This window comes from Cervus elaphus, chromosome X (genome assembly GCF_910594005.1).
Source record: "Cervus elaphus chromosome X, mCerEla1.1, whole genome shotgun sequence".
NCBI classification, from domain to species: domain Eukaryota; kingdom Metazoa; phylum Chordata; class Mammalia; order Artiodactyla; family Cervidae; genus Cervus; species Cervus elaphus.
Window position 1 is genome coordinate 120,903,336 of NC_057848.1, and position 102,846 is coordinate 121,006,181.

General features: G+C 46.4%; 6 protein-coding genes, 1 long non-coding RNA gene, 2 other non-coding genes and 1 pseudogene across 25 annotated transcripts; 2 read left to right on the forward strand and 8 right to left on the reverse strand.

Moving 5' to 3' along the window:
* Positions 1-19,525: 19,525 nt before the first annotated feature.
* LOC122690462 (ragulator complex protein LAMTOR5-like) lies at positions 19,526-19,858 on the reverse strand. The gene has a single exon (XM_043897426.1). The coding sequence runs from the start codon at positions 19,856-19,858 to the stop codon at positions 19,526-19,528; it is 333 nt and encodes a 110-aa protein (XP_043753361.1).
* Positions 19,859-21,078: 1,220 nt separating this feature from the next.
* PCSK1N (proprotein convertase subtilisin/kexin type 1 inhibitor) lies at positions 21,079-25,634 on the forward strand. The gene is made up of 3 exons (XM_043897507.1): positions 21,079-21,354; positions 24,536-25,008; positions 25,318-25,634. The coding sequence occupies exons 1-3, from the start codon at positions 21,109-21,111 to the stop codon at positions 25,508-25,510; spliced, it is 912 nt and encodes a 303-aa protein (XP_043753442.1). The 5' UTR covers positions 21,079-21,108; the 3' UTR covers positions 25,511-25,634.
* Positions 25,635-26,561: 927 nt separating this feature from the next.
* ERAS (ES cell expressed Ras) lies at positions 26,562-31,046 on the reverse strand. Of its 4 annotated transcripts, XM_043895423.1 has the most exons (4): positions 29,908-31,046; positions 29,711-29,773; positions 28,059-28,113; positions 26,562-27,530 (listed from the first exon to the last, which is right to left on the reverse strand). In XM_043895423.1, exon 4 carries the CDS (start codon positions 27,484-27,486, stop codon positions 26,782-26,784), a length of 705 nt encoding a protein of 234 aa, XP_043751358.1. In that variant the 5' UTR covers positions 27,487-27,530; positions 28,059-28,113; positions 29,711-29,773; positions 29,908-31,046; the 3' UTR covers positions 26,562-26,781. The 4 variants fall into 4 exon arrangements, with proteins under 4 accessions (XP_043751358.1, XP_043751359.1, XP_043751357.1 ...); XM_043895424.1 differs by lacking the exon at positions 28,059-28,113; XM_043895422.1 differs by having other exon boundaries at positions 28,059-29,773.
* Positions 31,047-31,182: 136 nt separating this feature from the next.
* On the reverse strand, positions 31,183-49,736 carry HDAC6 (histone deacetylase 6). 9 transcript variants are annotated; one of them, XM_043895416.1, is made up of 29 exons: positions 49,622-49,736; positions 48,422-48,544; positions 48,207-48,335; positions 47,984-48,072; positions 45,958-46,042; positions 45,811-45,851; positions 45,034-45,130; positions 44,795-44,892; positions 43,479-43,583; positions 43,292-43,360; positions 39,582-39,708; positions 39,420-39,485; positions 39,268-39,327; positions 39,097-39,186; positions 38,681-38,787; positions 38,524-38,591; positions 38,097-38,268; positions 37,879-38,007; positions 37,552-37,720; positions 37,113-37,246; positions 36,525-36,593; positions 36,223-36,415; positions 34,621-34,770; positions 33,009-33,183; positions 32,474-32,898; positions 32,286-32,390; positions 32,007-32,153; positions 31,783-31,911; positions 31,183-31,568 (listed from the first exon to the last, which is right to left on the reverse strand). In XM_043895416.1, the coding sequence occupies exons 2-29, from the start codon at positions 48,512-48,514 to the stop codon at positions 31,500-31,502; spliced, it is 3,390 nt and encodes a 1,129-aa protein (XP_043751351.1). In that variant the 5' UTR covers positions 48,515-48,544; positions 49,622-49,736; the 3' UTR covers positions 31,183-31,499. The 9 variants fall into 9 exon arrangements, with proteins under 9 accessions (XP_043751351.1, XP_043751347.1, XP_043751349.1 ...); XM_043895412.1 differs by having other exon boundaries at positions 49,684-49,718; XM_043895414.1 differs by lacking the exon at positions 49,622-49,736 and adding an exon at positions 49,270-49,537 and having other exon boundaries at positions 48,207-48,332.
* LOC122689205 lies at positions 49,190-68,502 on the forward strand. Of its 6 annotated transcripts, none has more exons than XR_006339740.1 (6): positions 49,190-49,299; positions 56,058-56,171; positions 57,866-58,051; positions 59,716-59,892; positions 66,832-66,977; positions 67,473-68,502. It is a non-coding gene; the product is annotated as an uncharacterized LOC122689205 (long non-coding RNA). The 6 variants fall into 6 exon arrangements; XR_006339739.1 differs by having other exon boundaries at positions 66,865-66,977; XR_006339742.1 differs by having other exon boundaries at positions 66,865-66,977; positions 67,570-68,502.
* On the reverse strand, positions 57,405-64,306 carry GATA1 (GATA binding protein 1). The gene is made up of 6 exons (XM_043895419.1): positions 64,010-64,306; positions 60,081-60,319; positions 59,217-59,591; positions 58,968-59,113; positions 58,321-58,446; positions 57,405-57,923 (listed from the first exon to the last, which is right to left on the reverse strand). The coding sequence occupies exons 2-6, from the start codon at positions 60,298-60,300 to the stop codon at positions 57,552-57,554; spliced, it is 1,239 nt and encodes a 412-aa protein (XP_043751354.1). The 5' UTR covers positions 60,301-60,319; positions 64,010-64,306; the 3' UTR covers positions 57,405-57,551.
* Positions 68,503-72,857: 4,355 nt separating the features above from the next.
* GLOD5 (glyoxalase domain containing 5) lies at positions 72,858-82,593 on the reverse strand. The gene is made up of 6 exons (XM_043897427.1): positions 82,558-82,593; positions 81,353-81,419; positions 77,356-77,495; positions 74,437-74,592; positions 73,313-73,441; positions 72,858-72,911 (listed from the first exon to the last, which is right to left on the reverse strand). The coding sequence occupies exons 1-6, from the start codon at positions 82,591-82,593 to the stop codon at positions 72,858-72,860; spliced, it is 582 nt and encodes a 193-aa protein (XP_043753362.1).
* Positions 77,837-77,908, reverse strand: LOC122691104. Its single transcript, XR_006340341.1, has one exon. It is a non-coding gene; the product is annotated as a small nucleolar RNA U2-30 (small nucleolar RNA).
* LOC122691105 lies at positions 78,054-78,133 on the reverse strand. The gene has a single exon (XR_006340342.1). It is a non-coding gene; the product is annotated as a small nucleolar RNA U2-19 (small nucleolar RNA).
* A 5,897-nt stretch (positions 82,594-88,490) lies between the features above and the next one.
* LOC122689204 lies at positions 88,491-89,496 on the reverse strand (annotated as a pseudogene).
* Between the last annotated feature and the right edge of the window lie 13,350 nt (positions 89,497-102,846).

Genomic DNA, 102,846 nt, shown 5'->3' on the forward strand with positions numbered 1-102,846 from the left:
AACTTGCCTAAGATCACACAGCTCAAATGTGGAAGCACAGAGGGGTCAGACAGCTAGGCTAAGGTCCCACAGCATAGAGGTGGAAAAACGGAGAGGTCTGGCACCTTGCCGAAGATCACCAAGCTCAGATATGGAAGCACAGAGAGGTTAGGTAATCAGCCTGAGATCACACAGCTCCTAAGGGGAAGCATAGCGACGTCAGACAACTTGTCTAAGGTTACACAGCTCTGAAGCGGAAGCGCAGAGTAGTCAGGCAACATGCCTATGATCACATAGCTCAGATATGAAAATACAGAGATGTTTCACATCTTGTCTACCAATCACAGAGCTCAGAAGTGGAAACACAGAGAGCTTAGACAACTTGCCGAAGATCATACAACTGAAACATGAAAGCACAGAGGTGTCAGGCAACTTGCCTAAGATCAACAAGCTCTGATATGAAAATGCGGAGATATTTCACATCTTGTCAACCAATCACAGAGCTCAGAAGTGGAAGCACAGAGAGGTCAGGCAACATGCGTGTGATCACAGAGCTCATGAGTGGAAGCATAGAGACGTCAGACAACTTGTCTAAGGTTACACAGCTCTGAAGTGGAAGCACATTGTAGTCAGGCAAGTTGCCTAAGATCACAGAGCTCAGATATGAAACTACAGAGATGTTTCCCATCTTGTCTACCAATCACAGACCTCAGAAGTGGAAGCACAGAGAGGTTAGACAACTTGCCTAAGATCACACAGCTCAGAACTGGAAGAAAGAGAGCTCAGGCGACTTGACTAAAATCACACAGCTCAGAAGTGGAAACAGAGAGGTTAGCCAACTTGTGATGACCACACAGCTCAGACATGGAAGCACAGGGAGGCCAGGCCACTTGCCTAGGATCACCCAGCTCAAATGTGGAAGCATAGGGAAGTCAGGCAATGTGCCTAAGATCACACAGTTCTGAATTGGAACCACAGAGAGGTCAGGCGGCTTGCCTAAGATCACACAGCATAGAGGTGGAAAAACTTAGAGGTTGGCAACCTGTCTAAGATTGACCAGATCAGAACTGGAAGCACAGAGATATCAGGCAATGTGCCTAAGACCCCACAGCTCCTACATGGGAGCGCAGAGAGGTCAGGCAACTTGTCTACGATCACACAGCTTACATGTTGAAGACCAGAGAAGTTGGAAACTTGCCTAAGATGACCGAGCTCAGAAGTGGAAGCACAGAGGTTAGGCAAGTTTGCCTATGGTCACAGAGCTCTTAGGTGGAAAAGCAGAGTTCCTGCAACATGCATGTGATCACATAGATTGGAAGTGGAAGCACAGAGAAGTCAGGCAACTTGCACAAGATCACACAGCTAAGATATGAAAGCACAGAGATGTCAGTCAACTTGACTAACATCACAGAGCTCAGAAGTGGAAACATAGAGAGGTTAGACAACTTGCTGAAGATCACACAACTGAAACATGAAAGCACAGAGATGTCAGGCCACCTGCGTAAGATCACAAAGCTCAGATATGGAAGCACAGAGAGGTTAATTAATCAGCCTGAGATCACACCGCTCCGAAGTGGAAGCATAGATATGTCAGGCAACTTGCCTAAGATCATATAGCTCCAATATGAAAGCACAGAGGTGTTACTCAACTTGACCAGGATCAGAGAGCTCAGAAGTGGAAACAGAGAGGTTAGCTAAATTGTTATGACCACACAGCTCAGACATGGAAGCACAGGGTGGTCAGGCAACATGCCTAAGATCAGAGAGCTCAGAAATGGAAGCCCAGAGAGATCAGGTCACTTGCCTCAGATGACAGAACTCAGAGGTGGAAGCACAGAGAGAACAGGCAACTTTTGTAATATCCCAGAGTTTCAAAGCAGAAGCACGGAACAATCAGGCAACTTGGGTCCAATCACACAGCTCTTAATAGGAAACACAGAGACGACAGGCAACGTGCTTAAGATCACAGAGCTCAAAAATGGAAGCACAGAGAGGTTAGGCAACTTACCTTAGAACACTCAGCTCTTATGTGGAAAAAGAGAGAGGTCCTGCAAATTGCTTGTGATCATAGGGATGAGAAGTGGAAGCACAGAGAGGTTAGGCAACTTGCCTTAGATCACACAGCTCAAATGTGGAAGCATAACGAAGTCTGGCAACGTGCCAGGATCACACAGTTCCGAAGTGGAAGCACAGAGGGGTCAGGCAGCTAGCCTAAGATCACACAGCATAGAGGTGGAAAAACTGAGAGGTCTGGCAACTTGCCTAAGATTGAACAGATCAGCATTGGAAGCACAGAGGTATCAGGCAATGTGCCTAAGACCACACAGCTCCTACATGGGAGCACAGAGAGGTCAGGCGACTTGTCTCTGATCACACGGCTCACATGTTGAAGCCCAGAGAAGTTGGAAACTTGCCTAAGATGACCGAGCTCAGGAGTGGAAGCACAGTGAGGTTAGGCAAGTCTGCCTGTGATCACACAGCTCATAGGCGGAAAAAGAGAGTTTCTGCAACTTGCCTATGAGCAAATAGATTGGAAATGGAAGCACAGAGAGGTTGTGCAACTTGCCTTAGATCACTCACCGCTTATGTGGAAAGTCAGGGAGGTCCTGTAACTTGCCTATAATCATAGAGATCAGAAGTGGAAGCACAGAGATGTCAGGCAACATGCGTACGATCACAGAGCTCAGAATTGGAAGCACATAGTGTTTTAACAACTTGCCTAAAAGCACACACCTCTTAAGCGGAAGCACAGAAAGGTCAGACAACTTGCCGAAGATCAAACCAGCAGATGTGGAAGCACAGAGAGGTTAGAATGCTTTTCTAAGTTTGGTGCAATCATACAAATTACAGAATGATCTGTGTTGTTTTCAACGCAAACCATTCAATATGACCGTAATCCACATCTACGCCCTAATAGTAATGCCAAAGAAGCTGAAGTTGAATGATTCTATCATGACCTTCAAGACCTTCTATAACTAACACCAAAAAAGATATCCTTTTCATCATAGGGAACTGGAGTACAAAATTAGGAAGTCAAAAAATACCTGCAGTAACAGGCAAGTTTGGCCTTGGAGTACAAAATGAAGCAGGGCAAAAGCTAACAGAGTTTTGCCAAGAGAATGCACTGGTCATAGCAAACACCCTCTTCCAACAACACAAGAGATGGCTACACAAGGACATCACCAGATGGTCAAGAGAGAAATCAGATTGATTATATTCTTTGCATCTGAAGATGGAGAAGCTCTATGCAGTCAGCAGAAACAAGACCGGGAGCTGACTATAGCTCAGATCATGAACTCCATGCTTCCAAATTCACTTAAATTGAAGAAAGTAGGGAAAACCACTAGACCATTCAGGTATGACCTAAATCAAATCCCTTATAATTATACAGCGGAAGTGAGAAATAGATTCAAGGGATTATATTTGATACACAGAGTGCCTGAAGAACTATGAATGGAGGTTCATGACATTGTATAGGAGGCGGTGATTGAGACCATCCCCAGGAAAAAGAAGTGCAAAAAGGCAAAATGGTTTTCTGAGGAGGCCTTATGAATAGCTTAGGAAAGAAGAGAAGTGAAAGGCAAAGGAGAAAAGGAACGGTATACCCACTTGAACGCAGAGTTCCAAAGAATAGCAACGAGAGATAAGAAAGCCTTCCTCAGTGATCAGTGCAAATAAATAGAGGAAAACAATAGAATGGAAAGACTAGACATCTCTTCAAGAAAATTAGAGGGAACATTTCATGCAAAGATGGGCACAATAAAGGACAGAAACAGTATGGACCTAACAGAAGCAGAGGATATTTAGAAGAGGTGGAAAGAATACACAGAAGAACTATACAAAAAAGATCTTCATGACCCAGATAACTCACCTCTGAGTCAGATCCCTGTGATCTCTGTGATCACTCACCTAGAGCCAGACATCATGGAATGTGAAGTCAAGCGGGCATTAGGAAACATCACTAAGAACAAAGCTAGTGGAAGTGATGGAATTCCAGTTGAGCTATTTCAAATCCAAAATACGATGCTGTGAAAGTGCCACACTCAATATGCCAGCAAATTTGAAAAACTCAGCAGTGGCCACAGGACTGGAAAAGGTTAGTTTTCATTTCAATCCCAAAGAAAGGCAATGCCAAAGAAAGTTCAAACTACTGCACAATTGCACTCATCTCACATGCTAGCAAAGTAATGCTCAAAATTCTCCGAGCTAGGCTTCAACAGTGTATGAACTGAGGACTTCCAGATGTTCAAGCTGGATTCAGAAAAGGCAGAGGAACCAGACACAGCTGTGTCTCCCTGAGTGTGGGCTAAGTGTCTTCGGTCATGTCCGACTCTTTGAGACCCTATGGACTGTAGCCTGCCTGTCTCCTTTGTCCATGGGAATTCTCCAGGCAACAATACTAGAGTGGGTTGCCATTTACTTCTCCAGGGGATCTTCCTGATCCAGGGATCAAACCCCTGTCTCTTAAGTCTCCTGCATTGGCAGGCAGGTTCTTTACCATTAGCACCACCTGGAAAGCCCCAGAAGTGAAAGGGATAATCCACCAGGCTCCTCTGTCCATGGAATTCTCCAGACAAGAATACTGGAGTGGGTTGCCATTCACCTGGGTCTACCTAGGTCACAGGCTTTTTCTTTACCTTCTGAGCTACCAGGGATGCCCCTTCCAAATGGACTCTGCCCTTTCAGGCCTTTTAGCCCTGCAGGTTCCCGGCCCTCAGTAGCCTCTAGACCCTTCCTCTTCCCATCTTCAGACCTCGCCCTCCCCTGCTCTTTAAGTTCTCACCCCTTCGGATGCCTTAATTGCCTGGACATCCCACCCTCCTCTCCCAACTTAAGGACCCATCTCATGGTCTCCGTGTCTGGAAGGCTGTTGAAGCCGTGTGGCCGTGGGATGGTTCATGGTGAAGTCCAGGGCCTTGTGCTCTGGCTCCTAGGGCTGCTGGCTGGGCCAGGCGGGACCAGTACTGGATTTGGTAGCGGAGGACTGAGCTTAGAACCAAGGCTCGGGGCTTCAGCTGAGTTGTCGAAAGGTACTGCGTGGTGGTGCGGGCCTCGTGGAAGCCTAGCGTCTGCTCTGTCACCTGGCTCCTAGTTGGGGCTGGGGCTTCCGGTGTCGTTCAGGTCTCCGGAGCTGGAGGGGGTTGGGGCCTGGGCGAGTCCTCAGATCCTGCCCCCTGACCTGACCGCCTGCTTCTCTTTGCAAAATAAGGGAATGTGGAATCGGACCGCGGGTGGTTTCTACCGAGAGGGACTGCAGAAATCCAGAGAAGGCAAGGGTGAAACAGATGGAGTGAGAGAAACAGGACTTGAGGGATATACACCTAGTGACACAGAGACAGTAATGGAGACATAGAGATGGAGGCAGAAAGAGACATATAAGAAGGTGTGTGAGGGTCAGAAATGCAGGTGGGAAGACCCTTAGGATCAAATGGAGTCCAAGGCAGCAGAGAAACCGAGGTGGGAGTGTAGAGTTCTGAGCTGGGTTGAGGGGCTGAACCAACAGAGGGCGGTCAGGCCAGGCCTCCTCAGGCTGCCTGCCCACTTACCCTGTAGCTGAGCAACCTCAGAGAGGCAGAGAGAGGTGCCCTAACTGCATCCTCTTTCTTCCTCTCTCTCATTTCTAATTTAATCCCATCTGTTTCCAATAGGGGTCACAGTGGCTCTCCCACAGTTTCTTCCTTCCTATCTTCCTCCCTGCCTGAGACCCATTTCTGCCTTTATCTGTCTTGATCCGTCTCTCAGCTCTCTGCTTTGATTGATCTGGTTGGTGGCTCTCACCCTCCCTGAGTCCTGGGGTTTGTCATCCCTCTGTCCGCTTGTGGTGGGAAAGGGAAATATTTGATGGATGGAGTTAGAGATGTGGACATAATCAGGGAAGAACCACGGGGTCCAGCCCTGTTGGTGGAGTAGGGGAATCCCTCTGTCCACTTCCTCAGGCAGAGACCCTGAGAGGCTAGGGAAAGAGAGATGGGGAAATCAAAGACAGACAGCAAAGAAAAGATAGGGAGAGGCACATAGATACCAAGTGAAAGAGAAGCCCAGTTTACAGAGACATTGAAGGAGAGATGAAGATGCAGAGAAGGAGACTGCAAGAAAGAGAGGAAAAAAAAAAGTAGTACATGTTAAAAAAAAAAGAAGGAAAAGAGGAAGTGAAATTGAGGAGATAGAGACAGAGATAGGGAGAGACAGATACAGCAGAAAAAAAGAAACTGAGGGGCAGAGAAAGTCAGAATAAGACAAAGAAGTGGAATGAGAGCCTAGAGAGTGAGAGAAAAAGTAAGACAGGAGAATTGGGTGCACCCTTACCCGGAGTCTGGGAGTTGCTTGGTCTGAGTATTCTCATTTCCTCTGTTCTTTTACTGGCCATTGGAAAATGCGGCCTGGATGGGCAGGACAGCCCTACGAGCTCTACCCCCACTGGTCCCAAGGCCCAGAGGTGGGTAGGAGAGCTGCTTTCCCCAGGGATACACCTTCAGAGATCTGTGCTCTGATGTTGGAACCTGGGGACCATCTCAAGAAGCCCATTTAGGGCCAATTTAGGGAGCTGACTAATGGGGGCCATCTCCAGGTGAACTGCAGTGTCATCGGATTACCTACAAGTCTGTAGAGGAGGAAGGATGTGCCAGTGATCACTTCGGTGGGGACAGTGGAGCCTTCCTGTCCTTACCCCCATTATGCATATGAGGAAACTGAAAGTACAGAAAAGGTAAAGCAACTTGCCCGTGCTTATACAGCCTGAAAGTGGCAAAAAGAAAGTGAAAATGAAAGTCGCTCAGTCGTGTCCAACTCTTTGTGACCCCATGGACTATTCAGTTCATGGAATTCTCCAGGCCAGAATACTAGAGTGGGTAGCCTTTCCCTTCTCCAGGATCCAACGCTGGGATTTATAGTCTTCTTTAGAATGTGAAGAGTTTCAGAGAGGTCATTTGCAACATAATTTCCAGGACAACTCCTTATCTGTCATAATTACTGGTGTCATTTGAAGGTTTTCACAGGCCATAGCAACAATTTCTGAGCGCCCTTTGTTATAATAATAATTTCAAGGACAGCCTTATCTCAATGGAGATTAAAGTTGTCAACAATCCTGGGCATTCTCAAAGGGCTGGGGGATTCGGGGATTCGAGACAAAGTTTCCCAACTGAGCACCTCACCACATCAGGTGGTGCAAACTGTTTTTATGATGCAGAATGGAAGCTCTTCCTCTACAGCCAAAGGACAGGAGAGCATCTCCATTCCTTCTTAGATTCCTTTAGTTAATTATAAAGGTAATTATCAGGCTGGTCTCTGGGAGTTTCCTCAGTGAGCATTAGAAAGAAAAAACAAGACTTCCCTGGCAGGCCAGTGCTTAAGACTCCGTGCTTCCATGGCAGGGGGCACAGGTTCAATATCCCTGGTTGGGGAACTAAGATCCCTCATGCCATGAGGCGTGGCCAAAAAGAAAAAAAAAAGGAAGAAAGGAAAAACAAGCCCATGAAGCTAAATTTTTATTGCAAAATACAAAGAATAGGGCCAAAGAGGAGTTTTTAAACTTTTCAGTGAAATAATAAACAAAAGGAACCTGTGTTTCCTAATACTAAAGGAAATTTCCATTCTAATGTGCCACACCAAACCCTATTAGTAATCTCAGTCCACACCCCTCATTTCCCACAGGTTGTAGTCTTAACCTCTGGGTGCTTAGAGAGTACATGGGGAGAGTGGGCTGTCCTTGGAGGGAAAGTCTTCACACAGGCATCTTTTGAGATGTGCCAGATCCTGAGGTCCTCAGCTGTTGATCCATGCCTGATGCTCTTGCTTTATCCCTCAAATTGGCTATCAGGCTCCTCCAGATCTAAATCTCCTAAATAAATCTGTGTCCCCCTCCCAGGCAATAGGAAATATTAATTGCGCTTTCCAGCCTTAATGGGAGCTTAATGGTTTTGTGAGCCCCACCTGCTAGAATAACATATAGACATGTCTACCCCAAAAGGTAGCTTCAAAACACAGTAATTGACAAAAGATTAACAAGCAATCCAATAGAAATAGAAAAGCAAGCAAGCAAAGGATGTGGAAAAACATTTTACAAAAGTGGAAACCCAAGTAGCCAATAACATATGAACATATGCTCATGGTAAATCAGAGGACTGTGTCTTAAAATAGCAAAATATTATTTCATCACTCAAACAGGCAAAAAAAAAAAGCCCTTAAAATCCAAGAGTACTAAGTGTTGCTAAGGATTTCTGGAAACAATGGGTCTCATTCATAGTTCATAGGAATGTAATGGGTACACCAATCATTTTGGGAAAGCTATTTGACAGTATCTACTAGAGCTGCATATATGCACACCCATCACCTTGTGCTGCCATTTCTAGGTGTACACCTAACATAAATGTGCACAAATGTTAGCCAAAGACATGTACAAGAATATAGCAGCTTTGGATTTGTCTTGTGGTACAGTGGATAAGAATCCACCTGCCAATGGAGGAGACACAATTTGTATCCTTGGTCCAGGAAGATTCCATATGCCTCAGAGCAACTAAGCCCATGCACTGCAACTACTAGCCCGTGCTCTAGAGCTCGTGAGCCCGAACTACTGACCTGCAAGCTGCAATTACTAAGCCTGTGCACCTATAGCCTATGCTCCACAATGAGAGAAGCCACCACATTGAGAAGCCGGTGCACTGCAACAAAGAATAGCCCTGCTTGCTGCAACTAGAGAAAGCCTGAGCACAGCCAAAAATAAATAAAATAAATTTTAAAAATTATTTTAAAGTGTCTGTCAAGGAAGGCTATTTAATTTCATAGTAGGTCTTGCTTCTGGTCAACTAGCTCACTTCTCCTATTAGGTGTAGCGTTTTTTAGATGATTCTCTTGAATTTTCTAATAACATCAATGGGCTTCAACCAAAGAACATCAGGAATTCACCAATAGTTAAAATTGGGTTTATTAGCTCATCACACTGAGGGAGAACACACATCACAGAGAACCATGGGGCATCTCAGTTAAGGGAGTTAGAAAAGTCGTCACAAGATTTGAATGTGTGTTAGATATGTTTGTGTTGACTCTTGTGATGTGACAAGGGCTGCTTAGTGGCATTTAAGACTGGACAGGCTCTGTTGGCCAAAAATCCCACAGGCAGTTACCAAAAACAAGATAATGATCATTTGTCCTTGTAATAGATCCTGGACATAGTATCCTAGGTAATCCAGCCTGGGCCATGGAAACATGTCCTATGGCCCAGCTGGTCTCTTGTAGACAGCCCAGTGCCTTTTTTTTTAACCCTCATCGGAAATTGTTCTATTGACCTGTAGTATTTATATAAAGTGCAGCAGAAGCTGTCCACCTCTGGAATCGTCAGTTTCCAGAGAATTCCTAAAAATCCTCAGTTTGAAGCCTATTAATAAGGTCTTTTCCACTGAGACTCATGGGAAGTTTCCCTTTGATCATGCAGACTTTGTTGAGGTGGATATTTTAAAAATGCAGCTTTAACATATTATGGAGATATCTAGAGGTATCACATGAGTCTTTAGTCACATTGGCCTGTAAGAGGGTAGGATTCGAGGAGAAATGACAGAACAGAGTGGGGCAGTCTGTTATTAACACAAAAGTAGCTAACTAGAGGTGGTCCCCAGAGGGGTTAGAGCTCATTGCCATTAAGGCTAATGGTAATACTTTAGTCCCTGGAAGTTTGAGGGTTAGGGTTAGAAGTCTGTTGATTTTACTTTCCAAATTCCATTAGGTCTCTCCACTTTTTCTGAAGATTATAGGTGATAATGGCTGCAGAGTTTCCGGGGAAGTTAAAACTTTACAGAGTTTTTCTAATACAACACTGTAAAGCAACTAAACTGAAATTAAGTTATATTAAAAAAAAACTTTATGGAGTTTTAAAATACGTTATTTAGGTGTAATGCCTGTCCCTGCTACTGAAGAGATAAGTTCAGTTGGGAATTACAAAGGCAATCTATTTCCCTATCCTTAGAGCAAAAAGTCTCTGGCCAGTAGGAAAAGTGCAGTTCACCTGGAAAATAAACCACAGCCAGATCTTGCTCATAGCCCTTTGTATGTGTGCTAAGTCAGTTAAGTCATGTCTGACTCTTTGCGACGCTATGGACTGCAGCCTGCCAGGCTCCTCTGTCTATGGGATTCTCAAGGCAAGAATACTGGAGTGGGTTGCCATGCCCTCCTCCAGGGGATCTTCCTGATCCAGGGACTGAACCTGTGTCTCTTACATCTCCTGCATTAGCAGGTGGGTCCTTTACCACTAGTGCCACCAAAAGGGCCACAAGCTGTTGGTTCCTATCCACACCTTACATTTTCAGTCTTTAAGAGCTTAATGGTTGTTAAGAGCTGTGACGTTCAAGGGAAACATCTCAGCAAGACCCATCAATGTTGGTCCAGTGTCAAGGCTATTATGAAGCATTTTTGCTAACTTCCACTCTTGTGGTGATCTCAGGTGTCAATTGGAGAAAAAAAACACACAACATAAAAATAGTGAAAGTGAAAGTCACTCAGTCATGTCCGACTCTTTGCAACCCCATGCGCTATGCAGTCCATGGAATTCTCTAGGCCAGAATTCTGGAGTGGGTAATCTTTTCCTTCTCCAGGGGGTCTTCTCAACCCAGGTATTGAACCCAGGTCTCCTGCAGTGAGTTGAGTTTTACTCAGTGACTTAGAGAACTGGGAACTGTTTCAAAGAGGCAGGGGGTGGGGGAGCCAGTAAATGTATGAATTTTTTGGCTGGAAAATACATGTGGTCATGCACGCACCTTCGTAAAAGATTGCTGCTAATCACACACACACACACACACACACACTCACACACACACACACACACTCACACACACAAAAAACCCCACCATATCTCAGTTAAGTGTTTTAGTGCTTATCTATGGGAAGATGCAAGAATCTGATGTCATTGAAATTCTTCCCTAGATATGCATCTTTGTTGTCTAGGGGCCCATATATACAAAACAAAGAATGTTTTCCCCTGAATTCCTTTCAGGGTGTACTTGTAGGTCAGTGACTGCAGTGGCTAATGATTTGAGCCTTTTAAAATTTGAATTGTGGGCTACATTCTTTATTTACACAAGTAGTGGAAAGCTATATAGAAATTCCTTCATTTGTTATCCGTTTTGAGAAGGGTTGTGTAGTGTAAGGGTTGTGTAGTGAATATGAAATTATCACTGTGAAAGGCTAGTTACATTTCCCTATGAAAGGAGAGGGGAAGAATTTTGTCTGCAGGAAAATGAAATTTGACATAATATGCTCCAAAGAGAGTTATTACAGCTGATTTAAACATTAACTCAGGCCCTTGAAAATTTTATCATGGCATGCTATTAAAAAGTCAGCACTTCTTGGGGGATTCCTTTGTGGTCCAGTGGTTAAACTCTGAGCTCCCAATGGAGGGAGCATGGGTTCTATCCCTGGTTGGGGAACTAAGATCCCGCATGCTGTGTGTCCAATAAATAAAGTAAAACAATTTTTTAAAAAGTCAGCACTTCTTAATCCTCAAATACAGAAATGAAGAGGAGGGTGTTTCCTTTGTTAAATAAAATGACCTCTCTCCTTTAGGTAGATAAAACAAGCAAGCTCTACATGTAGTTTCTGCCCTTTTTCCTAAGGAATCTCTCAAATTGATGATCTTGTTCATAACAAAAGTTTCTCAAGGTGGCTACTTAAATCTCAATTTTTTCCTGGCAAAATTATGCCACTTAGAGAGATAAACATATGTGTTGACATTACAGTGAGAAAACAGGAATGAAGCAAGTGCTTGGCCTGAAAGGGGCACAGTTTCAGACTGAGAACATCTCCTAAGAAATGCAGTGTTCCATAAAGGTGGTGGTTGTGTGACTTGATGTCTCCAGATTTTGGCCAAAGGCCAATTATCACTGATCATGGACCAGGAATAAATACCCTCCTGATTCTGGGTGGATGAAACTAAACAAAGCAATTCCCAGGGAAACAAAGACAAGACTGAGGAAAGTTCACATAAGGTAGTTTTTTTTCCAATTTATTTTTAGTGGTAAAATACACATTACATGAAATTTATCTCCACCATTTTTAAGCGTACAGTTCGGTGGTATTAAATGCATTCATAGGAATGAACCTGGTGGTTCAGTGGTTAAGAATCTGCCTTCTAATGCGAGGGATGTGGATTCAATCCCTGGTCATGGGACTAAGATCCCACAGGCCACAGGGCAACTAAGCCTACACACCACAACTACTGAGCCTGAGTGCCTCAACTAGAGAGCCTGCAGGCTAAACTAAGACCTGATACAGCCAAAAATAAATAAATAATTTTAAAAAATACATTCAGGACTTGCCAGGTGGCCCAGTGGTTAAGAATCCACCTGCCAGAAACAAGACAAGGGTGCCCACTCTCACCACTACTCTTCAACATAGTTTTGGAAGTTTTAGCCACAACAATCAGAAAAGAAAAAGAAATAAAAGGAATCCAGATTGGAAAAGAAGAAGTAAAAGTCTCACTGTTTGCAGATGACATGATCTTCTACATAGAAAAGCCTAAAGACTCCACCAGAAAATTACTAGAGCTAATCAATGAATATAGTAAAGTTGCAGGATATAAAATTAACACAGAGAAATCCCTTGCATTCCTATACACTAACAATGAGAAAACAGAAAGAGAAATTAAGGAAACAATTCCATTCACCATTTCTTGATCAGCTTGTGATGTGTGACAAATAGTGTATTTTATATGACCACTGGTTTTGACCAGCTCAGTGGTTGGACAGAGAAGAAGCTCCAAAGCAATTCTCAAAGCCAAACTTGCACCCAAAAAAGGTCATGGTCACTGTTTGGTGATCTGCTGCTGGTCTGATACATTACAGTTTTCTGAATCCCAGCGAAACCATTACATCTGAGAAATAATGCTCAGCAAATTAATGAGATGCACTGAAAACTTCAACACCTGCAACCAGCGTTGGTCAACAGAGAGGGCCCAATTCTTCTCCATGACAACGCCTGATGGCACGTTGCATAACCAACACTTCAAAAGTTGAATGAATTGGGCTATGAAGTTTTGCCTCATCCACTTCATTCACCTGACCTCTTGCCAACTGGCTACCACTTCCTCAAGCATCAGGACAACTTTTTGCAGGGAAAATGCTTTCTAAGAGTATGGCAAATCCTGAAACAAGGATTTTTATGCTACAAGAATGTGTGTGTTAGTCGCTCAGTCATTGCCGACTCTTTTTGACTCCACGGACTGTAGCCTGCCAGGCTTTTATGTCCATGGGATTCTCCAGGCAAGAATACTGGAGTGGATTGCCATTCCCTTCTCCAGAGGATCTTCCTGACCCAGTGATCAAACCCTGGTCTCCTGCATCATAGGAAGATTCTTTACCATTTGAGCTACAGGGAAGTCTGCTACAAGAATAAGCAAACTTATTTCTCCCTGGCAAAGATGTGATGGTAGTGGTTCCTATTTTGATTAATAAAGATGTGTTTGAGCCTAGTTATAATGACTTAAAATTCACGATCTGAAACCACAGTTACTTTTGTACCAACCTAATATTTACCTCTGAAGTTACCTTTAGCAAATTTCTTTGTTTCTTCATGCGAATTTGAGTTATTGATTTGGTGTCCTTTTTTTGCCACGTGTCATGCAGGATCTTGGGCTTCCCTTGTGGCTCAGCTGGTAAAGAATATGCCTGCAATGTGGGAAACCTGGGTTCGATCCCTGGGTTGGGACGATCCCCTGTAAAAGGGAAAAGGCTACCCACTCCCGTACTCTGGCCAGGAGAATTCTGGCCTCTCGCAAAGAGTCAGACATGACTCAGCGACTGTCACTTTCACTTTCACATGCAGGATCTTAGTTCCCCTACAAGGAATCAAACCCAAACCCCACTTCATTGGAAGTGCTTTATACATACTTATTGAACTCCTATTATACTCTAGGTTTGGGGATGCAGTGGTGAAGAGATTGAAGACTGTCCCCGTGAAACTTACACTGTAGTTGGGGAGACAGTATATAAAGCATTATAGAGGAAATATGATGAAAGAAATTGATAAGTGCTACAGTGGAAAATAAAGCAGACCTAGACACAGAGAATTTGAGTTAGAAAGATCAAGGAAGGCCTCTGTGAAGGGTGATATTTTCTAAACAGACCAGGATGAAACAAAGGAACAAGCCACATGCAAAATGAATAGCAAATGCAAAGATACTGAAGTTGGGAACATGCTCGGCATGTATGAAGAAAAGAAAGGAGAAAAGTGCAGGTACAGAGAAAATGAGGGGGACAGTGGTAGGATGGGAGGTCAGAAAGGTAACATGGGCAAGATCTCACAGGACCTCATGGACCATAGGCTTTATGTGGGTACATGGACTTTAGCTTTTATTCTGATGGGAGCTGGGAGGAGGGAATGCTGAGTACATAGGAACATTAATTAGAATAGGGTCCCTCTGGCTGCTATGAGGAAAAGAAACTATCAGGGGGGCAAGGGAAGAAGCAGGGAGGCTGGTGAGGTGGCTACTGCAAGGGTCCAAATGACACACGTTAGTGCTGGCAGTGGAGGCGAAGAGAAGGGGTTGGATTATGGATCTATTTTAAAGGATTTCCTCAGAGACTGGATGTGGGGGTGAGAAAAAGAGAGGCATCAAGGATGTTTTGTGGTTTTTAAAAGAATGAAATAATGCCATTTGCCACAACATGGATTTGCCTAGAGATTATCATAGTAAGTGAAGTAAGTCAGAGAAAGACAAATATCATATAACATCACTTATACGTGGAATCTAATAGAAAATGATACAAATGAATTTTTTACAAAACAGAAACAAACTCAGATCTCAAAATCAAATGTATAATTACCAAAGGGGCTATATGGGGGAAGGTGGTGAATTAGGAGATTGGGATTAACATACACAAATTGTGTGTGTGTTTTCAGTCACTCAGTTGTGTCCAGCTCTTTGGGACCCTATGGACTGTAGCCTACCAGGCTCCTCTGTCCATGGCATTCTCCAGGCAAGAATACTGGAATGGCTTGCTCCTCCAGAGGATCTTCCTGACCCAGGAATCGAACCTGTGTCTCCTGCATCTCCTACATTGGCAGATGGGCTATTTATTGCTGAACCACTGGTGAAGCTCTACATACACATAGACAACTAATGAGGACCTTCTGCATAGCACAGGGGACTCTATTCAATATTCTGTAATAACCTATATGGAAAAAGAATCTGAAAGAAAATAGACATATACATTCACTATGTTGTACACCTGAAACTAATAAAACATTGTAAATCAACCATACTACAAAAAAATTTTTTTAAAAAGGATGCTTTATGGTTTTTGATCTGAGAAGCTGGGTGAATGATGGACCACTTATGGAGATGGGGGAGACTGAAAGAAGAATCGAGTTTTTGTTTTGTTTTTGTCTTTGCAGTGGAAGGGCAGGCCTTGTAAGACAGTAAGTCAACAGTTGGGGTTCGGGGAAGTTAACACTGAAATGCTTATGAAATACCCAAGTAGAAATGTTGAGGAGGCAGTTGGAGTTTGAATCCCAAGAGGCCCGGGCTAGAGATGTGAATTTGGGAGTAACAGTAAATACAGGCTATTTTTAAAGAATCTGACTGGGATTTCTCTGGTGGCCCAGTGGTTGAGAGTACATCTTGCAGTGCTGGGGACACGGGTTCCACCCCCTGGTCAGGGAACTAAGATTCCACATGCTTTGAAGTAACTAAGCCCCTGTACCACAATTAGAGAGCCCGTGTGCCAACAGCTGAGATCAGATGCAGCCAAATAAAAATTTTTAAATAAATAAAATAAAAAGAATTAGAGTGACAGAGCTCTGGAGGAGCTCATACTGGCAATCAAGTGCTCCAGCCTGAGGCCAGACAGGCTGTTTCCACTCTGTCATGAGGAAGTACAATCCTCCCACCTTCCGTGGTCCTGGAAGGGAGAAAAAAAGAAAAATCCTAGCAAACAGCAGGAATGACAACCACAGAGAGCCAATGGACTTGTTTTTATGTTTTTACTTCTGCAAAAGTCTATCCGCATCCCTTGTAATTGGGGTTTGATTCTTAGCTCTCCACTCCCCCCGCATGGCTTGACTCCATCTGCAATCTGTCTCCTAGAGAATGCCTCAGAATAATTGGTCCCCTGATGGCTCCCTTGAAAAGCACCACTCAAGGTATTGGGGGGGGGGTTGCTTTGGGGGAATTTGGGCGAAGGAAGGGAGGTAGATGTGTCTGCTCATTAGACCATTTTGCCACACTCTCCCAGAAGGCTTCAAAATACAGCGAATGAGAACATGTCCCACTGTGCTTCAGGCTCACCAGCCTTACTTCACTTCCTTGAACGTGCCATGCTGCTTCTCAGCTTAAATCTTTTTCTTGTGCAGCTCCCTTGCCTGAAATGCTTTCCCCCTATACCCATCTCCCTGGGTAACTCCTCCTGGACTTTTAGATCTCAACATAGATATCCTTTCTCAGGGGGAATTTTCCAAGCCCCCTCCCCCACTATGGGTGGTAGACCCTCTTACCACTGGGTACTTGACAACTCTGGTGTACAAGCTAAATTTGGTTGAGTACTGCCAGACAATTGCCCAAAATGGCTGCTCAAGCCCAGACTCTCACCAACAGTACATGAAGGTCCCTGTATCTCCACAAGACTGCCAAATTTCATGTGATTCAGTTTTCTAATTTCTTCCAGTACGGTGGATATAAAGTAATATGTCATTTTTTAAAAATTGCACTTCTCTAATGATTAGTAAAATTGAGCATGTCTTCACATGCTTGATAACCTCATGGGTTTCCTCTTGTGTGAGCTGTCTATTCCTATCCTTTGCCCATTTTTCTTTGAGGCTCTTGTTTTTTTCTTGCTGTTTCTCAAAGTCACTTTTATATTCTGGATGTTTAATCTCGGGAGATTTCAGCTATAGCAAATAGATATTTGCTGTTTCATCTGTTAACTTTGTGTATAGGGTCTTTCATTAAACAGAAACTGTAAATTTTGATGTGTACATTGTCATTAACATTCTTCCTTGTGGTTTGTGCTTTTGAAGTTTTGTTCAGGAAGTCCCTCCCCATCCCTAGGTCACATAGTATATTTTTCTATTAACTTATAGTGTTTTCTTTAACACGAAAATCTTTAACCTGTCCGGAGCTATTGTTTGTATATTGTGTGAGGACTCCAGCTTATTTTCTTTCAGTTTTCCATACACCATCTTACCTTTCTGGCCTTAGAACACATCCCAATACCTGGTAAGTCAAGTCTACTTTCTTATCTTTTTCAGAAATGATTTAGCACTTCACAAATCTTTATTCTTTTATATATATATTTATTTATTGAGATATAATCACATACATAAGATTCATCATTTTAAAGTGTACAATTAAATGGTTTTTAGTATATTCACTAAGTTGGTCACCCATCAACGTTATCTAATACCAGAACATTTTCATCACCTCAAAAAGAAACCCTGTACTTATTTGCAGCCACCCCTGTTCCCTTCTCTTCTCCCCTCAGCCCCTGGCAACTACTAATCAACTATCTCTATGAATTTACTTATTCTGAGCATTTCACACAAATGGAATCACAAATTATGTGAATTTTTGTGTCTGGCTCCTTTTCACTCTGCATAATTTCAAATTTCATCCATATTGCAACATGTATCAGTACTTGGTTTCTTTTTATGGATGAGTAATCCATAATAATAATAATCCATAATAATATGGATGAGTAAAATATTCCGTTTTATGGATATACCTCACTCTGTCTATCTAGTCATCAGTTAGTAGATATTTGAGTTGTTTCTATTTGGGGGTTATTATGAAAAATGCTGCTTCGAACATTCATGTAAAAGTTTTGTGTGGACTCTTTATATACATTATTGAATAAGATTTATTGATTTTCCTTAAAATGTTCAGCTGGGATTTAAATTAAGATTATATAGAAATTATATAGTAATTTGGATGTAATGGAAATAGTTATAATATGAAATAGTCTCATCCAAGAGAATGAAACATGTCTTCTTTTATTCAGATTATCTTTTGTGTAACAATATTACCACAAATTTCTCAGCTTAAAACATTAACTAACAGTATCTGTGGGTCAGGAGTCAGGGTATGGTTTAATTGGATTCTTTGCTTCAGTTCAGTTCAGTCACTCAGTCATGTCCGACTCTTTGTGACCCCAAGAATCACAGCACGCCAGGCCTCTCTGTCCATCACCAACTCCTAGAGCTTACTCAAACTCATGCCCATCGAGTCAGTGATGCCACCCAGCCATCTCATCCTCTGTTGTCCCCTTCTCCTCCTGCCCTCAATCTTTCCCAGCATCAGGGTCTTTTCAAATGAGTCAGCTCTTCGCATCAGGTGACCAAAGTATTGGAGCTTCAGCTTCAACATCAGTCCTTCCAGTGAACACCCAGGACTGATCTCCTTTAGGATGGATTGGTTGGATCTCCTTGCAGTCCAAGGGACTCTCAAGAGTCTTCTCCAACACCACAGTTCAAAAGCATCAATTCTTCAGCACTTACCTTTCTTCACAGTCCAACTCTCACATCCATACATGACCACTGGAAAAACCATAGCCTTGACCAGACGGACCTTTGTTGGCAAAGTAATGTCTCTTCTTTTTAATATGCTATCTAGGTTGGTCATAACTTTCCTTTCAAGGAGTAAGTGTCTTTTACTTTCATGGCTGCAGTCACCATCTGCAGTGATTTTGGAGCCCCCCAAAATAAAATCTCACAAAGTTGAAATGAAGGTGTTGACCAGAGCTACAGTCTCATCTGATGCTCGTCTGGGGAAGTATCTGTTTCCAAGCTCACTCAGGTTGTTGGCAGAATTCAGTTCATTGCAGTCATAAGACAGAAGGCTTCAATTTCTTGCTGGCTGTCAGCTGGGGTCACCCTTAGCTCCTAAAGGCCACTTTCTATTCCTTGCCATGTGAGGTTCCCCAAAGTGGTCAATTGTTTCATGAAAGCCAACAAGGGAGTGGGAGTTGCCTCACAAGTTGATCATTTCCACCTCATTTTTAACATGATTATGTACATGTATTCACATTCGTCTGGTCACCTTTGTACACACACACACTCAAAGGGAGGGGACTACCCAAGGATGAGAATACAAGGAGACAAGGATCATGGGAGCCATCTTAATTGTGTGTCCGTTACACCATCCCTGAGTATATAATCTTCAGGTTCATAAGGGGATGTGTGTAAGGATTTTGGGGCTTCCCAGGTGGCTCAAGTGGTAAAGAATCTGCCTGCCAATGCAGGAGTCATAGGAGATGCAAGCTTGATCCCTGGGTCGGGAAGATTCCCCTGGCAACCCACTCCAGTATTCTCTTTTTTCCTCCAACCAGGTTTATTAAACTTAACAAAATTCTGTATACAAGGTGACCTAAATATGCTGCTCCAAAACATGATACTTTCTTTAACTAGTATTTTGATAAGTCAATCCACAGAGTGTCAAAATGCAGCCTACTCTAAAATTAATAGAAAAGTGCTCAATATATATTACATGAATGGTCTAATAGTTCTATAAGATAATTAACATAAGGTACGACTGAGTCCCTGTGACAGGCTGCTGGAGAACTGATGCGAGTTGTCAGGAGGCCATTTTGTGAACTGCCACTGTGATGCCGTCATGTTTCTGGATCATAATCTTCCCATTATTTGATTCTAGATACACCACAAGAATATCAGTGGGGTCCGAGGTTAGCTTAGCTGCTTGCTGGGCTAGTACAGATATCACCCCAGCATGCTCATCTGACAGGGTTCTGCAGCAACCTAGATTGAGTCCCTGTGAATCTGTGCACAGGACTCCGAAAATAGATGGATTCTTCATTGTGTCCTCCAAGTGCTGCTCTAAGGTAGCCTCTATCCCGCTGTGTGTCACCTCCTTCTTTGCCACGGGTTTCAGGTGCCCCTTGGTCCCCATTCCAGTATTCTCACCGAGCAAGAGTTGGACACGACTGAGCACGCACAGTAGAAGCAGTTAGAATGGCTTAGATATACTCACAGCAACACAAATGGATCTTTCTTTTATTCACTTTTGATTTATGTCATGTTACCATACTTTTAAAATTCCAGCCAAAATGAAAATGCCTTTAAAAAATCTGGTTATAATAATGATACAAATTCATTGAAACTTTTTTTCAGATAACAGAGAAAAATGTAAAGGAGAATGTGACAAAGCATCTGTCATCTCCCCCTGCACCCACAATAACCACTGATATGCCCTTCCTGTCATTTCCCCCCCTATAGATACAGAAATTTTACCAAAGTTTTGTTTTGTTTGCTGTATCATTTTATGTGGCTTAAAATCCTTTTGGAACAATTTATGAATGAAACCGATCTAGATATCTATGGAAGACAAGTAGAGACAACTAAATAAAGACAGAGACAGGAGGAGGGTTGCAGAGATGAAGGGAGAGAAAGAATAAGAGGCAGGAAGAGATAGATGGGAGGGGAAGACAGAGAGACCTATGGGCATATAAGGTCAGAAAGAGAAACAGAGCAATGGAGAGATGAAGATACTGGGAAAGAGACAAGGAAAGGATAAAAAGGAGCTTTTATTGAGCTCCTACTAAATGCCATTTTTTTAAAAGTTTTTTTAAAAATTGAATTTGTTATGACATTGCTTGGTTTTATGTTTTGGTGTTCCGTTAGGAGGCATGTAGGATCTTAGCTCCCTGATGAGGGGTTGAATCCATTGCTCCCTACATTGGAAGGTGAAGTCTTAACCACAGGACCACTAGGGAAGTCCTCTAAATACCATTCTTATTAAACCTTCAAAGCCACTCTGGGAGGCAGTTACTAGTAACCGCTTTATGCAGGTAAGGGACAGCATCTTAGAATGGTGAACTAATTGAAGTCATCACTCTGTAAAGGCCGTGGTCCATAGGCCATCCGTAACTGTTTATCCAATGAACAAAATTGTATATCTCCTCCCCAAGAAGAGGGGCGGCAGGGGGGACCAGACCCCCATTCCACTCCACTGAGTCATTTTTCCTGCCTGTCTGCTGAGGCGACTGCAAGGTCTGTTGCTCTGGCAACTGGCCTCCGACTGCCATGGCAACCGCCATCAAAGGCTCCAGCTCATCACCTTGCCCCTCGGGCATCTCCTTGGCAACGGGCAGGATGCAGAGGCTGAGGGAGCTAAAGGCTGCGCTTGCGTAGAGTGACAGGATGGGATGGGCAGGGAAGGGCAAGATTCCTCAGCCTGCGCAGCCGCAAAGCACCGCAGCGGTGCGGGGTAGCTCAGGCGCTGCGCACTTGCCAGTCAGTCCGCCTGTCCGGAGCCCGGCTCGCTGGGGCAGCATGGCGGGGTCGCCACTGCTCCACGGGCCGCGGGCCGGGGGCGTCGGCCTTTTGGTGCTGCTGCTCTTGGGCTTACTTGGGCCACCCCGCACTCTCTGCGCAAGGCCGGTAAAGGTGCGACCCGGGTCGGGCACTGGGTTGGGGTTGGGGGGGGGAGGATGCTACAGGCGAGGGTCGGTGCCTGGCCGCTGGCCCCTGATCCTCGCTGGCCCCAGTTCTCGGGACCTGTGGAGAGATCGGCCATGGGGGCCTGGGGTCCAGCCTCCAGTCTGCGCCCAGGCCATGCCAGCCTCCGTCTCTTGGGTGTGCGGGTGGCAGTATCTGGGGGTCGTCTGGCTGCCGCGCCCTGCCCGCACTAGGCGTTGGGCCCGGCCTTGCCCCGCCCGCCGCCCGTGGCGCTGTCCACGGGCGTAGCACACTGGAAGGAGAGGGATGCGGACCTCGGTCTGTGTCCGAAGATGTGATGACAGGGATATGAGTGCGTACTGTCTCTGTGTGTTTCTTTTGATATAAGTGTGTGATGCTTCTGTGTGTGACTTTTCTCAGTGTGGCACCGGTGTGTTTGTGATTCCTGTGATGATGGAGTGACTTATGGGTGTGTCTGTGTGTTTGGGTGTGTTTCTGTGTGATTGTCTTTTTGTTTGGGAGGGAGTGGTCTTTGCATCCCCTAGGTGCACATCCCATTTCGGTTCTATTGAACTGAGAGACTGGGATTTTGTATATGTGTTGATGAGACTCTTTCTTTGTGGAGCTGTGTCATTGTGGAGAGAGGAGCCATGATGTCGCTTTCTGTGCGGCATTATGTCTTTAAGGGTGGTGCGTGCTCTTACATCTAGATGGCTTGGCAATTGTAACTGCATAGCATTGGTGAGTGTGAATGTTTGCAGCCCCCCCCCCCCACCTCGAGTGTGGATGTGGCAGTGTTGGGTTGCATATTTGACATCTCAAGGCTTGTCAGTCCAAGTAGTGTGTGTGAGACCATGATTGACGTGTGTGATTCCCTGGGGGATCTCAGGGGTGGTGGCCATCAAGGGCACTTGGAGCACATCCTCCTCTAATGAAGAGTTCAAGGCTGTATGCATCAAGGATGGTTTTTTTTTTTAAAGTATTCTTTATATATGAGAATATATCTAAATATATGTATATATACAGTGTAAGAAATAATGATAAAATAATCCCTTTGTGTACCCATTACTCAGCTTCAGAAATCAAACATGATCAATAGTTAGAAGCCCCTGGGTGCCTCTTGCCACAGTAGCCTCTCTCTTCCATAATCATTATCCTGTATTTTCTGTTAATTGATCCCTTACTTTTGTTTGTAGCTTATCATCTATGTCTGTATCTCTAAACAATATGTTGTTTAGTTTTTCCTCACAGAGATGGAATTATACTGGGTGTCTGGCTCCTGGTAGTCACTAGGGGTCACTAGGAAGTCATCAGGGTATCTGGTTGTAACAGGCAGTCTGCAGTGGAATTCTGGAACTTGCTTTTTTTTTTACACATTGGTTGTGAGATTCGTCCACATTGAAGTATGTGGCTATAATTATTTTTATTACTGCATAATATTTTACACTATGAGTATATCATGAGTGTATGAGTATATCATGATTTATAGATGCATTTTCAATATGCCGGCAAGATTTTTGTTTCTAGGCGTTTCTTTTTTCCTCCCTTCACTTTTATGCTGTTATGAACAGTTCTGCTGTAATTTTTCATGAACCCTTGTCCAGTAGTATATGCACAAAAGCTACTCTGGGGTGTAACACCCCAGGTGTGGGGCATATATGTGCATCTTTCAAGACATTGCCAAATTGTTCCTCAACGTTATTTTGACAGTTGAGTTCCCAGCAGCAATGTATAAAAGCTTCCATTTTTTCTATATCGATATCAACATTTGATATAGTCAGACTTTAATTTTGGCAGTCTTTTGCACTCCCCCTGCATAGTGTATCTCATTGGTGTTTTAATTTGTATTTTCCTGATTACTAATGAGGTTCACTAGTTTTCATTTGCTTAGTAACTGTTTTTGGTTCCTTTTTTGTGAAATACTTGATCATCAGTATTGCCCATTTTTATATTAATTTGCTTTTATCTTACTGCTTTTTAGGAATTTTTGGTATATTGGACACTGTTCCTTTATTGATTATTTGTGTTACAAGCATATTCTCCTACTCTGATTTTACTTTTCATTCTTTTTATGGTGTCTTGGGATAAAAAGAAATTCTTAGCTTGATGTAGTCAAATTAATTTTTTCCCTTTCCATTGATCCCAAATTTGGATCATTTGTTTTTCCTGCACAATTTACTGAAATTGTTCCTGTCCCTCACAGCTCTGCAGTGTCCCTTCTGTTGTAGCAAGTGTCAGTGTGTGTGAATCTGTTTCCAAGCTCTGTTCAATTCTATTTCTTCCACTGCATTGAATCTGTGGTTTAACTTGCCCATTCAAATTTTAATTTCATTTACTTTTCTAAATGTGCTGTATGTTTCTTTTTCAAATCTTCATGGCCATTTAATTGTCTTTTGTTCCTTTCTCATACTTTTGATATCTTTTATTTCTTTAAACTTAATGAAATTGCTTCAAAACTGCCTGAACTGAACATTAGTCGCTGGGTAATTTATTTTACAGATAGACTTGTATATACAAATGATATATGTATACAAAAGATATATAAATGATATATGAACACAGTTATTCATTCCGACATTATTTATAAGAATAGAAAAAGATTGGAAACATCCTAAATGTTTATCAGTTGGACTGGTTAAATAAACTAGTGTACATTCATGGGAGACGGATTCAAAGCAGAAGAAAGGAAGGATCGAAGAAAGAAAGAATGCTTTTAGGGTAGGATCTAGACATAGATTCCAAAAAAACAAGGCATAGAACAGTCTGCTACCTTTCGGGTAAAACAAGTGGACAGTAGGAATCTGTAAAATGCAAATATTGGTTCCTATTGTCCACAACATTAATATAGAAAAATCCATTGCTGTCTTATCTACCATCTCTATTCCTATAAAGAAACCTGGTCTTCAGCAGCCCCGGGGGGCAAGGTGTGAGTCACTAGGAAATCGTTGGCGGGGGGTGGTGGTGAATCTAGGGGTCTTCGGTGGCCCTAAGTGTGGCCAGAGATATTTGTGGGTCTCCATTGGCCTTAGGGGTGTCTACTCATATTTGAGGGCCCACGGCACCTTTGGTGGCATCTAGGGATATTTGAGGTCCGCGGAGTCCTGCGGGTTGGGAGTCCTTGGCCGGGCGAACGCTGAAGACCTCCCCCCTCCAACCTGTCTTCCCGCAGGAGCCCCGCAGCCTGGGCGCAGCCTCGCCGCCCTTGGCTGAGGCCAGCGCTCCCCGCCGCTTCCGGCGGGCGGCGCCTAGGGGAGAGGCTGCGGGGGCTGTGCAGGAGCTGGCGCGGGCGCTGGCGCACCTGCTGGAAGCCGAACGGCAGGAGCGGGCGCGGGCTGAGGCGCAGGAGGCCGAGGATCAGCAGGCGCGCGTCCTGGCGCAGCTCCGGCGCATCTGGGGCGCACCCCGTACCAGTGACCCGGCCCTGGGCCTAGAGAACGACCCCGACGCGCCCACCGCGCAGCTCGCCCGTGCCCTGCTCCGCGCCCGCCTGGACCCGGCGGCCCTGGCAGCCCAGCTTGTCCCCGCCCCTGCCCCCGCCGCGGCGCTCAGACTCCGGCCCCCAGTCTACGACGATGGCCCCACGGGCCCCGATGGCGAGGACGCCGGCGACGAGACGCCAGACCTGGACCCCGAGCTGCTGAGGTACCTCCACGAAGGGTGGTCGGGGGGCGGGCGCCATCATCCTGGGAGCAAGGGGGCGAGGAGCGGCGGAGGGCCTTCACAGGGTGGAGGTGCGAACACCTAGGTACTGGGACCCTAGGTGGGGGCAGAGGTGCCTGGCTGGCTCCCTTCGTCCGAATGGCTGGAGTGGGAGGCAAGGACACCTGTCTCCAGAAAGAGGTGGGAAGCCTGAGTGGTAGGATGCTGCCAGGTCCCCGAGAGGTTAGAGGTACCGGCGCCCTCCAGGTCCTAGGGCCGAGGCGTTGACTCACAGACACCCCCTCACTGCAGGTATTTGTTGGGTCGGATCCTAACGGGAATCGCCGACACCGAAGCCGTCGCTGCCCCGCGTCGCCTCCGCCGCGCCGCCGACCAGGATATGGGCCCTGAGCTACCCCCTGAGGGCGTGCTGGGGGCCCTGCTGCGTGTGAAGCGTCTGGAGACCCCCGCACCCCAAGCGCCGGCGCGCCGCCTCCTGCCCTGAGCACCGCCTGGATCCCGTGCACCCTCCTGCCCAGGACACCCTGCCAGCTCCCACCAGCCACAGTTGCTGCCCTCGAACCCCAGGATCCCCACCCAACCCCACAATAAATATGATCTGAAGCAGTTATGTACTTGTTTGTGTGAGTGGCAGTGTCTAGGGGGCCTGTGGACTAAGTGGTGATGGCTCTCCTTAGACAGTGGAAGAAGAGCCCCAGCCCTTGGTCCAGCACTTTTAAGACAACCCCCTCCCTGCAGTCTCTGCCTCTCCTCCCTGGGGAGATCTCCATGTGGGCAGTGGCAGTGCCTACCAGATTTTGTGCCCTGTTTCTAGGCCTCGGTTGGGAATGGGGAGCCCAGAAGTCTTTGAGGGCCACTTTCAGCAGCAGCTTCTCGGAGTCCATCCCAAGGACCAATCTGTTTGTGAGGCAGGTGAATACAGCTTGGATGGTCCTGGGATGTCCACTTGCACACATGAACTCCCTGACGTGGGGAGGGGCTTCCTGACGGAAGAGAAAGGGAGTGGGCTGCTGGCCAGGAGTCAGCCCTCCCAACGCTGTCACTTTCTGGGCCTTCAGATCATTGAGAAAATGTATTCATCAAGGTAGGAGGATAGGATGAATTTTGTTAGCTTGATATGTAATGTTGAAATATTTAATTATATATTAATAGTATAGAGGCCACTCTTATTGTACTGTTACCCCAGCCCTGAAGATATTGGGAGTCAATGTGGTGGTAGCTGGTGTGCACTGGCTATTCCCTCCGCCCCTAATTATCCATAAGATTTTGCTCAAATGTCACCTACTAAGGCTTTTTCCTTGACCTCCATGTCACTCTATTCCTCCACCTGCCTTTACTACATAGCCTCATGTCCTATCTACAAGGGCAGGGATTTTCCATGTCTTGCCTCTGCATCTTCTGTACCCAAAGCAGGGCCTGGCACATAGGGGTTTCCCCCACATTTCTTGAATGGAAGAATTCTCACAATTCAATAACATTCTCCCCACCCAGTCTCATTCCCACCCACATAACACTTGGCATGGAGGCAGTTTTGAAACCTAAGAACACAATTTATTTGTGCACAGAATCTCTCAACTTGACATAACACAACCAACACTATGTTCCACACTGCCAAAAAGCCCATCACCAAAAGAAAACCTCCCCAGGAGAAGAGACACCCAGTGTCCCACACAGCTACTTGCTGGTAGCGGGGGCCATGTGAAGGAACCATCACCTTGGTCTGGGGGAGGGTCCACTTTTCTAGACTTAAGACCTTCAGGCCACAGAGCAGCCACAGTGGCACATGGCTTTCTGGTGCCGGCCTTTATCCCCACCTGGCCCTGCCGTGGCCTCTTTTGCCATGGCCTCCCGGACCCTTTGGATCTCATGGATAAGTAGGGAAAAGGCCTCCACCACACCCTGGCGTGTCTTGGCTGAGGTCTCTATGAAAGGGGCCCCCCAGCTCTTCGCGAGGGCTGCAGCAGCAGCATGAGCATCTCCAGTGGTGGTCACAAGGTCACATTTGTTGCCCACAAGGACAAGGGGCTGGGTGTGGTGTGGGCCCCAGGTGGCCCGCATCTGCTGCAGCTGGGCTAGAGATGAGGGGTCATCGAGGGCGAAGACACCCAGCACACCATCGCCAATCGCCAAACACTGGTCACGCAGGGCCTGATGAGTGGCCTGCCCTGCTGTGTCCAGCACATTCAGAATGCAGCCTCCGTGGTCTAGGGCCATCTCCTTCCAGTAGGAATCCTGGATGGTGGGGTCATGATCTTCCACAAAGCACTGGTTGTTCAGCTGGATGGTCAGTGCACTCTTTCCCACACCACTTGCGCCCACCACCACCGCCTTGTACTCGGGCAGCTTCTTGCCTACACCCTTGGAGGGTGCCCCCCAAGCCCTGTGGCTCTGCTCCCGGGATCTAGGGCTCCAGGTGCCCAGGCCCAAATCAAACATGTCAGGCTTTGTCGGCTGTGCCATGGCTCCAAGCGGGCAGCTCAGGGAAGAGATGTGGACAGCAGGCTCTGCAGATGGGAAGAGAAGACAGTGGGGGTGGGGGGTTGGGAGATTAGATGAGACCATTTAGGGACAGCCAGGTGTTATTGAATCAACATTTATTGAGTGCCTAGTGTGTACCAATCACCTAATATAGTATATACATTATTCATGTTGTCTATTCTCTTATTCCCCTTTACAACATAAACTCTGTGAAGGCAGGGATTTTTAAAACACCTTGATTAATTTATATACCATAAAGTTAACCTAAAGTGTATAATTGTTTTTTAAATTCATTCACGGAGTTGTGTGACCATCACCGTAATCTTAGAACATTTCCAGTCACCTGAAAAAGATACCCCCTGCCCATTAGCAGTTCCTCCCCATTCTGGAGGGATGGCAGGAATTTCATCAGTTTTGATTTTGGATCATGTCACTGTTGGATCCCAGCCCAGGACACTGCCAGTCACAGTTTGTGCTGAGCAACATTCCTGCCCCAGGAGTTTATGTTCTAAAAGAAGGAAACATCAAGAGGGAGGGAATATATGAATACCTACCTACGGCTCATCCATGTTGATGTATTGAAGAAACCAACACAATATTTTAATTGTCCTTCAATTAAAAATATATTTTAAAAAGATGGAAACAATAAACCAAAGAATTAAGCAAATTATGAAGTCTGTTAACCATAATCATCGGAATTTAGTCTTTATTACTTATCCAACATATAGCTATTGAGAACCTACTATGTGGCAAGGACAAAGAGGTGGGGGACAAGAGATTAATAAACCCTGGCCCTCCTGAACGTGACTTTCTAGTCAGGAAAACAGACAACAGAGATAAATCAGTAAGAATGCTTCAGTAATAGGTGATAAGCAGGGAGAAGGTGCTTAGTTAATGTTAGGCATTTCTATTATAATTTAATTTTCATTCACTAATTCGGGGACTTTCCTGCATGCCAGGCATTGTGATGGGTGTGGAGATGGGAGGTAGGGTTGGGGGCAGGAGGTGTGGGGGTGGTGAAGTGGCTGAGAACAAAATAAAGTCCCTGCCCTTGGGAGGATTCTGGAAGTGAGAAAGAGACAATAAACAAGATAAGCAAGTAAATTACCATGCAGTTAGAAGACGAGGAGCACACAGCAGGTGCTCAATTAGCGTCGACTATTAATAGAATGTCACCATTAACCCATTCAATACACATCCCTGATCTTGGTTTGGTGTGTGGCCTCAGGATATGCATCATAATGGTTGAGGCTCCAAGTCTCCCCGGAAGCCCAGGGGCAGTGGCAGCTAGGCGGGATGGGAGAATTCTGTGGCATTTGGGGGATCCAAGGGTCAGAGTTGGGGTGGAGGGGAAGGTCCCAGGTGGAGATCCAGCTGTGGGGCCTCAGCCCAGAGAGGATCCCTGAAAATAGCTGTGGAATGTGCTCTCCCGCCAGGAAGGGGGACCTGATAGGGAGAGGTTAGCAGAAGACAGAGCTCTGGTGGTCCCGCCACCCCCACCCCCCACTCCGGTTGCGGGGCAGAAACGGAGAGATCCGATCTTGAGGATGGGCTCAGGGGAGGGGGCCAGCCAGGAGCCAGGGCAGCAGTGCAGGCCGTAGGGGACCTGTATGAGAGCAGAGCGGGATTTGGGGATGTTCCGAAGGCCGGCCTGACAGGGTTTTTGCAGAGGGTTTGGAGGCAGGGGACGGGGTGCAGGCAGCCGGAGAGATGGCCGCTGTCACCTGAGACGGGTGCGAGGGACCTTCGCTCTGGGCAGGGGTCACCGGGGCTGAGGCTGCCACGCAGCGAGGAACCGGAACTGCGAGGCTTGGGAAAGTGAGTGGCGGTGACTGACCCGAGGTCACACAGACCATTGCAGGGTGGCAGGGGAGTGGGGAAGCAACGGTGCCAACTGCCAGTGGAGCCACCCTCCCCCCAGGCATGAACCACTTCGTGTTGCCTCCCTAACCCAAGGAGCAGGGGTACGGGAGGGGCATGTCCACCCAACGGCAGTCCCTTCCATCTCCTTCCAGGATGGCCCGGGCTCCGCACCACCTCAATTAGGCATCCCCTGACTAGCCCAGGAGGCTAGCCCGGCGTGGGGCTGGGAGGGGGGCACACCCAGTTTCACCCCAAAGCCGCGCTCGGCCTGCACCTTCCCGCCCAGCTCCCAACTCCCCGTTCCCCGCCTGGGGCCTACACCCTCACCCAGGTCCATACTCACGTTCTCACAAAGGCGGCCGGAGGTTGCAGAGACGGAGGTTGCAGAGATGGAGATTGCAGGTCTCTGCGGAGGGGAGGCAAATAGGGGAAACTGCCCTCACACCTGACCTCGGCCACACCCCCACAGCCTTAAGTGGAAGGACCGCCCAGGTCGGTGTGGGGGCGGGGGACAGGGGGAGGCCTGGTGCCCCAGCTCACCTCAGTTCCAGGAAGGCCGGTGGCGTTGGGACCCCAATCGCCGCTCTGACAGGGAAGGAGATGCTCCCCCAGGTCCCAGTGGCGGGATGGGGAAAGGGAGGGAGTGCACATGCGCATCCGGCTGCCCTCAGGCCCCTTTGCTGGCGCGCACCCCTGACAGTTCAGCGCTCCCAGGTGGGTGTGCCCGGAGGTATTCTTGAGGTGTGCTGTAAGCGCTGACCACCCTGTGTACCTCGTGCATCCTGCTGCACCTCTTCTTTACCTTGCCCCCACCTGGGACGTGATTTTGTGTGTTTAGTGTATGGGAGGGGGTTGTTACATTTTTGACCTGAGTGTCCCGTCTTTGCGAAATGTTTTGTGAGGGCCTCTCTGAGGCCTGGGAGCGTGCGCTGCCTCAAGCAGGCGTTTTGATAGCATAGGAGAGTTGCATCCGGTCCTGAAGGGAGGAGAGAGTTGCAAAGCAGGGGTTATTCTGTAAAGGTCAAAAGGACCTGATTTGAGATAGATATGTGCCAAGTTACATTTCCCAGACTCCCTTGCAGCTATGGCTGTCATGTGACACAATTCTGACCAATGAAATGTAAGCAGGAGTTGTGGAAGAGGGGCAACCAGAATGCTCCTTTAAAGGGGATGACTGAGCTGACCAGCAGCCCCTTTTCCCATTCTCTTTTCTTGATTGGGTGAGGCTCTGATAGTCATCTTGGGAGCATGAGGGTGGCCATGAAGAAAAGTCCAGGAAACATCAGCCTGGACTCCTTTGAGTAGCCAAAGCAATTCTCATTACGTAGGGGAAATAAAACAGCCAAATTAATCCTCCAATTCCCCGCCCTTGGTCAGTAGTAGATACTCCTTCCCCCAGGAAAGCTACCCATGACCATCAAATCTAAGCATGGTAAACCTGGACATTGTTCCCCCCCTCCACCCCCACAATCAAGACAAAAAGACATATAAGAAGGCCGAGGCCTAATGAGGACACTTCATGATCATTTTTCTCACCTTCCCAGCCCAGGGTATAGCTGGGACTAGCTGTGAGCCTTCTATTTCTAAGGCAGGTGCTCCTTTTCTCACAGAGTTCACCATTTAACCTCTTATGGAGCCAGTTAATAGAGCTGCTTGCTCTATTGTCAGTTACTTTTTGGGGGGCACTGGTTGAACAGGGGGTTGACCTGATAAAGACCCATAAAGACCCACACCTTCATTCCTTCATCACTCATCAGCTCTGTTGGCCAGAAGGGTGGCTTCTTTACCCACTCAAGATTAAAAGCTTTCTCCAGGTGTTGTAACAGTTTGTACTTTATTGCATATGCAACCCTGCCACACTACAGTTGATTCTCTTGCCCTTCAAAGTAGGTTTATATCAGGCCCCTTTGGGGTCACTGAGCTGTGCTCCCCTTTCCTTTTGCGGCAGAGTAGATAGAGTCCCTTGAGCAGGCAGTGGGCAGGGAGAGATATACAATCGATGACCACAGTCTTCATACGAGTACGTACACTTAAATCAGCACCCTGGGGGAGTTGGAAAGGGTCTTCAGGATGGGATGAACTAAGGCTGGTCTATCTTGGGACTCTGAAGGTAAAGGAGCACATCCTGGGATTTAGTCTGAGTGGGGTATGTCTTCCCCAAACTTGTTCTGGTGGGCGATGTTCTTCACCGCTAGGAGATCCTGAGAAGGAGGCAAGAGAGGGGAGGTAAAGTGAGCACCCCTCTACCTCAGCTAGGAGGCAGCCCCAACTCCAGCCCTCAACCACACTGTCTCTTGGCCTATCCCACATGCAGAAGGGTTTCCATTTGTCCCTTACCCAATCACAAAAGGTGTGTGTGTAGGGGAGGGAGTGTGAGTGAGTGTGCACACATTAGAGGGTCTGTCCAGGGCCCACCTTGTGGTGGACATAGGCCTGACAGTGGTAACACCAGGCAGACAGGTCGGCATAGCTGAGTACTAGTGGGTGTCCTGAGCCTTCATGGTGTTGGAGCATATGAGCACTGATGTAACGACCGCAGTAGACCTGAAGTTGGGGAATGAGTGTTGGGTGGAGATTAGACCCACCTAGGGTTTGCTCCTGGGTCAACCTCCACCCCACACTCTTCTTCAGCTGCATACCTGATAGCAAGACAGACACACCCAGTTCTCCTGGAGTGTTCCACAGTCCTGACAAGGTTGGGTCACGTTCAGCCCTGTCTCAGGTATGGGGCATACTGCTGCCAAATGGGGACACCAAAGCAGTGGTCTCACTGCATAAAACATGACCTGGGGTGGGTAAAACTGAGTAAGCTAGAGACTCCATCTCCCCATTATATGTTCTTATAGCACATACTCCTAGGTTGAGGCACAAATGGGTGTGAGAAGGAAGCCACCGTTCTAGCCTCTCCCTGAGCTCACCTGGTCAGTGTCAGCATGATCTCCAAAGACCTGCACTGGCACTGACTCATTCATGTCTTGACCTCCAGCTGCCTCTCCTAGGAGTCCTTCTTCTTCTGGGGGCTCCTGTACACATGGAGAGGAAAGATGTATCTAGAAGGCCTGATCCTCATCCCTTCTTCCCCTTACCTGGGTGTGGTGGGCCTTACCTGAGTCGTGCTATCTAGGTCCAATACTCTGAGATTCCCCGTCAGCTTACTAGGGGATGTCTGGACTGTGGCTCCTTGCACAGGTAAGGCTGGAGGAATCCTGTTTTCAATGCATGAGGCTGGAGGATTTTGGATCAGCTCAGCTCCCCCCGTGGCCCCCTCTGAGATGGTCTGGTCCAGTGCAGCTCCTTGTGTGGCTGTGTCTGAAGACTGGCCCTGAGTAAGTTCTACTGGAGCTGTCTCTGACTCGGTCTGATCTGGAGTGGACTCTTTCACAGATGCTTCTGAGGCGGCCTGTCCCATGCCTGCCTCCAGGATGTTCCCTTCCACTGTGGTTGTCATACAGGCTGACCCAGAACTGGCTGGTTGGGATGGCTTCTTGGTGATCAACTTAGAACTGGAGAGTCCCTCTTTGTTTTTGCGCTCTGGAACCACGGGAGGGAGATCCTTGAATGTGGGTGCTATCCCTTCTCTCACCTCTGATCCCTGCCCTCCCCTGAGCCCCCATCGCCCCCAATGCCCCATGCCCACTCACTCATGACCCGCAAACTGCGCCAGTATCTTCGATGGACTTGGATGGTTTCAGTAATAGACGCCTGGGCTCCTGATAGTGGGGGCCGCAGCCGGGTCAGCAGGGGCAGTGGATCCCCAAGGAGGGAGCGAGTGCAGGCAGCCATGGACTCTGAGATGGACGTCAGGTTATAACCACCCTTTGTTAAGGAAAAGAGGAGGGAAAGGTATGATGGGGTAGTCCTCAGGGAATTCAGGAGACACAATGTCTTGCCTCCCAATCTCCCCTTGGGGCCCTGAAAGTCTGGAGGGTGGGTACTGGGGACAAGTTAGTAGAACCCACATGTGTCAGATGAGCAGCACCCACTGTGTGAGATGGTTGTGAGGGTGATAAACTTGTGATGTAATGTGCAAGATAATATTAACCACAACAATGACAGCACTAATGGCAACAATAGTAAGAGCTAATGTTCATCAAGTGCTTGCTATGTGCTAGACCCTAGTTTTTTTTGGCCGAGCCTTGCAGCACATGGGATCTTAGTTCCCCAACCAGGGATCAAACCCCTTCCCTGCAGTGGAAGCACAGAGTCTGAACCACTGGACCACCAGGGAAGTCCTAGACCCTATTCTAAGCACTGAATCCTCACAGCCACATGGACCAAACTGGTGCAGGAACCTGCCTCCACAGTAATGGGAACCCCTAAATCCACCCACCCAGAAGCCCCTGTCCTGCCCTGGTATAGGAACAACTGATCTTTCTCTCTACATGAACCTCTGTCCTGACCTGGTAAGGGATCCCCTGTTTCTCACACTCTATAGGAACCCCAGTCTCTGCTTTTTTTCCCGATAAAGAAACTTTGGCTCAGAGTGATTAGATGACTTGTCTGAGATCCTAACAGCTGGTAAGAAGTAGCACTGAGGTTGAAACCCGGGCTACCTGAGGAAAGAGTCTACCACTCCGCTCTGCCACAAGCAGGCCTGGGCACATGGTGGGACATCTTACTAGTCAATTAATCTTTCTGTGACTTTTTGTCCTCATCTGTGAAGGAGCAATAATAACAGCACATAAGATTGCTGAGAGGGTAAAACTAACATATGAACAATGCGTAACAATAAGCTACAGCTCTTGTACAAGGCTTATGACGTTCCAGGCACCCCTCCATGATTAGCCAACCACACCTTACCGATGAGGATACTGAGGTACAAGGGGCAGGGGCACTGAGTAATTTACAAAAGGTCAGTGAACTTCCTTTGTACTAGGATTTTGTTGGATGCAGCTCAAGCAGAGGTAAAAAGCATAGACTTTGGCGCCAAGCTGCTTGGGTCCAAGCCTGGCTCTGCCATTATTAAATATGTGATCTCTGGCTAGTCACTACAGCTCTCTGTGTTTCAGCTTCCCTGATCTTGAGAGAGGAAAATGATAAGGTCAGCAGACCTTACCTCACAAGACTGCTTTAAGTAAATGCATTAGTTACACATGTTAAGTGCTGAGAGGTGTCCTGCACATAGTGAGTACTCAATTAAAGTTGCTCATGCTGGTGTTACTAATGCCCAGTGTGTGCCCACAACCCCAGGTGGGGACACCCAAGTCTTCCCAACCATCCTCTGACCATGGGAAGAGGGACTGAGAGAGTTACCTCTAGGATTAGGATGATATGGCCATTGGCCAAGCCCATCAGCAGGTGGGTGAGGTGGGCATAGCCCTCAGGCGACACCTGGCAGCCGCCCAGAGGATCCCCCCGGGCAGCGTCGAAGCCAGCTGAGACCAGCACCAGTTCTGGATTAAACTGAGGCAGAGAGAGAAGAGACATACTGAGCATGAAGGAGGGGGCATGGGGACTCAGTAGCTCAGGGAGACCCAGAGACATGGAGACAAGGACAAATGAAAACAGGTCGATGCAAGTCAGAGGGATGGAGACATGGGACCCGAAGCCCGGGAGACACAAGCCCAGAGCCCTGAAAATAGGGAGGGCAGGACATGGAGACACAAGAGAGACTTGGAGACATGGACACATCAGACACAGATTTTGAAACACAAGATACAGAGAGATGTAGATGTGAGAAATGGATGGACGGGGACACGAAGCAAAACTGTAAGCTGTGGAGACTCATGTCAAGAGACAGTGACATGAAACAGAGAGATTATGTTCTCACATACACACCCAAGGGTAAGACCAAGAGGCAAACACTCCCCTCCCTGGATAAAACATGGGACACATGTGTACAACACAGGGTTTTATACACAGTGCTAAAGAGAGGTACACACATGCTTCCATCATAGAAGATGACAACAAAAGTGCCACACACAGAAGATGGTCACATACAGCCACACACAATCAGACAGTCTCATACAAACTGGACTGTTCATGGTAAGAGTCACACATACACACACACACGTAATTTCTCAGAGGGAACAGTAATCCACAGCTACTCCTGCACCAACACAATTATACACATCACCACCAAAGTCAAAATAGTCATACATGTTGTTGCACCCACAGGAGATGGACACTTGCACACAGTCACACACATACTATTTCAAGAGTTACACAAACACAGAAGGTAGTCACAGCCACTGTGCACAGACATACATACACATCTGAACATGCATGTCTGCACAGAGGTCACAAAGATGGCACTCACATTCATCAACCCTCAGAGTTAGTCATGCATACATGATTTGTCACAGACATACATGGTTTACACATGGAGAAGAGAGTTACCTACAGCCACTCAGTGTCAGGCAAATACATATTAATATATAGGCCATAGGAGACAGTTGGAGATGACTGTCATAGAGAGCAATGTGCAGTGATGTACAATATCACAGCCATCACACAGAGCAATGGTAGTGACAAACAGCTACCTGCAGAGTCTCACACATACTCGAACCCCTCAACACCATGCAGTTCCATAGAGATGGCAGTCACACGGGGCCACCATCACACACAGACCAGCACTAGTGATGGTGTACACATGGGACATGTTCACAACCAGGCACACTTCCAGGCAAGATTACTCTCACACACCCAGAAGTCCTCACGGTTACACACAGAAGGCAGTCACAGACAGACACTGCACAGACATACCCAAAGGCCATCACACAGTCACATCCTCTCACCCAAAGCCATCACTACTGTCACCCACAGGCCCTCTCACAGGATCAGTCACCTGTAAGTTGGACACATGCACACTCACTACCACATACAGAGTCTCATCACGTGCACCCTGAATCATACCTCATAAGCAATGGGAAGCACCAGACGATGCCAGGCAGCCAGGTAGTCAGCATCACCCATGCGGGGCCCATTCCAGGCCACATTGACAGTGAATCCTGTGCCCACAGCTTTTCCTACCCGGGTACTGGCACCCTCATTCCCCACGGGAAAGAAGGTACCATGATCATAGCGGTGCAGGGAAATGTATAGCACACTGTGGCGACAGGGTGGGAAGGGGAGACACAGCTGGTTAGCAAGGTGCCCCTGAGGCATGGCCTGCCCATCTCCCTGACCACCCTCCAGCCCCTGCCCCAGCCCCTCACCTGGGGTCCTCCTCAAATATGTGCTGAGTTCCATTACCATGATGGATGTCCCAGTCCACGATCAGGATCCTGAGGAGGGGACAGCACCTTAGTTACCTGGCAACATTGGTTCCCTGGGGGAGGGCAGGGGCTACACCTCTGGTGTCTGTGTGTCGGGACATTTACCACGGGTGGCAGGACCCTGAGTCCCTGGGGAAAGCGCTGGGTGGCAGGCTTGTGGGTCCTATCTGAGTCCTAAGGGCTTCACTGTGGGCCAGAGCAAGTGCTCAGGGCCAGATCCTGGGCCCCACATGGGTAAGTGCCATGGGCCTTTTGAAGTAAGCACCAGAGGTTGGCCCCTGGGTTCTGCTAGGATAGTCATCAAGGGTCAGATTTTCTGGGGCAGGGGACCCTGGATTCTGTTTGATAAGCACCTGCATGCCACAATCTGGGGATCCCATTTGGGTCAGGCCCCAGAGGCTAGATCCTCCTTGGTCCTTTTCTGGAAGTGCTGGGCAACTGGACCCTGGGGTGTTTCTGAGTAACTTTGGGGGCTGCATTACAGGGCCTGCTGAGTAAGCACTGGGCAATGGGGGCAGGGAGCCTTACCGCAGCGCATGCCCACTGATGGCCTGGGCATGGCGAGCAGCCACAGCCACAGAATTAAAAAAACAGAAACCACAAGCTGCATCCGGTTCTGCATGGTGGCCAGGAGGTCGCACTACAGCAATGCCATTCAAAACCTGGGGGAGGGGCAGGAAGCAAAGATTAGACCACCCACCCTCACCACTTTCCCTCCCATTTCCTCTCTTCTTCCCTGTCTCTTGTCCCCCTACTACTCCACCAGCTGCTAAGGCCTCCTCCCCACCGCCCTGTAGGCCCCATCCCCCTGGGTGCACTTTCCTGTGAGCAAGGCCTCTGGCGAGCTGGGGCTGGGGTCCCCTTTCCTCAGGCTTGGCCCAACTCTCAGAGTTGCCTCTTTCCCGCCCCCCTGCCCCCAGGACTTCCTTGCCAGGAGCCCAGGGTCCCCTCCCCAAAGTGCAGGCACCTCTCCGGCCAGTACTGCCTCCACCAGGCGACAGACGGCGCCTGCAGCCAGCTGTGCGCAGGAAAAAGTGCTGGAGCAGATGTAGATGGAGTCATAGTTGGCACCCTCACGGCGCAGCTCCCGGGTCTTCATCTTCTCCGTGGCCCGCAGACGTTCCAAGTGCTCAGCACTGGAGGTACAGAGGGGGCACTTGAGAAGACAGCCAGGTAATTCTGTCCCCTCCACATCCCCCCCCACCCCGTGTCTTGTAACAGCTCCATGTATCAGAGAGGCAAGCCCAGGCTCCACGCTCTGAGGCCCATCCTACCCTGGCCACGTGGGTCTGACCTGTGGCAGGTAAGCAGCTCAGCATCTGTAGCGGGTCTTGCAGGCAGGGCATGGCAGCGCTTGGCAAGGCCCAGTTCATCCAGGTGATGCATGATACAGTGGATGCGCTGGGGCATCTCAGGATGGTAGCTAGGAGTAGGGGAACAGAGGCAGGGCTTAGTACTGAAAGCGTGGGTCCCTCCCCACCTCCCACTTAGCCTGGCTCTCTGACTGCCTACTTATCCCACAAGTTGTAGTGGTCCATCATCCGCTGGTCATAGACCAACCCCGTGCGAGCCTGCAGCACCGGCCATATTGGAATGGAGAGCTCAGGGGACTGTGGCAGTCCCTCTTCCTCCTTCTCTTCCACATCATCCTTCTCCATAGTGTCCTTTTCCTCCAGGGTCTCAACTGCAAGGAGAGGCTACATTCACCCTACTCCCTTACGCCGCCCCCAACCTAGATCCCTGTAATACTCTGGAATGAGGTTTACCCAAACCTAAAAAGGGGTGGGAGGCCTGAAATCAGGGCCCAGTGAGAGAGAGGGCCTGATCCCCCCAACCCAGCAAGGTAGCCCAGGAAGGTCAGAGTGGGGTCTGAAGAGAAACTCCTCCCACAGCTCATTCCCTGCCCAACCCCTGACCCAACACACTCCCTGCCACCTACCTGATCTCACAAGGCTCTCCCAGAAGGGTTCAAGGGCTTCTAGAGCACAGGAGAGTGACACCTGGGCACTGGAGATCAAGTGAGGGTAAAATGTGACCAACCGGCCCCTGAGTGAGCAGTGAGGGGCCTGCTTCTCCCCTCCTCCCCCTGGGCTTACCTCGGGCAGGGGGCACCAGGACACTCCAGTGTGGGACAAGGGTCACCCAGAAGGGTGTGGAGGGAGGCGCTGACACCTTCAGCCAGAGAGCGGAGATTATAGCCACCCTGGGAGAAGGAGGGCAGGAAAGAGCCAGATGTTACCAGAGAAGAGTATGAATGACACTGGGGTGGTGCTGGCTGCATGTCAAGGCATTTGAAGGGTGATTTCATTTGCTGAGCAAATAATCTGAGGTGGTTACCACTATTATGACGCACCTCTGACATAAGGGAAGCAGAGGTATAGGGAAGTTGAGGGACTTAGGTGAGGCTGTCCAGCTAGTAAGTGGAAATGCTGGGGCAAGAACTTCTGCCAGATTTGAATGTTGTTCTTCGTCTTCCAGGATCCATGGGCTGAAGTGGAAGTGAGTCACTCACCTCCAGTGAGAGGATCAGCTTGCCTTCTGCAAGACCCATGAGCAGATGGGTGAGCTGGGCGAACCCTGCTGGAGTGGCGGCCATCTCACCCTGGGGGGGGGACACGGAGGGTCAGCCTGGCTCCACGGGGCCTCCTTCTGCCCTCCCGCCATCCCCGTGTACCTGCCTTACCTTGGGGTCCCCTTGGAGGGCATCAAATCCAGCAGCTACCAGGACCAGCTGGGGCTGGAACTGAAGGAGGAAGGAATCACATGAGGCCACCTGCTCTCATGGCCCATCCCTCAACATCACCTCTGCCCCAGCACACCCCAGAGCCCCAGGACCTCAAATGCGACTGGCAGGAGGACGTGAAGGAAAGCGGCGATGTAGTCAGCATCTTGCATCCCCACCTGCAGACAGGGAGGCATGATGGGGACGTGCTGCTATCTGCTCTGAAGGGCAGGAGTGGGTCTCACTTTGGGGGTGAAGGGTGGGCAGACACTGACCTGGTTCCAAGGCACGTTGATGGTGTATCCCTGGCCTTGGCCTAAACCTGTGGTGGACCAATTAGAGGCCTTAAGATGGGGCCAGAACCGACCCTGCTCATAGCGGTGGATGGAGAAATAGAGGACACTGGAGGCAGAGAAAAAACAGAGGTGCGGGGTTCAGTCAGTACTCCCCAGAAACCTCCAACCCACAGCTACCATAGTTGACTTAACCACTCATTCATTCTCTCATTAATTTCCCCATGAATTTTTAAATTCATATATTCATTCTTCCATTCAGTTGCCAAATTATTCATCTTCCCATCCATTAATTCTTCCATTTATTTACCCATTACCTTACTCACTCATTCATTTGGTCTCTTACTGAAATTCCTCCCACAGTAAACACTGCTGCCCCTTTCAGTGCCCATACAGTTCTACCTCTGAGACCCCGAGAGCTATCAGGTCTATTCCACCCCCGAGGGCTCCTGACCCCATGGGGGACTCTAGATCATGCCTGCTTACCCACCTGCCTCTGTTACCATGGTAGTGACCACAGAACATTATGACACCGGAGGCCCATAGGGGCATGTGGCTCTTAGTTAGTGGGAGCCAGGTAAGGCTGAAAAGAATGCCAGGCAAAGCTAGGGAGCTTCGTATTTTCACTGAAGGAAGTGGGGAGACTCGGGAGCTATGTGGGGCTGGAGTAGGGATGCTGGCTGGGGCTCCATGAGGCCAGTGAGGGGGCAATTCCTTCTCCAATACCTTACAGGCCACCTCTATCACTTCTGTTTTCTAGAGAAAGCACTCAGAGTAGTGAGGAAGACTGACACAGAACAGATACTGAAGTCACAATGGTATATGTTCTGATAGTAAGCCCAGTAGGAAGGCTTGATTCTGAATGAGGCGATCAAAATGAGTATCTCTCATCCATCCTTCTATCCATCTGTTCATTCACTTCCTGCCTTGTTCCAGAAAGGATTTAAGGCAGCATTTTTTTCTATTTTAGGAAAAGGCAAGAAATAGTAGTAAACAATGAATCTAGGCAAACTTAACAGTCACATTTTAATAAATGTTCATCCTGTAGTTGTGAAATTAAATGCAAACTGGAGTAAAAGGATTTTTGAAATAGAAGAAAACTATCTTGGAATTGGGGGATGAAGTCCATGCAAAAACTCTGGTCTTGAGCAGATGGGGGGGTGATTGTTTCACTTTTGACTCTGATAGATAAACATACAGTAGAACATAAAGATTATCATCAGGGAAAGAAAGGACTAAAGAAAAGATCTGAAGAAAGTCCAAGTTTATAAAACAAACAGAAGGAGATAAAATAAGTTCAACTGGGAATTCCCTAATGGTCCAGTGGTTAGGACTCTGTGCTTTCATTGCCAAGGGTCTGGGTTCCATTCCTGGTCAGGGAACTAAGATCCCACAAGCTGATGTGTAGCCAAAAATAAGTAAATAAATAAGTTCAATCAACTTCCAGTAAAAGAATGGTAGATTAATAGCACAGGTTTACCTCCTCACTCCCCTACAATCCTATCAAAAGATAGTAAAGATATTTTAAACAAGAATCAACAGTAGGAAAACAGAGAGTGGGAGAAAGGACGTCAATTAGAGACTTCAGCAAATCCCTGGTAAGTTGTCTGAGGATCCAGGGCCCCAGTGAGCCCTTTCCCATACTGAACATGTTGGGAGGATATCCAAGACAGTTTGAAGTTTCCCTTCTGGAGAAGTCAAGAACAGATCTAGGTCAATGCACTCAAAATCAATTCTGTCACTGAATGAGAAACTCACCAAATTAATTTTTTTCCTTTTAACTACTAAGTTTTAGTTTATTAAAGGAATTCTTGTTAATTTTCTTAGGCATGATAATAAGATTTCCTTAGTATGATTAGTCATTCTTTTTGTTTTAATAAATGCCTTGGAGGCAACAGCTGTATTCTTCTCTGGATATATGACTGACTATATGTATAGGTATGAAGAACTATGAATATATTCAGTACATTCTTCCTTATGAATAAGAATGTATAAATGAAAAAGAAATCTATCTATGACCTTCAATCATCCAGCTTCCTATCTCTGTCTCTTAACTCCATCAAGAATTGAAGTGAAGTGAAGTCGCTCAGTCGTGTCCGACTCATTGCGACCCCATGGACTATAGCCTACTATGCTCCTCCATCTATGGGATTTTCTAGGCAAGAGTACTGGAGTGGGTTGCTATTTCCTTCGGATAGTTCTTAAAACATTGTTATGAAGACAAAGAAAATAAGTAAACTAAAGCTTAGTAGAGCGTAGACACAGAGAGCAAGAAAGCGATCTTGGAGATTAAAAGAATTCATAAACACACAATTCAACAGGAAGACTGTTGAATTAGAAGGTAAAGTTGAGTAAATCTCCCAGGACACAGAGCAAAAGGAAAAAGAGACAGAAGACATGAGATAAAAAATAAGAGATACAGAGGATCAACCCAGGAAGTCTAACATCTGACTAACAGAGAGACCAGAGAGGACACAGTAGAAGAAATCATCAAAATCTAACAGAAAACTTCTGAGGATTTAAGAAAGGTGTGAATATTCTGATGTAAAATGTCTACCACTGGTAAGTAGAATCAGTGGCGAAGTGAAAATTTAGGTCACCAGGAAGAACCTAAAACCTTCCAGAAAGGAAAATATATTGGAAAGGAATGAAATCAGACTGATATCTGGACATGTGCCAGCAACACTGAATGGTGGAAAATAACAAAGCAATGTCTGGAGAACCACCAACCTAGATTAGATAAAGTGCAACAGGAGCGCAAGAGCCCTTTTACAAGGGAGAAAGTATAATTTATGCAATCAATTCAATAAAAGCCCAAGTAAAACATCCTACAGATGTGCTCAGAAAAGTATAAAATTATATATTTACCAGACTATTCACTGTAGAATTGTCCGTAATAGCAAAGACTGGGAAGCACTGTAAATGTCCTAGGATTAAATGACCAAAGGTACAGCCATACCATGGAACATGGTAGAGCCTTACAAAGAATGAGATGCTTTTCAGAGGTACTAACATGGAGAGGTGCCCACACCATACTGTTAAAAGCAAAAAAGCAAGTTGCCAAAGAAAATGTAGTGGTAGTATGTTAATAATAGTAATAATGATGAATATTTGTATATCTACAGGAAAAATTCAGTTACTTTTGAGGTTGGGAATTACAGGAGACTCACTGCTTTAGACATTTTGATATTATTTTTTTTTGGCTGTGCCATACAGCTTGTGGGATTTCAGTTCCCTGACCAGGGATTGAACCCCAGCTGTGGCAATGAAAGCCCAGAATCCTAACCACTAGGTGACCAGGGAACTAACTCCCTTTAATTTTTTAACAAATAATTGGAAAACAAAGTAGTATTTTGAGGTTCACTTCAGCTCTGGGGTAAATTGGTGAATGAGCCCTCCAAATACCGTGGACTCAAATCCTGTCTCTTCAACTTCTCTGTACGACCTCTTAACCTGTAAGCCTCAGTTCCCTGATCTGTAAAATGGGGACCCCAATAGCCCCTGCCTCAGAATGAAATTGAGAGAGACAGCAGACATGCAGAGGGCAGCACTGAGCCTGTTCCCAGGACAGGTCCAACCAATGAATATGAATGCCTTCCCTTCCCTCTGGGGCCCCTTCTGGCTGCGCCTGTAAAGGTAGGGGGTGGCTGGGAATCTAGCATTTGGGGTAGTACTCTAGCATCCCGGCATACCTAGGATCTTGGTCAAAGGCGAACTGTATTCCCTGACCATGGTGCACATCCCAATCCACGATAAGGACCCTGTGAATGGGAGAGAAAGGGGGCCACTATGTAAGAAGATCAAGGGAAGAAGTGCCCAGACCAGGACACCACACCTCATATCACCTTCATTACACCCGCCCTGCTGCTTGCTGCTGACCTCTGAATATCATGCTTCTGTTGGGCGTAACGGGCAGCCACGGCCACGTGGTTGAACATGCAATACCCATCCATGAGACTGTGCTGGGCGTGGTGTCCAGGAGGCCTGAGCAGGGCAGGGAAGGCCACAGATTGCTGGTGGTGGGGTTCTCCTCTGCAGAGATGGACTCTTCCTGCTCTCTACTCCTGGACCACCAACTCCCTCAGTGCTGATGCCTGCACAGCTGCCAGGAACTGAGTACTTGGGGCCCTCAGACCCTCACCCCTAGTCTACTCTTCTCTCTCTGAAGGAAATTTGAAAATGCTCATTAAATGATCAATGCATACACCCTCATACCAAGTCCTTCTGCTCCTGGGGACTTAGTCCACAACCTATATAACAAAAAGGGTGAAATAACATGTTTATAATTGGATGATATTTGTTGCAGCATTTTTTTGGAAACAGCAATTGATTGGAGAGAACTAAAATGCCCAATGGTAGGGGCTGGTTAACTTACTGCGTATTTGTATAATGGTGTTCTACACAGGTCTAGCCTATACACTGTTAAAGAAAAAAGCTTTCCAAGATATAAAAGTGAAAAACGCATGGTACAGGAAGTGTATTGAATGCTACCATAATTTGTGGCTAATAAAGGGGAGGAGGGCTTCCCTCATAGCTCAGTCGGTAAAGAATCTGCCTGCAATGCCGGAGACCCAGGTTTGATTCCTGGGTTGGGAAGATCCCCTGGAGAAGGGAATGGCAACCCATTCCAGTATTCTTGCCTGGAGAATCCCATGGACAGAGGAGTCTGGCAGGTTACAGGGCATGGGGCTTTAAGAGTTGGGCACAACTGAGCAACTAAAACCAAAGGGGAGGGAGGAAAAAAACTACATCTTCTGCATTTCATCACTTCTGGGGTGCCAAGGATAATAAGATGGACTGTGATTTTTTCACATGTCAACAACAAAGCAGGAAATTATGCCAAAGGAATTCTGAGGCATTACTGTTTCTAAGATGCATCTGAATTTCAAGATGTTACAAATATGAAATAATATACATCCTAGAATCAATAAAATATGGTATTTATCCCACAAATAGGCACAGACTGTTTCCAGGAGGACACATGAGTCATTGGTTACAGTGATTACCTCCAGGAGAGGAAGCAGGGGTCTGGAGACGGGGTGAGGGGTAGGGAGGACTTTCACTTGTACCTGACTGTCAACCTTTTTTCACATTTGATTCTTGAACCATGTAAATATACTATCCATATCACTACCTTTCACATTTGAGAAAGGAATTTTTTTTAATGTAAAAAGCCAAATGCCAGTGGGCCCTACCTGACGATGGCCATGCCATTCCGGATCTCAGCCCCCAGGACTGCATCCACCAGCCTGAGGACAGAGCCTGAGGCTAGGCAGGCACAGGTGTATGAGTTCTGGAGAAGACAGTAGGGAATCAGAGAGGGGAATGAGGGAGAGAGTGGCCACTCAGCTACTCCCTCCAGGGTGGTGTGGATGGGGGAATGGGGAATCCCAGGATGGCCACCACCCTCTGCCCTCACAGTTCTCATCCATACCGGATGCAGATAAACTGAGTCATAGGTATCTGCTAGGACGTGGAGTTCCCCCTCGTTCATGTACTGGGTCGTTTCCATCAGATCAATGTATTCTAGGCTGGGTACATAGATGGGGAATGGGATTCAGGGGTCCGCCTTCCTCCCTGGCCCTGAACCAGGGCCCCATACCCTCCCCAATAGAGTCCTCCATTCATCAAACCCCTGGACAAGTCAGGCCTCCTCACCTGTCAATGTAGGAGATAGCTGGGGTAGAGGACACCTTCCGTGCTCCTTCCCCAGTCTGTCTCATTTCTAGTAATATCCTTTGTCCTCTGCTCTGGCCATATCAGATCCTACCTCCAGGCCTTTGGCCAGACTGTCCCAGCTGTCTGGACCTCCCTCTCCTCAGCCTTCTTCATTGGACTCATTCTTTTTCTCTTCTCAGCTCTGATATTCCCTCTGACAAGCTAACTTTCCTTGAGACATACCACAACAGGCCTCTTATTCTGGGTTCCTTCAGCCCCGCTGGGGGAACCCTCTGATCATTCCATCCACACATCCATTGTCTGTTTACACATCAGATTATAGTAACAAAAATAGCTCACCAGGGACTGATGATATGCCAGGCACCATTCTAAGTACATATCACACCCTCCTTATGTTTACTAGCTCCCAGGTTACAAGCATGACACTGAGATTCAGAGAGGCTCAGTGACTTGCCCAAGTGACATTCCTTCTCAAAGCATTGGCCCAGGGGCAGCCGCCTCCCCATCCCCTACGAGGCTCCTAAACCTTCACCTGTGAACCAACATCAGCTCCTCCTTTTCGGCGAATCGGGCCTAGGGAGACAAGAGAGAGACAAAGGGCTAAGGATCTGCTCTGGCTGTGCCCGGGTCCCTCCTTCAGTCACTGCCTTCCGCCCAGGATGATGGCTGGGGGACTCACCTGAAAGGACACGCAGCGGTCCAGGAGGCCCTCCTGGATCAGTTGCTCCTTGATGGCATAGAGCCGCTCTGGGCCTTCCGGGAAGCTGGGTTGACAGAGATACAGATATATGACACTGGTGAGCACCACATCTGCCCCATCTGCCCTTTCACGGCTGCTGACCCGTGAAACTGGAGTCACCTCTGGCACCTGGTGGCTCTGTTCTCACAACATATCCAGAGCCTGACCCTCTCGTATCACCTCCAGTGAATGCTACCATAAACTCTGGCTTGGGTTACTGCACTCAGCTGGCCTCCTGGCTTCTGCCTCTGCTCCCCCAGCAGTCCTTTCTCTGCACAGCAGCCTAGACATTGGTTAAAACTCAAATCAGGTCACGTCCTTCCTCTACTCAAAACCTTCTCCTGGCTCCCATCTCATTCAGGGTAAAAGCCAAAGTCCTCTCCATGCCCCAGAAGTCCTGTGACCATCTGCTTCCATCACCTCTCTGACCCCCATCTCCTACTGCTTGCTTCTACACCGGGCTCCTCCCTATTCCTTAATGAAAACCAAGTTTCCACTTGCTCTCCTTCCTGCCTAGGACAAGCTTCTCCCAGATGTCTCTTTAGTTCACTCCCTTACCTCCTTCAGATCTCTGCTCAGATAATGAGGCCTTACCTGATCATATTTAAAACTGAAGAGTACCCTCCACCGCACTTTCTGCTACTCTCCCTCCTGCTTCAGCATTTCTCCATAACACTTCTTCTAACATACTTTATCCCTTGTTTTTTGTTTGTTTACTGTGTCTCCCTCCTCTACAATGTAATCTCCACAAAGGCAGGAATTTTGTTTGTTTTGTCTACTGCCTGTCCCTAGTGCCTCTGGAGATAGATATGTATTTGGTAATGAAGCCTTTTGCCATCTGGAGTCTTCCACTGGAAGAGGGGCAATAGAAATTAAACTGGTAAACACTTAAGTATGTTGTTTTTAGTTACTAAGTCATGTCCGACTCTGCGACTCCATAGACTGTAGCCCTCCAGGCTCCTCTGTCCATGGGATTTCCCAGCCAAGAATGCTGGAGTGGGTTGCCATTTCATTCTCCACATAAGAATAATAATGGACAAAACAATGGCATGGGTTAGGAATATCTCAGGTGTGGGGAAAGGGGAGTGGCCAGGCAAAGCCCTCTCCAAGGGTCTCCTTGAGATCTGAATGTTAACTGGGAGAGGAGGCTGAGATGAGAGAATGCCAGGCATGTTGGAAGAACAGTAAGGGGATCAGTGTGCAGGAAGTGAAGCAAAGCAAATGAGGGGGAGGATTGGCTGATGAGGTCATGGAGGTGATATGGAACCAGGTCACGTGGAACACTGAAGGCCAGGATGAAGAATTTAAACTTTACCTTCAGGGAAACAGTCTGTCCTTGAAGGACTTTAAGAGAGAGAACATCATCGCATGTATTCTTTTAGGCTGCTGTGTGGAAAACAGGCAGTAGGGGTGAGGATGGAAGCAAGGAGGCCTCTGCAAGTCTAGGTGAGTCATAATGGTAGTGGCAGTGGAGGCAGCAAGGACAGGTCAGATTCTGAATACATTTTGAACAAAGCCAAAAGAATTTGCTGATGGATTGCAACATGTGACTGAATGGGAAGTGTAATTCTTCCATTTCAGCACAAAGGTCCCTTCTTCAAGGAAGCCTCCTGAGAACCCTGGATACTAGTCTAAGGTCCTCTAGTAAACACTCTTGAAAGCCCTGGTCTTAGGTCCTCCTTCATTAAACACCTCACATTGCTGATGGCTACTTCGAGACCTGTTCTCCTACTTACCTGTCAGCTCCCTGTCTTGTCTGACACATTTGTATCATCATCTCTGGCACACAGTAGGCACTCAATAAAGGTTCGCTGGCTAAATGAACCCATTCGAGCCTGAGCCCCATCTCCCTAAATCATCTGCTTCCAGTCTCTAGGCTAGATTAAGAAAGGGTTCATTCTTGCTAATGGGCTCTAAGTGCATATATTTGTATAGTTTGGGTATGGCCTGGAGGAGCCAGCCTCACCTGTCATCCCAGAGGCAGTGGAATTCATTTAGCTGTTCATCGAACACCAAGCCAGTGCCAGACAGTGCCCTGGCCTCCAAGTTCAGATCCTGCGAGGAAAAAAATGGGAGAGACTGATGCATTGAGGGTCTGAATCAGTGGGAACATCCCACACAGTCCAGGATGGAGAACCTTAGGGTTTTGATTGTCCCAGGAGGCTAAATTGAGGCCAGGCCCCTCTCACCAGCCCTTGCAGCCCCATGATTAGGTCTTGCTCGGCTGTTTGGCTAAGCTTCTTCATTCTGCCTTTCTTCTTTACCTCCGCTAGATTGGGGCTGGAGCGGAGTATGGCACCCTTTTTAACACCTCGCTTCTGCCAAACAGAGAGAAAGGTCAGAGCCCAACGCACAGCCCGCTGCTCCCCCCCCCCCCTCATCAATGCAGGTTGGGGGGCCTCACCGAGGTGATGCTGGAGTCGTGGGTGGGGGAGTGGGGATTGTGCCTACTCCTTCGCTCCTTGGGTGTAGTGGAATCCTGACCGGTGGAGGTCATGGCTGGGGAGACTTCACCCCTGACGCGGTCCTGGGGGGTGGGGTGGAGGTAACTGTGAAGGGGCCCGAACGCCCTTAAGACCCCACATCCCAGCCCCTTCCCAGACCCCGCCCCCTACGCTAGTCTCCTTCCCTTATGCTGGCTCTTCCCCACCGCCTTCTAAACTCCGCCTCTCAAGGCTCTCTCCCTCCAACAGGGTGTCCATCCTACCTGGTCCCGCCCATTCCACTAGGCTCCATCCCTTTAACACTATTCTTTCTCCTTTCAAAGTCTTGCCCTTTAACAGAGCAATTAACCCCCAAGCTCAGTCCGTTCTCACCGCCCCTTCCGCTCTATCAACCCTTTCATTCCTCAAAGCCTCGCGCAGACCCCACCCCTTCGCAAACCTGCCCCTTCCAGCCAATCTCCCGAGATAATCAGCCACCCTTTCACTCAGCCAGACCCAGCCCCGGCCCCGACTCCACCCTTAACGATTCACGTAACTCCACCCCTTATCGGGCCAGCCCAGCACCTTCTACTTGGCTAGATCCTGACCCTAACGCTTCGACAAGCCCGGCTCCTCAGGGGACTGCCTCTTTCCCTCCAACAGGCCCCACCCCCTACCCAGGTCCAACCCCTAGCGCTTCACCAAGCCCCTTCCAGCCAGTTCGAACCGCCTTCCGCTGGCCCCTCCTCCTTCTCGCCGCCATTGGCACCGACCAATCCCTTCCGCTCCACCCACCGGGTGCAGCCCCTTTCTCAAACTCCGCCCTTGCCTGGAGCCTCCAAATTCCTGACAACCGCAGGTGCGTGATCCCCTCTTTTACATTGGGCCGGTCTCTCCACAGACCGCCCCGATTCCGCCCACACAGGGGATCTTGCCGCGCCGCCGCGCCCCTAGTGCGGGCCACACCTCCCGTGGATTCACTAACGGCTAATCCACTTCTCTGCGCGCGACGCTGGCCGTACTGCGCCTGCGTGAGGCGCGTGCCGGCGGTTCGACCAAGCGCTCGGGCTCAAGCCCGACCCTCTCCCAACCACCAGTGCTGTCGTTCTATCGGCCATGGCCGCCGTCCCTCATTCCCGGTCCACTTACCTTAGGAGCCCTCCAGACCCGCGCCAACTTACCGTGCGATGACTCAAGAGTGCAAGCAAGCAAACAAGGGCGTTAGGAAGGGGCGCTTTCTCACCTCCCCGTGGCTTCCCGCGCGACGCGCCGTAATGACGTAGCCCGGGCGGGCTGGTGGTTGTGCCTGGAGAGCGTTGGAATCTGGACAAGGCTGGTGGCGGCCAAAATGGGAGTGGTGATGATGATAAATGTGAGGATTTTCTGAGTTCATGTTCACTAAGGTAGTACACAAGAAACATTCACCAAATGTTAGGTATTAATATTCTGCCGCGAAAATGAATGGTGGAGCGGAAGGAGTCTTGGTAGGGGCAAATAATTGTGATAATAGCAAGTATTGTTGTGACAGGCATTGTCATAAGCCACAGTACTATGAGGTAGTTCCTTGAGGCTGCTTTGCAGATGAGGAAACTAAGGTTACGTGACTTAACCATGTGACCTTGGGCAAGTTACTGAACATCTCTGTGCTTCAGTTTCCTCATCTGGAAAATTGTGATAATGATAGTGCCCAGAGACAGAATGGACCTCAGGAGGGGAGTTTTTATTTGGGTGGTGGCCCTCCACAGGGTCACTTCTGCTCCCATGCTGTAATAGAAAGTGTGTGCCGTAGGGGGGAGTTGCCCCTGTGCACCCCATCCCCAGCTACCTCACATCGCATGTCTAAATGTCAGCCCCACAGTAAGCCAGTTTGTCCTCCTAATCTCCCTCTCTCATTCTTCACCATTTCCTACCGGGCTGTAGGCTGGGGTGGGAGAGATAAGCGGTCTGAGGTTCAACATCGCTTACTAACAAACAGATTGACAGCCCCATTGCCCAGTAGCTGGGTCCTCTGACCTTCTTGCAAACCCCAGTTCAAGCCTTCTCGTCCCTTACAGTCTTTTCCTATCTGACCATGTGTTTTGTCCCAGTGGAAGAGCGTTACAGTCTTAAGACCTTTAAGCCTCTGCATAGACCAAAGAAAGCATATACACCCTAAGGAGCATTTTGAGATTGTGATGCAGGGTAAAAGAGTAGGGAGTCTTGTAAAGGCCAAGGCCCATATTTTTCTGAATAGTCAGAAGAGAGATTTCTCTAGAGCTGACGATGGCAAACTTTTTCTATAAAGGGCCTAATAACAAATATTTTAGGCTTTCCAGGTCTTATATGGCCGCTGTGGCATTGTCTTTCTTCCTGTTCTCCTTCCCTCTCTTCCTTTCTTTTCCTTTCTTTTGGTTCCCTTTCTTTCTTTTCCTTCTTCTCTCCCTCCCTTCCCCTCCCTTTCTCTTCTTTATGTTCTTTTTTTCTCTTTAAAAGTGTAAAAACAGGTTGCAGTCTGGCTTTGGCCTGAAGGTCACGGTTTGCTGATCCCTGCTGTACAGTGTCAGTCTTCGGTTTCCTTTATCTGGCTGGGATTCTTTTACAGGATGAGTGCAGAGGTTCCATGTTTCCTGAGGATTGGTATTCCTCTTGTGTGAGGTGTGAGTGTAGGGATTCATAGAAAAGGTCAGGTTATTTCTGCTGTTCTTGTACTGGGTCAAGCAAATGTTCCTGGACAGAATGAGGATAGGGATTCCTATAGTTTCTGTAGTGGTGTTCCTCTATGAAACTAGGCAGGGGTTTCTACACAGGAAATACCAGTTGTTTCTAGGGAACTCCAGGCTACACATTCCCATACAAATTCAGGATGAGGCTCTATAAACTGCATTATGACAGGTTCCTATAAAGAGGTGGTTGTGGTTGTTTAGTTGCAAAGTTGTGTCCAACTCTTGTAGCCCACCAGGCTCCTCTGTCCTTGAGATTTCCCAGGGAAGAATACTGGAGTGGCTTGCCATTTCATTCTCCAGGTTATCTTCCCCTGCTGCTGCTGCTTAGTCGCTTCAGTCGTGTCTGACTCTTGTGTGACCATATGGACTGTAGCCCACCAGGCAACTCTGTCCATGGAATTCTCCAGGCAAGAATACTGAAGTGGGTTGTCATGTCCTCCTCCAGGGGATCTTCCCAGCCCAGGGATCGAACCCTGGTTTCCTGCATTCCAGGTGGATTCTTTACTGCTGAGCCACCAGGAAAGCCCATAAAGAGATTATGTAGCCCAATTCAGGGTCAGCACGGGTTTTTCTGTAAAGGTTCAGAGCTGTGTTCATACAAACTTAGGATTAGGTGTTCATGTCCAGAGTCAGTCTAGATTGCTATTAATTGTGCTAAATTATGTTAGCTGCTGTAAAACCTAGAATCTCAGAGGCTTCACAGATGCATGTTTATTTCTTACTCATACAAAATCCATTGGGAATATTTATTACTGGTCATTCATGGACCCAGGCAACTTCATTTCACAGCTCTGCTCTCCTCTAAGCCCTTGGAATCCTCACTATTCAGCTAATAGATGGGGAAAGAGAGAGTCGAAGATTCTTTGACAGAATTTTATGGACGAGGTCTGGAAGTGTAGTATGTCAATCTGCCCACATTCCATTGGTCAGAGCTCTGTCACATGCCCATATCTAATTATAAGGGAGGTTGGAAAAGTGAGTGAGCCTAGGAAGAAAAGGAACAGGTTTGAGAGCGTACAGCAGTGCCTGCTACAGGATTCTATAGACTCCACAGAGCTATGCTGTCCAATGTGGTAGTTACTAGCTACACACTGAGCCCTTGAAATGTGACTAGTCCAACTTGAGATGTACTGTAAGTTTGGAATACACACTGAGTTTTTTTTTAATTGGTATAAATAAATATCTCGATAACATTTTTGGGGGGGTGAGCTGTGTCATGGGGGATATTAGTTCCCTGACCAGGGATCAAACCTGAGACCCATAAAGTGGAGAAAGAGTGTGAGTCAGTCACTCAATCATGCCCGATTCTTTGTGACCCAATGTACTGCAGCCCACCAGGCTCCTCTATCAGTGGGCTATTTCAGGAAAGGATACTGGAATGGGTTGTCATTTCCTTCTCCAGGGGATCATCCTAACCCAGGGATCGAACCTGGGTCTCCTGCAGTGCAGGCACATTCTTTACCGACGAAATTATGAGGGAAGGCCCCCTATAGTGGAAGTGTGAAGTTCTAACCACTGGACCACCAGGGAAGTCCCAGCAATAGCTTTTAAATTGATTAAAATAATTTTATTTATTACTGACTGTGCTTGGTCTTCATTGCAATGTGGGCATTCCTCTCATTGTGGAGAGCAGGAGTAACTCTAGCTGTGATGCTTGGGCTTCTCATTGCAGTGGCCTCTCTTGTTGCAAAGCACAGGCTCTAGGGCGGGTGGGCTCAGTAGTTATGATTCCTGGGCTCTAGAGCACAGGCTCAGTTGTGGTGCTCGGGCTCAGTTGCTCCACAGCATGTGGGATTGTTCTAGATCAGGGATGGAACCCATGACTCCTGCACTGTCAGGCGGATTCTTTACCACTGGGCCACCAGGGAAGCCCCTATATCGATTACATATTGAAATGAAATACCGTTGGTCCTTGAACAAAATGGATTTCAATTTGTGGGTTCACTTGTATGCAACTTTTTTTCAATACATGCTACTGCTACAGGATCCGAGGTTGGTCGGATCTGTGCTTAGTCGCTCAGTCTTGTCTGACTCTTTGCGAGTCTATAGATATGAAACTGCTGATGTGGAGAAACCAAATATAGAGGACTGACTATAAAGTTATGCATGGATTTTCACTGCTTGGAGGTGTCAGTGCTCTTCCCCCTTGTTGTTAAAGTGTCAACTGTACTCAATTATGGTGGGTAAAGTATAATATATATCATTTAAATTAACGTCATCTGTTTTTCTCTCTTTTTAATGCAACTGCATGAAAATTTAAAATTACACATGTGACTAGAATTGTATTTCTTTTGGACAGCACTGCTATCAAGAATTCTCTTTAATGTATCAGGACAGGGGTTCTCATGGAGGTACAGAGGTTTCTCTACAGGGTCAGGTTGTTTTGTCTGAGGTCTGGAGAATGACCCTATCATCTGGTAAGACAGGTTTGTAGAAAAATATGAGGATTGGAGACATTGTAGAATGAGAGGGAAGGATGTGAAGGCAGATTAAGCGTGGCTGTTCCTTTAGAGGCTAGAAGGGTGGTTTTCTGTAGAGGGTCAGGCCAGAGGATCATAACATACTGAGGCCAGGTATTTCTGCATGGGATCAGAGCTGGGTGGCCAGAGACACAGATTGAGAGACTCTTTTAGGGGTTAGGCCAGGGTTTGTTTGTTTGCTTGCTTGCTTGTTTTTCATTTTGTTGGGGGTATAGCCAATTAACAGACAATATTATGATAGTTTCAGGTGAACAGCAAAGGGACTCACCCATACATATACACATATCCATTCTCCTCCCAACACCCCTCCCATCCAAGTTGCCACATGACATTGAACAGAGTTCTCTGTGATACAGTGCGTCCTTGTTGGTTATCCATTTTAAATGTAGCAGTGTGCGTGGTAAGTTGCTTCAGTGTTGTCCAACTGTTTGCGACCCTGTGGACTGTTGCCTGCCAGGCTCCACTGTCCATTGGATTTTGCAGGCAAGAATACTGGAGTGGCTTGCCATTTCCTACTCCAGGAGGCCAGGGTTCTTGTACAGACTCAGGACAGGTGATCATGGTGATTCAGATTCTGGATTGTTTAACAAGGTCGGAGCAGAAGTTCCTGTGCAGGATAGATGTTTTTATATACTGGTTCATTTCTTGGATGTCTCTCAAATCAGAGGTTCCCTTTGAGTGTGAGAGCAGGGTTTTCTGTACCAGCTCAGGACATAAGTTCCTGAAAGGACTCAGAGGGTGGTCCCATGCAGCATCAGGACAGAGATCCTGTGCAGAGGTAGGACACGGTCACCTTCACAGATTCAGGTGAGGGTTTCTTCTGTTGGGTCAGGACAGTGGCTCCTGTAAAGGGCAAAAGAGGGGCTTTTGGAACAAGGCCGGGAAAGGGGCTGTCGTAGAGAGTCACAGGGCTTCCCGTGCAGGGTCACAGGGGTGTTTCCACAGGGGGAGGTTAGGAGTTCCTGGAAAGGATCAGGTCAGAGATTCCTATAAATGAGTCAAGTTAAGGATTTCTGTGGAGAGTCAGGATAAAGGTTTTCTGCCTAAAGTCTGGTTAGAAGTTCCAGGATAGTTATAGTCAAGGCCTCCTGTAGAGAGTCATGGCCCTGGCGCAGAGGGTGAGGAGGGGAAGCCCTCTAAAGTGTCTGGGAGGAGGATCCTATGCAAAGTGAGGCCATAGGTGGCTGCATAGGATGAGATATGGGCTTAAAGTTGAGGATTAGGACAGGTGTCCCTGACACAGGGTTTCCTGTGTAAGTTCAAGACTGAGGTTCATGTTGAGAGTTAGAGCATGAGTTCCTGCATGCTCTGCACGGTGGGTTGTGAGAATCAGGCTCATTGTGCAGAGTGACATCAGGAGTTGTCCACCTTGGAGGCAAGGGCTTCTAAACTCAGTCTGGATTTTCTGCACTCACTATATTTTCTAGTGAGTGAGGTATTTGAAAATGCCACCTGAAGGGCAGGGCTCCAGTACATTTTGAAGACAGAGGTGTCCTGTCCAAGGTCAAGATAGGATTCCTATAAAGAGAGAGAGGCTAGGGAAGAGGGTCAGGACAGGCATTTCTGTTAGGGGTGGTACAGGGACCTTCTTTCAGTGGGAGTTCCAGATTGCCAGCAGGAGTAAGGCAGAGGTTCTTGTGCCATGGGAGGCCAGGGGTTCCTCCTGTGCAAGGTGAGGGCTGCTGTTCCTGTCCAGAGTCAGGCTGGGTTTCCTGTTGATAATTAGAAAAAGGGATTCCCTTAGAGTCCCAGAACTAGGTTTCTGTACTGGGCTTGGGCAGCCATTCTTATAGCCGGTGCGGACCCGGGTTCCTGAGCAAGGTGGGGCCAGGCACATTTCCACACAGGTTCTGAGAGGGGTTTCTGTTCAAGATGAAGACTAGGCCTCCTCCAGGCTGAGAGGGCTGGGGTCCTGTGGGGGCAACCAGGCTTTTACAGGGCCAGAGCCCTTGTGGACAGTTCCTGTAAGGAGTGTGTGGACCACTATGATTCTCACATGGGCTAGTGTGGTGACTGCTCTGAAGGGGTGCTGCTGTGTTCAGGACAGCTACTCACCCCTACTGTGTTCAAGTGTGTGGACCCACAGTCCCCACCTTGGGGCTCCAAGGGAGAAGCTCTACAGAGAACCAGACCAATTAAGTGTGAGTAAGACTCACTATACCCACTCCAGTATTCTTGCCTGGAGAATCCCAGGGGCGGCAGAGCCTGGTGGACTGCCATCTATGGGGTCGCACAGAGTCGGACACGACTGAAGCGACTTGGCAGCAGCAAGACTCACTATAGTGAAGGGAGGGTCACCCATCTAAAACCCACTCCTTCAACTCAGTGTGGTTAGGGCAAGTCCTGAGCCTAGCTTTTCATTAGTCAAATGAGCATGAGTGCAGTTTCCTCAGGCTTTTTTTTTTTTTTCCCTCAGGCTTTTTTTTTTTTTTCAGGTGTTCATGAACTAAGGTGGCTGAAGCCTCTCAGCTGTTGCTGACCCACAGTGAGCACTCAGTTAAAGGTGCTGCTTTCTGTTAGGAGCTGCTGGAAAGCCTCGGCCAGCTGTGGTGAGCCACTTAACCTGTCTGGTTTAGGATGTCACCTGACTGCTCCCATGTAAAGGTTTGTTAAATGGAAGTACAGGTTCCATGTTCAGGGAAGCAGTTCACCCTGGTGAGTAGGTAGGTGTGTTGGGGCGGGAGCTGGTACTGTGGGGAGCTCCCCGACCTTCAGGGTCTAAATATCACCCCCAGAGGGCACTTTGTCCTCCTAATCTCCCCCGCTCGTTCTCTACCATTTCCCACAGGGCTGCAGGCCTATCTGGGTTGAGAGAGGTAAGAGCTGAGTGACAGAAAGGCCCATAGACAGCCTCACAGTCCCGCACTGGCCTTCTGACCTACTTGACGGCTACCATCCCCCCCTCCCTTCCTCCCTTTCCTGTCCTCAGATGTCTGATGTCCCTTAGAAGAGGGTTTCTAGCTTACACCAGCTGAAACTGATGGCTCAGACGGTAAAGAATCTGCCTGCAATGCAGGACACCCGGGTTCAATCCCTGGGTTGGGAAGATCCCCTGGAGAAAGAAATGGCAACCCACTCCAGTATTCTTGCCTGGAGAATTCCATGGACAGAGGAGCCTGGCGGGCTACAGTCCATGGGATCGCAAAGAGTTAGACACAGCTAAACAACTAACACATACATTGTCAGCCACTCGGAGACACTGGGACATGGCCCACGCCATACGATATGCTCACACACATACAGACTTACACAGAAATACTGTTGTCACCAGACCCACAAAGACATTCTAAGACTCAGACCCTCACGGTCCCACAGCTGTGCCTCACACACCATCATATAACAGTTCTTGTTCAACGTTCCGAAATGTGTATGGATCCACTTCTGTGCCCAGCACACATGCCGTCGTGCTGTCTCAAAGATCACCCCACTGGTGCACAACCCCACACATTTACTCAGCATGTGCTGCCGCTGACACACTTCCACATACTTCACACACTCACCCCTGCCCAGCTTTTCAAGTGTATCTGGAGTCACACACATCATGTCACACAGCCTCATCCCTAGTGCCCGTTGCACACCAGCTCCCGCCATGATGTGTTGGTGCACGTGCTGTCTCATACCACCTGGACGCTGTCACACTCAGTTTCACATATACCATTACAATTGTGAAGCCCCATGTGCCATCTCCCATGGTCACACATGGCAGCCCACAGTGTCATGCAATAATCGTGGACACAGATACACACACACACCCCCAGTCCCACACAGACTCACATCTCTATTTTCAGGACTCTGGTGGTTTTATTTTACAGAAGCTTTGAAGGTCCAGCCCAAGGTTTTTCTAGGTCCCAGAAGGTTGGGTGGGACACACTGCTGGCTAGAAATGGGGAGGGAACACCAGACCTGCCCTGAGGCCATTCTTTGTGCCCTCATGAGCTGAGTGGGGCCACCACAGAGGTGGTGGTGGTGGGAGGCACAGGGCCTGTGGGGAAGGAGCCTGTGGGTGAGCCCAACAGGGGTCCTGGGAATGGCATGATATGGCTCACAGGCCCTGACAGCACTACAGGGCCCAGGCCTTGGTAGACATGGGCAGTACCAGGTGGGCCCAATGTCAAGCCTGAGGTCACCTCCCCACAATTCCCGCTACTGCTGCCCCCAGCCACCACCATGAAGCCGCCAGATGGTCCTTCTGCTGCTCCTGTAGCTCCTAGGCTGGATCCCCGTTTCTTTTTCCCTTTCCCAGAAGCCTTGCGATTTCGAGTCTGGATACCATCCTTCCTCATGGTCAGTGGTCGGTTCACCTGCCAAGAGGGAGGCCATGGCTGTTTCCCAGCTCCACATCTTGCTCTATGACTCCTCCAGGGATGACCAATTCACCCCACTTCTAAGAAGAGAGAACTTATGACAAGAATCCTGAAGTTTTCAGGCTGTGAGTTTGGGAAAGCCTCTCAGGTTGATGGGAGCTGCCCCTGGTCTAGGGCAGGGCAGGGGAGTGGAAATTAGCTGATGGCCTAGGGAGGAGGTAACAGGTGGGAATCAGGAGAGAGGGTGGAGGGGTGAGGGAATGAGGGATGGAGGAAGGGTGAAGGAGGAGGAAGGAAGGAAATATCTAATGGAGAAGGGAAGGGGGAAGGGTGGAGGGGAAGGAAGGGAAATGGGAGGAAGGAGAGGAGGGAGGCTCCAAGGGCCCTGGGTCACCTGGTGTAGCTTGTAGTAGAGGCCGCAGGCGTTGCACACAGGGTCCCCGCTGGCATTTCTCCGCCACAGTGTCGTGGTGGTTGTCTGGCAGTTGGTACACTGGGTCCCTGCCCTTTTGCTGACAATCTGGGGGAGAGAGCAAGTAAGCATGGACACACTTCTGGGTGGAGGACCAAAGAGGTGAGGGTCAGGTTGAAGGCAGGGTTTGCTTCAGGGAGAGGGCTGGAGTTTCTGTGTGGGTGAGGACAGGGCCTCCCTGCCAGGATAGGCATTTGGAGTATTTTATGGGGCACTACACAATTTGCATGTAACTTTGGCCATCCACTGGAATCATTATGTGAATTAGAAGTAATTCCCCTGCATCCTAGCCAGTTCAACCAACACATCTGAGGAGGGTTTCAATCAATCCCTAGTGGTTCAAAGTGCCCCAAAGTGATCCCAGTGTGACGCAAAGGAAGAAAAGTGCAGGGAGAGGATAGGATTCCTGTTTGCAGTCTATGTTGTTTGGTCAAGGATAAGAGGTACTGTACAAAGCTAGTTTCCTGGGTGGATGGGGAAGGAGCGGAGCATGTGGGTTCTTATAGATCATCAGGACTGGGATTTCTGTGCAGGTTGAGAACAGCAGGGATGGCAAGGCTTGGTGTTACCAGGCGCTTCTTGGGTCGGATGAGGGGCCTGTTCTGCCCATTCATCTTGTGATAGAGGCCACAGGCATTGCACAGGTAGTGACCTGTCCTGTCCCGCCGCCACAATGGTGTCGCCGTTGCTCCACAGTTCACGCATTCTCTGGCCTCTGGTGGGGTAGACAGAGGGCAAGAAGGACTTAGTCTCAGACCAGCTTTCCCTTGGTCACCCCCACCAACCTCAACCTCCCAGTCCTTTTTTGAGAACCTCACCACAGGGGGTTAGGGGCAGAGTTCCACGAAGCTTAGGGGAAGAATAAGGTGCTGGATTGAGGGGGCTCCCAGTGGGAGAAAAGTAGGTACTAGAAAAGTCAGGACCCCCGTAGGCACTGCTAGGGACTGGAATTGAAGGTGGTGCAGTCCCCAGTGTCAAGAGGTCTGGACTCATCCGCTCCGTCTTTAAGGTCTCCAGGAAGCTGCTTCCCCCTTTCCCATCCAGATCTTCTGAGGCCTGGGGAGAGGAGTCCTCACGGGTGGGGCACACAGTTGAGGCAGGGTAGAGCCCGGTCTTGCCATAGGCCCAGCTAGCATATGGTGAGCCCCCGGGGATCCCCTCCATACAGTTGATCAGTGGGTACACCTGAAAGACTATGGGGGTATGGGAAAGAAAGAGGAAAGAAGAGAAACAATCAGTCTAAATTCGTCTTACTTTCAGGGTCTAATGATGCCCAAGAGCCCCAATATGGTGACCAAGTTTCCATGCTTTGAACAGGTGACCAGAAGAACTGCTGGTGTTTGAGTGACTCCAGTGTTCTGAGCCATAGTGGTTGCTCTGTCCCCTGACCTCCAACCATTTCCAAATGAGCTTTGAGGATGACTTGTTGGGATTTGGAACCACATATATTACCTGGAAACTCCAGCCACTGTCTACTTCCATCATTGCTTCCCGGTATGGCTACCCCAAGAGGACAGGTTGGGGAGCAATGGCATTCCCAGTTCTGGACTTGACTAGGAGTCAGCACAGAGATGTGAAGCCTTGTCCCATTTTCCAGAATTGACTCTTTGAAGGATTCTGGGTTTCCATGACAACCTTGACAGCACAGAACCAGTGCCAAGATAGCCACCCAAAGAAGTTACCTGGGGAGTGTCTGTAGGCCTCAGTGTCCCTGTAGTAGGCCAGTGCGGCAGCTGCAGCCGTGGCAGTGCTGGCGGCAGTGGAGGAGGCTGCTGTATCCAAGCCCTCAGACCCGGGGGGAAAGAAGACCCCCGATTCTGGTGGTGAAGATACCAAGGCAGGGTCCATAAACTGGGGTAGGGGCTCGGAGGTCCCCAAGGCCCCGAGGCCAGGGAACTCCATGGGGCCTCTGGGGTTTGACCTGTGAGGACAGGAGGGGTCCTCAGACATAGAAACGCCCTTCTCCCCTCTCTATTCCCTCTTCCTCCTTTCTCCTTCCTCCCACTCCATTCCCTCAATCCTCTTATCCCCCTTTTCCACCTCCCTAGTACCCTCCTCTTGCCTCCTCTGTCCACCCTCATCTCTCCCTTATCTTCCATTCAGTTCTCTTACTCCCTATCCTGCCTCTTTCCCCTTCTTCCTCTTATCTTTCCTCTCCTCCTTTTCTTTCCTTCATACCCTCCTTTTACTTCTCTTCTGTTTTATCTCCTCTCTATTTTCTCTCCCCATCTCTTCTTTCTCCTCCTCTCCCCCTCTTCCTTCACTTTCTACTCTTCCTCCTCCTTCCTTCCTCCCTGCTCTCTCTTTTTCCCTTCTTCCTCTTCCTCTCCCTGTCCTTCTTTTCTCCCTGGTCCTCTATCTCTTCTCTCCTTCTGTCTCTTCCTCCTCTTCCTCCCCTTTTCTTAGCCACCTCCCCCCTTCCCCATTCAACAACTGCTTCACTCCTCTTTCCTTCTCCTCCTTTGTCCTCACCTCCCCTCTTTTGTCTTCATCATTCTCCTTTGCCTCCCTTTCTGCTCATCTCTTTCCCCTTCTCATTTTTTCTTCTCCTCCTCCTCCACTTTCACTTCTTCCTCTACCTCCACCACCTCACCCTCCTAGGAATGTGTAGGTGGGGTGGGCTGAGCTGCAGAACCAGAGTCCCTTGAACTCCTTGGTCATTCCCCAGACCTTGGGGTTCAGCCTCCTGTCTCCCCAACTTCATCCCTATCTGTTGCATCTTGCCTTCTGACTTTCTCAGAAACCCCATGGTTTCCGGCTTGACTGTCCCCTCCTCCACCTCCGTTGAGTGTGCAGACAGAGGGCCCCCTCAGTTCCTCCCTGTTTCATGGGGGGGTCAGTAGCCCCACTGCTTATCTCTGCCATCCCCGCCCAACTTTTGAAATCACCCCAAGGCCTGTGGCTTCCTCTGAGGAGGGGGACAGGTGGGAGGTGTTCCCTCTGCCTGTACCCTGTCCTCTGGGGAGGTCTGCCATAGTTCTGCTTTCAAGTTCGTTCAGTCCCCACCATCCCCAGGCCTTAGTTTCCCCATCTGCTGGATAGGAGGTGATGACAGGGGTCTTTGCCCCTTTCCTCTATTCTTCTCTGTGTGTATCTCTTGTCTCCTTGTGTTTCTTTTCCCCAACCCTGCTTCTTGTCAAGTCTGGCTCTCTATTTCCCTCCCATTTTTCTATGCTACCATGATTCGTCTTGCACTCTCTGTGCTTTTATAAATGTCTGTTTTTCCTCCTCCCTTTGTCTGTCTTCCCATGTCTCTGATTCTCTTTCCATCTTTATCTCTCCTTTATCTCTTTTTGTCTATCTCTTTCTTTGCTCTCTATATTTTTCTGTTTCTCTTTTTTCCTCTCCACTCATCTCTCTGAATGTCTGTATATCTCTCCTGCTCTGTCTCTTTCTGCTTGTTTGTCTCTTCCTTCGTGTTTCTCTCTGGGTCCTCTGGCCTTATTTTAATGTCTTTCTCAATGTTCTCAAACCCCTGATCATACCCTTCTGCACACAACCCCAGTTGAGGAGTCAGGAAACCTACCCCCACCCTTGACTTGCCCTGTCAATCTGAAAGCCTTGGTCTCCCTGTCTGTAGGGTGAAGTGACAGAGATAAAGAAGACCACCTTCCCCTGCCTAAGTGACCCATTGTATTGCCTATGTAGACAGGCTCACAGCTGGGCCCTAGGTTGGGGTTGTGCTGGGAAAGAGACAGCCCTGTCAATGTACCTACCATCAACCTTCTCTAGGCCCCAAGGCACCTTCTGTCTTCTCTGGGGACAGTGTCTTGCCTCCTCATCTCCAACTCCATCTCTTTCCTCTCTGTCTTGCCATGATTCTATCCTTGAGTCTCTCTCTGCATTTCTATCTTACTCTCCTTTTCTGCTCCTGAGTCTCTCCCTCTTTCCTGTCTCTCCATCTCTCTTACTCTTCCTTTGAGTCTCTGTTTTTCTTCTTTCTCTTCATGTCTCTGTATTTTGCTCCTTTTCTGTCTCTCCTCTCTTTGTTTTTTTTCCTCCTTTTTCTCTGTCTCGATTTGTTTCTTACTCTTTTTGTCTCTGTTAACCACTGTACTTTTATCCCCTCATCCTCTCCTCACCAGCACCCCCCCAGTCTCCTTCCAACCCCACTGCCCCTGTCCCTACACCTTGTACCTTGGCAGGTCCAGGACTGCCCACCCCTCTCTGGCAGGGGCCCACCTCCCCCCCCCCCCCCCCCCCCAGTTATCTCTCTGGACAGAGATAAAGTTTATCTCGAGGCTGGGGGATATGAAAACTCCTTATCAGCTGCCCCACTAGAGTAAGTGCTGCCCCAACGGGTGGCAGGCAGCTGGCCGGCCCTCAGCTCTCCCTCTGTCCAGCCCCTCACCCCAGGTAACGTCCCCACCCCAGCCCTCAAGGGAGGGTTCCTCGGGACTGAAGGGAGTACAGATGGGATCTGGGGGCAGATGAGTCTTGGGAGAGTCTGAGATGGAGTTTGAGGATTAGATATGGGGTTAAGGAGTCAGGGGTTTGGGGAATAACTATGGAGTTTGGGGTCAACAAATGCGAGTTTAAGAAGCAGTGAAAGGTTTGCTTGAAAAGTCACATTTTGGGATCAGAAATAAGTTGGGAAGGCAGAATCAGTGTTGGGGATCAGAGGCAAAGTTTGAGAGAGAGGGAAAGTTGAGAAGTTGGAGCTATAGTTTAGGGGTCGGGGTGGATTCTGAGAGTCATGGAAAAGTGTGAGGGTCCAAGGGTTTTGCTGGAGCAGAGACGGAGTTATATAGGCAGGCAGAGGTGTGTCTGATGACTAGAGATGGCTTATAGGAGCACAGGATGAGTTTGAGAATAGAGATACAATTGGAGTGCAGAAAGATTGGGTCCAGAGAGGGCACCTAGGGGGACAGAGAAATATCGGGACGCTAAGATGGGGTTTAGAGAAGGCAGACAGGAGGATTCATGTGACAGAACAGATTGAAGGGGTGGACTTGGTGTTTGGAGTGATGAAGACATTTTTATGCATAGGCAAGGAGTTGGGGGAGAGAAATGGTTTTAGGACATCAGAGAGAAGTCACAGGGAACAAGTACAGGATTTGAGAGGCAGTGATGGGGTTTAGAGCATGGAGCTAGGGTTTGGCAGTCCAGAGACAGGTTTAGGAGGTCAGAGAGAGAATTGGGGGCAGAGACGGGTGTTGTGGAGTAGGCAGGGGCTTCAGAGCAGAAAGAGGTGTGCGTGGTGGTGGGCACAGAATTGAGCCTTTGTGGTGAATTCAGAGACAAGTTTGCGTTAGTGAAAGTCATATTTGGGGCAGAGGTTAGGATTTGGTGGGATGAAAGCATGTTTCAGGTCAGAGATGGAGTATGGTGGGCAGAGTTAAGGGATCAGGAGAGCATAAATATCTTGGAAGCAGTGGATGGGAGTCAGGGCAGAGAGAATTGGATTTAGGGGGCAGATTTGGGGTACAGATGGGGGTTGGAAAGATAGAGGTGGTCTGGAAGAGCTGTCAGGGGATTCAGGGGTGGTAGACACTTTGGGGACCAGTGGTGGGTTGGGGAGCCTAGAGCAGGCTGGAGGAGTAGCCTTGAAGTAAGGGGCAGCAGGCCCAGGGTTTGCCTTGCTGGGGGCTTTTAGGGGGCTGAGACTGACCTGGGCTGGTTGGTGCGGAGGGTTCAGCTGCTTTGGGGATGTGACGAGCTCAATGTGATCCCAGGGGGTGTCCAGGCTGGCCTTGGCCTTTGAGGCTCCCTTCCTCCTTCCCTCCCTCCCTCCCCTCTCCCTCCTCCCTCCTCTCCAGGGAGTGGCTGGTGCCCCAGTGGGTGGGGCAGGCCAGGGGAGGGGGCGGGCCCCCTACTGGTGGGGCACCTCTTGGGCAGTGGGGCCTTCTTCCACCCCACCTGCCCACCCTGTAGATTCTTGGACCCTGTTTGACTTGGGCTTCTGTGGGCTTCAGTGTCCAGTCAAACAAAAATGGGCTGAAAGCAAGATAAAATGAAAATAGCAGATATGGTTTCATGATCCCACTGGGCTTTTCAGTGAGTTTTACAAACGTAAAGCCCCTACTGTGTGCTTATCCAGGTGAGGGCTGGCCCCTTATGTATGTGTCTTCCTGGCCAGAGGGAGAGAAGGGCTGTGACTGTACCCATTTTGCAGGTGATAAGAATGAGGCTCAAAGAGGTTTGGTGGGAATTTGAATCAAGATGTTGGTGGGACATCTTCAGGACCCAGGCCCACCCCGGGGACCAGGCCAAGACTGGCGGGAAGCAGAGGCACATTCACTCAGCGCCCCACTGGGGCTTACGCCAGCTCTGGCCTGCCCTGGGGCAGCAGATAAGTCTTATCAGATGGAGGCCGGCGTGGCTGTTGGCTCCGCGGTGGTAACAGGCTGTCTTGGGCTGGGGGGGGGGCGGGGCTGGGGGGGCGCCCAGGGACAGTGGCCTCAACTTCTTGCCCGCCATGCGGCTTTGGAGGCGGGAAACAGGTGGGACTAGGGGTTGGTTCCTCTGCAGGTCCTTGAGTAGGATAAAAGGGGAAAGGAAGGAGGGACGGATAGAGAAGGGAGAGAGGTAGAGAGATGGGAATGATGAGACACAGATAAATAGAGAAAGAGACAGAAAGAGACGTAGAGCTGGAAGGAGACAGAGAGAGGGCACAGAAAGGAAGGAGGGGTGAGAGACGCACAGAGAGGGGCAGAGACAGTTAAGGGCAGACAGAGGCTAAGAGAAAGGGAGACAGGTAGAGAAGGACAGAAGGTGCAAGATAAAGCCTGAAAGTGACAGAGGCCAAGGATACAGATGGAGAAACTGAGAAGGGAGAGAAAGATGATACAGAGACGGGGAGGACAGAGACACAGATTCAGCGACAGAGGCTTTGAGAGGAAGTGATGAGACCCCAAGTAGCAGCCTGGCATATGCCCTGGGTAGGTGGTGCCAGGGTGGGTGGGATGGGAGGGGATGTGGACTGATGTAGACCCGTGTGGCCTGTGGCCTGAGAGGGACCTCCAGAGAGCCACTGGGCCCCTGTGCCACCTTCTTATCCTGTTCTCCTTCCCCCACATAGTAACAATGGTGACAACGACCACTGTCTCATTGCTGACACAGACCCGTGTCCTATTCTGAGCACTTTCCCCATGTAAAATCATTGAATAAACATGTAAATATAGCTGTCCAACTTGGGTCCCTGTAGGGCAGGGGGTAAGACTAACCAGCCATGGCCCTGGGACTCCACGGGCCGGGGAGTTCCCTGGTCCACCCATTCTATGGATGAGGTGACCGAGACACACCAAGGGCAGAGGGCAAGGATGAGTAGGCTCTGCTCACTCACTGGCCCACCCCAGAGGGATTTTATCATCCTCATCTTACCTGTCTGGGCCTCACTGTCCTCATATGCAAAATGGAAGATTTGAGGAGGAAAGGAGGCTATTTATTGAGCTCCTGCTCTGTGCCCCACTCTGTGCCAAGCCCTTGTCAGTAACAGAGAGGACAAAGACCCCTATGACTCAAGTGATGATTTCAGGACATCCACTCTGGAGCTGGCCCACCCTCATTTATGGGCCACCCTTACCACTGACTGGCGTGTGGCCTTGGGCAGTTACTGTCACCTCTAGACTTCAGTTCCTCATCTGAAAAGATGGGGTACTAGCGGCCACTCCACAGGATGATTAGAGCAACTCAATGAGACTTTATCCATTAAGTGATTTCAACTCACTTGATTCTGAAATCTCAATAAATGTTAAGTATTCTTATTTATTCATTGAGTGCCTACTGTGTATGAAGGATGGTATTTGGTCCTATTTTATTAGCACTACTTCTAATGCTAGTACTAATGCTAGTAATATGCTGATACCAATACCAGTACTAATTCTAACACTGATACTAGCACTAATGCTAATTTTAATAGTGATACTAATAATGTTTATTATTAGTAGTAAGCATTAATAGTAATGGGCTTCCTGGTGGTTCAGATGGTAAAGAATCTGCCTGCAATGCAGGAGACCCAAGTTCAATCAACCCACTTCAGTATTCTTGCCTAGAGAATTCCATGGACCAGGGAGCCTAGTAGACTACAGTCCATGGCGTCGCAAAGAGTCAGACACGACTGAGCGACTAACATAACATAACATAAATAATTATGCTAATTCTAATCTAATATGAGTACTTTATTAATATTCATACTAATTCTAGAACTAAATTATTATTCATTTTAATTCTATCAACGACTCCAGTGGCTAATAATAATAATACTAATTCTGATACTAACGTTTTTCCTAGCACTAATATAATAACCACAGCAGCATTGTTTGCCAAGCCACCCCAAGCACTGTGCTCAATGCTCTCCATGCATCATTTTTATCCTGATCTCACCAATCCTTATGGTGTAAGTGCATATAATTGCCCCCATCTTCTGGACTGGGAATAGGTGCAGAGAAATGAAAATGTTCATCCAAGGCCTTGGGTTCTTTCTTGTCTCAGCTCTGACTGATTTGCTGCCTGATTCCTGGGCAGGTCAACCTCTGAGCCTCAGTTTCTTTGCTTGGAAAATGGGTATAATCATGGAACCCACCTCAAATGTTGTTGAGAGGCCACTCAACACAGGGCCTGCCTGCACATCATAAATGGTAAGCTCTGTAGTAGTAACTCTCTTCACTATTATTAGAAATAGCAGGTGCAGTGTTGGGGTAAGGTGGGGAAGTCTACCCTCTGCAGAGGCATGTCTCAGACAAGGGTTTGGCTGCTGGACTCACAGCCCATTTCTTCATAACTGGAGTGGAGAAAGGGTTCAGAACGGAAGTAAAGCGTGGGGAGTGGGGGCCTCAGGGCTCTGCCTCCATCAAGAACCAAAACCCTGAGGCTCTGAGGCCAGGCCTCACCCCATTCCCTCCCCCATCCCTGTGGAGGGGGCACAGGCCCAGAAGTCTGTGGTGACAGTTCAGCCAGCAGGGAGGCAGCTGGGAGTGGGCAGATAAGGGAATCTCCAGGGCCAGGCCAGGCTTTGGGGGAGCCCAATGAGGGCGGGGGTGGGGGCGGGGGTGGGTGTCTGGGCCAAGCATCCTTTCCCTCAGGCCTCCATTTGAGACTCAGCCCCAACGGCCTCTCTTCCTCTCTCTTCCCAGAAGCCTTCCCTGACTGGTTCCCTCCCTCCTGGCATCTTCTGGGGCTCCAGAGCTTGGTCCAAGCCCATGGCATTTGGACTATTCTTGTCTCTTCCAGACTGTGGAGTCCATCAGGGCTGGGACGAGCCTGACTCCCCTCCGTGTCAGTAGCACCTGGAGAAGCGTCAACCAAAGTCGACTAAGGAATCAGATGTTTGCCTTAAAACCACACTATTTTGTTTTTAAGAGAAAACTATAAAAGATACTATAACAAGCACTCACCTTTGTCAAATGTTAATATTTTGCCCTATTTACTTTAGGTCTTTTTTAAAAGAAATATATTACAGATACAGTTGATACCCTTGCACCAATTTAATTTCATTTCCCCCTCTCCTTCCACTACCTTGAATTTGGTGTTTATCTTTCTCATTAATGTTTTGATGTTTTACATTGCATTACTGCACATGTATGTACCCATGAACAACAAATGATACTTGGGAGTTTTGGCCTGTTTTTGACCTTCATACAAATTAAATCATATAGTATGTGCTTATTTTGCTCAGCATAATATCTGTGAGATTCATCCACATTGTTGTATAGCTCATTTTTTTTTATTGAGATGTAATTCACATACCACAAAATTCACCCTTTAAAGTATACATTTCAGTGATAAGTAAATTCACAAGGTGGTACAACTGTTAACCACTTTCTGATTCCAGAACATTTTCATCATCCCATAAAGAAACCCTGTGCCCATTAGTAGCCATTTCCCTTTCCATTTCCCCCTCCCCACAGCCCCTGGCAACCACTAATCTACTTTATATCTCTATGGAGTTGCCTGTTATGGACATTTCATATAAATGGAATCATACAACATGTGGGCTTTTGTGACTGGCTTCTTTTACTTCACATAAAGTTTTCAAGGTTCGTTAATATTGTAGCAGAGAAGGCAATGGCAACCCACTCCAGTACTCTTGCCTGGAAAATCCCATGGACGGAGGAGCCTGGTAGGCTGCAGTCCATGGGGTCACGAAGAGTCGGACACGACTGAGCGACTTCACTTTCACTTTTCACTTTCATGCATTGGAGAAGGAAATGGCAACTCACTCCAGTGTTCTTGCCTGGAGAATCCCAGGGACGATGGAGCCTGGTGGGCTGCCGTCTATGGGGTTGCACAGAGGCGGACACAACTGAAGCGACTTAGCAGCAGCGGCAGCATGTTGTAGCATGGATCAGTACTTCATTCCTTTTTAGGGCTGAATAACTTTCTATCACATGAAAACTTTATTCTGCTATTCATTCATCCAATTAGTGAACAGTTTTGGCTGCGTGAATAATGCTACTATGAACATGTGAAAATTTTTATGTGGATATATATTTCCAGTTCTCTTGGGTGTGTATCTAGGAATGGAATTGCAAGGTCCTGTGGTAATTCTCATTTCAGCTTTTTGAGGAACCTCAAAGGTATTCTCCAGAGTAGCTATATGAAGGTTATACATCCTCTCCAGCACTTGTTACTGTGCTCATTTTTGATCCTAGTAAATGTGATATGGTATCTCATTATGCTTTTGACTTGTATTTCCCTGATGGCTAATGATATTGAGCATCTTTTCATGTGTTTGTTGGCTTTTTTTTTTAACCATACCATGAAACCTGCAGTATCTTAGTTCCCTGACCAGGGATTGAACCCAGGCCCCAGCAGTGAAAGCACTGAGTTCTAACCACTGGACCACCGGGGAATTTCTGGTTGGCCATTTGTATATATTCTTTATAGAAATGTCTATTCACATCCTTTGCCCATTTTAATTGGGTTGTCTTTTTATTTTTGAGTATTAAGAATTCTTTGTTCTGGATGCTGGACCCTTATCAGATATGTGATTGCATATATTTTTCTCTTATTTGTGGGTTATCTTTTCACTTTCTGGAGAGTGTCCTTTGAAGCACAAAAGCTTTTAGCTTTTTTTTCCTTGGATGTGTCATGCAGCTTGTGGAATCTTAGTTCTCTGACCAGAGGTTGAACCCAGGACCTTGGCAGTGAGAACATGGAGTCCTAACCACTGGGCAGCCAGGGAATTCTCAAAAGTTTTTAGCTTTGAAGAAGTCCAGTTTATTTATTTTTCTCTTTGTTTGCTATGCTTTAGGTGTCATATCTAGGAAACCATTGCCTAATCCAAGGTTGTGAAGATTTATGCCTAGGTTTTCTTCTAAAAGTTTTATAGTTTTAGTGCTTTGTGTTTAAGTCTTTGATCCATTTTGAGTTACTTTAATGCGAAGTAGGGGTCCAGTTTAATTCTTTCCAGCTGTCCCAGCACCATTTGTTGAAAAGACTATTCCTTCCCCCATTGAAATGTCTTGGCACACTTGTCAAAATCAATTGCCCATGGTGCATAAATTTATTTCTGGACTCTCAATTCTATTCCATGGATCTGTATATTTATCTTTATGCCAATACCACATAGTCTTGATTGCCATATTATGTAAGTTTTTAAATTGGGACATGCAAGTCTTCCAACTCTGTTTCTTTTTCAATAGTTTTGTAGCTATTCTGGATCCCCAAAATTTCCACTTGAATTTTAAGGTCAGTTTGTCAATTTCTGCAAAGAAGTAAGCTGGGATTCTGATAGGAATTGCACTAAATTTGTAGATCAATTTGGGGAGTATTGCTATCTTAATGCTATGAAGTCTGTAATTCATAAACATGTGATGTGTTTTTATTTAGGTATTCTTAATTTCTTTCAACAATGTTTTATAGTTTTCAATGTATAAATCTTGCCCATCTTTTGTTAAGTTTATTACTAAGTATTTTCTTTTTCTGATGCTATTGTAAATGAAATTGTTTTATTAATTTCATTTGTGGGTTTTTCTTTGCTAGTGTATAGAAATACAATCAAGTTTTCTATGATCTTGTGACTTACAACCTTGCAGAGCTTTGTTGTAATGGCTTTGTTGTGGGTTCCTTAAGATTTTCTGTGTACAAGATCATGTTATCTGCAAATAGAGATTGTATAATTCTTTCTTTCCAATATGGATGTCTTTTATTTCTTTTTCTTGCCAACTTACCCAGACTAGAACCTCCAGTACAATATTGAAGTGCTGAGGGGGGATATCCTTGTTTTGTTCCTCATCTTCAGGAGAAAGTATTCAGTCTTTCACCATTAAATATGATGTTAGCTGTAGATTTTTTGTAGATGCTGTTTATCAGGTTGAGGAAGTTCTCTTCTATTCCTAGTTTTTTGAGTGTTTTGTGTTTTTGTTTTAATTTATTTTTAATTGGAGGATAATTGCTTTAAATGTTGTATTGGTTTCTGCTGTACATCATTGTGAATCAGCCATTGTTGAGTGTTTTATCATGAAAGGGTGTTGAATTTTGTCAAATGCTTTTTCTGTATCTGTTAAGATCCTGTGGATTTTGTCTTTTATTCTATTAATATGGTATATTACATTAATTGATTTTCACATGTTGAACTAATCTTACATTCCAAGGATAAATCCTACTTGGTTATGGTGTATAATCCTTTTATACGTTACTGCATTCTATTTACTAGTATTTTGTTGAAGATTTTTGCATCTGTATTCATAAGTGATATTAGTCTATAGTTGTTTTTTCTTACCTTGTCTTTGTCTGGTTTTGGTATCAAGTAATGATGACTTTGTAAGTTCATTCCCTTTTATTGCCAAGTAGTTTTCCATGGAATGGATATACCATATTTGGTTAACCATTCATCTGCTGATGGACATTTGGGTTGTTTACAGTCTTTTCTTTATTACAGCAAACCTGCAACTTACAAACTCATACATCTCTGTGCACACACATGTGGAAGAGTTTTTTTTTCCTGGGGCAGGGGATATCAGTCTATCCATCCTTCCACTTCCCCACCCATCTATCCATCCACCTGTCCACGTACCCCTTTATTCATCTATCCATTTACTGCCCTTCCTTCCTTATTTCTTCCTTTCTGTTATTCCTTTTCTTCCATCCTTCCTTTGTTCCTTCCTTCCTTCCATAAATCATCTATCTCTTGGAGCATAGCATCTGGGTCCAAGGCAAGTTATTTTTGTAAAAAATAGGCAGGAAACCTGCTACAGCTTTTGGCAAAGCCTTTCATGTGCTAAAACTCACATCCTTAACCATCCTCTGTCCCCAGCATTTTGGGGGCTCCCTGGGAGTTTACTCATAGGGCATGGCTAAACTACCATCTGGAGACCAGAGTCCACAAGACTAGGGGCTCCCTCACCTTAAAGAGAGTCTCATATGTACTCCTTCATCCATCTCTTATTTGCCTAGGTACCTGTACTCTCCCCTTTCCTCTTTGCCTGCCTCATTCACCGGTTCCTCCTCTTGTTTCAGAACTCTATAAGTGTCCTTGGATCTCTTCTCTAGTTGACATTTTCTCTCTTGGTGAACTTATCCAGTCTCTGTCTTCAGAGTATCTCCAGAATCTAACCACTTTTCACCACCTCTCCCACCAGCACCAGTGTTACTCATCTGAACCACTGCAGTAACCTCCTCCTCAGGGTCCCCCAGCTTCCACCCTCAACCTTGCAATCTGTTTTCCTCAAAGCATCCAAAGGGAGCTTGTTAAATCCTAAGTCAGGTCATGGCTCTCCTCTGCTCATGACCCTCCTGTGGCTCCCCTGTGACTCAAAGTAAAAGCCAGAGTCCTCTCCATGGCCCATGAGGCCCCGCACCATCTGTCCCCCCAACCTCTCCCAGCTTACCTCCTGCCACTCCCCCCACTCTGCTCCTCTGTACTAGCCTCTTCGCTGCTCCTCACAGACACCAGACCCCTGCATGTATCATGGCCTTTGCACTAGCTATCCTCTCTGCCTGCTATGTTCTTCCTGTAGCTATTGGCACAGCTCCCTCCCTCATCTTTTCAGGTCTGGGCTAAAATGTCTTCTTTCTCAGTGAGGTTTCCCTGACCATCCTATTACATATTGGAAAATGCTTCAGTTTTTTTAAATCTGTTGCCACTTTTCCAAAGAACCTATCATCCTCTAACACACTTGCTGTTTTCCTTACTTAATTTTATTTCTTTTCTGTCTCTCCCACTAGAATGGCAGCTCCACAAAAATAGATAAGTTTATCTCTTCTGTTCAACACTGTCTTTCCAATGCCTGGAACAGGCCCAAGCACACAGTAGGTGCTCAATGTATGTTTATTGATTGACTGAATCAGTAAATGGTGGGGGAAGAGGACAGAAACAGAGAAAATTTGTTCTTGTCCCATCTGTCTCCTCTTGTCAGGAGCAGAGCCTCAGTTGAGATGAGTCTGAACCTACCAGATCCAAACGTAGAAAGTGCCACATTCCGCAGGGCTGAAACCAGCTAAGGTGCTCCAGGAGGAGGTAGTATTATCTGGGCTGGCCCTTGAAGGCCCCATGGGAATCACAGAGATCTTGGAGTTCAGTCAAACCAGTTGGGTGGAATAAACAGCAGGCAGCACTTGGCAGGAGTGAGCTGAATCGAAAAGGATGAAAAGGATAAGCTCACTGACAAGGGGAAATCTATCGGGGGTCTTGAATCCCAAGGTGATGACCCTGAATTTGGTCCTCAGAGATGTCATACCCCCTGGTCACTGACCCCCAAATAGCTCAGAGACCTTATGTTCTAGAAAAACAGCCATATATAATGCTGAGACAGTAATAATAAAGAGCTCATGTTAATTGAAAGTTATTTATTGGGGCAGCTTGGATAGGGGACTCTCAGACATGTTGGTCCCAAACCCACCTCAGATCGCCCAGCAAAATGCACAAAGTGCCCGAGTCCTCAGTCGTTAGAGGTTTCTGGGCCTGGGTGAGGGTTTGCAGGAAGGAAGGGACGGGGTGACGTGGCAGGGGGTAGAATGGCAGAGCACTAACCTCCATCATGAGGAGATATAGTTGGGACACCTCAATCAGGTCTTCATCAGGGTCTCGGAAGTAGATGGACATAATGGGCCCTTTTGCCCCTGTTATGGGAACTGGACCCTCCTCAATGACATCACAAGCCTGAAGTGGGAGGAGAGAACAAAAATCATGCATTCACAGTCCATGTTTGAGACCAAAATTTCATTCTTTACCGTGGCCTAGAAGACCCCTGTATCTTTCACATTTCATTTCCTACCATTCTCTTCTCCCTCACTCTGTTCCAGCTACTTAACAGCTCTATGACCTCAAGCAGAGTACCTAACTGCTCAGCACCTCAGTTTCCTCATCCATCAAATGGGGATGATAATGTGCCTAGTAAGTGGCAGAGTCAGAATTCAAACCCAGGCAAGTCTGGGCCAAAGTCCATACCCTTAACCCCTATGCTTTACCCACTTTACTTCCAAGCCAGACTTTTTCACTGATATTTTCCAAAAGGGTCCAGGTCAATTTGCACAAAGTAGATTTAATACCTCAATCTGTGTTCCCCAAAAGGAGGACCAATGTCCCCTTCACATGAAATCATCTTAAGTATTACAGGGACACTAAATTAAATTATAGTGAGTCAAAAAAAATTACAATGAGTCAGAAATTATTCCCTATTCAGTCCTCTTTCAATCCTCCTGATTATATCAAGAAGAAAGTGTCTGGTGGATGCAAAGTCCTTGATACCTCTCTAACCAACCTAATTTTGTCAAGCCCAGAGATTGGGGGAAGCAGAAGTGGCTAGAATCTAATGACACTGCGATGCTTTTACAGCTGTTTGTTTTTTATAATTGCCTCCCCTTTATGCCAAGATATGATGGGTTTCCACTTACTTGGTTGAATATTTTCTTTTTACACAAATGTATTTATATAAATAGAGTTTAGGTATACTGTTTTCCACAAGGGTGATGTAAAGTTTTCTTTTAAAATACATTTGTTTATGGGGAAAATTATGTCCATGATAATGAGTAAACAATGGTGTGCAAACCTTATCTGGATGTGATGAAACCTGTTATGTCTGAAGTTTGAGTCATGCTTCTGTTTTCATTGCATCTGTGGCAGCTTTCTCAAAAGAAGATGGAAGTCTGACTCACCTTGAGGCACTGGACCATTTCCTCCAAATGCATCTTTGTGATCAGGCATATATCCAGGGAGCCGGGGACCAGGTGAGTGGCTTTGGGTTCAAATTCCTTTCCCACCTCGTGGAGGTTAAATTTCTGGTCTCCAAAACACAATGCTTTCTGGTCTCCCTGTTTGGGGGGAGAAAACAACCTGGAACTAAACCTCCAAGGTGAGTGTGAGGCACAGCCCCCGATCTACCCCAACAAGGTTAACAAAGAAATAGAACAAGGCTTTGATGAAAAATAGCCACTTGGTGCCCCACTCTTATCTTGTTCCCTAGACGCAAATGCTTTCAATGTGTTTATGTGTTTCTTCTAGAAATTATTTCCATACCTCCAAATAATATGTTGATACTATCCATGGCAGAGACTATAATCTGCCTGCTTAATATACATTTCTCCCCTTTTTCTTTTAAACACAACCCAAGTTTCAGTGGGATCTATTGCACACCGAGCTTTAAAAACCTGCATTTCCCAGCATTCCTTGCTGGGCAGCCATGGAAGGCTGACAATGAAATGTTAGCAGAGGCTGTGAACCATGCTTCTGAAAACCTTCCCACCCCACTGAGCTGAAACTTTTTGCCTACTCATTTCCTCCTTTCAGCCACTGCCCACACCCTGCCTGCCTACCTCTAGACTGATTGTTGAATGAGAGAAAGAGAAAACTCTTTTATTTAACCCACTTAGCTTAACCCAGTTAAATTTTCTCCCACGTGCCTCCAAACACAGTCCCTAACTGATGTGCCACTATTTCTTGATTTGGCAACTTCAGACATTTTCTATCCTTTTCCTGCTATGATAAATGAGAATTTAGCTCATCCACAATACTACCCCTCCCAATAGAATTCTGTCATCAGTTTTAGCTCCTCTTTTGATTCCTTTACAATTTAAAAATAACCCACTTGCACCTTAATGTTTTGATGGATGAACATAGTATCTCATTGACCCAACTATCCTCTTCATCTTGCCTCTTTCTCCTGTGCCTGTCAACTTTTGCCATTTTTATTTATTTATGTATTTAATGGCAAAATATTTTAATTTTTCATAAAGCTATTTCCCCTACTCCATAGACACCACACAGAAAAGAATCTGTATGCATGTCTTCTGGTTGAGCAGGAGGATGAGACTTCTGCCATTAAAAAAAAAAAAATCACTTTTATAGTCCCTTCATATCACCATGGTGAATACTACATTCATTCTATCAGGAAATGACTTTATTTCACTTGAATGATAGTTCAGCTGAGTATAGAACTTGAGGTTGTAGGTTATTTTCCCATAGCCTTTTATATGTGGCTTCATTGTCTTCCTGAATCTGGTATTGCTGATAAGACGTCTGCTGTTAATCTGTTTTTCATTTCTTTTATATATGATGCATCCACCCTCCACTCTTGCAGCTTTTAAGACTTTTCTTGATCCTAGATGTACTGAAATTTCACTCCAGTGTGTCCAGTTACCAAGGACTGAGGCTTCATATGCCTATTATTGTTGATGCATGCAGGGCCCTTCTCTTGTTTTACTTGTATACTTAATCTCTTTATCTCCAGTCTTCATTCCTGTCCCCAACATAGGCAATGATTATAATGTGTTTGATGTTCATTCTTTGGTTTTCATAAGTTATTGTAAAAGGTGTATTATTGTTTTATGTGTGTATGTTATAAATGGTACTGTGCTATAGACATGATTTGGCTTCACCATCTTCATTCAGCATGATCTTTTTAAGATCCGTCCATCTTGCTGTGTATACATCCAGTCTGATACTGCATGATTCTATTTTTACGCATGACATTTGATGTTGGAGCTTCCCAGGTGGTGCTAGTAGTAAAGAATCCATCTGGCAATGCAGGAGATCCAAGAGACTTGGGCCCAGTCCCTGAGTTGGGAAGATCTCCTGGAGTAGAAAATGGCACCCTACTCCAATATTCTTGCCTGGATAATTCTATGGGCAGAGGGACCTGGCGGGCTACAGTCCATAGGGTTGTAGAGTTGGACACAACTGAGAGACCAAGCACACAGCACAGAGCACACATTCCATGTTAATTTTACATTTTTTTTTTACCCTGTTTGCCATTCATGGGCCCTTTCCATTGAAGGCAATCAGTGTCTCTGCATCTCCCACTCTGGGAGTTGTTCCAAATTCTCAAGGATTGTTCAATCTCTGGAAACCTTTTTACCTTGAATCTGTTTTTCTTGGGGACGTTCCTTCTCCTGACCCAAACTGGACTGATTGTGTTCTAGGTATCTTTCTGGATCTTCCTCTTAGTATCCACTGTTTCCTGACTTTGATGTCTTATTCCTGGATTAATCACTCATTTTGATAACATATTCTCAAGTAATTTTGAAAGCAAGTAGGCCAAACTTCTGAGTCTTTTTATTAATATGTCTAAGGATGTTTTATTCTACACCCACCTTGATTAATAATTTGTCTGGTTATAGAATTCTAGGTTGAAATGTTTTCCCTCAGAATCTTGAAGTTGTTCTTCTGTTGTCTTCTGGTCTCTGACTCTTGGGAAATCTGAAGTCTGCATATTTCCTTTTCCTTTGTAGTTGAACTACTTTTTAACCTCTCTGAAAACTTCTAGGGGCTTTGTATTTATTTTGATGTTCTATAATTTCTTAGGAACATATCTAGGTGTAAACATGCTGGATACTCAGCTAACTCTTTCCATATAAGGACTGGAAAGTTCTTTCACATTATTCTGTGGTTATTTCTTCCCTTCCTTTTTCTTCACTGAGTAGTGAAGTCCCACTGTTCCGAGTTTGGAATCTCCTCCACTGGTCCTTTCTAAATTTTTAAATTGTGTGTGTGTGTGTTTTGGAGTTTTAGGCTACTTTTTAAAGTAGTATAATCAAATTTTACCCCAGCTGCAGTTTGGCATTTGGGGAAGTTGTTACCTCAAAAGTCATGACCTCCATGCCCAGGATCTTGGAATAAAACATAGTGGTGTCTTTGAGTCTCTTTACTGTCATCACAATGTGGTCAAGTCTATGGATAAGACACAGGGAAGGGGTCCGATTGTTGTCCCTCCATGACTAAAAAAAGAAAAAAAAAGAGTCAAAAGAGACCACACTGCCACTGGTCACACCCATGTTTCCTGTGTTTCCTTCTCCCCACTTCCCCTCACCTCCCTAGTGACTATACTTCCTTCTACCCGCATTCCAAGGGGAAAGTCCTGGGAGGAATCTTCAGTACTTATTGCTCATGTGTGGATTCACAAGAGTCCATGTGTCTGCTATGACCACCCTCCACTGTTTTCTTATTCTTTTCCTTCTTCCAGAGGGATAGAGGTGAAGATAGGAGAGTTGAGACCAAAAACCAAACTCTTCTTTGTTTTCCCAGAGCTGGAATTCATCTCTTTTTTTTTTTTTTTTATTCTGAGCTCAGATCAAGTGTAGAAACCTTCATAGTTATATAAAGTTCTGCAGTAAAAACTTTTCATCATTGCTCAGAACTGATCAGCCTTTCATACATGTACACCCACAACCAACTCTCACTTACCCACCAATAAGCCCCTTAATTATCCAGTCACCTTTACACACACACCCCCAAACACACACACACACACACACCCCTTATTTTAAATTATTTTGCTTCTCAGAACTACAGAGATCATGCATCAGGTACACCGGGTGGTCTTCTGATGCTCAGATTTGGCTACTTTCATCACTGATCCACTTTAGTAAGAGCAGATCTCAGAGAATGGAATTCATCTCTTTTATAAGAAATAATAAGACACAGAGGAGGCCCACTTCCATGAGTACAAAACCTTTATTGGCCAATTTAAAACTCAGTCCCTTCCTTTATCACTCCACAGTTAATCACAGAGGACAGGACAAGAAGGGAGCATCTCAGATGCAGTGATGTTTCTGGCATGTGTGCCTACAGATCAACACTGACACGTAGGGGGACAGCACACCACCCTACCACTCATTTCCTGCCTTCAGCACACGTCCCACCAGATCTTTCTCTTGATTCGAGTTCTTTAGTAATTTGTATGTTTACATTACATCTGCTACAGGATTATAAGATGCCTATGCACCATAAATTGCAGAGTATAGTGGTTAAGAAATATATTGTGGAGCCAGACTGATATTTACTTACTCCCTGGGCTGAGAGAGTTTGGTTTCCACTTCTGGAAAATGGGTATGATTTTTTTATATGTTTTATAGTACTGTTGTGAACAGCTTAAAAAAAAAAGTTGGGAGGAATTCCCCGGTGGTCCAGTGGTTAGGACTTGGTGCTCTTACTGCCAGGGGCCGGGGTTTGGTTCCTCTTTGGGGAACTAATATCCCATAAGCTGGGCAGTGTGGCCAAAAAAAAAACTTACAACAATGCCTGATAGCAAGTGCTATAAGAGTTAAGGATGATGATGTTGTGGTCATCTTGTTAAAATCCAGACTCTCTGTACTGTGACCCTCAGTCTTTGCAACCTATTTATTTATTTATTTTCACTGCCTCAGTTTTTAGTTGTGGCACTTGGGATCCTTCATTGTTGCTCATGGGCTCCAGAGTACATGGGTTCTATAGTTGAGGCGCCTGGGCGTAGTTGCCCTGCTGGCATGTGGGATCTTAGTTCCCCCATCAAGAATTGAACCTGTGTCCCTGCATTGCAAGGCAGATCCTCAAGCACTGGACCATCAGGGAGATCCCCTTATTCATTGCTCTTGGATTCCAAGCCACATTGTCCTTTGGCCTGTTCCTCATAAGGGCCATCCTTGAACCTTTAGCCTCGGGGCCTTTTGCACATGCTAGTATATGTCTCCTTGATTAGAATATAAGCTTCATAAGCGTAGAAATTTCTGTTTTGTTCCCCACTGTGTCCCAAACAGCTAGCAGATGTTCTATAATATTTGTTCAATTAATGAATATCTACTACGATAATTAGACCCAGTGCCTGGCACAAAGTCTGGCTTATGTTCTAGTCCACTCTGTTCTATTCTGCTGTGTTCAATTCCCTTTCAAACCATTACATTTAAGAAAAAAACCCATTACATTTTAAACAATCACTTCACTTGAGCCCCAGCTTTAAAAAAAAAAATACTGTGCTTTTCTATTTTCACGAGTGAAGGAGGCATTAGAAAAGTTCTTGAGTTCTGCTGTTTTCATGGATAAAGAGTATCCATATGCAAACAGAAGCCATAGAACTGGGGAAATGATTGACATTTGAGCTTCATTGAAACTAATGTTCTATGTATTAAAAATCTTATTAACCTTTTAATGTCTGTAGGATTGATAATAGCACTCCCTTTTCCGTCCTGATATTGGTATTTTATGTTTTTTCTCTTACTGAGAAAACAGAATTTACTAATAGTTTATTAATCTGTTCAAAGAACCAATTTTTGACATTAATTTTCTCTGTTGTATGTTTTCCATTTCTCCAGTTTCTGCTCTCTTTATAATTTCCTTCCTTCCACTTTCTCAGGGCTCAATTTGCTGTTCCTTTTCCAGGATATGGAAGCTGAGGTACTTGATTTTCAAGTTTTTACTTCTGTACACATTTAAAGCTATAGATTTTTCCTTGAGCACTGCTTTAAACTGCTTTAGCCACATCCCCCAAATCTGATAAGTATTTGGAAATCAACTAACTCCTTCCATTATTTGATGCCCTACTAGCTCACATTCACCCCCCAATTCTGCTTTGCAGATGTGGAGCTCCATCCTTGCAAATTCAAGGATAAGCAAAGCTGGCTCTCTTGAGGAACTGGAAGAAGGCCCATGTGGCTTGGAATCGGAGAGTGAGTGAGACAGGAAGAGGGGAAGGCCAGGCCAGATCATGCAGGGTTTTGAGATGAGGTTAGGGAGGCTGGTTTTTAAAAAGATGACTGAAGAAAAAATGCACAACCTAAAAGTTGTTGAGTTATGTTATATTTCAGGACTTGACTGAGGACTGAGGACAGTAGCCCAGGAGACAGCTGCCCAGATAGCTGAGGAGCTGCTCCAAATAGGTAAGGGAGGACTCTGGATATACAGGAATTTTTGCTGAAAAAAAAAACCAAAACCCATGTAGTCAAACATCAAAATATTACTGCTAATCACAAAAAGCAGCCTTCTCAAGTTAATGATTTTAGCACTTTTCCATGTATGGGAGGATGCAAGAGTCTGGGCTCATTGAAATCTTTTCTCAGGTATGCATCTTAACTACCTAGGGCCAGTATTCTTAACTACCTAGGGTATTTCTCCTAAATGCCCCCAGGGCGCATTATTGGGAGGCAGCTGCAGTGGCTGCTGGCTTGAGGCTAGGCAACATTCATTGTTTACTTGGAACAGCAGGCACCATTCCCTTTCTACAAGCAAGACACTTAAGCTTACTATGTGTCAAGCTCTGTTCTAAGCACTGCATAAAGCATAATCCACTTTATTTCTCACAACCAAATATATGTCTATATGTGTATTACATATGTAAATATATATAAACTAGAATGTCCAAAATACTATAGCCTCCCTCTGGCCTCCTCCACAGGGACAGCTTCTATCTTCCTACAAAGTCCTCGTCAAGGTCTCCTTCAGGGTGCCAGTGGCCCTTGGAATTCTTTTAGCAAACCTCAAGAGCAGCGCTCTTTCCTGGCCGCTCCCTGTCCCGCCCCACCCCAATGGCCCTGGCTGAACCAGCTCCTGGAGCCGCCCCTAGGGAGCTGAGCTGAGCGGCTACCCACTCCTGCAGACCTGCTGACAGTCTGCTGTGTGTTAGAGCAGGGGCTTTCTATGTCGCTCTGCTGCCCCCTGCTTGTCTTTGAAAGAGGAAAGAAGAAGGAAGAAGGTGGGAAAATGGATGAAAGCACACTGGGATAGCCACATAGAAGGGAAGCAGGTTGCCAGGCCCAGCTGGGAACTCTCAGCCTTGCTTGCCAGAACCCGTGCCCCAAGACCCCCGGGGGCTACCCCATTCACCTTGCTTCTCCAAAGTCCAACTCCACATCCTGGCCAGCAGCCTGGAGTGCAGATGGCACAGTGTGGTAGGCTAAGTGTCTTTGCCCTCAGCCTCCAGATAGCCCTCTGGCTCAATGCCTGCAGATCAAGGGGCAGGAATGGGAAGGCCACTGACTAGGGACTGCTGGTGTTAACAGAGGTAGATGGTGCAAGTACAAGGACTTCGACCTGAAACACAGGGCCTCGAAAGTGAAAGCCTAAGGTGTCTTAGCGAGCTCAGGCCACCATAATATAGTACTATAGACAGGGTAGCTGAAAGACTAATTTATTTTCTTACCTTTCTGGAGGCCAGAAGTCCAAGATCAGAGTGCCAGTATGATTGGGTTCAGATAATATCTGCCTTCCTGGTTTGTAGATGGCCACCTTCTTGCCAGGTCCTCACAAGGCAGAGAGAAAGAACAAACTTTCTGGTATCTTCTTCTTTTTTTGAAAAGTTCCCTGACCAGGTACAGAACCCGTAGCCCCTGCAATGGAAGTGCAGAATCTTAACTGCTGGACTGCCAGGGAAGTCCCTCTGGTGTCTTCTTATATGGGTATTAATGCCATCTTGGGCCTCCCTGGTGGCTCAGAGGTTAAAGCATCTGCCCGCAATGCGGGAGACCTGGGTTCGATCCCTGGGTCGGGAAGATCCCCTGGAGAAGGAAATGGCAACCCACTCCAATATTCTTGCCTGGAGAATCCCATGGAGGGAGGAGCCTGGTAGGCTACAGTTGACGGGGTCGCAAAGAGTCCTCATGACCTCATCTAACTGTAATTACCTTCCTAAAGCCCCTAATATATCACATTGGGGGCCTCAACACATGGATTTGGGGAGGGAGACACAAACATTCAGTCCACAGTTAAGGATTCCTTTGTAATAACATAGAAAAACTCCCCATCCTGAAGTTTGGGGAGGACCTTTATTCTAGGGTGTGAGATCTCTGATCTATTTAGAGTGTGTCTCCCAAGTGTAAGATCTTTGATCTGTTTGGGAGTCTGTGTCTGGCGTATGAAGTTAGGAACAGTCTGAGTTAGAGTATAACTACACTAATTTATAATGGATCTGTTTCCAAGCCAAGATCTCGAAGCTATTAAATATTCTCTGTCCCAGGGTGCGAGTTTATGAATGCTTTTGGGGTGTGAGCTCTGAAGTCCTCCCCTTCCCACCCCTTTCTCAACCCCATCTTCACCCTCCACTGCTGAGAGGGAACATTCATCAGCCCCATTGCTGTTCACCTTACCCGGAGCTGAGTGCCCTTTCTCTTGTTAATGACCTGTCTAGCCCCTGGGGCATGTGAGTTTCAGATTCTTGTACCTTCAGATCTTGTACACTCTAGATACCCACTCAGACAGTCACACAAATGCTTTGTGCTGTGCATATTGGTTTTGCTTAAGATTTTCCTTTATGAAGGATTACACATGAATATAGGTTTGTATGGGCTTCCCAGGTAAAACTAGTGCTATAGATCCCACCTGCCAATGCAGGAGACATAAGAGATGCAGATTCTATCTTTGGGTTGGGAAGATCCCCTGGAGGAGGAAATGGCAACCCATTCTAGTATTCTTGCCTGGAGAATCCCATGGACAGAGGAGCCTGGTGAACTATAGTTCATGGGTTTGCAAAGAGTCGGACACAACTGAAGAGACTTAGTACACAGCACACATAGGTTTGTATAAAAGGTTCCAAGAGTACATCCAGTATATGAACTACACTGGTGATCCCCAGCTCCACTCTCCAAAAATGACCACTGAAGTCAGTTTCTAGTGTTTCCTTACACACACACATATGCAGAGTCACCATAACCATCTCCTACCTACTTTTCCTGGTCAACAGCATGTCCCGTGGAAGGCATCCCCACCCCACAGGTAGTTCCATTCATTCTGTATCATGTTAGGTGGGTGCTCTGAGATACAGTATAAACCCCCACCATTTGTTTTACTCTGCAACTATCATTGGCTAGAAATGGACATTTACAAGGTTTTCCCGGCTGTTTGCTCCTGCCAGTCTTGAGCACACAGCTCTGTGCATGTGTGTGCACGTTTGAGTTAGAAGTGTGATTGCTGGGTCAAGGGTTCGTTCATTCAGTGGACACCTAATGAATGGGATCTGTGTACCAAGCACTGTTCTTGGCACTGGAGAGACATCAGAGAATAAGACAGATAAGACAAATGTCCCTGCCCACATGGACCTGACAGTCTAGCTGGGGAGGAGGGTGTCCAATTTTTATTTAGATGTTTCACAAGGTCTTGGGAGGTTTCACTCTCATCAGTGGTGCCTTTATTCCACTGCTGTCTGTGGGGTGGGGTCTGCAGCAGGAGGCAGGCTGCCTTGACCTTTGCTCTCTACAAGACCTGCAGGGGCTGGGGCTGGGACTATCTGTTTGGGGGTGTGGGTGTGTGTGTGTGCATGTGGCCAGGGATGGGGGATATGGAAACTGCATGGTCCACTGGAGAGAGTGAGAGGAAATAGGGATACAAGAGACCCCTTTATGGTGTTGGAGGGAGCTGAGGAGCAGACCACCCCCCCAGCTCACACCCACAGAGGGTGTGCTGGAATAGCAGGGCTAAGGAATCTAGTACCGTCTCAGAACATAGCATTGGGTGATCGGTGTCTGGACACCTTTGGGGTCACAGAGACAGGGGTGTGATCATCCTGGAGTCACACAGGGTGGGGTGTGAACACTCCTGGGGCCACATAGACAGGAGCGTGATGCCCACATGAAGCAGCATACACTGTGAACAGCCTTAGTTACTCAGATGTGGGTCTGGGCTTTCCAGAAGTCACACACACTGGACACTGCATACTTTTGGAGTCACACAGAGTGGAGTATAGACACTTCTGGGGTCAGACTGGCTAGTGTGTCGATATGGTTGCAGTCAAACAAACTAGACTATGGATGGTCCTGGGGTCAGACAGATTGGTATGTGTACACTGCTGAGCTCAAACACACTAGGGAGTGGATACTCCTGAGTCACCTGGACTGGTTAGTAGATATTCATAGGGTTATACATACTGGGGTGTGGACACCTCTGAGGTCAGATAGCCTGAGGCATGGACACCCTTGGATTTGCACAGATTGTAGTGTGGAACCTCTAGGGTCACTCAGACTGGGATGTGTGCTTCTAGGATCAGACAGCCTAAGGTGTCGGCAACTGTGAGGTCACACAGAGTGGGTGTGGAGAGACATGGGGCCACAATGATGGGGGTTTGGACACTCCTGGAATCACATAGGCTGGAGCATGGACAGATATGAGGGTGCTCAGAGGCATGAACAGTCCAAGGGTCACAGAGGGCTTGGGACACTCTGGAAGTTAAACACACTGGGGAGTGGACACCTGAAGTCAGACATGTTGTGGACTGGACTCTCCTCAGGTTGCACAGTCTGGAGTGTGAGCATCCATGGTGTCCCACAGAGGCGAGGAGACTCCTGGGGTCATAGTGACTGAGGCTAGGACAGTTCTATGGTCACATAGGCTGTGTTGTAGACATCACTGAAGTCTCAGTGAAAGGGTACAGACATTCTTGTGGTCAAAGAAGTGATGAGTTGGTACCCCTTGGGCTAGGGACTGAGGGTGTATACTCCTTTGGTCACACGGAGTGGTTAATGGATACTCCTCAGTATAGACTGGGGAGTGGACTCTGCTGAGGTCACAGGCTGTGGTGTGTGTGGCTCTGGGGTCACATATATGGGTATTTAGACCCTCATAGGGTAACACATATTGGGGAATGGACATTTGTGGAGTCACACACAGTGGGGAGTCAACACTTCTGGGGTCACTCATATAGGGTTTGAACACTCAGAATCTCAGGGACTTGGATGTGAACACTGCTGGTGTGACACAGCTTTGGGGGTGGGCACTCTTGGTGTCACACATACTCTGTGCTGTGTGCTTTGTTGCTCAGTCGTGTCTGGCTCTTTGCAGCCCATTGGACTGCAGCCTGCCAGGCTCCACTGTCAATGAGATTTTTCAAGCAAAAATATTGAAATGAGTTGCCATTTCCTCCTCCAAGGGATCTTCCCAACCTAGGAACTGAACCCATGTCTCCAGTGTCTCTTGCATTGCAGGTGGATTCTTTACCCACTGAGCCATTGGGGAAGCCCGAATGCATATTAACTCATTGTGTAGATGGGATTCTTCAGGCAAGAATACTGGAGTGGGTTGCCATTTCCTTCTCCAGATCTGTGGGGATAACTTATTTCCCACCTCCTTTGCCAAGACATTTTGAGGATGAAGTGACATTCTCAAGTTAAAACTGCTTTGTAACGTGAAGTACAAGGCTGAAGATTTTTCCTAAAATTCAAAGCACAGAACTGGTTGGTCCAATGCATGGCGCGAGGAGCTGGGAGAGTGGACACCAAGTTTGTAATCATGGATCTAACTGTGTGACCTTGAAAAATTCACTTGTTTAGCCCAGCCTGAGATTCCTGGGGACCACACCTATCTGACAGGGAGTCATGGGGACAGATGGCTGTCCCCAAAAGTCATGCTTCATCATCCCTAGTGTAGAGCTACTGCAAAGCAGCTGCCCAGGTATAAACTACAATTCCCACACCTTTTGCACAGGAATGGGGTCATATTGAGAGGGTAACAGGCAGGAAGGCCAGGGGTCTCCAAATGGAGGAAATAGGCTGTAAGTGTCAGACATTTTAATCTCTCTTAAGCAGCAGGAGGAAAAAACTAGCAATATTTTTTCCTTCTCTATACAAATTTAAAAGGAGACTTCTCTTAAAATACTGTGTTGCCATGACACCTGGTTTCACCTGAAGCTAACTATTCTCAAACCTTGAGTTAACCAATACATTTTTCTTATGGAAATGTTTGTCTTAAGCTATGTTAATGTGCTATGCATTTACCCCAGACTCTGTCTTCAAGCCAAATGGCTCAGAACCTACTTGACAAACCAGAATGTTATACTCAGATATTGTTCCCCTAATCTATGTAAATGAAACTATTTGTATGGTAATCTGCCCTTCTACAAGATTCAAGTCAATCGTTTTATGGCCTGGGATGAATCATCTGGTGCCAAGATTAACACAAAATGCAATTTATGGATGAGGGGCCTGGTGCCATTCTGAGTTTTAAGACATTCCTTTCTTTTCTTTAACAGACTGCTAGTGACTTATATAACATCCAGCTGAAGACTAGCAGGGGGGTATTCTTTCTGCCCCCTTCTGATGCCTAAGTCAGAAGCTTTCTCCATCTCCTTTATACTTTGATAAAACTTTATTACACAAAAGCTCTGAGCGATCCAGCCTCATCTCTAGCCCCAGATTGAATTCATCTCCTCCGGAGGCCAAGAATCCCAGTGTCTTATCATTTAGCCACAACCTTTCAATATGGCCAGTCCTGCTGAATGGAGCTTGAGCTAAAATGATGTGTATACTTAACAAACAGTCGTGTTTTCTTCATGTGCCTTTTGTTCATCTTTTGGAGGTCAAGAGGCCCAAGAGAGGGACGTCAGTTTACAAGGAGCCTGGGGTCCTCTGCCACTACTTGGAAGTCCACCTATGAACCAGGAAGACAGGTATTAGTTTGTGATGCTTATTATTGTGTGACATCACTGGCATTGGGGTGTTGGTTTGTTACTGCGGAGAATTCATTCCTGAACACACACACAGTGCTGTGTGGATTGAATCCTCTGTGGAAATGGGCTCTGCAAGCTGAGGAGCCCATGGACAGGGCAGCCTTCTTCCTGGAGACCTCCTGGCTTCTAGGAGCTGCTTGTCGTTCTTTTATAGCAGACACAGCTCTGGCCAGCAGGAGGGGATAGGAGGGCATTTGCATCTCCAAGTTGGATACCAGCTTCACTGCTGGGGGTGGAGTGACCCTGGACATTTCTGGTGGCTGCTAATATTTTTTGGCTTGTGGCCCCATCACTCCAATGTCTTCCTCCATGGTCATAATGCCACCTCCTTTGTATGTGCATCTCCTCTTCTGTCTATCTCAAATCTCTCTCAGGCTCTCTCTTATAAGGACACTTGTGGTTACATTTAGAGCCCATCAGATAATCAAGATAATCTCCCTGTCTCTAGATCCTTCACTTAATCACATCTACAAAGTCTTTTTTTTGCCATATAAGTAATTGTCACAAGTTTCAAGAACTAGGAGGTAGATAATTTTCTAGGGCTATTAGTTAGACTGGGTTTTCCAGGTGGCACTAGTGGAAAAGAACCCACTTGCCAATGCAAGAGACCTAAGAGACATGGGTTGGATCCCTGGGTCGTGAAGATTCCCTGGAGAAGGGCATGGCAACCCACTCCAGTCTTCTTTCCAGGAAGATCCCGTGGACAGAGGAGCCTGGTGGGCTACAGTCCATAGGGTTGCAAAGAGTCAGACATGACTGAAGCGATTTAGCAAGCAGGCATGCATTAATTAGCCTTCAATAGTTGAGGATGGCAGAAAGGAGCCCTTGGGGGAGTGACATCTTGGTTGAAATCTAAAGGATATGAAGTTAACCAAGCAGAAGAAGGGGAGACAGAATGTGCCAGCGACATGTGTCAAGCTCTTGGAGATGAGAACAAACAATGTTTTTTTTTATTTACAGAAAAGAAAGTCAAATTTATTTAATGGAAAACTAGAATTAATAAAAATTAGCAAATACACACACAAAAAATATGCACACAGCAGCAGCACTATGTATTGACTCACATAGGAGAAAATCAGTGCTCCAAAAACACTCAACATGGCTTGTCAGTTAAAGGAAAAAAAATCCGCGTGTGCACACACACACACACACACTCATGCACACTCACACACACGCACAGGCACACAAAAAACAACAAAAAAATAGAACTCAGTATTTTTCAACAGTACACTCAATCTACAACAAACAGAAATTCAGAATTACATTACAGTCCTTCCTTTTTTAATACAAAAGATGCCCATCTTGTGTGTAAATATCTATATTTTTCAGTGGTTTACTGTTGACTTATTTTTAAATATATTAGTGTTATTACATACAACCGTTTCTTGTATTTAATAGCCTTTCCTTTTATTTACTGTCATGTGTCTAGCTTCCACCTACCAAAAGTTCTGGTTGGTAGGCAGACAGGTGCCTTATTCTCTGGGAAATTGAATGCAATGGTTTTAAACACTGGCCAGAAAATGTTTCATTGCCATTTTAACACATGGAAATAGTTACACTAATGTGTAAATTGCCATTTACTGCAAAAAGCTGTGCAATGCTGATGTCAAAGACTAGGCAGTCACTGTTCATAATGGCTGTTGCAATTCCCTCATGAATAGATCAAGGAATGGCTTCCCAAGCCAATTGCTGCCTATGTGCTTTTAGCTCAAGTTGATAAGCAAACTTTTCAGCTTGCTCGGGTGTTCCTATCAGCTGTACAATTGCAAAGAATTGCTGGTGACCATCGTAGTTTTCCTGTTTCTCCAAGACTAGCATGAAGTGAAAGTCAAAACAGGACTCCACCAGCACCCAGTCAACAGCACCAGGAAGATTAATGTCTGTAGCAAGGAAAACTATATCCTCTCCCTGTAGGATTGTCATGGACTCATGGTCATGCATAAGATGTGGCACAACAGCATCCAGAGAGCCTTGCCATTTATAGGCAACACCAGGGAATGGACAGGAGCAAGGCCTAAACTCACAGAGCTCTTCGTAGTATGCTTTTTCTGTGTATGGCAGAGTTAGTTCACATCCAGAAGAGGCATATGTACAAGGGAAAAGTACTGAATTGGCCACTTTATCCATAGCCAAGTTGCGAGTGGATCCCAATGGGCTCCGGCAAGTCAGACAGTGTGTGAGCTTTCGGCAACAGTTGTGACAAACAAGACCGCCACTCTGACAGGGAAGAATGGGTGGTAACACATGGTCAAAGCAGAACGGACACTCATAAAAGACTCGCCAGGCCATTGTTGGCCGCAGCGGTGCCAGTCAGGGCAAGCATGCTCTGGGAGGACGGTGCACACATTGAGGTTCCAGTAGGTACCGCTGGTGCAGCCTTAGGACTCATTTCTGTGGGCAGAGAGCGAACCTCAGATCTCGGTCCTGGCTCAAAGGTTCTCCGTCGCCAGCGCCAACAGCCACCACCGTGGGCAGCGCCAAAGCCTCTTCCTCAGGCCAACACCGAGAGGACACACTGGGTCGCTGCTGTCACTCGACAGTGTGCCCCTCAGTGGCCGCCCCAGCTCTCCCTGGTCGCCACAGTTTTGCACATCATCAAACCCCGCCGTGCACTCCCGCTAAATAACACACACAATGACGGCAATCGTCAGGAGGCGTGACCTCACGCGTGCTGGTGGCTGGAAGGTGACTGAGAACAAACATTATTTTTTTTTTTCAAACATTATTTTTAAAAGTATGTTTATTTATTTGGCTGCCCCGGGCCCTAGTTGCATGACAGGGAATCTCTGATATTCATTGCAGCATGTGGGATCTGTTTAGCAGTGTCCTGTGAAATCAAGTTCCCTGACTGGGGATTGAACCCAGGACCTCTGCTTAGAGCAGAGAGTCTTAGACACTGGACCACCAGGGAAACCCTAAGCATAAAAAATTTCAACCTGGGGAAACCAAGCTGTTTAAGGTAGCAGACCAGCCTGTCAAGCAATAGGCACATCGCCAAGGCCCAGATTAGCCTAGGCAGGCAGAGGGAAGAGAAGGAAATAGGCAACCTGGCAATATCCTGGTGCAGCTCCATAGTTGTGTGTAATGGACAGGCTGAGGGCTGGCCTGTGCCTCTCACCAGACCTGGAAACTTGGGCCACCAGCCCCTACTCATGCACTCAGGAAGGCAGGTCTCTGGACCACAGTGTCCCCCCAGCACAGGTCAGTGAGGACTGACAGTGGTTAAGATACTGGCTTCTAGAGTTGGGTGACCTGGGACCCCTGGCAGGATGGCCTTGTGCAGTTTACTTATCCTCTCTGAAGCCCTCTCTTCCCTTTCTTGTACTCCAGGTAGTAGGGGTTTGCAAATGTTAGTAATTATGAATACCAAGAGATATTATGAGCCTTGGGATATTTCAGGGGAGAGAGGTAAGAAGAATGCAGGGCCTCTAGGTCTGTATTCAGGGCACCAGAGCTCACTTCCTCTTTTGTAAGCTGATTTAGTCTCTTATTGGTCAAGCTGGTTCAAGTTGGCTTCTGAAGTGTACTTGTAAACAAAAGCATTTTATCTGATAAAGGTTTTTCTTTTTTCTTTTTTTTTTTACTTAGAGAATTAAGAAAAATTTTAAAGTGGAGGGTGATGTGATGAAAAATTTAGCTGAAGTTCAGCAGTTTTTTGTTTTTGTTTTTTTTTACATTTTGCATTTGCAGCAGGCAGAATGATGCCCTTACCCTTCAAAGATGTCTCAGTCCTAATTCCCAGAACCTGTGAATATATTAGGAATTCCCAGGTGGCACTAGTGCCACAGATCCCATCTGCCAATGCAGGAGATGTAAGAGATATGGGTTCGATCCCTGGGTTGGGAAGATCTCCTGGAGGAGGCATGGCAACCCACTCCAGTATTCTTGCCTGGAGAATCCCATGGACAGAGGAGGCAGATGGGCTACATTCCATAGGGTCGCACAGAGTCGGACACAACTGAAGGGACTGAGCATGCATGCACCTGAATATGGTGCATTATGTGGTAAAAGAAAAATCAAGGTTTCAGATGGAATTAAGGTTGTAAATCAAGTGACCTTAAAATAGGGAGAGTATCATGGATTATCTGGTGGACCCAATGTAATCACAGGGGTCCTTCAAAGTGAAGAGGGAGTCAGAATCGATAAGATGGGAGAACTCAGCTGAAGTTATTAGCTTTCAAGATGGAGGAAGTAGGCCAGGAACTGAGGAATGCAGGGGCCTCTGAAAGCTGGAAAAGGCAAGAATACACAATTTCCCTTAGAGCATCTAGAAAGGAACACAGGCCTGCTAACGCCTTGACTGGAGGCCAGTGAGACCCGTGTCATATTTCTGACCTCCAGAGCTGTAAGGTATTAATTAGTGTTGCCTTGAGCCACTAGGTTTGTGCTGATTTGTTACAACAGCGATAGGAGACTCATACAGCATCCATTTATTTTTCTCCTCTTAATGTCATTGAAGAGAAACTCAACACCTTTAACTTCAACTAAAATACGTAGTATAAGCCCGCTTGTGTAAATTACTTTTATTTCTCTTTCTCTCTGTACCCACCAGTCTTGCCTTCTATCTGTGTACATATGTAGAAAAACATGGTGAGAGAAAATGGTTATTTCTTAGTGGTGAGACTTAGAATAATTTTTTTTTTATTTCTAGAAGGTTTTTGTTTGTTTTAATTAGAGGATAATTGCTTTACAATATTATGATGGTTTTTGCCATACATCAACATGAATCAGCATTAGGTATACATGTGTCCCCTCCATCTTGAACCCCCCTAGAGTGATTAAAAAAAAATGTTTCATCTTTGTGCTTCTTTGCACTTTGGGGGGGCATTTTTTTTTGTAATGAGCAGGCATTATTATCATTATTTTTAACCAAAATGATAAGGTCATGATTATTCATGTTCATTGCCAAAGCCGTAGCCACAATTGAGCAATCTGTGCATCCCAGATGTGGGCTTCTCAGAGCCAAGCAGCACAGCCCAGATCTAGCCTACTCCTTCCTCCTCTCTCCACATTGTAGACAAATAGATAAAATTTGTGCCTGGCTATTCTGGGCTGAACTGTTTTCTTCCCAAATTCAGATGTTGAAGCCCTAGTCCCCAGTTGCTCAGAAGGTGACCATAACTGGAGATATGGCCTTTAAAGGGATGATTAAGTTACGATGAGGTTGAGTGGGCCCTAATCCACTCTGATTGATATCCTTTTAAGAAGGGCAAGATTAGGACAGCAATAACACAGAAAGACCAGGTAAAGACACAATGAGTAGGTGGCCATTTGCAAGCCAAGGAGAGAGGCCTCAGGAGAAACTAACCATGCCAGCACTTAGATTTGGGGCTTTTAGCCTCTGGAATTGTGAGAAAATACATTTCTGATGTGTCAGCCACTCATCTATGATATTCTGTTATGGCAGTCTGAGAAGACTAATACACTGACATTACCTGCTGCTGCTGCTGCTGCTAAGTCGCTTCAGTCATGTCTGACTCTGTGCAACCCCATAGACGGCAGCCCACCAGGCTCCCCCTTCCCTGGGATTCCCCAGGCAAGAACACTGGAGTGGGTTGCCATTTTCTTCTCCAATGCCTGAAAGTGAAAAGTGAAAGTGAAGTTGCTCAGTCATGTCCAACTCTTCGCGACCCCATGGACTGCAGCCTACCAGGCTCCTCCGTCCATGGGATTTCCAGGCAAGAGTACTGGAGTGGGTTGCCATTGCCTTCTCCGTGACATTACCTGCTACTTTGCTCCAAAGAAACAACTTCTGTGTGATAGTAATTTCAAAGCATGTTCTAAGAGGGCTGATTTAATTCCTGAAAGATACTTTATTTTCACAGTCTTATAACTTTTCACAAACCAGTCAACTTGTGGCAGATCAGAATGGTGCTTATGACTCCTCATTTGACAGAAAACACAGGCCCATGGGGCACATAGGAGTTGACTGAAGTCCCACGTTATCATGTGGATCTCCAGGCGCCAGCCCTGAACATGGCATAGGAATGCTGAGATCAGGGGCCAAAAAATACATCACTCTGTCTAGAACAGAGTCCATCACATCAACAGTTCTCTTCTGGAAGTATCACATTTGATTTTGGCCCTGATCTCTAAGATGTCCTCATCCTCTTGTTCAGAGAGCCTTTTAAAAATTTATTTTATTTTATTTTAAAAGATTTATATTTATTTTTGGCTGTGCTGGGTCTTTGCTGCTGTGAGCAGACTTTCTCTGGTTGTGGTGAGTGAGGACTACTCTCTAGTTGCGATGTGCAGGCTTCTCATTCCAGTGGCTTCTCTTGTTGCAGAGCACAGGTTCTAGAGCTGTGGTCTTCAGTGGTTGTGGCACATGGGCTTAGTTGCCCAAGAGCATGTGGAATCTTCCCAGACCAAGGGTGGAATCCATGTCTCCTGCAGTGTTAGGTGAACTCTCAACCACTGGACCACCAGAGACATCCAAAAAATGTTATATTATATTGAGCTATAGTTAATTTACAATGCTGTTTTAGTTTCAGGCGTACAGCAAAGAAATTCAGTTATATATTTGCTTATATTGATTCTTTTTCAAATTCTTTTACCATTTAGGCTGTTAAAGAATATAGAACAGAGGAGACAGTCTTTTTTAAGTTAAAAAAAGCATTGAAAACCTTTTTTAAAAATTTGCTAATGGTAATTTGATGGACACAAAATCAAACTGAACCCTTCCTGGCTCTCTCTCATTAATTCAAGATATGAAATTTTCATGGATTTTTTAAAGCACATTCTTATTAATTAGAATATAGCTCAAATTTAAAATGAGGATCCAGCTGCCAATATTACTATTAGGACTTTAAGTTGAGAAAACATTCACCAGTCATTCTTGGACTTTATAGCTGACTGTGCAATGGTGAGGTCAGTGGGCATGCAGGTCCCTGGGGTGTCACTTAGCAAGCCAGGCAGAGAAAGCCTCCAGGACCTGCCTGAGGGCCATTGCTCCATGCTGGGCATGAAGAATGGGGCAGCTACGTTTGACCTTGTAATGGGCAGAGAGCGGCAGGGTAGGGGAACCCAGGAGAACTGCTCTGTGACGTGGCTGGTGGTCTCGGTTTTTATGGTGATGGGATTTGTATTTGGGTTGTCTTTAGCCGATCGTTCTGACTCAGAGTCCTTCCTGGTGGTGCACGCCTTTTTCAGCCAAGATAGATGCCAGTTAGAAAGATTCTGGGAGGTGGTCGAACATGTGGTGTCTCCTTTTGACCTTTCCTGAACTCTTCCAGTTGGTGGTGGCTTATTAGTTCTGTGTTCCTTACCAGGAACCCCAATCATAAAAAAACTCATGCAAATGGTTACTATGGTGCCTCACCAGGGTGGGCCATTTCAGTCAGTGTGCTTTCCCTAACAACTTCATTGGTCTTTATACCACTGTGCAGTGTAAATCTGATGAATCCCACTGTGTGTGTGTAGGTGTCTGTGTGTGTATGTGTGGGGGAGGGGTCTGGTCCAAAGGTAGGGAGCAGGGTTGCCAGGCATCTTATATGTACAGGACATATCCTGTATTTATTTTGTGCTATGTCCCTGCATTGCCTTTGTCAGGATACCCCAAATCTTGTGTTTAGCTTTTTTCCCCCTTATTGACTTACCAAAACTGGATGTGCATGTCTCTCAGCAAGAATATTGGAGTGGGTTGCCATTTCCAACTCCAGGGGATCTTCCCACCCAGGGATCAAACTCCAATCTCTTGTGTCTCCTGCATTAGCAGGCAGATTCTTTACCACTAGCGCCACCTGGGAAACCCACAAAAACTGCACAGTTGGAGCCATTTTTCTGCCATAGTAATTGGTTCTTTGCGTTTTCCCTTGTGTCCCTCAGCATGTGGGATCTCAGTTTCCCTATCAGGGATCAAACTTGTGCTCCCTGCATTAGAAGCATAGAGTCTTAACCACTGGACCACAAGGGAAATTCCAGTATTTGCTTCTTAAATCGCTAACAGGGCAACACTACTGAAAATCATATGTCCCCAAATAAAGATCTGGAAAATCTCTTACAGTCGCTCCTGCAGATTTGAGGGAGGAAAGACCAAAAAGGGTGACTGAGAATGGAAAATACACACTGCAGAAAGGAAAAGGCTGTTTTGTGGGCAAAGTCTCAAGTTGTGACCAGGTAATCACTGTTTAGATATAACTTCAGCTGTGTGCACGTGCTTGGAAAATCAGCCAGTCAGGAATAGCCTCACCCCAGGGACTATATTCGTGAGACTTGACACATCAATGACAGGCCAAAGCTTCAAAAAGTGGGCAAACCATCTGAACAGGCAGATTACACAAGACATTACAAATGTCCAATAAATCTGAAAGGCATTCAACCTCATAAATCACAGGGGAAACTCAAATTAAAACCACAATAAGGAGCATAACATAATATCAGATTGTTAAAAAAGAGAGAAAAGAAAAAAATTCAAGGTAATTCTCTGTGCACTACTGGTGGGAATATTAAATGATAGAAGCACTTCAGAAAACCATTTGGAATTGAAAGTTGCTGCTGAGCCGTGAAAGATGCCAGGAATCTTGGCCTCTGGAGAAGAGGAATTCAATCCATGGCCAGTGACAAGGCTTGATCTCAGAGCTTTTGCATAATAAAGTTTTATTAAAGTATAAAAGAGATAGAGAAAGTTTCTGACATAGACATCAGAAGATGGCAGAATGAGTGCCCCTCTGCTAATCTTTAGAAGGAAGTTATATACCTACTAGCAGGCTGCTAATTAGAGAAAGGAAATGTCTCAAAACTCAGAGAGTGGCACCAGGCCCCTCACCCACAACATGCATTTTGAGATAACATTGGCACAATGTGAGTCATCTCGGGCCATAAAATGGTTGACATGAATCTTGAAGAAAGGCGGATTTTCAAGCAAATACATAGACTCATTAACATAGAGTAGGAGAACAACTGTATGAGTAAAACATACTGGTTTGTTCAGCCATTATGGGTTTTGAGTCTTAGGCAGAACCAATTTGAAGAAAGACAGAGAAGTACATAGCTCATTAACATAGCTTAAGAAAAAACATTTCCATAAGAAAAACGCATTGGTTAGCTCAAGGTTTGAGAAAAGTTCAGGTGGAACCAGGTGTCATCATGGCAACACAGAATTTTAAAAGGAACGTCCTTTTAATTTTGTATAGAGAAGGGGAAAAATCTGTCACTTGTAGTTTGTTTCCTCCATTTGGGGGCCTCTAGCCTTCCTGCCTGTTACCCTCTCAGAATCATTTAAGCAAGTTTAAATATACTTGTTTTCTGTGATCCAGAAATTCTACTTCTTCAGGCACATTGGAGAAAGGATAAACAAACTGTGGAATAATACACCCAATCAATTATCCCTGAGTGACTAATGGCCAGTCCTAGAGTCAGCTGGTAGAAAAATCCTCCTGAATATCAGCCAATCAGAGACAACCCCATGCTTCTACGGAACAGCCAATCAGCAAGTGCTCACTCCCACAGCCTGTTCTAAAAGTGGACAGTTGACAGCAGCCTTACTCCAGCCATTGCAGGAACAGGCTACAAGTCCACTGATGCTTCCACATTCTTGCTTCTCATGTCTGCCATCCCTAGATGCCCAACTCCTCTGAACCTTCTCAAAACTCTGGCTTCATTCAGGAAATCTGTGCTTTATAAAGCACAGCTTGCCCTCACAGGTAAATGGAAAGTTCACCTTAAATGAACAAAGCTAGTGTAGGTGATGGAATTCCAGCTGAGCTATTTCAAATCCTAAAATGTGATGCTGTTAAAGTGCTGTATTCAATAGGCCCACAAATTTGGAAAATTCAGCAGTGGTCACAGGACTGGAAAAGGTCAGTTTTCATTCCAATCCCAAAGAAAGGCAATGCCAAAGAATGTTCAAATTACTGTACAACCGTGCTCACTTCGGCAGCACATATACCAAATTACTGTACAATTGCACTCATTTCATATGCTAACAAGATTATGCTCAAAGTCCTGCAAGCTAGGCTTCAGCAGTACATGAACCAAGAAGTACCAGATATATAAGCTGGATTTAGAAAAAGCAGAGGAACCAGAGATCAAATTGCCAACATGCACTAGATCCTAGAAAAAGTATGGGAATTCCCCCAAAATCATCTGCTTCTGCTTCATTGACTACCCTAAAGCCTTTGACTATGTGGATCACAACAAACTGCGGAAAATTCTTAAAAGACGGGAACACCAGACCACCTTACCTGTTTCCTGAGAAACCTGTATGCAGAAGAAGAAGCAATGGTTAGAACCAGACGTGCAACAACAGACTGGTTCAAAATTGGGAAAGGAGTACGTCAAGGCTGTATATTGTCACCTAGCTTATTTAACTTATATGCAGAGTGCATCAGGCAAAATGCTGGGCTGGATGACTCACAGACTGGAATCAAGATTGCTAGGAGAAATATCAATAACCTCACATATGCAGATGATACAACCTTAATGGCAGAAAGCGTAAAGAAACTAAAGAGCCTCTTGATGAAAGTGAAAGAGGACTTTGAAAACACTGTCTTAAAACTCCACACTCAAAAAAAACTAAGATCATGGCATCAGGTCCCATCAGTTCAGTTCAGTTCAGTCCAGTCGCTCAGTCGTGTCCGACTCCTTGTGACCCCATGAATTGCAGCACTCCAGGCCTCCCTGTCCATCACCAACTCCTGGAGTCTACCCAAACCCATGTCCATTGAGTCGGTGATGCCATCCAACCATCTCATTCTCTGTCGTCCCCTTCTCTTCCTGCCCCCAATCCTTCCCAGCATTAGGTTTTTTTTCCCAATGAATCAACTCTTTGCATGAGGTGGCCAAAGTACTGGAGTTTCAGCTTCAGCATCAGTCCTTCCAATGAACACCCAGGACTGATCTCCTTTAGAATGGACTGGTTGGATCTCCTTGCAGTCCAAGGGACTCTCAAGAGTCTTCTCCAACACCACAGTTCAAAAGCATCAATTCTTCAGTGCTCAGCTTTCTTCACAGTCCAACTCTCACATCCATACATGACTACTGGAAAAACCATAGCCTTGACTGGATGGACCTTTGTTGGCAAAGTAATGTCTCTGATTTTAAATATGCTATCTAGTTTGGTCATAATTTTCCTTCCAAGGAGTAAGTGTATTTTAATTTCATGGCTGCAACCACCATCTGCAGTGATTTTGGCGTCCAAAAAAATAAATTCTGACACTGTTTCCACTGTTTCCTCATCTATTTCCCATGAAGTGATGGGACCAGATGCCATGATCTTAGTTTTCTGAATGTTGAGCTTTAAGCCAACTTTTTCACTCTCCTCCTACACTTTCATCAAGAGGCTTTTTAGTTCCTCTTCACTTTCTGCCATAAGGGTGGTGTCGTCTGCAGTTATCTGAAGTTGTTGATATTTCTCCCAGCAATCTTGATTCCAGGTTGTGCTTCTTCCAGCCCAGCATTTCTCATGATGTACTCTGTATATAAGTTAAATAAGCAGGGTGACAATATACAGCCTTGACATACTCCTTTTCCTATTTGGAACCAGTCTGTTATTCCATGTCCAGTTCTAACTGTTGCTTCCTGACCTGCATACAGGTTTCTCAAGAGACAGATCAGATCGTCTGGTATTCCCATCTCTTTCAGAATTTTCCACAGTTTATTGTGATCCACAAGGTCAAAGGCTTTGGCATAGTCAATAAAGCAGAAATAGATGTTTTTCTGGAACTCTCTTGCTTTTTCTATGATCCATCGGATGTTGGCAATTTGATCTCTGGTTCCTCTGCCTTTTCTAAAGCCAGGTCCCATCACTTCCTTGCAAATAGATGGGCAAAAAATGGAAACAGTGACAGACTTTATTATCTTGGCTCTGAAATCACTGTGGACATTGTCTGCAGCCCTGAAATTAAAAGACGCTTGCTCCTTGGGAGGAAAGCTATGACAAAGCTAGACAGCGTTTTAAAAAGAAGAGACATCACTTGACTGACAAAGGTCTGTATACTCAAATAGATGGTTTTCCCAGTAGTCATGTATGGATGTGAGCATTGGACCATAAAGAAGCCTGAGCACTGAAGAATTGATGCTTTCGAACTGTGGTGCTGGAGAAGACTCTTGAGAGTCCCTTGGACTGCAAGGAGATCAAACCAGTCAATCTGAAAGAAAATCAATCCTGGACTTGCATCATAAGGACTGATGCTGAAGCTGAAGCTCCAATACTTTGGCCACCTGATGGGAAGAGCCAACTCATTGGAAAAGACCCTGATGCTGGGAAAGATTGAGGGCAGGAGAAGGGGATGACAGATGGTGAGATGGTTGGATGGCATCCTTGACCCAGTGGACATGAGGTTGAGCAAAGTCCAGGAGACAGTGAAGGACAGGGAAGCCTGGTATGCTGCAGTACATGGAGTCGCAAAGAGTTGGACACAACTGAGTGACTGAAGAACAAAGAGGATTTTGGCTCTGTTTGTAATAATTTTTAGTGGTTGCTCTAGGGATTACAATGAATACACCTAACCTTGTACAGTCTTTTTAGAGTTGATATTGTAGCACTTCAGGTCAAATGTGAAAGTTTTGCAACCATGTAGCTCCTTTACCCTATGCTCTTCTGTTACATTGTCAAGTGTGTTACGTTTGTATACTCTGAAACATCAAGAGACAATGATAACATTTTTGTTTAGAAAAGTCATTCATATTCTAAAGCATATATAAGGAGAAAAATGGTGTTCTGTGTTTACCCAGATATTTACCATTTCTGTTGCTCTTCCTTCATTCCTGAAGTTCCAAGTTTCCCTCTGGTATCATTTTTCTGTATCATTTCTTGTAGAGCAGGTCTGCTGTTGACAAATTATCATAATTTTGTCATCTTAAAATGTATTTTGTTCTCAGTTCTGAATGTCATTTTTGCTGATTGGAACTCTGGGTGACTGTTAAAACCAAGATGTTGTTCCACTGTCTTTTGGCCACCATATTTCTGATGAGAAATATGTGGAATTTGTATCCTTTTCCTCCTATGAGTAATGTGTGTTTTTCTCTAATTGCTTTCAAGATACTTCATCTTTTGTTTTTGGCAATTTGATTATGATATTCTTGACATTATTTTCTTTGAGTTTACGCTCCTTGAAGATCATTGCATTTCTTGAGTTGTTAATTTATATCTTTCACCCAAGTCGGAGATGATTTTCCTATTATTTCTTCAATATTTTTCCTTACCAGTATCATCCTCGGTTTCTGAGACTCCAATGACATGTATATTAGACCTTTTGATAATTTCCTGGAGGTTCCTGAAGTTCTCACTACATTTTTCAATATTTCCTTTTTGTTCTTCAAATTGGACAATTTCTATTCACCTATCTGCAAGTTCACTGACTCCTCTGTCCTACGTATTCTTCTATTGAGACTATCTCTATTGAGACTACTGAGATAATTTTTAAATTTCTAATGTTGTATTTTTGGGTTCTAAAATTTCCACATGGTTCTTTGTTATAGTTTCTTTATAGTTTTTACATACTCTGTAGAGTATTAAAAAAATTACAGTCTTTAAAACAGGTGCATGCATTCATGTTAAGTCGCTTCAGTCATGTCTGACTCTTTGTGACCCTGTGAACTGTAACCTGCCAGGGTCCTCTGTCCATGGGATTCTCCAGGCAATAACAATGGAGTAGCTTGCCATTTCCTACTCTAAGGGATCTTCCCAATCCAGGGATCAAACACACATCTCTTGTCTCCTTCATTGGTTGGGGACTACCTTACCACAAGTGCCACTTGGGAAGCCCCTTTAAAACTTATTTATCTTCCAAAATCTTCTAGCATACCATTCATTTCAGGTGTGTTTACCTTTCTTCATGAGAAATAGTTGGCATAATTTCTCTTTAAAGTCTTTTAAAAAGGTTTTGAGAATTCTAACATCTAAATTTTTACATGTTGTTATCTGTTGTCCAGACTCTGAGAATTGACTGCATTTTCTTGGCTCTTTGTATGTATAGGAAGTTTAGGTGATATCTTGGATATTTTAAAGATTGTGTTGTTTAGACTCTAGGTCTTTTTAATTTCCTGAAAATAATGATTTATTTGTTTTACCAGACAATCCACTTATTTAGGTTCAAACCACAAGTTTTATCTCCCCTTTTGTGGACTGTAGTATTGAAAGCTTCGCTATCCTTATGCATGTACAGCTCAGGAGCAAGCATGAGACTTGTGTCAGTTTATACGTGGAATTGGAGGATTCCTTTCTCTAGCTGTCTCTTCTGTGGCATTTCCCTCCCCATTCTGCAGCCTTTAGGAGCCTGTATTCTTGATTCTCTGGCCAGAATGGTGTCATTTCTCTTGGATATTTAGCTGCCTACAGTGCTGCCATATGGTTCTGGAGTGGGGCCACCATTCGGGGCAAACCAAGAAAGAAAAAAGAAAAAAAAATCCCCAGAGATTCCCCCCACTACTCCCCCACACTCTTCAGATTATGGTTGGGTACTGTGGTTCTGGGTGAAAGATCCTTATACTGTTGGAAATTCATTCTAAAGAATATGTGATCTCTCAGTTCTTTGGAGACTTTATTTGAATTAGAATTTATTTTAACTATTTGGGCACCTGTAGCAAAGAATTTGAAAACTGGATTATGTGTGAGTGTCTCTGTCCAGTGGGTGAGGTGTCTTGGAACCATTGGTTTCTGTGTCCAATTACCTGAGTCCCCTAAGTTGTTTGGGGGTATATTTCCAAGTTTTAAGTCTCTGTTCCTTGCAGGGGTGGTGGTATCAGTTCCAGTGTGTGATATTATCAATTTATTAAAGTACTACTTCCAATGACTGAAGTCTCTAAGCCATTTATAGACTTGAATCCCAAGGAATGAGAGCTCTAAGGTGTTCATAGTTCCTGTATTTGAGTGTGAGGTCTCTCAGTTGTTTTTGGTGTCCAGATCTCAGAATGTAAATTCTCAGAACACTTTTGGCATCTGTCTTGCATGGTACAAGGTTCCTGAACCATTGGAGGTACATTATTAAGCACAATATATCTGTTATTTTTGGAAAATCTCAATTCCAAGGTTGATCCTCTGTGCCTTATGGTATGTTGTATCTGAGCTCTTTTGGAATGTGTGTCCAGGCTTTGAGAGATCTTAAAAATAAATGTATTTTTCTCAAGAATTGAAGTCTTTGAAATGTGTGAGGTATTCTGTCTCACGGTGTGAGGTCGCTGAGGCATTGGGGTGGGGATGTGGGTGGGCGGTGAGGGCTCTGTTCCAAGAAATGAGGTCTCTGAGCTGTTTGAATTATAGTGTCCCTGGGTGTGTTCCTAGTGGCTCAGACAGTAAAGAATCTGCCTGTAATACAAGAGACCCAGGAATGATCCCTGGGTTTAGAAAATCCCCTGGAGAAGGGAATGGCCACCCATTCTGGTATTCCTGCCTGGAGAATCCACATGGACAGAGGAGCCTGGTGGGCTACAGTCCATGAGGTCACAAAGAGTCGGACATGACTGAGTGACTAAAATGTTCACTTTCACATTGGGTGTGTTCCACAGTGTGATGTCTTGGAGGTGGTTCTATATCTGTGCCCCAACGCTTGAGGCTTTTGATTTTCTTCAGGATGTTTGGTAGTGGTACAATAATTATGAATTATTTTTTAGTCAAGGTCCAAGAAATGAGGTTTAGCTGTTTGAGGATATGAGCTGTCTGAAGGGTATGAGGCATCTGAGTTCTTTTGGGTGTGTGTTCCATGCCATAAAACCCCTGTGTCACTTAGGGTATACTCACACTTTTGGTGGTTTCTGTGTAAGGGTGTGATACCTGTAACTAATAAGTGGTCTGTTAGAAAAAGGATCAGGTTTATGTCCCAAGTTGGAGTTGTCTTTGCCATTTGGTTTCCATGAAGTTTGTGAATCTGTTCGAGATCTGTTATCAAGGTAGGAGGTTTCCAAACAGTCTTTGTTTTGTTTTTGGTGTTCTCTGTCCAAGGTGTGAGATGTC

Bases quoted from the DNA above. Each gene is read 5' to 3' on its own strand.
- LOC122690462 (XM_043897426.1), bottom strand. From the start codon at position 19,858: ATGGGGACCAAGGGGCACCTGAAACCCGTGGCAAAGAAGGAGGTGACA.
- PCSK1N (XM_043897507.1), top strand. From the start codon at position 21,109: ATGGGATGGGCAGGGAAGGGCAAGATTCCTCAGCCTGCGCAGCCGCAA. The intron at 21,355-24,535 runs GTGCGACCCGGG...GTCTTCCCGCAG, and splicing joins TCTGCGCAAGGCCGGTAAAG to GAGCCCCGCAGCCTGGGCGC. The intron at 25,009-25,317 runs GTACCTCCACGA...CCCTCACTGCAG, and splicing joins CTGGACCCCGAGCTGCTGAG to GTATTTGTTGGGTCGGATCC.
- GLOD5 (XM_043897427.1), bottom strand. From the start codon at position 82,593: ATGGGGCTGATGAATGTTCCCTCTCAGCAGTGGAGG. The intron at 77,496-81,352 runs AAGGTGAATGGG...TTTTCTTTTTTT, and splicing joins GAGTTGGACTTTGGAGAAGC to AGTCATGGAGGGACAACAAT. The intron at 74,593-77,355 runs GTAACAACTTCC...CCCCCCAAACAG, and splicing joins TGGAGGTCATGACTTTTGAG to GGAGACCAGAAAGCATTGTG.
- GATA1 (XM_043895419.1), bottom strand. From the start codon at position 60,300: ATGGAGTTCCCTGGCCTCGGGGCCTTGGGGACCTCCGAGCCCCTACCC. The intron at 59,592-60,080 runs GTAACTTCTTTG...ATACCCCCATAG, and splicing joins GGCCTACAGACACTCCCCAG to TCTTTCAGGTGTACCCACTG. The intron at 57,924-58,320 runs GTGACCCAGGGC...CCCTCTTGGCAG, and splicing joins TCTACTACAAGCTACACCAG to GTGAACCGACCACTGACCAT.
- HDAC6 (XM_043895416.1), bottom strand. From the start codon at position 48,514: ATGACCTCCACCGGTCAGGATTCCACTACACCCAAGGAGCGAAGGAGT. The intron at 45,852-45,957 runs GTGAGTCCCCCA...TTGTCTCCCTAG, and splicing joins ACCGCTGCGTGTCCTTTCAG to GCCCGATTCGCCGAAAAGGA. The intron at 39,328-39,419 runs GTCCTGGGGCTC...TTCCTCCTTCAG, and splicing joins TCCTGCCAGTCGCATTTGAG to TTCCAGCCCCAGCTGGTCCT.
- ERAS (XM_043895421.1), bottom strand. From the start codon at position 27,588: ATGGTCTCATCTAATCTCCCAACCCCCCACCCCCACTGTCTTCTCTTC.